The following is a 121238-nucleotide window of genomic DNA, read 5'->3' as shown; positions in this document are numbered from 1 at the left end:
GTACAAGTGATTTGAAGATATTCAATGTTAATTAATTTTTATTGGCTTTAATTTTACCAGCAAATGTTTAATAGGAAAGACTTGGCTATGAAAGTACATTATCTTCACATTGAGTCACTATTAAATACATTTCTATCTTAATGTCTGTACTTTTTACTTGTCTCTGGGTAATTTGTTTACCGGTGCCCATTAGTGCACTTCCTGCACACTTGGCTTCTGCAAACAGATCAGTGGCAGTCTCAATTACAACGACCAATGACAGTTTACACTACTGCTCGGAAATGATGGGGATGTTAGATCATTATCAAAGCCACTAAATTAGAAGAAAATGCAGCTTTACTGTTAAGCTACCCTTTGTTTTGTTTTTGTTCTATAAGAGGATGTGGAATGTAAGGTATAGCGGTCAGACGCAGTGGGACGCATTAATCGTCAGTCACCATTTGTGGTCACAACTTAAGTGCAACCTATATCCAAGAATTAAAAGTGCTTAATCATTGATGGCTCATAATGGATCATAATAAATCGATGGATCCTAATGGAAATAGTTGTTCATGTCTTATAACAAACATCAGTGAACTGTATCATATTGCATTTCTAGTACGTTTTATGGTGAAATATTTATTCAACATATAATGTACACGGACCATAATATGGTGCATGCAGGGTAAATCCTTATGCAGTCAGCTGAAGATCACATAGAAAGAGCTTACACTTTAAGTTTATGCTTGTTTCTTTCTTCATAACAATGCATTACACATTTCCAGAGCTGCCCAATTAAGGGCAAATGAAATCAATTACCATGGTGACCACAGTTCACAAAGGTTTAAGTCAATTATTGATCTCTCAACTGAAGAGACTCGTTTTCCTCACCTTAAAGCAGCAAGTAAAGCGTTGCTTAGAACGTCCACCCAGGTGAACTGACCTGTGAGGTTACTTAAATGTTAAATTGTCCTTTTTAATGAGTATTTGCTTACACCGACTCTCATTTCTTCACTGTGTGTGACGCAGTTTTTGGCATTTTCGTATGAGTGAGGGATCCTTTAAGCAGAGCAATTACAAGGTCTTTCTCAATTTGCTCACACAGGGCCACGCAAGGACACCTGGGACAAATTCAAACAAGCTGCCCCCAGCTGTGAAGAGCATAATTGCAATCTTCAACCTGCAAAATATTCAGCAGGTCTGAATGCCCTTATGGGTAAAGTCAAAGTCATTTGTACCCATGAAATACCTTCATGGTTTAAGGCGTCATTTGGCCCCTCTGTCACATTAAGCTCCATGTTTTTCTTGCATGTAAAACAGCTCTTATATATGACTTGATTAGAACAAAGGTGACTCTTTTCCCCTGTTTTATTTTTTATTTTGTTGTTGCCTTTGTGCAGGACGTGGTTGCATCTGGGACACGTGTCACTGTTGTCACTCTTCATGAGGTCTCATCTCCACGGAGTGTCTTAAGCAATGAACTTCAATCGGGAGGTGACTCGACAAAACAGCAGTTATACATATGTGATAGAAGATGACGATCCAGCCCTGGCCTGCCGAAATATATTTGAGGTGAAGCTAACATAACACTATTCTTAGTCTAGCGCAACACAGTGAAACGTCTTGCATTGTGTATATAAAATGACCTGACCTGAATGTACAGTAGAAGATTATAATGGCTTTATGGATCTTTGGATTCCTCGTTATTATCATCTAGTTGGCAGAGAAGGGCGACTTGGCTGTCTTGGAGAACCTGGTGCGGAAGAGCCCCAACGTCCTGTGCGAGAAAGATGAATGCGGAGCAAGTCCCCTTCATCACGCTGCCGCAGGGGGCCACGTCAGCCTCATCCGATTCATCACCACCGTCGTAGACTCGGAGGGTAAGCATGTCTCAGTCATCGATCATAAGATGCAGTCCAAGCACAGGTTAAAATGTGTGTATTATGAATCACCATAATTTTGCTTTAACTTACTGTAGGGACCAGTATATTTGATTTGTATCCAGCTCGTATAAGAGGCAGCAGTACACACATTTTTATGTTTCTGTGTCCTCTCGTGTATAGAGCTGAACAGCTGCGATGAGCAGGGCAGTGTCCCTCTACACTGGGCAGTTGAGAGGAACCAGGCGGAGAGCTGCAGGGTTCTTATAGACCTGGGGGCCAATCCAAACATCCTGAACTTGGCCCTCATGTCCCCCCTGCACCGGGCTGTCAGCCGTGGGCACCACGACTTGGTGGAGGTGAATACGCTGAAATGACTCAGCTGAAATACAGCAGCGATGTTGTTCTTTTTCTTGTATTGTTGTGTATATACAGTATATAAATGTGTGTGTATATATGTATATATATATATGTATATATGTATACATATGTGTATATGTATATATATATATATATATATAAATGTGTGTTTGTATACAAATGTGTATATGTATATATATATGTGTGTGTGTATACATATGTGTATATGTATATATATGTGTGTGTGTGTGTATACATGTGTATATGTATATATATATGTCTATACATATGTGTATACGTATATACATATGTGTATACATATGTGCATACGTTTATACATATGTGTATACATAAGTGCATACGTATATACATATGTGTATACATTTGTGCATACGTATATACATATATATACATATGTGTATACATATGTGCATACGTATATACATATGTGTATACATATGTGCATACGTATATACATATGTGTATACATATGTGCATACGTATATACATATGTGTAGACATATGTGCATACATATATACATATGTGTATACATATGTGCATACATATATACATATGTGTATACATATGTGCATACGTATGTGTATACGTATATACTTATGTGTATACATATGTGTATACGTATATACTTGTGTATACATATGTGTATACGTATATACTTATGTGTATACATATGTGTATACGTATATACATATGTGTATACGTATATACATATGTGTATATGTATACTATATATATGTATACATATGTGTATGTGTATATGTATACTATATATATGTATACATATGTGTATGTGTATATGTATACATATGTGTATATGTATATATGTATATATATGTATACATATGTGTATATTTATATATGTATATATATGTATACATATGTGTATATGTATATATGTATACATATGTATGTATATATATATATATGACATAAACATATATTATATGTATTGTATATATATATATATGTACAGTATATATATGTGTGTGTGTGTGTGTGTGACATAAGACCATTCCCATTCTTTACATGTCTTTAAACTTAAATGTCAAACGTCATTTTGTGATGACTGTTCTATTCAAATGAACTACGAAAACAATTCAAGAAAACAAATATGAAAGTAAATGAAAAGAGTGAAACAACCTAAACGTCCTAATCCATGTTAGATCGCTAAATCCCCCATCTCACATTCCTCCTCCTCCTCGGAGAAAGATGTTAAGTCGTTCTTGTTATCACATCACATCTTTTACACCGCATGAACTTGTCACTGTGTGCAGTCACTGCATTTTGCAAAATCTGACTCAACAGTCTACTTAAAAAGACCTCGTTGTGTCGCTCTGGTAGCATCTGGCTGTTGTCCACAAACTGAAACAGTATGCAGTCTATGAGTATGACACACACGAGTATGATGAAAAGATGAGTATGCTGCATGTATACACACGCGTATACATACGAGCTCAGTGGAGTGTCTGTCTACTGCAGTTGCTGCTGTGTTGCAATGCTACAGACAGTAATCTGGAGGGAGACCTTGGGAACACCCCGGTGATGCTGGCCTGCTCCGTCAATAACTGTGAGGCTCTGAAGATACTGGTATGTCCAAAGTTCTTACACATTTATTCGGCCATGTTCAGTTGTTTGTACCCACGTCAGCCTCTTAAGCAAAACTGGGCTTTCACACTGTAGTTTAGTCTCTAACAAAGTCTTTGTCTTTGTCCCCCATCCATTCTGCGGTCTGCCAAAGTTAGGTCACGGAGCTCGGCTCTGCCATCAGAACAAGCTTGGTCACTTTCCCATCCACGCAGCCGCCTTTGCAGGTGCAAAGAGAGCCATGGATGTGATCCTGAAGACCGGTATGACAAAAGGAATGATCATTCATCAAAAACTGAAAGTGCTGACATGACTGGAAAAAAAAAAAAGTTTTTACAAGGCCAAACTGCACATTAGGTTGATTGATAACAGGAGAATTCATCAAAGCCTGCAGAGACAATTTTTTGCAGAAAAATCCTAATGCTTCTTCAGGCCAGATGCCACAGATTGACAGTGTTTATCCACTGTGGGAGGTAGTATTGTTTAGGCAGAGCAGAAAATATTTATGTTTTTCCCTGAGACTGCTCGGCGAAACGAAATGTATGGTTTATTGTGTTTGGGAATTTACAGCCCACCATGAAGGGGCAGAGTTACTTAGATTTAACAATTAAAAAAAATATAAGAAAATACATAATCTAATGTTAAGGATGCCCTGCAATTGAAATTCAATAGCTTAAAGGTCCCATATTATGCAAGATCAAAATTTAAATCAGTTAAATCCTTATAATTGGGACTTAGTCAGCAAAGTGTGAAAAAAGATAACTCACTCATGTTTTTGTGGTTCTCCTCAGTCTAAGTACAGGAGATGAAACGTGCAATGTTGACTTCCGCACTCATTGGGACGTCACAATGCGCTCGTGGAGCTCTGCTTTGCCCGTAAAACATGGGAGAATGATGGCGAGGGCAATGGCATCCGAAAACAGGAAGTCCGCGAAGTCCGTGAAAAGTTCTATTCTTAGCTCCACAGTGCAGCACAGAGTCCTACACAAACTTCCAGCATCAGAGGACTTATCTGTCCAGTGGATACATGTTATATATGATGGCAGTATGCCTGCTAGAGCCTGCAAATGATCACTTTACCAAATGCTAACTGTTGTTCAATCAGAAGTTCAATCACCCTGCCAAAACAGCCCTGTTCAGACACCAGGGAACTAGTTTAACTCGGAGAACCAGGGCATAATAAGAGTCCTTTAATAAACCAAATATTGCATCATTATGCCAAAAAACATTAATTCTAAAACTGTTAATTCTTTCTCTGCAGGAGAAGAGACTGGCCACTCAGTTATAGCCCACATCAACTATTTAGACAAGTCCAAGTGCAGTCCCCTCCATCTGGCTGTCCGTGGTGGGAATATTGATGTTATCGGCCTCTGCATTGCTAGCGGGGCCAAAATTGACCAGCAACAGGTACTGACGGTACACCAGTATGTTGGTTTACCCCTTAGTACATTTTAACATAGTTTTCACATTGTTGGCTATATTTTGTTGTTGTTGTTGCTCCATCCAATGTGGATTGTTATCTCATTTGCCTACACCTGTACATTTATATATATATAACATATTTAAAATGATTAAATATCGATTCATGGTTCAGCCCTAGTTAGAGGGTATACATGTTATCATGTATGGGAGGGATGGTTGTCTCGTCCTGGGTTAGTGAGTGTTATAATCGCTTCAGTTGGCTAAATTGATACGGATTACTTCCATTTACCTCATGAGGTTGAGTGGAGCGATCACTGGCTAATCCTGGTTATCTTATTAAAGGCTTGTGTTACAGTCTTCAGTGTTCAGCTGGCAAACCTGGGAGATGGTTTACTAATGCTGATACACAGGGGAAGAGTATACAGTATGTGTTCATGCCAATTTCCCTCTGTGATATTATGCTCCAAGTTGCTATATCGAGTAAATAACATGTTTGAAGAGCTTTTTCTTCGTTTCCCATAATATGTCAATGTTTGTCGCTGTTCAGAATGACAGGTCCACACCTCTACATTTGGCCTGCACTCAGGGCGCCACTGAGGTGGTCAAACTGATGCTGTCCTCAGTTGACCACGTGGAAGACATCATCAATCTGACTGACGGGGCAAGTCACACGCCTCTACACAGGTGGGCTTCACCTTTGCATACTAATTCACGGACTGTGCTTATCTCTAGTGGCATTTTTTTTTTTTTTCTCCATTGTGCACTTTTGAGGCTCAAATAGGCCATTATTGTGAAACTGACAGCCAACTGGGCTGGGTATCTCTACTGATTGCCTGAATTTGATTCTAAATCACAAGGTTCTTGTTCGTTTCGATTAGATTAAACTTACTTAGAAATATGTCAGTCTCCATACCAATTTTGTCATGAAAGGGATTTCCACAAAAGCAATGCTGCAAGTTGTGCAAACCTTAATCCAGGGGTGGCAAAACTACCGTCCGCAGGCCAATCGCAGCCCTCGTGAGATGTTGTGCGGCTCACAGCTTCGGTTTTATAATGTATTATTACGGCCTTTACAACGGACTTGGACAAAAAATCGCCCCGTCATCCGTCACCACCATTATCTCAGCTGGTCCCGGTTCAAAACACACCTGTGACAGACGGACAATTTTTCACTCCTGCACGGCTTAGATGCGGTTCCATTTCCATTTGGAAAATTGGCCCCTGGAAATCTTCACATTATGCCACAAATATGGCCCTCGTTAAAAGTTTGGACACCCCTGCCTTAACCTGTGCATGATTAAAAATATTAATGTTTACATAAAGTTTTTTGTACTAAGACTAGTAGTCATAATTGATATTCGAACATGAACATGAACCAATTCAAGTCCAATATATACAGCCTAGAAGTGCATCAAACAAGTATTTACCACATTTTTCAATAAAAGGCGTTGTGAGTGCAGCCTGCCCTGCATCCAGATCTTCTTCAGGAAATGGTTAATATATTTTAAATGCACCATACAACTCCAAATGCCCTCATTGACATATTTTCCACCCCACTTCCAATGTTTATACTAAGTTTTATGCAACGCCAACCTAACCAACTGATGCTTGTTGCACTCGGCAGTGATCCTAGCCTCTTTAAATCAACACTGCATTCTCTTGTTGCAGAGTATCTGCAGCAGTGATTGCCGTTCCGTCGGCTTGCCCCACTTTGCATTCACATCAACAAATCTGCATAATTCCAGCTTCATAACACTGTGACATAAAAGGGGGAAAATTGCTATCAAATCTTTCGGCAGGGCTAATAGAATGGGGGAAACCGTAATAATGCAAGCAAATAATTAAGATATGATTCCCACACTGACTACATCTAAAAGCTATTTACCGCAACAGTGGCACTAGAAGAGTGAAGAGTGAAAACAGGGCAAAACATTGTGAGCATGTATTAAGTGGATTACTTCCTTCCTTTGTTCTGGGAACAAAAAGTTTATTTTATTATGTCTTTTATTGTAATATCATGACTGCAATGTGCTGTAAACTACTCAATGACTGAAGGTGTTCATATCAGGTAGCTGCACTGTTGTGTTCTAAAACACAACAGGTATCCTCATTAGCAGATTTCACCAGGCAAGGGTTATTACAGTGCATCACTGAAGTGAATCATGGCTTTCCTTAGCTAAGAGATGTAACCACAAAGACAGATCTAGTCGTTATTGCATGCTTTGAAAAAGAAGAAGAATTAGAATTGTGCTTATTTATCATCGGAACAATGTTAAACTCACGAGTCATGATGCTTCACATGTCCTCTGTTTACCTTTCCAGGGCTACAGTATTTGACCACACAGAGCTGGCAGAATACCTCATTTCATTGGTAAACAAGACACACACACACACGCTCTCTCTCTCGCTGAACACACCCTACAGCTGTTATGCACAGGCTATTTCCAACTTCATGCCTAACTGTTATCAGTCTTTTGTCTCAAGTGAAATGACATCAAAGGGTAGAAACGGAGTATCGTAAACTCAGCAAATCAAAGTGCACACCGACAACTTTTGCGTCAGCGTTGATGCACGGCTCATTAGATTGCCACAACTAAACTTTGTCAAATATTTAACACCCCTCTTAGTTCAGGGGAGGTTAATAGAGCTTCCTGTTCCAGTTTGTCACCATTTATTGCACTCTATACAACCAATATAAACAGATCCGTGTTGCTAGGGAAAACACGATGGGGTCCGAGTTTATCTCCTGTCAACTCATTCATTTGGCAAACACGGCAACGGTGTGTTTGTGTCTGTGAAATAGCCCACGGGGAGTGACATCTCCTAATCTACTGAAAGCAGATTCATTCAGTGCCGTTTACTACCAGTGTTTTTTTGGTGTTTCCATTTCACTGCACATTATAGGTTATGTTGTTGCTTTGTTTTTAGTACACTGAGATAAAGAAAGTATAGGCTATTCAGTGACAAGTAGTCAACCATTGAACACCATAAATGCACTTCATAGATGATACAACACACGGTTGATCACTTAATTGTAAGGAATATTGACACAGCCTTGTTATCGTATGCACATTAGTGATAATATAAATGTTTTACAGATACGATTAAACAGCTTTGTTCAAGCCTTGTACGACAATAGTCTGCTATTTGCTTGCCGGAGATAAAACATCACCAGCTTTAACAGCATCTTAGAGACGCAGTATACTTCATATTGCGGCTTATATTTAGGAGCAGATAAACACACACGTTCAGTCAATTCATCACGATGTTGCTCTTGTGTTTTGGTTTGAGAAATGCACAAAGAGCTCAAGAGCTTAGGATAGAGAAAAAAAAGTGACAACCAACAGTTTACACAGTGAGCAAACATTTGGCGTCAGTGGACAAGAAGAACCAGACTCAGAAACGTGGAGCCATCTGCCTCGCACGATTGGGGTAAAAACGGGGGAAATGGTGGAGGTACATCAATCTCGACCAAGAAAAGGTTGGGGGTAGATGATCCTAAACTGTTTATAGGACTGAATGTGTGTTTGACTGTAATGGTTTGTCTCTGTATGTTTGAGCTGTAATAGGATAGCTGAACTACCCAGGTTCCATCATTCAATCATTCATTCATTCATCTTCTACTGCTTTATCCTCCACATGAGGGTCGCAGGAGGTGCTGGTCCTCTCACCCTCACCTACGGTCAATTTCGAGGGTCCACTTTTCCTTATCCCTTAATCTGCTTGGTCCTTTGGACTGTGGGAAGAAACCAGGGGGAAAAAAACACACACGCAAGCGGGGAGAACATGCAATCTCCATGCAGCCCAGGTTGTGACGCCATAATGGCCAAATGCTGTTTAGGGGTTTTAGGGAAAGATCAGATGGAATCTTTGATTAACACTTCACAGAAAAAATCTTAGATGTGTTTGAGGTCTATTTCATATCATTAGCTGTACATATCTCACCTTAAATCATTTAACAAAACAAATTATTTTGCAATAATTACAGCAGTGAATGTGATTAGTGTATAAATGTTCAGTCAATACAACACTGTGTACCCAGGGTGCAGACCTGAACAGCACTGATTGTAAAGGAAATACTCCTTTGCTGCTGGCCACGAGCTGCGGAGCATGGAAAACGGTTTCTCTGTTGCTGTCAAAAGGTGAGCTACGGTTTTTCTATTTCACTATAAGCAATGCCCGCCCCAATTTGTACGATTATAAACTGTACACCATTGTGTTTATATCCCTTCAGGGGCAAATGTGAATGTCACAGACAGAGGAGGTTGTAACTTCCTTCACTTGGCTATTCTGCAGCCCAAGGGTCTGAAGAATCTCCCAGAAGAAATCCTGCAGGTACCAACCATCAATGTTGTGATTGTTGTATCTCCATCAATGCACTGTAGCTGTTTAATTTAATTTCTGTAGTGTCCTTTGTCATTTTTCTTTGAGCCTTAGCTGCACATTAGTTAAATGGTTATACTAGGATTCTTGATTATTAGCATATTTATAAAATGTCCCTATATATATATGTTTGTCATAAAATAAGACATTTACTATAACTGCTGCAGCGCACCCAGGTCTTTTGTCCATTTTATTTCAATATATGATTGCATTGTCTCACTAAAATGTCCTCCTAATGTGTTTTTCTTTAGCATAGCAGCGTGAAAGCATTGCTGAGCTGTGAGGATAATGATGGCTGCACCCCGCTCCACTACGCCTGCAGACTGGGTATCCATGACTCAGTGAAGAACATGCTGGGCCTCTCAGGGCAGCTTGGCCTCACATACAAGTCCAAGGACAAGAAGTCGGCCTTGCACTTTGCAGCTCAGTAAGTCCAATTGGTCCCAAAGGGTTTGTGATTTTCCAAAGCACTGAAGTAAACAGTATTGATGTAAGTTCATTTTTCACTGAAAGTTGCTTAGAAGGAACAAATTGGATCAAAGGAGTGCCATAAATTCATGATAAACTATAGTTTTCACACCAACACCAACCGATCCCACTGTATCAGTGTTAAAACTCATTAGCCAGTACTTTCCACATAACAAAATGTTGACAGTAGTTTCCTACTAAGGCGGTGACACTTTTTCAAACTAGAAAAGCACTCAGAGAGCGCAGACCTCCGCCAAGGTCGCTCAATGCCTACAAAATACACCCTGCCATCACTCCTGGGTCAGACAGTGGTTTGTAACCAGTGATAATGTTATGGTTCAGACGGCGAGTGTTGTGACCAGTGATAGCTTTTCTGGATCATGCCCAAAATGTAATCACTTCCTGGTCCCATTGCAAACATTTCATTGAAAATTTCATCCAAGTCAATTAACAAACAAGCAAACAAAACATAATATGTTTCATATGTATACCTCCTTGGCGGAGGTCAACTAAGACGTTTCTCTGTAATTAAACAGTGGTTGGGTTAAAAATGCAATACATTTCTCTACTCTCCTCCTTTTTAGATCAGAAGATTAATCATACCTATCATGCAGTGACCTAAAGAACATGTCACAGCAATAGAATCCAATTAGTGAGGCACGTGTGACGAGACGTCGCTAATAGTGTGAAATGAGGGGACGTTCAGCGTTATTGTTATTGATTTCTCCATCATGTACGCCCATTTTATTAGAGCAAGAGGACAAATAAAGGCCATGCCGTGATATCATCATACTTAAGCTCCTTCTCTGTCTCCGCCCTGTCCAGTGGCACAGACATAAAGTGCTGCTGACCTTTGTTAAAAGGTTGGAAAATGAGGAAAAATCATAGTACAAGCAAGTGTTCGGGGTATGTCTTCTTGCGGCACCATTTTTCTTTTAGGAACTTTTTTTATTTACATTAAACCTACAGTAAGATTCAAGATGGAGAAGAGGAACGACACTTTAATATACTACTGCTTCCAATCTGTGCCTTTGCTGTGGACCCTGGCACAAGAAGCGTTTCCATGACGGGGTTCAGCAGATCATATTATTGATAGAGATTCTTCTCATTGTCCATCTTCCTGTTAAGGTATGGGCGGATCAATACCTGTCAGCGATTACTGGAGTCCATCACAGACTCTCGTCTGCTGAATGAAGGCGATGAGCGAGGCCTGACACCACTTCATTTGGCTTCCAGAGGGGGACACGCCAAGGTGGTGGAGCTGCTGTTGCGCAAAGGAGCTCTCTTTCACTGGTGAATCCAAAGACTCATTATACACATCTATCTATAAAGCAAGTTGCATCTGTGTGTCTGCGTGTGTGTCTGTCTGTCTGTGTGTCTGTGACAGGCATATCTCACTGACCGTTAGTCAGATCGCCCTAAGATTTGGATATGGGTTGAGCATGGCCCGGTGGTGTCCATCCTTGATTTCCAAATTTTTGGGAGGAATTTTAATTTTTGCTGATTTATCACGCTACACCAGGCAGGCAGCAGCTCAGCTATTTTGCATTAGCATGCTACTACTTTGCGGCTAACTTGGCAAACCTGTTTTCAAAGGTAATCTAGCAAGACTACGATTAGCATTAGCATAGGGCTAAGATAATACAAGCATGCTACTACTTTGCCGCTAACTAGGCGAACCTGTTTCCAAAGGTAAGCTAGCGAGGCTACGATTAGCATTAGTGCAGGGCTAACATAATACAAACACTGTGCAACCTTATTAGGCACAATGCACATGTTCTAATTTTTGATTAGAATAAGCGTAGCTAGTTTTGTGACTGTCAGCCACGGCAGCTCCCACTATAGGAGTACATACTTCCTAGAGGCACTGCACTAGTTATACAAATGACACAGAATTTACTCAAAATATTAAAACATATATTTTCTCATGGTGTTAACCTTAAGTGCTCAAGGTGCACACATGGTAAATTAATGTGGGAATTATACACAACTCCTTATTTGGACATCCTGGGGTGTATGTTTATAGGTCACATATACAGGCTTTAAAAATGCCTATTTTTTCGTCATCTTATGTGTTGTTGAGTCAAAGTTATGATTCATTGTGTATCTCATTTTTAGTAGTGATATAAAGTAGCAATAATTGTGCACAAAATAGAGCGTTTTCCCTGTATTTTTGTTCATAAAAACGAGCCAAGTGAACTTTGATCTGTGAAGTATTTACAAATTTCAAAAATTCTATCCGATTTTAAACATTTGGAGTTTTATTTTGTTCAGTTTTGTTTATATAGTTTGAACATTAAACATTTTTTTCCATCAGATTGCTCAGGTTGTGCTGAAAAAGTGATATATGACACTCTATATTGCACATTCTTATAGCCTCTGTACTTTAAGTTTAAACATAGTAATGGGGGAAAAAAGCAGCCAAGATGCTCTGTGTTCTAAGGATTAAAGTGCAAACATGCCTTTGTAATGGGCAGTGTATTTTTTCCAACTACAAATCTAAAACAAACAGAAGAGAGGAACGTTTTTTTATTTTCTTTTTTTTTTAGTTAAGGAACTCTATCCTTCTTGCTGCCGTCTTGTTAGTCTCTCTGAGGAAATGCTCTAGTTCACCACAATGGACTATGGAAGTCCAAGGGGAGCAGCAGTGGAAGTTGAAGAGAAATCAATTTTCATTAAAGAACAAATCGTCCTGAGCCATTAATTCAAATTAATTTCTTGATTTGATTGTTCACTTAACCCTTGCTACACCTGAACACCTGCAGTTCTCACGTCTGTACGCGGTTCTCTAATGTGCGACTGATTTCTGTTACTTATGTCTTTTTCCCCCAGTGATTATAAGGGCTGGACTTGTCTGCATCATGCTGCGTCTGAAGGATACACACAGACTATGGACGTTATCCTGTCAGCCAATCCCAAGATACTGGATAAAGTAGATGAGGATGGGGTATGAGTTATGATTTATTTTTGCAAAACCACCGATTGACTATCGACTTTTTTGTGCAATTAATGGGTTAAAATTGCTTTTTGAACAACGTGGCATCTTAATAAATATTGTACAGGTAGCATTAAATAATACATTCATTAGTGTGCTATAATAAATCAAGTCTGTTCCCTGTTGCTTATTGATTTACTAGAACACTGCACTCCACATCGCAGCAAAAATAGGACACGTGGCGGCAGTCAAGATGATGTTGTCTCGGGGAGCGATGATCATCTTAAACAAGACTGACACCTCGTTTCTCCACGAAGCGATCCACAATGTAAAGAAAGATGTGGTCAATGCTGTCATTGACAGTGACAGGTAGGTTATTAATAGCACACCAAAAATACAGAGAAAAACAAATGTAAACAGCATACGTTGTGTCTAAATGACAACTTGTCATTAACTTTTCATTAAAGAGAACAAAAGAAATATATAGTGTTCACTGAAAAACAACGGTTTTACTGTATTTTGAGGAAATCAGAGATTAATTTCTTTTCTTTTTTTTACCTTCCAGATGTTCCGAGGCTGTGACATTTTTCCAACCTGGCACAAGTCAAAAATGCCCTGTTATAGATTTGATAGAGTTTCTGCCTGAGAGCTACAAGGTAAGACAACAAAGGTCATATAATGTGTTGACAGGCGTCATCATAGACATGTTGCGATTTAAGTTGTTGGTGTTTAAGCCGTTGACACCGTCTCATTTGGGTTTTCCCATTTTCCTTCAATAGTACCTGTTGGACCACTGCGTTTTGGAATCTGATGACGACCAAAACAGTCCTGAGTATCACGTAATTCAGCCGCGAATCGTCTATAACACTTCGACAATATTACTATCTCGTGTAATATAATGCACTGGATATGCAGAGTAAAAGATTGTAACAGTTTGAACTTCATGTGTTGTAGATTGCATATGATTTCAAGTGGCTCCAATCTCCCATTGCGTTGAAGAAGGCAGATCTCAAATTTGAGTACCAGCCACTGGCTGCACTCAATGTAAGTGCATTTCTTTTCCTACTATATCATTTCCAGAATGCACACAATTTACTCCACCATTATTGATCGTTTGTTAGATTTTATTGTCGTGAGGCTTTAGCTTCACATGAGGTTCTGTAGACTTAACCTCACAGTTTGTACAGTATAAGCATCCAAACAGTATCAACATGCTCATTTATTGATGCCACTTTTCCCCCCCCGCTATTTTCTGCTTCGATGGGCACAGCTGCATAGCCGAGTGTTGTGGTAATTTTATACGATTTTGCTTTGCTCGCGCTGGTAAGTGGGGCGCAGCGATGTGGCGCCTGCAAAGGCTTCTAATTGTCACGTGTTCCCAAGAGAAAACACACATTTGTTTTATCAGCGAGACTGTACTTTCTGATATCTTTTCCCGAATTTAAGAAAAAAACCAAAAAAAAAACCACTTGTGTAATCCAACGTTAATCATTTAGAGATCAATAACGGAGTGGAGTTTCTGTGGCTGTTTCTGCAGGCGATGGCGAAGTACAACCGGCTCGATCTACTGAACCACCCCGTTTCCAAAAAGTACCTGGCAATGAAGTGGTGAGTATTAGTCCTCACATGCTGTTTACTTTGAATGTCAGTGGTCAAAACTGCAACATAAATGTCCCCTTCTTTATTTTGATTCGCAGGGATGCTTACGGAAGCAAGGCTCACATGCTCAACATGTTTATCTACCTGTTAGGGCTGCTGCCCCTGACTCACCTGATAGTGAATCTACGGCCCACTTTTAACATCACTGACACAGGCGAGCACAGTATCGCCATGAAGCCCGTATCTTTCAAAGAGGTAAACACGACAGTGGTGATCAGTATTAAAGGAATGAAGCTCTGTGTTGGCTGATGTGGAAAACTGTGTTTATGATAAATGATCTCCGTGCCTAAAAAGCAGTGGTGTAGCGAGTCAGAGTGCAGTCGAGTAAATTTAGAGAAAATTTTAAATATTAAATCACACAATTAATTTACAATTGACACAAGAGAAGAATATTCAAATGCTGCTTTTGTCATTTCACAGCAAAGCGTGGCCCTGTCGTTCTGCATGATGATGGTCTTCGTCATGAACATCTGTTGCATTGGGAAGGAATTGTTGCAGCTCTCGCAGCAGGTAGGGTAACACAAGAGTCAGTACTTTGCATTCATAACTCCAAACGAGCAATCAGTTGTGATTGATGAGAGCTACAGGTTACAGATATACAGGTACATGTTAGTTATAGGTGTAAAACACAGCATGTTCTGTAAATTAATGTTGTAGTGCAGGGGTCTCACACTCAAATGGCCTGGAGGCCACTGAGGGTTGGTGATACTACTGCTCAGTAGGGCTGGGTGCTACTAGCCTAGAATGACTATATTTATGATATGTATGATTCGATTTCAAAATAAAAGTGTTTGTTTTGAAATGGAACGATTCATATTTCACCATATAAATGTGTGTTTTTTTTGTTTTTTTTAAATCATACAGAAATAACTGGTACTGGTTATTCAGATTATAGAACAATTCAGTGAGAATGTTGTTAAATATCTGTAAGATTTGTTCACTCTAAATATGTTGGTTTTTTTTGTTCAGGGTTGGAATTACTTGCATGATTCTACTAACGGCTCTGACTGGATGTCAGCCATCTTCTCTCTTCTGTTCATCATCCCGACCATGCTCAATGTCGATGGTTCTTTACACTGGCAAGCGGGGGCTCTGGCAGTGTTATCCTCGTGGATTGGCTTTCTCCTTTATCTCCAGAGGTAAAATTCAAATTAACACCTATTTCGCTTTCATGTGTTACATATTTTTTCTTCTTGGTGAATTATTAATGTCATAAACTCGTCTTTCTTTAGGTTTGAGGGAATTGGCATCTATGTGGTGATGTTTGGGGAGATCCTACGGACGCTGTTCCGTGTTGTGTCGCTGTTCCTTTTCCTGCTGTTAGCATTCGCGCTAGCTTTCTATGCTTTAATGATCAACCAGGTAAGGAAAGAAACAAATAATAAAAAGATCAATGACAGTAAAACTCTTAAAATGAATGATAGAATACACCATTTTAATAACAATAGTGGAGAATAATGTAATACATTTTATCCTGCAGTGGTGTCAAAATATTTTTTGGAAAATTTCACATTATGATTAGATTCTAATGTGAAATTTTACTATATTTTTCAGTTCAGTACCTGTGACTAAATGTCCCTTTGTAGATCCACTGTGATCTGCAAGTTGTAATGCATATGTGTAAATGGTATATTAAAGGGATACTTCCCCGATTTGAATGTGGCTCTGTATTGCTAGAATAGTATAATATTTTTTAACAAAATGTGCTTCCCTCCCTCAGTTTTTCCCTGACTTGTAAAAAAATCTGTTTTCCCTTATCCAAATGTACCCTACTGTGAGTCAAATGACGCGTTTTGCATCACAGTAGGGCAAATTTTGAAAATGGAAAACAGATTTTTTTTTCAACTCAGTGAAAAACTGAGGGAGGGAAGCACATTTTCTAAAAAATGACTACTGCTATTCTAGCAATACAAAGCCACATTCAAATCGGTGAAGTATCCCTTTAAGCCTAATATTATTATTTTTCATAAGGGAATAAATCTGAGTTCTTGTTTATGGCTTATTATTGCTATTATTTGAGATCCAATGTGGCCCCTGAACTAACATGAGTTTGACTCCGCTGTTCTAGGTGAATTCAAAACCCTTTGGTTATTAATTAGAAAGCCTCTTTGGACATAGTGGACAAAGCCCTCATTCTCAGAGCATGAATATTCATAGTACATATAATTGTTCTATGGCCAGCTGTTGTCATTAACTGAAATCCACAGTAAGAAACTAAGTTTAAGCTGATACTCATACACTTTTGCGTCCCTCTTCTAGAAAGAGTTTGACAACTTGCCACTCGCACTGGTGCAGACCTTTGTGATGATGGTGGGAGAAATGAACTACCAGAGCAACTTCCTGGAGCCTTATCTGCGCAACCAGCTTCCCTTTGGTGCCGTGACTTATTACATTTTCATCCAGTTTGTGATACTCATGCCAATCCTGCTCGTGAACCTGATGGTAAATCAACTTACATTTTTCCGCATGTCGCTGTAACACGTATGTGCGACACCTGCTCGTACAGTATATACATATTATTATTTGTCATGTCTGTATAGTTAACGGTTCTTGTCTCTACTGGTTAGATTGGTTTGGCGGTTGGAGACATTGCTGAAGTACAAAGAAATGCTGCGCTGAAAAGAATAGCCATGCAGGTACAGTATGTGTGGAAGCAGACATTAGACCTTTCATCCTGCTCAGTCGGACGTTAACAGACAAATATTGTAATGTAACAAAGTACAAATGCTTTTACTGCACTTCAGTACAAGGCCAGGAATTGAACCCACAACTCACCTTACCACTGAGCCACCACGGCTCAATTCTTACTCCTCACTTTTTTTTAAAAATACTTTTACTTCTAAAACTTAAGTATGTATGTAAGTACAGTAAATGTCATATACTTTGAGACTTTTACTTAAGTAATATTGTAAAAATGTGACTTCAACTTCTACCAAAGTCATTTTCTGGGAAAATACTAATACTTAATATTAAAACTGTTTGGGTTTTTTTGTTTTTTTTATCTTCACATACCAATTTCAATTAATCAGTCAAAACTCCTGAAACTGTCCTTCTTTATGTATATTTAATTAGAATTGTTGTTTTTTTTTAAAAATCTAAGTCACCACAACCTCAACACAGTTTGATGTTTGAGTGAACAGTACAATAAATGCAGACATTTGTTTCATGAAGAGCAATAGATTTAGATAATTTAGTTAGAAAATATGTAATAATGTGTGGCTTCCACGTTCCACCAGATGTAATTACCTATAATTACTCACAAGAATGTTGGTATACAGTCTGAATGATTCTGAGGAGTGACCAATATGATCTACTTACTTTATTATTGATCATAGATTGACCTTCACACTGCTCTGGAAGATCGGCTCCCTTACTGGTTCATGAAACGCGTCGACAAAGCCTCCGTAACGGTCTACCCCAATCGCAAGTGCTCAAAGGTATCCTCCACACTACAACACCCTGTGTGATTTGCTGATTTGTCTTTATTACATATTGCTCTTACTCATCCTCACCATCTTTTTTCATGTTACAGCACTTTATCATGCAGTTGTTATCGGGCAAGGAGGAAGAAGATCAAATTTGGGGTCATGTGAAGGCTAAATCACAAGGCTGCAAGATGTTAGAGAATGAGCTCAAGAAGCAGAAGAACAGGTAACGTTTGAGGTTCTAAAATATGTTTATGATATCATGCATACATGTAAAGTAACTGTGTTGAAGAGCAGTTTATGGTTGTTTTTGATGCATGAGCAGCCCCTAGTGGATCTTAACACGTAAAGAGTGTGACCAGGTCAAAGAGGCTGTAACAACTCAGCACCATCAAAAAAGCCTTGTTATAAATCCACCCAAATGAAGAGTCACTAATGTGCAGAGGTGGAAAAAGTACTAAAATATTGTACTCAAGTAAAAGTACCAATACATTGATGAAATATTACTCAAGTAGAAGTAAAAAGTAGTTCATTTGAAATGTACTTTAAGTAAAAGTTCCTTAGTTACTTTGCGTGGGGTGTGAGGGTAGTAGAAATATGACAAGGGGTCAGAAATCCAAAACTATTTTGGAGCTCACGCGCCCACAGGATATATTACGTCACTTTTGGCGCACGCCCTCTACGTTCACGCGCAAGTGCTGGTGCTAATCACATCATCATTCGTCTGGTTCTGATGTATATTTTCCCTCTGTAGGGCTTCATTGTGCTGAATTTTTTATTTTTACTCAGTAACGGATAGGATTTATAAAGTAACTAAGTACAATACTTGAGTCAATACGTACTCAAGTAAAATACAAAATCCTGATTTTAAATTGTACAAAATACACAATAAAAAGTATTCAATACAGTAACTTGAGTAAATGTATTTCGTTACTTTACACCTCTGCTAATGTGACTCCTTCTCCAGGATGAAAGAGATGTCAGGCGTCCTGGAGAAGCAGCACAGCCTCCTGAAGCTCATCATCCAGAAGATGGAGATCACCTCAGAGGCCGACGAGTATGACGGCCCCGTGAACGTCGGCAGCATGTGGCAGAGGCCAAGTCAGGCTATGACGAGAGGACCCCGCGTGTCTCGGTGGGTGCCGCTGATGAAAGCCATAGAGAACAAAAGGAAATAGGAAAGAGGGTGGTAGAACCTTACAACGTGAAATATCACAGCATTATATCGATATTATGTAATCACGGCATTCCTTGCATGGCTGAAGTAGTTCATGTGTGGTTTTAGGGAAGTAAAGTTTGAGCAGGTGTCATCGCTGCATGGAGTTTAAGCCTTAAGTGTGTGGTTGTGGTGTAAGATTTAAATATAAACAAGTTACATTCTTATCAGCATCGTCAAATCGCCTCCTCGCGACTCTCTGCGTTTTGTCCGTGTCGTGGTGTTTATATCTCGTGTGGCCTTACAACAATCCCGCGCTGCGCACAGGAAGTGGTTCATGTCATTGTCAAGACTGCGAACAATGAGTGAACAGTTTCAGAAGTGAATTCTACTGCTTGGGAATCCTGCACTGCATCTGTATACACACAAACGCTCCCTCAGTCACGTCTGATGATATTGAAGACTAAAGAGAGGCAGAATAACGACATCAACAACAACAACAAAATCACCAAAAGAGATGCACTATATAGCGCTTTAAGTGTCAGCTGATTCAGTTACCCTCTCTTGTCTCGTATATTGACCCACGTCACTATGTATAGGTGCACATTGTGCCACAACTCTGCATTCAGTTGCTGTGCCTTGGGTATTTCTGTGAAATGTTATGATCTATTATGTGCTGCTTTATCTTTTAAATATGGCATAGAAGAGCTTAGCAGTGCTTTAGGGCACAGCTAATTGGGGGATAAATAAATAAACAAATTCCACCTTATCATTAATTATTCTTAAAAAAAAAAAAGTTCTATATGTAAACTCGCTGACGTCATCCATAAAGTAGCTGCCAAGAGAGTTTAAAGGAAGTATTTAATGTGTGAATTAGGTTTCTATTAAAATTATAGCAATGCTTGTTGTGATGGATGTTTTTATTTCGCCTTTATTTAGTTTAGACTGGATAAATGAGAATAATTTCAAGCACCAATAACATTAACATTTCGAAAAAATATGTCATTTTCACAAAACATATGTCCAGATAATGATGATCTGACCTATTTGGAGTCTTTTCACAAACAGAAAAACCCATTTTCTCAACTAAAGACAAAGATATTTGCGCTGGATAATTTGCAAATCTTTCACCACACTGCTGTTTTGTCGCATATTTTAATGTAATCAAATATTGCAGTTAAATTAAGATTTGGTCGTATTGCAGTTTTGAGTATTTTGGGATTTGTGCAGCCCTTCTGAGTGAAATATGAAATGTCACGTAAACCGCTGGAGTATATTCACAGCATTCAGAATCTGATTGATATCACTTTATCTTGCAAGGTGTGTAAGTGAGTGACACAATAATAATACAATAAGGACTTAATAGTTGCTGCTTTGCTTGGGCGTTACCTTCCTCTGTAGACATTATACGCTGGGAGCGAAACACCGGCCTCTGACATCATGAGCCTGCACCTGTCCCTCTGCTTCTCTAACACAGAGCCCCAGTAAAGGCCGTGACCCCTGAAAGTCTTTGCTGATAGACAAACGCTAGCTCTCCCTTCAAGTCAGCTTTTGAAGGCTATTTATTACTGTTGGCCCTAAATGTAATTATTCCCAGAGCAAATACAATAACCATGTAACCATCAATTACACCGATGTTTTGGACAATCATTTTTTGCTTTTTACTAGAGACGCTGCAGTAACATCTGTGGTATGACTAATGAACCGAGTGTTTTATGTCAACCTGCCTCCTCTTGACATTGAATGAGGCGGCAGGTTGAAATATGTCTTGCTTAGCTAATACTTGTTTTATGTTGTATTAAAAAAAATATGACACGTTGGAGTAAATCCAACAGCAGAATCCCTTAGTGTGCACCTTCAAGTGTCTCCGTGAGGCCGTTCACCTTGCTGACGGATGCGGTGACAGTGAATGAGATGGCAGCCCGCCTAAATCTCAGGCTGTCTTAACCAGCAGGAGTGGAGCTCAGTGTGACACATTCAAGGCTAAGCTGAGAGCAGGGATCTCCCCAAGGTCCAGCTGATGTTGGGGGGGGGGGGGGGGGGTTGTGTTAATTGCATGGAAGAAGGGGGTTATGTGAAGCGTGGGAATATCTTTTTTGGATTAAAGAGGATTTTTGGCAGAGGAGAGAAATCTGGGTGTTTTTTTTTTTGTCATTGAAAAACAGAATTGAAACATATTTGGGGACCAGTGATAAACAAGTGATTAAAGGTTGAACATCTTAATAAAAGCTTAATAAAGTGAGATTCAAGCTAGTGTGCTTGTTTATATTACCTCCCTGGAGACTGTTGGATTACAGCGTTGAGCTCAGTGCACAGCAGAGCCGTAATTCCTCCCTACAGTGACCCTGGCATGGCCAGCAACCAAAAATCAAGCATGTGTCTCAGCTGCAGTTGGGTAATCCTTGGCAGGCACTTGCTGTTGTCATAAAAAAATATATATATATATAATCTAAATTTCACACACATTATATGGACCAATAGCTATCAGGGACCCTGGATTGGAATATCCTGAGAAAGTAGAGGAGGGATTCTTCTAAGTGCTATATAGACACAGAACTCTTCATTCATTCTGAGAAACTGTGCTTCCAAACCTAGAAAATGTATACGAGTTTCCCTACAGCTTTGACTTGCATTGCTGATGATGTGCTCTGTGCTCGCCATATTTTACTCTGCGATGAAATCTGACGGGGCTGCAACAGATATTCCGCCCGAAGCTTAATGTTTGTGTGCCGCAAATACAGCCTTCTCTTTCTCTGCAACCTTCCAGGCAGTCTGTATCTCTGCAAACACACTGTGTTTTACTGCAGTTTTTCCCTGTGGCCTCGTGCAGTCTCAGCCTCTTCCTCTACTCCCGACTGTGTTGGCTCTGAAGCTCAAACCGCAGTAAAAATCTACTGTTTGTATCAATTCTCTTAGAAAAGTTTGGAGGACACAAAACAAATAGGAAAGTTTCCCCATTAAAAACACACACACACAAAAAAAAACCCTATGGGAATGAGGATGGTTTCTCCTCGCCCGTGCCACACCCTTGTCATGCCAACGCTCCAGATGTCATGGGAACCGATAACAGCTGTGGCTGGTGCGCTCAGCTCTGCGTGTGAAAAGCTGCTCCATCTGCAGAAACCCAATCCCTCTGTGAAACCAGCATAGGATTAGGCACTTTTGATAAGGTCCTCAAGACATCTTTATTAACAAAGCACATCTGTGGGACCGACAAACCTGGGAAATGTTTACTCTTATGTGTGCATTTCCAAAAGGATGCCGTATGTGTGTGTTTGTATGTGTCCGAAAAAAAAGTTATGCCCCTTTATGGCAAAACATTAGTGGGATTATTATCCTTGTGTTATGACATCCTTAGTGTCATTTTTGCCATTTTACCTGAACACAATATTGGTTTACCAACAATAAGCCATTCATTAGTGCAATTATCAGGTTGTTGATGAGGAAAAGTAAGTCTTTAAACAGTTTAAACACGTGAAACAGAGATGTGATCTAACTGAGATCATGGTGGCTTGGATAATAAAAAAGGGGGAGGAGAAATGCCCCCACCCCCCCAAAAAAAGTACAGATGCCAACCAGAGGACACTTAAATTAGAGGGTTAGGAAAGCAATGAGGGCAGGTTTGAGCTGTGGAGAAAGCTTTTCAGATTTGACCTCATGCAGTTGCTATTGTAATGCTGACAGTTCCGGGCTTCAGGCTGAAGTAAATTTGCCAAATGGGACAGACTGCTGACTTCAAAGCTTTTGTAATTCACTAAAGCCCCATTCATTTTAGCTTTACATACACCTGTGCCCAAAAAAAGTGCCACTATCGTCCGCCTCCAAGGCACAGGTGTAGCAGCCATGTCCACTGGCTCTGCAACAAGCGACGCTGAGGACTATGAGACCTGTTGCAGAGGGAGTGCATATCCTTTGGGGAAAACTACCTCGGATGAGGAGCTGGAGGAGGAAAGTGTGGACGCACGGACGACCAAGCAGCAGCAGCAGCAGCAGGAGCGCAGACTTTCGAGGACGCACCACAAGGACGCGCGCCAGTCGCAGAGAAACGCGGCCAACGCCAGGGAGAGGTCGAGGATGCGAGTGCTGAGCAAAGCGTTCTCCAGACTCAAAACCAGCCTGCCCTGGGTACCGGCGGACACCAAGCTGTCCAAACTGGACACGCTACGACTCGCCTCCAGCTACATATCTCACCTGAGACAACTCCTGCAGGAGGACAGGTTCGAGAACAGCTTTGCGCATCCGGTCAGTCTGGTAAGAGGACACTACTTTGTTTACCTTTTTTGTTTGTTTACGACATTATTTTCAAGCATGCAGTTACCATTGAAGTGAACACTTTTTAAACGACTTGTGTACTTAACTGTGGTTACTACTGATTAACCTTGTTGTGTTTTTGCTTTGACAGACTTGGCCGTTTATGATGACAGTCCGAGCTGAGGACCAAGACATCTCAACTACTGTTAGACTTTGCGGAGCCACAGCATAGAAGCCACTTGAAGAGATTATCAACAACAGAAAAGCACTTCTTCCTCATCTTTGATCATTGTGTTGGGTATTTTTTTTTTAATGTGGCTTGTGCAGGATTTTGTTCTGCATGTTTGCTGAAGTCACTGTGATGGCATGTTTACACTCTTGTATTCATTTATATTTGATTTCTATGGACACTGTATTAATGAGAATCATGATCACAGAACTGTATCGATAATGCAAATATATGGTTTTTGTGACCCCGTCTGTGATATACAATATCAGTAACATTCTTTTCTGCATGTGTTTGGGTACTTTTTGTTTGCAGGTAACATAGTGCAGCTATCCGTTTTGCTACTTTGATTTGAATATACCAAGTATTAAAAGGCCCACAGGTGCAGCAGGAGGATGATAATCTATTTATTGTGTTTATGATACTGTTTGCTTTAAAATGTTTGCATTTCATATAAAAAAAAGTTTGCTGATAACAATAGGAATCCATTTTTCTTCTTGCTGCATATAGTTTAGTGTTAATGCAATGCATAAATTAAGCTGCTTGTGGTCATGTGACAATTGCATTAATCAGCTCTATTGCAGGTTTAGGCTTAAATGTGGTTAGTAGATCATCATTCAAAATCCACATGCAAAAACAAACCAAAAAAATCTGCTCTGTGTTATTTGTGCATACAGTCCAACTCCATGTGTGCATTTCTGAAAAGGATCAGCTCAGTTTTCAACTTGCACAAGCTTATCCTTGCCTAAAGTTAAGTGATTCAGTGCGGATCCAGAAAACTACTGGCAATTCATCATGATATTCAAATGTGCAAATATAATTTGTGGTCAGAAAATGAATTAACGCTTAATAGGTTGAGGGGAAAAAATAGCACACATCAAACTAAATTACAATCTTAGAGTGACGTTGAATTCTCTTGTACACATACCACCTCTCTGCTACATAAACACATCTGATTGACAAAGAGGAAATGGCTGACGGATATCTCCTGAGCTCGGAGTCCTTTTTATTCTGTTAAACCCCACAATGATGTGAGTACAGATTGATGGAAATCCAGTGTGTGGGACGGACTAACAAAGAGCTTTAGTAGAAGAAACAGACAAAGAGGGGGAAAAGGAAGAGTTTTCATCAGGTTCACATAGAGCTGCAGCTGTTGGCGTGTTGGTGCGTTTCCCAGAACTGTGAGGCCGCTCTCGTGGGACAGACCCAGTCACTCTGCTGGACCAGGACGGCTAATGAGCCGCCTTCTCACACTAAAACCTCAAAAACACTTCCGTCCCCTTGTGTCTCCCAGGGAAAGCTACTTGCAAAACGTTCAACGTGCATCTCGACTGCACTGAAAATGAGGTGCCATAAATCAAAACATGGTATGTAAACAAAATGGTGGTTTCTGGGAGTCTTTTTTTTTTCTCTGCAGTTACTTGAGCTCAAGTGTCTGGGAGTTAAAAAAAAAAAAAAATTGTATTTCACATATGAAAACAGAAGTAGTAGTTTTTGTGCCAGTGCCAGTGTTGATGTACCAAGTTTGCTTCAGCTCATACAGTTGGTAATGATACATGAGTGACATCTAGTGGTGAGGAGAGATAACACAGAACAGCATTGAATGACAAAAACAATACCTCCTCATTCCTCTTAATGGTTAAAAAAAAGACACTTCACAAGGTGGATTTAGGTGGTGTTTTAAAGATTACGCACACACACTCCTGCAAAAAAAAATTGTAAGAAAACGCCCTATAATTGTGATAAAAATGTTTTTGATTTATTAGATGTTTGCCTTAAAGTAAATGAGCATGCAAATACCGTACATTAGAATAATAGTGTTTGATAGAGTTAATCATATGTTTTATTTGCTTGATCCTCGTGGCTTTTATTTAAAAGAAAGTAGTAATTTAGCTTGAATGGAAGACAACTTGACTCATAGAACTGTAGTATAATATACTAGATACATATATGGATACATTAGATGTTAAAGGGGTTTCTGACTTGTGTGTTCATTATTATTGTTGTTGTTAGTATTAGTAATAGTAGTAGCTGCAGCAGTAGCGCCAACTGTATTATTTTTTTACTATGGCAATTTAGAATGGCTGTTATACGTCAATTTTGTTTTGAGTGGCACAGTGATAACGCTGCCTCTGCAAAAGGACAAATTGAATATTTATTTGGAAAAAAAAGTGACACAAGTTTACTTACAGTATTTGGCAGAATTTTGACTATAAAGTCATAAAGTTACCCTTCTTCAAACTCTAATAGAATAATTGTAGGCTTAACTCTGGGTTTATGTTTATTTCTTTTTTCTTTTCTTTATCATTTTGCTCAAGTGACCTGCTTGAAAACTAGATAAGCCTTTAACAGTATTCCAAAAGCCAGAATTACAGTGAGTTAAAGAACCATGAATGGTTATGTCCACCAGAGGTCACCATATCTTCACAGTGGACAACAGTCCGACATGGTTTAAAAACAAAATGCAATCACTGTTTTCCTGGCATTATGGAGTATATTTGAATTCCGGAACCCTCAGTATTAAATTCCCAATCCTTTGGTTTTCCTCCTCTAACACTGACACCACACTGCTCTGGGTGTCGGTGTATAATGACCTGATGACTGAGTTGTCAACAACAGTGCATTTACAGTTTTTGTTTGCAGTGAAAAAAAAAACATTTTCCTTTGAATTTTAAACACTCTTTTTGGAACAGATATTTTCAAACATGAGTTCATGCTGAACAGATTGGCTCGTAATTGCGTCAAATTTCAGCACCATTCAACTTCTTTTTTTTTTTTTTGTTATTTGGACAACTGTAACATTTAACTTCCAAGAACAGGAAGACGCTACAGAGCCAAAGCCAACATCAGAGGTTCAGCGAGAGTAGTTGACCCAACTGCTCTAAATTCAGGCCTTACTGTCTACAAGAATCCAGCTCAGGGCTTCCCAAACCCACATCCAGCCTCTTCGTTATTTAATACTCAGTCCGTCATTGACGCTAATAAGAAAAAGGATGTGTAAATCTCAAACTATTTATTTCACTTTTGCCTCATGCATATATTCTTTCCTAATGCAGAATTTAGTTCCTCTCTGCAGATATGAACATCCCCAAAACTATTCAAAGACACGGGAGATAACAGATAAACTATTTAAAGATAAAACCCAGTCCCATGTAGCTGGAGTTGGAGGACACTTATATCCATCTATTGCATAGCCATTATTATGTGTGTGTCCTTTACTTTACTTTACTTGTTTATTTGTTCAATAACAAACATCACAGATATTTTTGACTGGTGAAAATTAGCATTTCATGCACTAAATGTTTTTAAAATAACTTGTGCTGTTCCCATGTTCTCTTACTAACCATCTCTGATTGTGAAAGTTAAAGAGTCGTTCGGTCAACTTTTAGCTTCTTAGCTGCCCCTGGAATATGTATGTGAATTAGGGATTTATTGTAAAAAAAAAAATTAAAAAAGGACACAGTTTAGACATGTCAGGCTTTTTAATATGAATTTTATTGTGTTTTTCAGGCTAATCCTCAAAGTCAACATCTGACACAGGTACAACAATGACCCCCTGAAATCCAAAGATATTGGTGAGTCGTCCTCTTGTGTGTTCAATGCAAGTAGGTGAGAGAAACACAGGGGCAGGGAGAGAGAGATGGAGATGTGTCTTCTGTGCAAGACTTCCTGTTACTGTGAGCAGATGACACACACCCTTCTGTTAGATAGGTGATTGGGTTACAGTGCAGGACTGGCAGCCTCCTCTCAGGAGAGAATGGAGGCTCTTTGTGGCAGGATGAGCTGGACGCTCTGAAAGGGAAGATCGAGCCAAACGGAGACGGACGGGGAGTGAGAAGACGACTGCAGGGAAGTTGCGTAAATTGTTGTGCAAGGTTAAGGAGGCTGCGAGGTGGGGAGGGAAACACGACTACACGCACACAAATCTCACCCTCCATTGTCTGCCTGACAGGAGAAGGAATATCAGCCCTGCGTTGATGTTGTTTGTGTGGGGCAGTGGCTGAGCTGCTCAGGTGGTGTCCTGGTTCCAGCGATGCTGCTGGTGGAAGCCAGAGAGAAACAGATATTAGTGTTTGCTCTCGGGGCATGTGGAAGGATCCCGGCCTTGTTTACAAGGACTGGGCGGTGCCCCCCTGGCTTATTATCTTGTTCTCGCCTCTCTGTCTCTCTCACAGAGACATTTACACCACCAGGTACTTTCTCTGGTTTTGTTTTACAGACACATACACACACACACACACACACACACACACACACACACACTCTCACTGCATATTTTACAAATAATTTTACACTCAAAGTCTAATTTTTGTGTCTAAATTGAGTGTAAAAGGTTTTTAGAAATATATAGAACGTGTGCATAAGCAAGAAGGACTAAAGAAAACATTTTAATTACATAAATAATTGAAAATTCAATATACTTGAATCAAAGATAAGATATAGGATATAAAATAAGATAAAATTATCCCACCATATTTTACCATAACAGCAGCACAACAATACAGTAAAGAAGAAATAATATAGTAAGCATACAGATAGATAGAAATTGATAGAGAAGGGAATGCCATTTCTTTTTTTTTTATTTATTAAGTTCTTTGTTTAGTTAGTTAGTCAAATTAGTGGGAATAGTAACAACAACACATGTATGGAAATGTCAACACAGTGTGCGTGTGTGACCCTAATGAGGTCAGGGGAGCTTGTTTTGAGACAAGATTCACACAGTTGGAGCTGGTTCCACTGCCATGCATCTGCCCCCTCCGGTGGCACATTCTCCCCAAGTTCATCCTCTGACATTACAAAGACAGCCACAACCTGACAATGGAGATAATATTTTCCCCTTCACAATGGCTCTCAGTCTCCTGCTCTGGGCGAAGGCTCAGTCGATGTAAGTAGCCCGGGTTTTCCCATCCCTGTCAGACGCTGGCCCAGCCCAGTGGAGAAATGAGTCCCAGGTTGCTTGAAGGCCCAACCTGTCAGCAGTCCAGAGGGATTAGCCATTCACAGCCTCCATATTGTTCTCCAGGCCACAATAGGCTGCATGGGGCTTGGCCCTTTGTCATCAACTCTGTTGTGAACTTCTGGTGGGGCAACAAAAGTGTAACACACCTGCATCTATGGATTAGAAGGTTTTTTTTTTTTTCTGCCCTCCCTTGTCTTGTCTCTTGTCTTTTTTGTCTTTCTTTTCTGACACATTGCCCATGGCAGAGTTGGCCACATCAAAAGTGGGCTTTCAGACCAGAAAATTACAAAAGAAAAAGAAAAAAAAACACACACACACAGACTTTCCTTGGTAACGCCCAGAGCGATGGTGGACAATACGGGGAACATTTTGTTGTTTCACGTCATGGTGATTTGGTAGATGCAGGGACGTTTGTCTGATCACTCTTAAGAGCTTAAGTCATTAGTTAAGAAGAGCTTCATCACACTGATTCCTCAAATTGAGTGAGTGTTACAAGTCCAAATAAATGTCCATGAGGATAGCTTTTCAGGGCATCCGTCTTACTTTGACGTCCTCCTGCAATCACCTCTGACCTCTTTCAAAAAAAAAAAAAAAAAAAAACACTCCGCCAAAGTTTGTGTGACGGCCACATCCGAGGAACCAAATCCCAAATCCAACCGTTTTTCTAAGAGGCTTGAACTTTCCACGACCACATCGGAAATCAAAGAGATTTCACGGTCATCATGTAGAACGTGATGCTCTCAAGGTTTTCCGTGGAAGAAAAGAAATTTATGGAGATGTGGTCGCTTTTCTTGTTTATCGCCTGTAAAGACGGTATAGTCTGCACAGGTGCAGCGGGGGTCAGCGTGGGTCTTTAAAATTATGAGAACGGATGGATTGTTGTTTGATCTCTGTATGTCATTAGTCGCTTTGCAAAGATTTCCTCATCAACACAGCATTTTTTTTTTTTTACTTTTACACATAAATTGAGCTGGGGTCAGAGAGTTAGGAAAACACACATGACATACACAGATTACAAAAGAACTCACAAGGTTCTTTATTTTTAGTTACTTTAGTTTTGGGCTTGTTTTTTTATAAGCTTTTATTGAAGCTTCATGTGTGTAAAATGTGTAATCTGTCTTTACTGTTAATGGAAGAGCTAACAAAGAAGTAATATTTAGTACATTATCGTCTTCTTAGCCAACCCTTATGTTTTCACACAAACTACAAAGTACATCTAAATTGATGTAATTATACATTTTCACATGTGAAAACATCCCCTCATACTACACTAAATAGAATAAAACAAGGGATTTATGAGATCACTTAGCTATGTGTTAAAAAAAAAAAAAATACTACCCCCTTTAGGGTAATTGTTAGAGACCTTCAATCAGGCACTATATCTGCAGGATTAGTTTTATAGTGCATCCAATTGCAAATTGCTGAAGTGGGGATTGTCATTATGGCACATGATGGTCTCTTTGGGCTAACCTCAGGGTCGCCGTCATATACCGAGACACAGCTGACAGCGACAATCAGCCAGTTAACGCTGTTTGATGGATCACCTGTGCGTGTAAGCATGCGAGTGTGCATGCGGGTCTGTGTGTCATGCATGTGTATGTGTGTGTGAGCGTGAGAGAGAGAGAGAGAAAGAGAGAGATATGTGTGTGCGCGTGTGTGTCACCCTGGAGAGCCTCTATGGCCGGATGGTGTATCGAATGGCACGTTAATTACTCAGCCTTCAAAAGAGGGCTGTCCTGGGTAGAAGTGAGCGGTGGGCTGATGGCTGTGCGGTGGTCAGAGAGGCTGCCCCGTGGGGAAAAAGGCATTGAGATGAGGGGGTAACATGTGGAGCTCTCTGCATTCATACACCCACTGATCACACAGGCATGCAACCACTCACACAGGTGAGCGAGCAGATAACTGTACAACATACAGTGGGCAGCATGAGCAAAAAGTAAAAACTGTTTTAAAACCTGTAAAGCAAATTGAATAAGCTGATGTGAGCATTAGTTGTTGAGTGGAACAACTGTAAAAGATAAGCTTTTGTTACTTTGCATTTTATTTACATTCTTCTCTGTCAGTGTTTCTGTGTTATTTATTCCTGCTTGTAAGGACTTCCTGACAAAAAATATACTATTAGTTTGGGTAAATAAAAGACAATTTAAAGGTGCCATATGTAAGATTGTGGCCAAAAACGGTTACTACATTCAAATTCAAAATACCGAGGTCTTTTAGGTTTCGTTTTCTGCCGTAACTGGCAACCCGTGATTGCTCGGTAGCTGAGACTCTACTGACTGCAATGATTGGTAGATGGCGGTAGGTGGCGCCACATGCCAAAACATGATTTTAAAACATAAACATGATTTGCAGTCTGCAAAAGATTTTTTCAATGCAAATATTTTGGCTCCACTGATGTTGGTGGTGAGTTCAGTTTGTTATATGAACATTATTCCTGAGTCTCTGTGACATATTAGGAGGATTTTATGGCCAGTTGCTTTAGATTTATTACATAATGCACCTTTAACTTATCTGTCATGTTATCTGTCAGATATTCACTCTACTTTAACCAGTTTTTTTGGTCACCACTCCAGCTTCTCTTGGGAACACGGTATGTGGCTGAAAGAAAGGCAAACTTTATTCAGGTGATGATTCTGTCACCATCTTTTTTCATTGCAGACATTTATATATAACTACAGCTTTAAACTCTGTCTTTCTTTGTGTGCAATTGTGAATCTGAGTGTGTGTGTGTGTGTGTGTGTGTGGTAGCAGTTCCTCTGTAGCCACCAAACAGAAGGACAGTCAAGATGCACACCGGCCTTTGACCCCACCTGACCCGCACCATCCCCCCTCCTCCTCCTCCTCCTCCTCCTCCTCCTGCCTATCTGTCTGCTACCCCATCACACATACACGGGGCTTAGAGTTCCCAAAGCCCCTCTCAGAGCCCCCTTCTTCTGTCCGTCAGATCAAAGCTCACCAGGGGTTGAGAGGGACCTGACCCATGGGAGAGGCGGAGGACCCTGCTTGTTTGGCTAGAGTCGCTAGTGTGGAAAGAGGCAAACAGGCAGCTCCGAAGCTGTCCAGCAAGCACCCCCCCCCCCCCCCCCCCCCAACGGGCTGATGGAGCCCTAAGACCATAGAGGTTCCTCAAGGCCATGCATGACAGAAGAGGTCGTTTGTTCTGTCATCATGGGAAGACGTGCTCAAACAGACGCACTTGAAAAGACACACTCACTGTTTCTCTCACTGTCTCTTCCTTCTCCTCTGTATCGGTAAGACAGACAGATTCTCTCTCTCTTTTTTCTATTATCACTACATCACAGGTGCTATCTCTCTCTATGACACACACACAAACACATATATACACGGTTACCATGCAGGCATTTTTCACCCGTCATCCCTCTGCACGCTGCACGGGCTTGTGATTCATTTGTGCTGTAGCTTTTATAGAAATATCAGTGAATGTCAGGGATTAGTCGCACACCTACGATTTTTCTATAATAATTTCAGCAAAAGCCATCAGGTCTCCTTGTAATCTATATTTTTAATTTGAAATAAATGGAAGATTGTGACTTTTAATTTCCCTTCATTCATAATAAAATATAGTTTTTAATCTCTCTTTTGTTATTATTCCATGTCGATGTTCAAGATGTTTTACCCTCACCGTTCTTTTCTTTGTGAACATTCCAGCTGTCTCCTGCCTGCAGCCTGTGGCATTGATTAATCCGTGTGATAATGAAGACACGCCACAAAACCTGGTGGGTGTGTAATCACCATAATCATTTAATAATTATGTTGTATTCATAAGGAGCGGCTGTTTAATGATCTGTTTACTCTCTTTATCCCCCACACTTGATTGGATGTAATCACTCCTCTGTAATACCAAGTTGTTGTTTTTTTTTGTTTATGTATATATATATATATATATATATATATATATAATTGCTTGTCGCTCTGGTCAATTTATAATTAGCCATTTCCTCTGTGCTGAAGTGCCGGGCCTTGTGATGGCTCATTTGCATCTATATTGCACACCAAAAAAAAAAAAGAATAATATCTCATTTCAACAATCATGTGCTTGTATTTCACTCTCATTCTTATCTGAGGACCATAAAATACACTTCTGCAATGTGAAATATCCTTCATCTCATCATACTATAGCCTCCTCCGTGGCACAGTTGTTTCCCTCTCTGCCCCCTTTGCCCCCCCAAAAAAGACACACTGTGTTACCACTCACTGACTTCCTCACTCCTCTCTTGTCTCCTGTCTTCCGTTTACAAGGTGACAAAGCTCGCCGCAGTGTCTCAGTGCAGCTGGCAACCCCAGTTAAATGAGGAGCTCCCATGTGATCTATCTGCATGGTGCTCATGTTATCTCCAGTGAGGGCATTTAAAGCTCTATATCTTTTCCACATGGCCCCGGACTAGTTTAATTACCCTGGCCTGCCTCAGCTGTGACTATGAACGCCCACCACTCTGGGTTATATGTGGGAACCAGGATGGAGGAGTTTATCCAGCAGAGCTACATAACACTTTTGCTGATATGTTTTCCTTAATATGGCCTTTCATTTACTGATTTTGCGATTTGAAACTCAGACATAAATTATGAAAGGTTGTCATTTAATATACAATGTACTACATATGCAATGGGACCTATATTTAATGTTCTACTCGCCTAATTCCATATTACTTTACTGTAATCTACATAAAACCCTTCTTGTCCTTAACCCTTAAACACACCTTTTTGTGTTTTTGGATTTGACTTTCGAAAATATTTAATCTTTTTTTTGATGCATATAGTTAAAAATTCATTTATTTTTTAACCAGTAACTATACAATAATCTAACACACATAATACGCACAACAATCTGCTCATTGAAACCAATTCAGATCACAATTTTTGATGCAATAAAAGTCGATACAAAAACTTGGTCATTTAAGCGTCAAAAACCTAAAAAAAAATCATCAATGGTTGATCCGTATTCAGTTTTTATGAGCATTTTGGTTCTCTAGGTGTGTTAACATGAGCATTTAATGAAATATAATGCAAATAATCAAATGTTTCCAGCTGCAATAATCAAACCTAAAATCCAGTTTGCATGAAGTATATTGAAAATTCAGTCATTGTGGGGTTTTTTTTACCATAAACTGAAGATGCATCATAGCAATTCAACGATTAAAATTTAGAAGAACTTTTTTTTAAACATCCATTGAACCATAAGCCAATCTGCAACTCTGTTTCGATTTAGGTTTTTTAATCAACCTAAGTATATTTAAAATAATATATATTATTATATTTTTTAAGAACTATAGGAAGGACACATTTCACTTTAAAGAAAAAAAAAAAAGGCGCTTTTTCTTTAACAAGAACCACCCAGTGCTGTGTTCATATGATACCACAGAGCCGGCCCTGCCTGTGTCAGGTCTTCTCTGGCTCTGAGCAGTGTGGGAAGGTGAGACACGCTGATAGGATCAGCCAGAATGACCTTTTCACTCCTCACCTCCCTCTCCGCGGCTGCCCTCCCCTCACCCGTCGTCCCCTGACCATTCCTTCCTGGCACTGTTGGCGCTGGGTGGCACCCAAGAGCCACTCTGCGGCTGGGGTGTAGGGTTACTTCGGCCACGGCCTCGGCTCACATGTTTTAACAATTTCCTCAGTCCTCTGTGAAATTATGCAAATATTTTAGTCCAGTTTCCTTGAGTCTGGAACACCAATTAAGAGTGTCTGTTTGGTTTTCATGACAGCTGTTGAGGTGGCTTGCAGACAGGCGGGCCTTGTGATGGAGGTGATGGAGGTGAAGGGCTCGCAGCAAGCAGCCATGGGTATTGATGGAAAACATGCAGATACACAGGAGACTGCAACACAAAAGGGAATTGATGAAATGACAATGACAACGTGAAAAAGAAAGCTTTGGAAGTGAAAATGGAAGTGATGTTAGATATTTTTGTTCCAAAGCTAACATAAGAATAACAGACCCGTGCATTTTTTGTGCGTGTGTTTTTAAGGAAACCTCCTGTGGGTGTTTTTCAGTGCAATAACAGAATGGAGGCTTATCAATCTGCCATGATGATCTTCCAGCACTGCTCCTCCGGCAGCAGGTAACGTCATATCTGCTGCTCCAGCCATGTTAAAGCACTGACAATAGCAGGAGGTAAACAAAATCGAACCTGACCACCGCTGGGAGTGTGGACCTGTCCTGCATTTCAAATCAGCCCCACTTCAGTCTGCTGTCTGACTTATTCTTCCTCTCTCCTTCTTCCACCTCTGTTCACTCTCACTTTTTCTCAGCACAAAAAAAAAAGAAAAGAAACTTGATCTAAGGTCTGAAAGTCCATTTCTCGACCTTACTGCGTGTTCACCTTTGCTTTAAAGACCCGTTGGCACCAGAAAACTGCCATCATGGTGGAGAATTTGATCCAGGGGGATTGTGCTGTCTGGATAAATGTTCACACTGCTCTGTGAGGGGGAATGGATGGAGGTCACGGCACTAAAGCATCTCCCTCAGTTCAAAGGTGGACATGGACGCGAGTCTCGAGGAGAGATTCATCTTGGTCACAAGGAAACCTCTTGAAAGTAGGGCATGTAATTGCACAATGAAGCGTGGCCGACCATATCGTTATTAAATGGTAGACTGTTGTTAAAGGGAAATAGGAGAGAGAGGTCAAATTTGATGTAAGCTGCCTTATTGTGACATTCGAGACGAATCCTTCACTGACGCTGGTGATAGATAGAGGGTTCGCTTTGATGAGCTTATCCATCACTATAAATAAAACCGTGGAGAACATGTCGTTTGGGTGTAAGGAAGTGTTTTATCACATATATGCTGAAGTTACTTGTTAATATATACATTTGTCTGTGTGTGAACAAAATAAGAGTCCAATTTAAGTAGAAGAAAACAAGGAGTTGGAGTTCACGATTAGCATTAGGGCTGGAATAGCTTGCAATCGAACCACTGCAAATCTGGTTAGAGGATGATCCACTCCCCTGAGCTACAGCCACAAATTCTAACATAAATGCAACAGTCAAATAGACAAATAAAATAAATGCATCTACAAAACTGTCTTTCCACTTCCACAATCCCTTCACAATGTTCTCCGTCTCTTTCTCCCCCACATTTCCAAACTCTCCTCTCTCTCCCAGAAGTCTCAGAGTGGCCCGAGCTTCTCTGCTCCAGGTGGTCCGCAGCCAGCCACCTGTGTTGTCTTTGTGGCGCTGTCATCTGTCTCCGGGCAGGCTTTGTGGGGTTGCCAGTGTGAGGAAAGGCCTGGTGAGCACTGATGATGGAGATAGTGCTTTCTGCTTGCTCCTTCTCCCAGACTCTCACAGGACTCTGGTCGGACACAAGGAGCAATGTTTACAGCCCCGGTAAATGAAATTCTGGGAAGTTGTTTTTGTCGTTTTTGTTCTTAAAGAGGGTTTTTCAAATATGTAAAGATTTAATAATTACCTAGTGCTTGTGACATGCCACCCCTCTAAACTAAGACAATATACGAACAACAATTCTTGCATGACCTTGATATGTACTATATGTTTGAACACATAGTATAGTACTTTTATATTTTTTCGAGTAAAATAAAAGTCAATGCATCACGTTTTTGTTCTTGCATGTCCAACATTGTGATATAGAGCCAAACAGTTTGTTGTCGTGCAGTTCACACTTTGCACTTACACCAAACTAACAGATTGTGTTTCTTTTTAAAAGGATGCCATCTTTTCACATAACTGGGTAAGTATTACATATAATATTTACCTTTAAAACTTATAATTGAAGAGCAAAAAATGCAGAATCACTTGGTCATGAAATGTTTTAGTTAGTGACACTTCATTCTCGCTTGGGAAATACAATGTTTTACAGTTTAGTAAAGCTTATTTGTTTGTTGTGCATTTGTTCCTGATAATCATGATCATTGTTAGCCTATTACTAGTATACATTAACTTTATTTATGTGCCATCAATTACCATTTAAGTGGTACAAATGTGGCCAAAAACAAGACCAAACTGCTGAAGTATTTCAAAGTTAATTGTGTGATTTAAAGTAAACATCCAGCAAATAAACAAAGAGAAAAAAAAATTGATGGCTGCTTCGAGGTCAGAGTTTAGGCACTTCTTTATTTACAATTACACCACTGGATATGTTCAACATCCCAGGACACCCCGCTCTGCTCCCCACCGTTCCATATTCAGAGTTTTATTTACCCCCCCTCATCCGGTGTGGAGAGTGTTGATGAATGACGGCGCTGCGCCCTGGGACTCTCCTGTTTAAGGAGCGCGGAGGCGATTTATGAGCGCGCTCTCGCAGGCTTCACTGTGATTAATCGACGCCGTTCTCTGCGGCCACAGGCGGGGCAGGGCCAGCCGGGCCCTCCGCTGTTTGGATAGGGAGATAACATCAAAGCAGCCTGCTGCTTGTGTTAAGAAAATACTGCATTCTGGGTCAGCGCAAATGAATCCAGGAGGAGCTTGAAACTGTTTTTAATGGCATCCCCATCGATATATTATCACTCTGCAGAAGTTGTGAGTAGAGAGGTCACATAATGACATTTTGCAAACGTCTTTGTTCCTCCAACCCCACAGCCTCCTTCAGGCTTTTTTCCCCCCTGACTTTGATGATTTAGCTGTTTATGTTGGGCCACATTTATGAATGGAGGGGATGTGTATTGTCAGTGAGAGTTAACACTAATAGTCTAACTGCTCCAGCACCAGAAAAACATTAATTACTTTCCTTTACTTAGACATTAATTAGTGGTTTCCTGACTCGAACCCTCTCATGGCTGAAACCATAGATTTCCAAATTCTGTTGCCCCTTTTTTTTTTTTTTTTTTACGACCACATCTGTCAATGTTCGTGCAAACGTGTGCCTAATGGCATGAGTTAAAGGTGTGAGCCTCTAAGATATTTACCTGCCCTGTGTTCTCTTCCACACCTGCACCATTGATCACAGATCACGGCTGATGAGCTGGATGCTTCAGGGCGCGCACCGCTGCTCTTTTGATCTGAAAATGACCTGCTCGCCACAAGGCCTTAAAGCCTTCTCGTCTCATGTCAGATTTACTCCAGGAAAGGTTTGTCCTCAGGAGATGATCCTCACTGCTTTATATTCTAAAAATACTTTTTTTTTTTTTTTTTTTTTACTGGAATGAAGTGCAGAAAAGCAACCCAACTGAATCCTCCTGAAGCCGCGGTGTAACTTTATAGGTGACTTTTTTTGCTGATATCTTTATTATCCTCATATTCTCATATAACTGCTGAACAATGTTTTTTTTAATTCATGACTGAATGTGTTTGGTGTGTTTTCAGTCATATTCCAACCTGTTTACAGACACTTTGCTTTCCTCCATTTGTCTAGACATAGAGCAGTTCACTTCCTGTGTGCAGCGTGGGCAACACAAGATCTCAACGTTATTCTGTGGAGCTGGTAAGCCAATCAACATTTGTATATATACACTATTGTAAAGTACCTTAAAGGGATACTTGAGTAAAAGTATCTTATCTATGTTAAAGTCACTTTTTTTTTTACAATATTAGTTCAGAAAAGTCCTAAAGAATATGACATTTACTCTACTTAATCAAAGAGTAAGGATGGAGCCATGGTAGCTCAGTGGTAGGGCGAGTTGTCTTTCAACTCGACAGTTGGGGGTTCAATTCCTGGCCCTGCTAGTCTATTATGTGTCCCTGAGCAAGACACTTAACCCCATGTTGAAGCGTGTGAATGGGTTAATGGCAAAACCATAGTGTAAAGCAGCTGATCAAGACAGCGCTATATACAGTAAATACAGACCATAATACCAACTCTTCTTCTGATTTTATTTGGTAGTAATGAGTAACAGAGATAGTTAGAGGTAATGTAGTGGAGTAAAAGTACATGTACTTAAGTACACTGACAAAGTATTTGTACTTTGTTACACTACAACACTGTATATACTTATAAAGTTACACATGACTGTTTCAATTCATTCAAATGTAGAACCTTAATTAACTTGAGTCTGGTCTGTTTTATTAAGGCATGCAGCAATGTAGTCCAGGCTAAAACCCCCTGTTCTTATCTCATTTACACATCAAAATAGTTTCTCTCCTTTCCCATTGTGAGAACACCGTACTCCTGCAGCCAACAGGGAATCATTGGGCAAATTTCCGCTCTTTATTTTTGACTTCCAACTGCTTCCCGTGGTTCCTAAAAGGATGCCAATTTAGCTGAATTCAGGCTGAGCTGAAAGGCGCACTGTTACCTGTCCGCTGGGGTAGAACCTCTGCGGTGGCTGCCCTTTCCCATGCTTCCACTACGGGACCTGGACCACAGGCAGACAGAGGGGACACCTGTTCCTGCAGAGAGGCTGGCCAGCATCTGAAATCTTAGCGTCGGCCCTGCCTATTGAGAGCGGGCAGCACGATAAGGCCCCGGCACTGTGATGGGCTGCAGGAAACCTGAGGAGAGAGCAGGAAAGCAGATGCCTATGGCCACATGAATCTGGTGCAATTTGCCAAAACACAGTGCTTCCCTCCACAAGATGATTACCCACACTTGCAATAGAAAAGCCATTGTCTGGAGCCAGCCTCCACTTATCTGTGTATTCTTTATCGCAATGCAGTGCTATAAAAGTCCATCTGTTCTGTAATAAATGACAAAGTTTAATCCTGACGGAAAGAAGGGGGGAACAAAAAAGGTGTATCTTCATGTAACACCAGAATTATAGTCTAGCAGGGAGAACATTCGCCTCAAGTGGAGATAAATTTGACTCAAAATCATAAACTGTTGGCAGAAAAAACTGCATCACACCCTTTGAACTGTTGGCTCCACTGCCGTGATTCATATCCTAAAGAAACAAAAGAGTAAAACAGCTGATTTGCCACCCAATAAGTACACAGCGCCTCATTGAAAATGATAATTTTCCAAAAATATCTGGTTAAAAACAGTGGAAGCCTGACAAATACAGTCCTTGTATTTGCTTTTATATTCCTCGTGCATGCAGTTTAAAGCCCACTGTGGATCCCTGACTGGGATTATAGCTCTGCAGAATTGTCTTTACAGAATAAGCAACAATATTTCTTCAGTCCTGACCTATTGCTGTCAGGAACATGGGTCACTGGGGCAAACGCGGTGCAGTCAGAGTTTATCCACGAGGTTTCCCCATGAGCCCCTCGATGAACCTCATACCATCTCCCTCCTCATACCATATATCAGCCCTCCCTGCTGTGGGTGAGTCACCTCACCCATACCACCTTTGATGTCCTGAAGATCCCGAAGCACAATTTGTAATTACCGCTGGACCCAGCTGTAGCGCAGCCACATGCAGGCCCCTTGCGGACTGTGATCTATAAGATTGTTTTAATCCCTCCAACTTTTTATGGTTCTCTCTCTCTGCTCACTTCCGCTGCAGTAACATCTTGCAAGTGCACCCTTGCCGATATGGTCGTGTTGCATATGTTGCGGCATAAAAATGTCATGCACCTCAGCACTCAGCTATGCTGACGATGGACAGGATGGTCACCGAGGGGCCATTACCGAGGCCGAGGTCAACGTTTTTGTGCTGCCTTCAGAAGCTATGGGGAAATAACCAGCAGCTCTTGTGTGTGGAAGGAGTGTAAAGTCTGTGAGGGACCTCGGAAATTTTCAAAGATTTCCCACTCGCTGACATTCACTATCAAACATGCTTTATGTGCTATAAGAAAGGTTTATATGACGGCCGTGTCTGTGAAGGGGGGAAGACAGTGTGATTCATAAAAGGAAAAAAAAAAAAAGTAGAGTTATGTTTAAAACAGCAGGATTCTTTATTTGGAATATGTGTCTTGAAATAAGCCCGTGGTGATTTTAAAAGAGGGTGGTTTTGTTGGTCCCTGCGGTGCAGTCTCTCCAGTGGCTGCGGTTGATTTGAGCAGAGATATTTGAACAATATGCAACTGGGCAATGACAATAAATCACATTAAAGTAAAACGTTTTCTCTGGCAGTCGCTGTAATCTCATTTAACTCCATTCTAAGAAGAAGAAGAAGAAGAAAAAAATCAGCATTTGTAAACAGTCTTAAAAGTTCTTGTCCCGTTTATTTTTTGACATAACCCGTTTTATTTATGAACGCGGCTTTAAGCTGAACCAGTTGCTCAGTGCAGTGATCACATGTGAAAAGTCCGACTGTGTTGTTCAAAGTCTTGGGTGACAGCTTAATGTGGCTCCCTAATTTATTTCCCCACCCAATCTTTTGACTCGAGCCTAAAGAAGGAAAAAAAAAAAGAAGCCCCTTTGTAGAAGCAATATTAGAGGGGCTGCTGTTGGGGACAGTCCGTTAAGCTGTCCTCACCTTTCCGCCTGACCTGCACTTGGTTGAGATGTTTTCTAGCTGAGGCATCCTTCCTGCCTGAGAAGCTCAGGGGTGATTTATGACCCCAACATGTTGAGAGGGAAGTGCGAGGGCACCGGCCCGAGAATTATCGATCCTGGAAGTCAGCAGCGAGGATGACGCTGTGGAGAAGAAGAGTGGGAAGAGGGAGACAGCCAGTCCGAGAGAAGCAGCAGAGGCCATTAGCCTCTTCCCCTTTGCAGGAGAGTCCGGGCAATGATGGGTGCTCTCCTGTAGAAAGAGGAGGAGGAGGGGCTCTAATAGGATAACTCCCCCATTAACCCAGGGGAGCTGCCTCTTAGAGATGCTATCAATCTGAGCACACGTCTCCATCATGCCTGCCACGCTATCGCCATTGCAACACAAAACTCTTGGAAAGGCGGCACCCGTCGATCATCCAGTTACGCAGCGTGTGATTCGAATCTGTTGGAAAGGACGCATTATGAGGGGAATAAAAATTTGCTTTATCGTGAATCTGGAACTCTCAGAATAAGGAGGCAAAGTAGCAGAGGTGGTAATAGAGTGCAGACCTGTGGGCGTTTACATCATTCTAATATTCACTGTGTGTTTACAGTGCAAACATCTGCACGGGGCTGCCGAGGCACTTAGGGAACCGTGCCTCTAACAGGCAAAACGTACACTTGTTTTCTTTAACGTAAACATCATCTCCATAGCGAGTGTATCATTTAAAAGGTAACTGACAGTGCTCATAAAACTTCCCGCAGTGCCATTCCCGCTCCCCAATTCAAAATATGATGTAATCAGCGTCTAATTTAGTGTGTTTACTCTGAGCCCGGCGTACAGTATGTGGCTGCTGTCTGCCAGACGTTTTACTGGGGGGAAAAAAAACTTTGATTGCAGAAGGAGAAGAGGAAAAAGTGAGAGAGAGAAGGAGTGGGTGAAATCAAATTTACTATATTACTCTAGCAGTTAAATTCAGGTTATAAATACCATATTATCAACATAAAATATTAAAAGGATACATATATGTATATATTTTTTTTTTTCTTTGACCAATTTACTGTAGCAGACAAGTCCTCATGCCTCTTCAAAGAAGTACCCACTTTGATTGAATAAGCCTTTACTCTATTGTTTATTGGAAATATACAAAGAACGAGTGTCTCTGGACACCTTGAGTGGATAACCATATGCTGTCACAGTAGACCAGACGCGCCTCATATTGAGAGCTCTGTTGACCTGGGAATTGTGTGGGAGGTGGAGAGCGGGGGTGGGAGGGGCGCTGGGGGGAGGGGGGGTAGGGGTATGTGAGAGTTTTTCGAGAGGTACAAATCAAGGATTTAACTACGCCAGCCGTCTCTCCTACTCAAAATGTAAAGGCCCGCCGTTTGATTGTGTTTTGCGATTATGTGTGCGCCGTTGGCGGCTCTCGAATTACTGATATTTACGGGCCGTAGAAAAGGAGTAATCACAGAGCACTGGACTGCGGGGTGCAGATGATCCTCCTGCGGAATCGAGCGCGAGGGGAATGAGTGAGAGGTACTAGTGAGAGACAGACAGATTTAACAATAGATCGAGACAGAGCGACAGACAGCGCTATTGCACCAGTGCCACGGGCCTTTATTGGGCCACACATTCAATCAAAGGCAGATGTTCATCTCCTTTGACAAAACCACATCAGCTGTCGCGTTCCCTTGTTTCCCTCCAGCCTCCCCAATTATTTCTCAAAAAGCAAAAACCCAAACCAACTATCAGTAAACATGCAGACTCCTCAAATTCCATAAACATCAAGCTGTACGGACAACAAGCCAGCCAGCCTCCGTCTGTTTGTATATCTGGGAAACCCCTCTCTGGTTCTCAGCAGGACTACAGTTAGCACGCTAGTTGCAGGGATGTGTTATTATGGTTTAACATGCCAGCAGTTCTCCGTCATCATGAAACAAACCCACCAGCCTGTCAAACAACTGCTGTCTTCTGGGGGCGGGGGGGGGGGGGGGGGGGTCGTATTGTCGTTTGCTCAGTTGACGTTTTTTTACTTGTGGTTGAGTGTTGGTAACGCAGAAAGTTTGTGAAATAGCGATGGGACTGAGCAAAGCACAAATGTTCCTTTGTGATTCAGAGTGAACGGAGACTGTGCAACAGCGAGAGTTGCATAACGTTCCCCTGCAGTGATCAAACATCCAAAACTCCGATAACTAAGGGAGAGAGCGTGTCGACAGGCCTCACGTATATCTGGCAGCGAACTGAACTTGTTAGATTAAAGGTCAATCTACAAATCATACAGCAGGAACCTCCACAAATCCATAACTACTTTAATTTTCATGGGAGATGGGACTTTGCTCCCTTCCATTTCTTTTGACTGTGTATGAACATTTTTTACATTCAAGTGTGCTGCATTTTTTTTAGCTCATGTTTTGCCCTAATGGTGCCCAATCAGTTCCACCAGGTCCGTTCCAATGGGGTAGGCGGCCTCTACCCTGATTACACTGAATTGTGGGTATTTCCTGCCTCTAAGCTGCGCATATGGATTGAGTAAGGCAGTGGCTGAGGGACTACCGTTTCTCTCCACTAGATCTTCATTTCTTTCTTTCTTTCTTTCTCTCTCAGTCTTTTTTTTTTTTTTTTTATGGAAAAGCAAAACACTTTTGTTTTTTCTGGCTCTGCTGTCAAAATACTGAGCTGTGCTTGGCTCGGCGTCCGCTCGCATGTAGCCAAGAAAAATCCCACGAGACAAGTGTGGCTAAATGCAATTTATTCCACGTGATCGCCATCCGTCTGTGGACTCAGCCACACCTATCGCTGACCTATTGCTGTCAAGCAAAAACAAATTCGTTCAACTCGCTTCCTGCTTCGTATTGATCTCTTCGATGCATTCAGGTCCGGGTGAAATTAGTCATGTGCGTATGTGTAATGATTAAGTCACTTAACCCATATGGGCTTTGGCTGGTGTTTATGGCATTATAGAATAGCAGGGTGGACACTTTTTATGAATTGAATAAGTCTTTAGAAATGACAACTCTTATCCCTTATCATGAAATATAACCCACTTGAATAAAATGTCATCATATTAGACAAATATGTGAACATATTGAATGAATGAATACAGATGAATATACAAGCAAATATCAAGCTTACTTTATCAGCAAAACCTAAGCATCTAGCAGTTAGTGTATTATTATGTGAACCCAATAGAGACAAACCTGTCAGATAAACGAATAAAGAGGAGGAGTGAGTATAAGCAGATGGCTGATGATGGCACATCAGCAGAATCATATTAGATCCAAGAGGAGCCGTTTAGATGATCCCTCTCTCTGGTGCACCTTATGACATGTTTAACCTTCTCTCTCACACACACACACACACATCACTTCCTCAAAAAAGTAATTTCTGATTAGGAGCCGGAAAGATTCTGGTTATAATTTAGAAAGGGAAACGTATCCGCTTGAAATTGTAAAACAAAAAAGGTCTCTGCAAGCAGCCAACTTTGGTAAAGCATCGTGACTGAGTGCAAGCGGAAGCAGAGGTCTCCGTCGGTGCCAGCCTTCTTCATGTCATATTACAAATAATCCACACATATCAAGTAATTGTACAGAGCAGCATTGGAGGACCTCTCTCCCCGCTATAAATTTCCCATACTTTATTCTCTCCCACTGGACCGAGGCTTCATAAGCTCTTCTGTGGGAGATTTTGGCATTTGATGCCGGTGCTTGTATGTTTGTATAAAACATTTTTTGGAATGGTGGGCTCATTATTTTGCGCTCCACTCCCAAACACTGGCCATACTTCCTTTCCAATATAACCGCTGATAGAGGAAAGGATCGGGTTGCATTTTCATGGTTTTTACATATACTGTGCAATACCTGCAGGGTGTTTGATTTGGCACGAAAAACGGCTTTCAGCTCAAGGTCATAAAACCATCGAGGCAATGAATCGTAGTGTTTTTGATCTTACATTAGCGTGTTTGGATGTCGTGTGAATTAAATGCACGATAAATGCTCCTCAGTGGCATTTAAGGACATACTGTGTGGCAGTTGATTTAGCTCTCACCGTACACTGCAAATATACCTGAAGATTTTTATTTATTTTACCTTTATTTAACCAGGTAAGTCAGTTGAGAACCAAATCTAATTTACAACAATGACCTGGGCATGAGGCAGCACAACAAGGGGGTGCATTAACAGCACAAACAACAAAGACAAGAAGAGAAACGTCAACAAAATACAGTATTAAACAATTCACAACAGTCAAGTGTTGAATAAAAAAAATGGTTAAAAGCAGGTGCAACGGTCGCAAATTGTTGTCCTCACTTAAAGGTGCATTATGTAATAAATCTAAAGCAACTGGCCATGAAATCCTCCTAATATGTCACAGAGACTCAGGAATAATGTTCATATAACAAACTGAACTCACCAACAACAACAGTACAGCCAAAATATTTGCATTAAAAATTTTTTTTTTGCAGACTACAAAATGTTTATGTTTTGAAATCATGTTTTGGCCACCTGCCGCCGTCTACCAATCATTGCAGTCAGTAGAGTCTCAGCTGCCGAGCAACCACGGGTTGCAGAAAACGAAACTTTAAAGACCTCTGTATTTTTAATTTGAATGTAGTAACCGTTTTTGTCCACATTCTTACATATGGCACCTTTAACTTTTAAAAGACGATGTGGCTTAATACGAGATTTATGTATTGCATAGGGACGAAGATTACAAGGTCATCATTTACCATAGTAAATTACAAGTATAATAGATATTATATATGTATAATATATAAATAGCACTTAGTTGTTGGTTATTAAAAAGTATACTCAATAGTTAAAATATTTATATATAAATATTTTGATTTAACCTTTGACCTTTTTGTCATGCTGACTATATACAGTAAATTCTGCTTTTTTGTTTTTCGGTCTTAGTGTCTGTTCTGCAGAAAGTCCTATACTGTAATCATATATGACTTTAGGTGCAATGCATACAACATATGTTACTGTTTTAATTGAATTTGGTGTGTTTGAATTTAAAAAAAATGTTGCATAATCTTTAGGGTGCATGGCTGAGTTTGAGGTTTCTCTGTGTCCTCAGCTGCGTTGTTGTGTTTCCCCGTCTGACTTCAACAGTGCAGTCCTGTGGCTAACAAAAGAGATAGTATGACACCTACTAAATTACCGGTGCACAGAATGTGATTGATTGACTTGTTGTTGGCCTGTCACGACCACTGGAATGTGCCTTGTGTGAAAGGTGCCTCCAACAAACATACTGGTGTGCATACCTCCTCAGGTTTCCTGCATGGGGAGGTGGAGGGGGGGAATCTGTCGGGTATTACAAATGTCATTGTGTGATTAAAGAAGGAAAAAAACAGCAACTTTTGAATAGCAAAAAAACTGTTATGTACAGTATCAAAGAACAGTTTGACAGGTGTTGGTTATTTCGCCAGTGATAGGAGACTAACACAAAACACCTCACCTCAAAATGAAACGTATTTTTACACTTTCTAACTTTAAGCTCAGCTGCCTCAGATATAGTAAAATTACCCAAAAACAGCTGTGGTTGCACAAAGATCTATGAAAAAATGTGTCTGGTCCTTCAGTGCATACAAATATTTTTATGAAGAACAAAGCGTTTGTGCATACTTCATATTTTTCCTGCATAAATCAAAATCAAAGCATAGAAAGCATGTGGCATTTCCCCGCGTAAGTGGCAGCGCGAGCTCTGTGGCGCTAGGCCGAGATCTCCTTCTGTAAAGCACACATCCTGTACGCCTTGTGTCCCCTGGCAGTGACCTGATCCAGCAGGAGGAAGCAACCAATCAGAGACATATTAGATCAGCTCCGGGAGAAAATTAATAAAATTCTCTCAGGTCTGCCTCACCTACTGTACTGAACCATGAGATTCATACACAGGAATAGAGACTTGCACTTTCATCAAAGCGACTCCATTAAACTCACCCCTCCTCTCCCCCGTTCAGGTTCAAATGATCCATGGGCATCATGATACACTTGTGGAAGGTGTTGTGTTCCTTACAGCCAACGTCCAGATGAGGGTGGTCTGTGCAACCAGATCCTTTGACATCGCGGGCGAACATGAAAACATGAAACATAGTTATTGATCACCGAAGCCCGCGCTAATCAAATAGCGCTCCTGGTTTGTTTGAAGTTAAAAATGGTTGCAGTGGGTGTTTACCGTTGCACTTCAGGACCCGCCAGCCGCGCCCCTCTCAAACAGACACAGACAGAAGTGTTATTTGTATTGTTAAATTTACATTAAGTCTATTTTAATTGCATCAACCCGCTAAACAGATCTTACAATAATGGGCCTGACAGGGAAAATTGCAATCATCCGTGAAGAGCCTGCGGCAGTATAATGGACAAACCTGATTAATTTAATCTTGTTGCACTCCATTATGGCTGCACTTTATCATTTCAACAGATGGAGCACCAAGAAATTAAAAAATGCTCTCAAGGATTTTGTGGCAATCTCCATCCACTCGCATCCCTTTATCTGAAGGTGTGTGGGCTGCTGTGCTGAAATGAAGGCCTGGACTGGAACCTTTGGATGAGTGCTTTTTCAAAACCAAATGCGATTATCCGAGCAGTCAATTGATGCAACAAATTATCTGAATTGTCTTGTGATGTATTGCTGAGGGCTATTAAGGTTTGTCTGTCCAAACCATCGAGCTCAATCAGAGGATATTGTCAAAGGAATAGAATGACAATTGCCCTATTAAGGCTATGAGCAATAAAGCTGCTGCTTTCACACGGAGACCATTACAGCGCGGGAAGTAAACACATCCTGTCGTCTTGTGCCCAATATAGATCATCATGACGGACAAAAACACAACGTCCTACAACACTTGTGGAATATTAGAAAGGAGAGGGACCGAAAAGTACCTTAAATGTTATTATTTTGTTGATAGTCTCACAACATTTTATGTTTTGTGTGAATAAAAAACAAAAAAAATATGTGATTATACTGACATTGTTTATAGTTGTGAGCAGCTTCATCTTAAACTGATTTTAAATGACTTCCAGGAAAGTTAATAGTACTTCAAAATAGATTAGTTTAAACATTTTTTGAAAAAATATGCTGCAGAAATTTGGTCTAAAAAGAAGCACCACATATATTTTTTAAATTGTTTCACAATATTTCAATATATTGCCAACAAAATATTGAAATCCTGGAATATATGAAAAGATCTGACAGAGACCTATAGGTGGCGCTTTAGTTCATGCCCAGACATATGGGCACATGCAGCACTGCTGTCACATGAGATGTGTTCGAACATGTGGACTTTAAGGATATTTAAGTGCACTTTAAGGACATAATATGTCCTGTTAAATGTTGTTTGACACACCGGGCCCAGCGTTGGAGAGGAAAAAACAAACAAAAAAAACAAGCCTGCTCGTGCCAGTAATGAGCTGTGTGTGCGTAAAGGCTTCCTCGTGCCCACGTTTCCACGTGCTGCATTTGATACCAAATGGCAGCACGCGCTGATAAGCACGCGCGGGTTCATCGTGTGTCCACTTGTAGTGTAACCTTCTGCTTCCGTGGAAACTGTCACTTCTCAGCCGAGAACTTTAGGTGAGCTCACCTTCACGCAAACAAACAAAACAAATACGCAGGGACGCGCGCGCGTGCTCTCCAGGCTGTACTAAACGTACATGTCATGTTTATGGCCAGAGGGAGGAGGAGGAGGAGGGTGGTGGACTTGTTGCATGTGTGGTGACACATACTGTACAGTAAGGTAAGCAGCAGCTGTGACACACACGGTCCGGTTGCGTCTAATCCTCTTCTCCTGTCACTTTTCCTGTTCACAGTGTCTCATGTCATGGACTCGTGTCGTGTATTGACAGCGTGGTATTGAGCCATTTTTACAACATGGACATGGGCACTGGGCAGCAGCAGTTACTCTGAGCTGCAGCACCATGAGTCTAGAATTTATTAAGTAGATCTTTATTTTTTTTAATTGTGTAATTATGTTTGAAAAGCTACATTTTTACACCTTTTTTTGTGTGAATTGATAGAATATGTTCTCATTTTGAATTTAATCTGTTTACGTGTTATTTGAGTTACATTTGTGGGAAACGATAAATACACGATTGAATGTGCAGCCATGCAAACCAAAAATAATGTCAATATTATTCTTAATAAGTCAAATTGATTTTAAAAAATGTAACCAAACAAGCCATATTATGGCATAAAAAGTCTACATTTGTATTGCGTTGCATGTACAATCTCACATTTTCGCCGTGTGTGTGTTCAGGGATGATTTTGTCGCACATTCTCCCTTTTTTTAATGTTTAAAGGTCCCATATTATGCAAAATCAACTTTAATCAATTTAATACTTATATAATTGGGACTCTGGAGGTCCTACCAGGCAAAGTGTGAAAAAAGATGACTCGCTCATGTTTTGTGGTCCTCCTCAGTCTAAGTACAGGAGATGAAACATGCGTCATTGACTTCCGTGCCCATTTGGACGTCACAAGACGCTCAATTCCTGGAATCGTTTTCTTGCGGAGCTGCGCTTTGTCCGTAAAACACGTGAGAAACCGGAAGTCCGCGAAAAAAGTCTGCAGTGCAGCACAGAGTCCTACACAAACTTCCAGCCTCAGAGGATTTTTCTGTCCAGTGGATAAATGTTATATATGACGTCAATGTGCCTGCTTGAGCCTGCAAATGATCACTTTTCCAAATGCTAACTGCTGTTAGCTCACAGTTACCTCTGTGGCTGATGTAATTTCCTGTCCCTTAAGTTTAGTTTCACTTTTTTTTTAAGAGATACTACTAAAACGAGCGTTCTGAACAGGCCTGTTTTGGCAGGGTGATTGAGCTGCTGTGGTGCTTCATCCTTATGGTATTTTGACCAAAGCATATTCATTAGGACACCAGGGAATTTGGTTAACTTGGAGAAATAGGATATATTATGAGACCTTTAACCTTAAGAGATGGTTGTGAGTGAAAATCCCAGCTGATCAACAGTTTCTGAAATGCAACCATGCCACATTCAAAGTCACCTAAACCCTATGTCTCTCTCCTCTGATGCTCAGTTTGAACTGTCTACTATTAGTGTGTTTACAAGCACTTGAACAGATGTACTTAATAAAGTGGCCCGGTGACTTTATAATGTGAGAACATCATGCTTTCCCTCCTCGACACGGGGCCATGTAGGTAGTCGAATGGAGAACATTTATCAAAATATAATTTGCCTTAAGTTAACAGCATTTCTACCAAGGTTTTCACTCTCATTCATTCTGCCTTTGGCTGCAGTCATTTCTCCGTCTAATTATTTCCTTTTTACCGTGCACCGCATTCGACAGTGATGGATAACAGGTTAAAAATGGACATTTTCTCCTCAGCGAGCGTATGTAGGATTGACTCATGCACGCATTGGTGTTCTACCCTCAGACCAGAAGGGCCTTGGAAAGATTGTGTTCCCCTCTGCTTTTCCCATTCCGATCCGATACAGTTTGTCTTCATTTTCGTCTGACTTGAGCTCATTTTCATGATGTATGGCCGAAGCACATCGTCGCGACAGAAGTGTATGTTATGTCAAAGTCGTGCCATCACGATAACAGGCGAGGTTGCAGAGGCAGGTCTTCCAGTAGACGGGATTAACCGTTTAAAGGCGGTGGTTTCCCTCAGTGAAATGTTTTTATTTGTGTTGCAGAACAAAAAAAACATGTCAAATATCAGTATTTCTTCAGAATGGAGACGGGAATCGAAGAAGCAGCCGCTTTTATGCCCTTAAGTCGACTGTTAAGATGAGGTTACCGCTGAGTGTCGGTTGATTTTTTTGGTCGTGCGTGGATTCCGTGGTTGCACAGAACCGGTCATGCTACAATAACACTTGTGGAAAAGCAGAATTCACAGATGATGTTTGCTTTTGTCTGTCTCATCCTGTTTTCTTGTTTTTTTTTAATCTTATCTCAAATATTAGTCAGAGCTTACTCACACCTGGAAGTCCTTGTTCGTGATCAGACTGCTTTTCTCGATGGAAACCGTGTTCTAGCAGTCATTTGGACAAACGATGGATTTACAACCAAGTGAGTCTCTTCTGCTTGTGATATTATTGTTTAAAGTTGTATTGATATAACTATAGGTAATTACTTTTTCAATAGGTGTTTGCTTTACAACATTCAATCGCATGCGACAAAGAAAAGGAGGCATATTGAAGGCCTTTAAGTGTGGAATCCTTGGCTTTTTTTTGTTTTATTATTGAAACCACAACTTTACTAATACTGTAATAAAGCTCGTATATTGTGATTGAATCATCGTCTGACAAGGCCACAGTCTCATGATCCCGTCGCTGAAACATCATCTTCTTTATGAAAGACGGGGAACAACGGTTAAACTCCGCGACACAGTAAAAGCCACATTTATTGTGACTCGCGGTCATTATATTTTAAAACCTTTTCTTTTTGCTCGGGGGTGAGCTCACGTCTTGTGAGTGACATACTTTACGGTTCTCTTCATTGACATCGTGGAATATCTTGTTGTGTTTTGACCCACTCTCTCTCTCTCTCTCTCTCTTTTGCTGCATTCTGTATTTTCAGTCGTCGCCCTGAGATGGAACAGCTGTGACCTTTACGTTTGTAAGGGGGGGGGGAGAAAAAAAAGCATACGCTTATAAAAGTGTGGTAGCTCAGCAGGAACACTGCAGTGTATCATGTCTGCGGCAATGAATAGAACAATTTCATTCACACATGTACCACATTGCCTACTGTAGCATACATGTGCTTCACGTTTTCCTTAAGTCTTGACTTCAGAGGAAAGTTCTTCAGTCTGTTCTCTTTACTTTTGAAGTTACATGCTCCTCCAATTACTGGGGCCACGCAGTCTCCCCTATGGTGTCCTTGGACAGCTCTCCGAGTGCCTGAAAATGTTGCGGACCATTAATTCTGGATTGTCTTCATCTGTTTGCATAATTTTCCCTCCATAACCATTTTCCTCCACCAGTTTCACAGTCCATCCACTGTGGTTTATTGTGTTTTTTTTTTCTCTCTCTCTCTCTCTCTCTTTTAAAAATGTTTCAGTCTTCAAGAGATTTCAGTTTTATATCATTTTTCAATACCGCTGACAGCTGTTAAATTTTTTCTTTTTACATCAGCCTGTTTTATGGTATGCAGCCTGTCAGCTGTGTATTGTACACAGTCTGTGTGCTTTACAGCCTGTGCGCTGATGTTGCCTATTGAACCACGTCACCTGCCAGCAGATAGGATTACAGATGTGTTCTGCAATCATTTTCTATTCTTTTATTGAGCTTGACCCAAAAAAAATACATAAAATTCTGAACGCAGCTTAGTCAACACTAAACAGAAAATCAGTTCTGTATTTTCTAAAAAAAAAAAAAAAAGGAGGGAAAGTGTTTTCTTAAAATCTAAAAAGCGTTTTCTCGGTTTTTCAGTTAGACTAATTTGCTGTCAGGCGGGAGGTTGTTTTTGCAACTCAGGCAGACTCCAGAAATTAATTTATCCAAATAACCAAGTCCTCCTGAGCCCATGGAGGTTGGGACACTGAAATGGTCCTGGTAGGCAAGGCTGCCGTTTGAAGTCTGGAATGTTTTGGCTGACTTAGAGCAGGCGACTGGAGTGGAAGGATCATTTTCACTGACCCATGGGATTTTTAACCATTTTCATATAGCGAGAACAAAACAAAGTGAGGAAAACGCCTGAGCTGATTTGCATCGACTTTGCTATCAAAACCAAGGGGGAAAAATGAAGTAAAGCTGATTTTCGAGGGAGTTGTAGTTTTCCCTCTTTTTGCTGGTTTGTGGAATCTGCCGGTCGTGATATACAATCCTTATCAAGTCAGTGATCTCTGAAAGACATACACGCGAACCCTCACACGGAATTCAACAAATTATTGCTGTCCTTGACTTATATCATAGAAAATCCCGTTGATTAGAGAAGTTTAATTACTAATTAGTCGGTCATTTGGACTCCAGGCAAAGCAAATATGAGGTCCATTCTAATAATATACACTTTGATTATTCTATCAGGGTCCTCATTAGGTTCACACTGTATCATTTGTTCTACCCATTATAAAAATACATAAACATAGTACATTATTAAAATTAATCCCTGTTTATATAATGTCCCCTCTATAAATATAAATATATATGTATATATATATATATATATATATATATATATATATATATATATATATATATATATATATATATATATATATATATATATATATATATATATTTAAAAAAAAGCCTCAAGGAAAAGGGGAGTGCAGGAAACCAGGCGGACTTGAGTAAAGGGCCACTTGAGTTTCCAGCGTAATAAATAATTCAGGGGTCCTGTGTGATGAGCTGCTGAGGACAGAAATCCCTAATGACAGCTTTTTATAACCTATGACTCAGCTGTGGCCATTATGCTCCTGACATCCCTGCACAGACCACATCCCCTCTGCATGCTCACTCTTTTCCTCACTCGCCACTGCTTCACCTACCGCATCGACAAAAAAGGACTTGTGTTACGCAATATTGTAGCGTTGCGTTATGCTGAGAAATGACTTGTTTTGTGGTAACGTGATGTGATAAATTCGCTGTACAAGCTCTCTCTGCATATTGTTCCACACTTTTTGGACTTTTCATGCTAATTTTACAGATTATTCATGTGTCTGTCTTTCTGTCTATTCTCCTTCAAAATTTAAGTTATTAATTTCACTTTCTGTCGTTTGTCCTGCGTCAGATCTGTGGTAGGGAGAGACTGGGCCATGCAGCCTTTATTGCCCGTTGCTTCTGCTGTGCATGTGTGAGGTAAGAGACCTGAATAATGAAGTTTCTTCAGTCCGCTCACGGCCTGTGACTGATCATGCGCTTCAGAGTTTGATTGGCATAATGGCACCGTACCCCCCAGGTAAGGTCACTCCAAGCAACATCTGGGTCGAACCATACATTATGCAACTCCCACTATGAAAGGCAGAGCCTCATATGGTATTGGTTGATATCATTATTGTTATCATTTCCAAACCCTAGCTCCCACTAAGAATAGGTGGTTAATTTTAGATGCAGAAAAGATCCAATTACTCAGGCCTCTGCTTGTGCTTGTCCCCTGAGTTAGTGCTAGGAAATAAATCTGGTGGCCTTGATTAAGTACCTGACAATAGAGTTAGCACAGGACTAGTGGTTTATAGTAATGCGGCGGACATGGGCAATTAGGCCCACCAAGTAATTTACACTACTTCTCGCAGGTGGTGACCTGCTAAAAGCCGGGGACCACCTCAGAAACAAATGAGAGCGTATGGGCTGCTCTGTAAGGACCTCCAAACAAAGCAAAGCAATCAAAGATTATAAAAAAAAAAAAAAGAAAGTGCGATGCATATTTCAATTCTGTTATGATTTTGTTTTTGTGGTGGGGAAAAAACAACAACCCACACGGCACTGTTGTCATTTTCTGCAGAATGAATGATCACGTTTATGCCTTGTTGATCTTTTGACGTCAGCGTGCACCGCTCTTTCCTCGCCCGCTACCTATTAATTATGAAATACTGTAGGTCTTGTCCATTTCGTTCTTTTACTGCTTCTTCCTGCTGAATTTGGTGTGAAAGGCTGCTGTTCTTAAATAGGTGTGTAAAAGTGAAAGTGTGAGGGGGGGCGCGCTCCCAAAGCATTATGTCATCAGAGTCAAAAAGTCATGGCCGAAGGAAAAATAGCTTTTTTCACACATGATAGACACCTTAACACATGGAGCAACTGTGGAGTGGAGTATGTGGCTACTTCTCTTTACTATAGCAGGACAGACAGTGGTCGCCTTAATAAGAAGTCTTACTGTAGTTTTGTGCAACTGAATACATTTGTGTCCATTAAACATGTAATGGTAAGTGTTATAGAATCATCATCGCAATAACAGTGCATAGGATCGGGCAATATGGTAAAGCAGTGTGTGAATAAAAGAGTCATAAGGAGCTGCGTGAATCAAAATATTAATGTAAAAAAATAAATAAGACAAAATTGGTCACTATAAATTGTATAACTAATGCGTCGGTTTGCGTCCTAGTCTGGGGCCTTTCTGTGTGGAGTTTGCATGTCTTTCCCTGTGTGTGCGTGGGTTTTCTCCAGGTTCTCTGGTTTCCTCCAGAGGTCGATTGAACTCTCTTAAGTTGCCCATAGGTGTGAGTGTGAGTGTGAATGGTTGTATGTCTCTATGTGTTTGCCCTGCGATGGACTGGTGACCTGTCCAGGGTGCACCAGCAGCCTTCATGTGGAGGATAAAGCGGTGGAATGAATTAAATCCACATAAAAAGATGCTGCAATTATTTTCTAAAAAAACAAAAAAAGTGTGACAAAACGGCATTATGATGATAATCTGCAGTGCTGCAGGAATTCAGCAGCAGCAAATCTGAAGATTCTGGGGAAAAAAATGACAAAAATTGCAACGTTTTGCTCCAGTATCCTCATTTTTTTATCCACCATACGGTCGCTTTCGATGCTTTCTATTGGTGTTTCTCATAAGCTTTGTGACACATGTCATTAATAATTATACTGTGCTGTGTGTTACATGAAGAAAAACACTCTCCTCCCCCCTCCCTGCATGTCTCACCCAAAGATTGAAACATTACCTCAGCTTTTGCTGTAGTTTACAGCGTGGAGACTGGCACTCTGTGCCTGTGGCTTATCAGCCTGTTGTTCAGGTCAGCCGTTGGGTTTCTCAGAGTGGCAGGACCCCTGGAATAACTTTGACCGCCTTGATCCCCACTGTCAGCACATTGGCCTTAGTGTGAGCTGATTTCATCAAGGCTACTACGGGACGGTGATTGCCCTGCTCCCCATGACGGACCACTGCTGGGCCGGTTTCCTCAGCAAGCCTGTTTCACTTAAAAGGAACATGTCATGTTCCAGTATGTGGAGAGAATGCCTTGTCTCGCTGTGGACTTCCTGGATTTCACCCATTCGCCGCAAAATTAGTTATAACTCTTCATAATGCCAGTCTATTATTAGTCATATGTTTTAAACATATTCCACTTTCATTCATGTTTTTTACAATCCGGCACAGTTCTGCGTGGCTGTGGAGTTTTTCCCCCGTCTATTTTCATCCATGACAAACGGCCTGCAAATAGGAAGAAAAGCTAATTGGCATCAACTCCAATGATGTAAGCAGCACCGCAACACCAGCAGCTATGTGTGGCCCACAGAGCTATTTTTGATCTCCAGTCTAATATATACGTCCATTTGTGCTACACCTGCAGCGCGACTTGGGTGTTAAAGACAGACGGGGTTAGTGACATATCATTCAGTTTTGTCCCTTATAATATATAATAATTAGTTCAGTCAAGCACCGATTAGATTTCTGTGAGCTTCCTTTAGCAAGGTATCCGCGCGGTCTTAAAAAGTATTAAATTCAATAATTTGAATTTAAGGCCTTAAAATGTCTTAAATTCTCCTAAAATCTCATAAAAGGTCTTAAATACAATTTCAAAAGGTCTCAAAAACCAGTTAATGTTACATTCATTTAAAACGTGCACAGCTAAGCCGAATAGCAAGTTCAATGATTTGAGGCACCTATTTTCCTTCATGTCTTTTGTACTTTTTTGCCAGTATGGATTTGAAATGGGTCTTAAATTGTGTTCATTATGGTCTTAAAAAAGTCTTGAAAAGTCTTAAATGTGACTTGTTGAAACCTGCAGAGACCCTGTGCATTTTGATGACCATCTAAATGAGCAAAACATGGCACGAAATGAAGATTTTCCTGATTTAAATAATTGTGAATATTGTAAAATGGCAGTGAAATTACATTTTGGTGGAAAATAAATACATTTTTGCATTGCTAAAAACTCAATATCATTATATATTGCTATAAAATGACAGATAATTAAAGATGAACTCTTTTAATTGTGGTTTTCAAATTAATCCACACAAACTTTTAATACCAGCTGTTTACCCAACATTTTACTACAATTTACCCAACAAGGCAAAGCTCATTTGCACAGATGCAGGTGTGAACTCCTTGCTAGACAACTGGAAAAATATTTAGCATTTGTGCTACTCGTGTTTAATCTCTCATTAGCCTTTGGTTGACGTGAAACAGCATCAGCCTTGCGTTTGCCAATCAGGGACTGGATTGAGTGACAGGCACAGGACAGCACATCCCTTACGTAAACCCTTCCTCTACCACCACGAAATTAGAGTGGCTGTTGCTACACGCTGCCGCCTCCTGCTTCTACATAAATGAAAATGCAAGCACTCTGGTTCAGAAGTTCACATTTTGGATGCATGCCGGAACTACTTAAGGCCGATGACGTTTTTCAGGAACAGGTGGCCATGGTGACATAATTCTGGCTCACTACGAAGAACCCTAGAAATTAAGCCCCGCTTCTCTGCCAGAAGGTTTATTACTATGTCAATATTTGACTTGTTACAAATGTAAACTGAATAGAGCGGAAAAAAGACAATGTCAAGACCCCCCGACGAGGACGTCTTTACGCGGACAAAATGTCCACAAACAAACAAAATATCACACACACGGCGTGTCAAGGCTCGGTTCGAGAAAAGCTATTTATTCCCGTACGCTGTTAACTACTGGCACGTACGCGTTCGAGTGGAATGCCATTCAGAATGCAGAAAATATATTTAGTTGCCAACAGACAGCAAAAGGCACCAGAGGGTCTAGCCCATGTGTGAGAACAGTTATTTCTGTCACAGTATGGGCTCTCAATTACTGTAATCCGCTGTTTAAGTCTTGCAAGAACATCAGGCCCCATTAACTATTCAGATACGTCTGACGTTGACACCTACAGCGCAACATCATCAACGGACATAGCTTTATTTTATTTTTTTCATAAAGTTTCTTTTATTATAATTTGTTAATACCTAGGAACTAGGGTTGCCCTGCAGACGGGGATCAGAAGTCAAGAGCAGCATCACATACAATTTACTCATTATATCCGGTATTACGTTCCACCTACTGGCAGTAAAGTGCAACAGCAGGGATAATGACTACACCATAAGTTAATAATCATCATCATCTTCTTTCGGGGTCGCCACAGTGGATCATCTCCCTCCATCTTGTCCGTTCCCTCGGGTCCTCTTCTGTCCTCCTTCACAACATCCGTGAACCTTCTCTCGGCTCCATCTTTTCGACATCCTTTGTCCGATATAATCCTCGTCTCTCTCTGACTTTATTGCCAAACTGTTCGAGCTCAACTGTCCCTCAAATATGCTAATTTCTTAGCCTGTTCATCTTGTTAACCACATTTAACGTGGTACGTAAAAAAACAAGGGAAGAGGACAGTATCAGTTTTCCTTTGGTGTGATAGTTAAAAAAAAAAAAAAAAAAAAAAAAACCCTGTTTGACAGATTTGACTTATTATTATTATTTTAGTTTTTAAGCCCATTAATAGGTAGGTGCTTATGGACACTGGAAATACCCCACAGCTGCAGTCTGGCTGTTGCTCCATATGTGATCCTGCTGTCAGACCCTCAGAAAACTCTCAAACTTCCCCACCATTCAGCTGTGGTCTATTTCAGCTTCACAGACAAAGAGTCCAGCAAAGACACTTTTTCCACACAGATTTCATTTATTCGGTGTAAAGCGCTATTAACAGTCTATTGTTAGTGGAGAATGAAAGTTGTGGTTACGGTCAATTCATGTAAAAATATACTATTTATTGACAGTATTATTTGGGGAAACCTGTGAGGTCCGTGCTCGTTTTTTGGGGAAGGTTTTATCTAAAGCTGTGCAAATCTAATGGCAAAGCCATGTGATTCAAGGGGGATGAGCTGAGAACAATGCCCAGATAACTGCATTACCTACCAGGTAGGAACACACAAGGGCTGCTGTCCTGAAGCTAGGCAACCGACAGGCCCCGTGTTTGTATAAGGACACAGTCGAACAGCTCCTGCAAACACACTTTGTCTCACTTAATTGGTGCCTAATTCCTGCAAAGTTGTAATGTGTCTCTTCTCTGCCATACGTAAACAATAGGGGGTGTGTAATGGCCGTTTAGTAGGTCAAATAATTGGTTGTGGGGATTGTGTAAACACTCCTGGACCCAATTTGGTGAAGTCATCTGAATATAAGACCTTATTTTGGATTCTGGAAATGCTAACGGCAACAATATCAGCGAATGCTTACGTGTTTTTAATACATGAATATTGTATTTTGTTTGACGGCGAACCGACACACATGCTAGCGTTCACATAATTAGGACAAAATTATTTCACACATGTAGGTAAAAGCACTTGTTTTTTAATGTATTATATTAAAGCGTTGTTTGATATTTCAGAAAATAAATCTAGAATATACTTCGGTTTAGACAGATGTTATTTCAAACACGTGCAACATTTACAATGACCGCACATTGACATTTACGTCTCGTCACGTTTGAAAAGGAGTAGGCAGAAGTATGCACTTATATGTACGTACCCCATTCATATTATACACAACTCAATTTATAGACTACTTTATCCCATCACTGAATATTTGCATATTTACAGTATTTTATACAATATACGAGAACACGTCTGGGTTTAAACACATTTAAACAAATCATTTCCATTACCGTCCTAAATTAAATTGTATGTATATGTATGTATGTATGTGTATATATATATATGTGTGTATGTATATATACATATATATACATTTACATAAATACATACATATGTACATATACATACACATATGTGTATATGTATGTATATATATATGTATATGTATATATATATATACTTTTGTATATTCTTTCTAACTGATTTATGTTTTTACTCTGCTTAAATTCATCTGTTAGAGTTCGACTGTCCCCTGAGATTGAAACACACACTTTTTTGTATGTAAAACATTGGTGTAACTTGGTCATTGTAGAATTCTGAGACATAAATTGACCCTAAGCACCTTCAGCTGATAATTCTTGGTACTATTGGACACCACTAATGAAACCCTCAGGCTGAAAATAAAAATCATATGCTGAATAATGCTGAAGGTGACAACTTATATATATATGTATCAGACTTTAATTACTTTTCTGCTAATTACAGTTCTTATTTTTCCGCACATGGATTCAGCTGAAGCGCAATATGATATAAAGCATAAACATTTCATGTATTCCACATGGCGGGTGTTATATGTCCTCAAAATTATTACAAATAAATACATAAATTCTGATCTGCTGCCACGAGTGAGCAATATCTTTGCCTTTCCCTGAGAACTCAAACTTTCTAAATGTCCTGGTGGAGTTCTTTGCTCGAGTCCCAAACCTTCTGAGATCTTCTAATGAAGGCTTTACCTTCCAGGCAAGCATATTTCTCCAAATGACAGTAATTTACATATGATGTATTTAGAGAAGAAGAGGGCAGGCTAATTCTATTTCGAGATTTTCCTTTGTTTTAGGAGTCATTAGCAGCTCGCTCAAATCTAATTTTTTCAATTTCATCAGGCCATCTTGGAAAGCCTCTGTGAGCTCATCAGAGAGGAGCATTTATTGCTAAGTGTTCTCTATTGCATTAGCACACAATAAAGCGGCCAGGGACTGCTACAGACGTTTATGTGGAATCCAGTTAACACTCCGCCAATTCGTTTTTTATTGGGACACAATCAATTTTTATTCATTTTAAAGCAGAATGCTTTCTTTCATTGTGTGCCTACCCCAGCTTATTATGCCCTAAACTAATTACTCATTTGTTTTCACAGGACGCTAATGTTTATGTTAAAGATTTCCTCTTTTAAATGCACGGCCCCCGCGTGCATATGCATAATGTGAGACTTTGTGCATTTTAAATGCACAAGTCTGTCACATGTGTTTTTCATTGTCCGCCATAATAATTGCATTAATTCAATTTGTAGAAACCTGGCAATAACAATAAAATCTGAGTAAGAACACATGGTATGGCACAATGATTTTGAAGAATTACAATGCGTCATCAGACCAGGCCCTTGGGTCAAATCTGGCCTTGACCAAATTTCTTTGGCTCATCTTTTATAATGTATTGTAGGGAGAGGTCCTAAAGTAATCACAGAGAAACCAAAATGTGCCTCAGCTGTTGGCGAGTTATTTAGTGGATCATTATGACGCTGAAACAAGTTCAAATGAGCTGACCAGTATCTCTTTAATGCAAATACATATGAAATCCATCAGTCGTATTTGTTGGAAAGAGATTTCCAGTTTCTTTGCCTGGCTGTGAAAAATAAGGATTATGTAAGTGCAACTTCTTTGAAGCTGTCATTCAATAAAGATCATCAAAGATGTAGAGATAGTGGACACAAAAACAAGTCTTGGAGAATCTGTTTTTTTTAATTGTACACCGAAATGGCCTTTTATAGGCCCTGAAATGCTTTTATTTAAAAAAAAAAAAAAAAAAAAAAACAGGTTCCAAAACAGGGAAAATCTCAAAACACCACTTGCGTTTACATGTAGACTAATACATTACTTCAGGAAAACAATAATGTCATAATCCCACTCACTCTTACTATCTTTGTCGTCATTGTCACCGTCTTTCTTTTGTGTTTGGAGATTGTTTGGTCTTTTTCGCTCTGTAGTAATATCTTTTTTCCTTAGTCTTAGGCTTTATTTAAAAAAAGGTTTCGTACACATGATCAACATCTTCTTCTCCGATTTCCGTGTAGATTTGCTGCAGCGCCACACACACGGAAAAGATCTTTTACGTTTTTGTTCCGTTTTTTTGTGATTTTTCAATAGAATTAGTATATCATTTAAACAAAACTTTAACCTTGCTATTTATTTTGGTGCCCATGTGAACTTGATCCATGTGTGGCAAGAAAAAAAAAAAAAAAGCAGGACGAGTGATTTCAATGTGTGTGTGTCTTCACTGTGGTCTGATAATTAGAGTGCTTAAGTGCTCCTGGAGAGAAGACAACTCAGATACCCTCTTCCTCTTCTTCCCCTCCTTGCGTTCGCCAAGACGGTCTTTAATGGCTCCCATTTGACTGTGATATCCTTTATTGTCGGGTGTCCGATGTACCTTGTACCAATCACCATTTACACAGAAGCTTATATTTGCCCTGAAATGTGATGTGGGCAACAGGCTGCCTGTCTTTTACCCTCATCTTTCAACCTTTGCTGCTTCGAGATGAGCAAAAAAAGGCACAGGAATTCCCCATTTCAGTTTGCACAGAGAATATTCACAGGTCATACAGTGAATGTGTGTGTGTGGAGATATTTTTTCTTCCAGTTTTGGGATTTATCCCACCGTGGGATCTGGAATGCTTTCAACACATTGACGAGATGACAAGTTATCATTGATCTGTCCTTACTTAGCGGCATCCATTAAATAATGTATGGGCTCCTCCAGTGCATTACCAGTGCACTCTCCTGTCCTGACCCATTAGAAGGAGTAGAGCACTGGGTCCTATAGTGGCTCCAGGCCTTCAGAGGCCTGTGGGCTTCCATTTAATTAAATTATCCCATAATGAAAACTCCCCATAATGAGATTAATTTTAATTATTAATTAGAGGCCGATTTGAGGGAGAGGCCGCGTTAAAAATGCATGAACTGGCTAAACATTTTTCAATTCATCGCCTTTTCCTATTGTTAAAGGTGTAATTTATTAAGTGCACTTCAGCTGCTGGAGGTGATGGTGGTGGAGATATTGACGACCAGGCCCAGAGGTCAGTCCAAAGGGGTGCTGAAGTACTTGAACGTAATTCGATAATGTGCATTTTATCCATAAATGAATGCCCCACAATACACATTATCCCTGAGTGTTTATATAAAATCATGTCTGGGGTTTTTTTTTTCCTCCTTTCACTACAAAGCTTGATGAATTTTATATTAACACCTAAAGGCAGAGAAGTAATCATAATTATGTCGGTAATTCTCTGCCGATGTTTGTGTACCTCCATCAGGTTGGCATGTTGATTCCCCTTGTGTGAGCACATTAGAAGACTTTGGTGGCTGGCCAACGGAGTACAGGAAGATTGTCGACTGTCACACAGTGTGAAATTGTAATTAGCTGGCATGGAAGTGTGTTTATTTGAGTTTCTGGGCAGGAGAGACGGTGGCACAGTCGAGATCCGACGGTAAGGTGATACGTTGCTGAAAATAATCCGCCTTTTTGTGATTTAAATGAGTACATTTTCACATCTATACAAGTTTTCTGTCAATTGGCAGGAACTTTAAGGCAGGCAGAGTGGCAGATGTGGCTTCGGGGGGACAAGAATGTCATTGGGACGGTGAGTCGAGTGCATTTATCAGGCCCTCATCAATACCTGATTAATAATTCAGGCAGAGTCTGGTGGTTCTTCAGGGCAGGGTTTCAGCTAGCTTGTAATTTTGTAAATTGCATCGTCATCATGCAATGGATGGGACCGGCTTCTCGGAGAGTCGCAGTTGTGCATGTGGGCTGACCTACGGGGGGGGTTTTTCATAAACAGGTAAAGCAAGAGCGTCCTCCAGCTGCGGTCGCATTGTTTCCAGGTATCCACAACAACAACAACAACAACAACTCAGCACAGAAACAGAACAATATGAAGTCAGTTGGAATCGACGTTCTTGCCAGAAAACAAATTGTTCTTAAGCGCGCGCATAATCTGAAGCAGACACGGCAAGAGTCGTAAGTTATATGTAAAAACCTACAGGAAAACGGCACATTTCATGAAGTCGAAGTGTCCTTTTTGTTTGTTCCACCAAACAATCAGGGATTTCTTTCCTTTGTGATTTGTTCAGAGTGCCCAGGTGCAGCATTAGCAGAACATTCTGTGACCAGTGAATGAGTCAACCCATCAATTACCTCAAGGCAGATCTGTGATAATTCCCCTTCAGCCAAATGGGCTCCTCTAATTGCCCTGACCAGTATTACCTGTTCCAAAAGTGCGCTATTCTTCCACATTGTTACCTAGGCAACAGCAGTTCTGCTGACCTATAAAAAGTTGCCACTTCTGTAACTGATCCGCGACTAGGCGGTTGTTTGTTTCCATGGCGGCTTGGGAGATATTTATAGGTCTATCTATCTGGTATGAGTTGACACATTAAATATTAGCTATCAGTTTTAAATTAAGAATGAAGACATTTTTTTTGGTGCCTTTGATAGAATGAAAGTCGAGCAGAGAGTTGACTGGATGTTTTGAGAACAAAAAACACCTGGGGCTTCAGCAAGTCACAAAGTCAAGAGGAAGAAAACTTCACACCCCCCTCCCCCCCCACTCACTGTTTTCCCACCATTGGATTTTTTTTCCCCCTCAACGCAGAAGCGGATTGTTGTAACAAAACGTAATGTTTATTTTGGAGTCGGATGCATTCCCCCGGATGACCGGCATTCTTTGTTGCGGTTTGGTTTGTGTTTCTTGCAAAGATGTTCATAGCTGCTGGTATCGATGAGTCATGCGTTCATTGTCGTAGGTCCCCGGCAGTTCATCACACCTCCCCTCGCCGCGTGCATCTCGATCAAAGGGTTAATCAGGAAGCCCTCCGTATTAGAGTGATAATTTATCTCTGATTCACAGGGTCTGTCATGTGGATCACAGATAAAGGTGTATTAATTATCAAAGGTGTCGTTAAGAGTTCATGAAGAGATTTCCCTCGAGGCAGTTGGCAGACTGTAAAAGCTTTTAGTTCTAGCCACTGTCTTTACTACATGTAGTTGTTGAACTGTATTTAATACAGAAGGTGTTGGTGAGATCAGTTTAAAGGTGCATTATGTAATAAATCTAAAGCAACTGGCCATAAAATCCTCCTAATATGTCACAGAGACTCAGGAATAATGTTCATATAACAAACTGAACTCACCAACAACAACAGTACAAACAAAATATTTGCATTAAAAAAAAATCTTTTGCAGACCGTAAATCATGTTTATGTTTTGAAATCATGTTTTGGCATGTGGCGCCACCTACCGCCGTCTACCAATCATTGCAGTGAGTAGAGTCTCAGCTGCTGAGCAACCACGGGTTGCCAGTTACGTCAGAAAACGAAACCTAAAAGATCTCGGTATTTTAAATTTGAATGTAGTAACCGTCTTTGGCCACATTCTTACATATGGCACCTTTAAGACTGAATAAAAAAACAAAAACGTATAAACATGAAGAAGTACTGCTTCTTGAAAACCAAATGTAGACACAGTAAAAAAAAAAAAGTTTGAGTCGACAAATGAGATTTAAAGAGGCTACACAACAGATGGAATGAGATGGACTTTCAGAAGTGGAGAGATATCAATAGGAATCCATTTAGTTTATGGACTAGATACATTAACTTAACTAACAATCAATCATTTCTGTCTTCAAAGCTTTTTAATGCGCGTAGATCTAACCTGTCGATACATTTTCAGCTCCATGCCCACTCTTTAACACCGTTGTTGTGGTTACTCGTCTGCCGCGATCCCGTTTGTTACTTCCTCCTTGAGATGCAACTTTTACCGTACAGTCTTTCCTTTCCTCTGGATCGCCGTTGAATTCCCTGTAAACGTTGCTTTTGCGACAAGGAACATTCTCCGCGTATGAGACGGCGAAAAGCGCGGTTAACCGCTTTAGGAAAACAACACAGGCAAAGACCAAACAATTTTTGCCTCTTTGGCTCAATATTTTGTGGAAGAAAGCGGACTTTAAAGTCCATTGTCAAGACAGAGGTGATGCAATGTGTTTACCTTTTGTTGAGCAACTGTTGTTTTTTTTTTTTTGCTCAACAGAAAAGAAAAATGTTCCACTCTTTTATGTTGTTTAACACTGTGAGATGGGTTTTGTCATTCTAAAAGTATAGTGTTAGTCATGATATAGCCTCAGGTCATATGCACTGAAACTGAGAAATACTGTAAACCCATCTGTGGAATAAAGAAAGAAAAAGAGAGAGAGAGGAAGTAGCAATGTATGAGACTGTAAGCAGTTCTTGTTAGATGAGATAGAACATATTTTCACACACTACAAAGACAGAGTGTGCTGTAAGGAGTGCGTTGCAAATTCCATTTCCTCATGGAGGAAGTCACCTTTTAACAGGGCCACTGCTGTTCTGAACACATCAAGAGGAAACAAACATGGAAAGTTGGCATATCTTCTAGTCCAGTCGGCCCCATTGATGTCTTTCACAATGATATGTTTGTCCAAATGAGCTGCGTTAGAGAGCCCCGAGGTCTCGGGGAACGACGACTAACATTCTAGTCGTTGAAAGAATCGAGAATCCAACAGATCCCTCTATGTGTTTGTTAATTCTCCTCACTGGGACGATACCGTCTTTGTTTTGTCATATGCAAAGTAACTCGGACAGCTCTTCCTGTCCGCTGGATATTGATAGTGCAGCAGTCGTACTCTAGTAAAAACAATAAGTGAAAGGTTGTCTCCCTTAGTCACGACGGCTGCAGCAACACGTACCAGACACATGCACAGAAGTCGCCATGAGGTTACTTTGCGGTAAGGTATTAGCATATACATCAGCACCTCTCCTGCACAGTCTTACGCCGTGATTATCCCGTTGGTTATTTTGGACGCTCCTTGTCGTGCTCCGTGTCTCTTTGACACCAAGCGCGATCGGAGGTACCTACTAGTTTGGCAAGCCGTTAATAGTTCACGCTGTCCACGCGGCTGTGAAAAATTGCGCAGCTCAGTCAGCATGTTTCCTGCTGTTCTATAAAACGAGTGACATTTGGTGTCTGGATAATCCGAGCCTCCGCTTCTTTAAGTGCACATGCATAAGGAGGCTCGGGCAGACAGATACGCCCAGCTGTTAAGTCTGTCCAGGAGTAAAAAGTTACTGAAAACTGGTGTCCAATGGCAGTGCCCATTTATCACTGCAAATAGCCCCCGCTGTGTGCGCCTGCACTTGCTTCTTAGAGAACAAAATGTGAATGTAGGTTAAATATAAGTTATTTTCCGGTCTGAGGTATTTGTGTTTTATTTATGTAGGATAGAAAGCTGATTGGTAATACCCCCAGGCTTAAATAGTCTTGTCCGTGCTTTTGTATCATCCCTTGGCAAACGCAGCACCGTAGCTTGAATGTGGAAGCATGTTCTGCCAGTGAGACAAACTGGCTCGCACAGGACTGCCTCTTTTGTAACTGTATTTAGTCACTGAGCAGAATGGCACGGACCCAATCTAAAGTGGCTTTCATCTGTCCAATTCAAACAGACGTTTGACCCCGGACATTTGCCTAATGTGTTTTTGTTATGTGTACTCCTGGCTTCACAAATGTCACAGTGGCTGGACTAGTGGGGGTTTGGTTTGTTACTCGGGGGAGTGGGGGAGTGGAGGGGAGGGGAGGGGGACTGGAGCAGGGAGCCTGCCTGAGGGGGTGGGGTTGCAAGGCAGCAGTTATGTCTATAACCTCTGCATTTTGTACTCTAACCTCCTGGGAGTTGGTGGTGGTGGTGGTGGTGGTGGTGGTGGTGGTGGTGTGGTGAACATAAGTTCCCAGTGAAGGCCGCACGTCCCGTCCCCCCACCATCCCCAACCCATCCCCATGGGCCACCAGACCCGCTGCCTGCTGATCAGCGGCTCGTCCCCCGGCGCTCCGCTGACCAGGCCCCCAACTGGACAGGCAGCTGTGGAGGAGACGGGGAGTGCCACATTTCTGGCCGCCTGGGTTGTGCAAGTTAGAAGCCAACCCCCCCCCCCTCCCCAAGACAGTTGGGGCAGTCCCAACAAATGCTGCCATTAGAGAGGTGCTGAAAATTTATTACCAATCATACTGGTATTTCAGGGCGCAGTGCTAGTGCTAGGAGTTTCTGGCTTTAAGTGTAATTATTACATTTAAAGCCAGAAACTCAACTAGCACTTATCAGATTTTGTGCATTTGTGTGTATTTGATGTATGAGTATTTCCAACTAACGATTATTTTCATAACCAGTTAATCCGTCGATTATTTTTTGGCTTTTTGGTCCAGAAAATCTTAATCGGTGTTTATACAAACCTGGGAATGATTGTGTTCTCCAATGTCGTGTTTTGTCTACAAACCAAAATGATTCAGTTGTAATGATTTGTTTGTTACATGGAAAAACAGAAATCGGATTAGAAATCGATTATCAAAAGAGTTGACGATTAGTTTAGTAATCGATTAATAATTGATTAATTGAATACTAGTTGCAGCCCTAATGTATTGCTATCTTATTTGCTAAAAGAAAATGTGGACGGTTTTCATAATGAAGCAACTCAAACTATATCTATAATACAATAACACTTTAAAAGAGCATTGCCTCCATGTTTATGTCACACATTTATCCAGTGAAGTCTGTTTGTTGTGAAATAAGTTCTGTTATACTACAATGATGGTATAACTAAATAGTTGTGGCTCAAATACAGCTTTGTCTTTTCAAAAACTTGAGAATCGCATTACAGCCAGTACTGTCACTGAGTCACTGTAGTGTTTACATTACAGTCGTCTCTAAACACTTCCAAAACCTTTTTTTTAAGCTTGCAAAACTGGAATTAAATATGAGTAACAGCGTAGCAAATGATGAGTAAAAAGTATACACACATATGCATATTGATCCTTAGTTTAACATAGAAATGTAAGTGTTATTCTAAGGCAGGCGTGAAACTAAATATCTATCAAACAAGCCATTTTAAGTGACTTATTCATCCAAATGTCCTCTTTATTCTCTTCGTCCTTTAACAGGCTATATATTCTAAGCGTGACGCCCGCGGTGATACTTCCAGCCATAGTGATGTCTCATTATGAGTAATAGGTCTCTAAAGTGTGCTTGTTTGGCTTTTTTTTAGCCCATTGGAGAGCAATAAAGTGTCTGTCTGTGGATTTTCGGGGTCCTCATAGACTTTTCCCAGGTGTGCCTCGCCGGTCATAAAGTTCAACTTTTCTCACAAGGCATATTCACAGATAAATGTGCCTACTGAGCGTTTCTCTGACTAAATACTAGTTGGTTTTTTTTTTTATTATTCCTAAGCAAGTTAATGTGTGCTTGCTATATTTTATATGATCCATGAGAAAAATTTCACAACATGTCCCCGTTTGTTTTGTTTGGAAGCAACAGTCGGGTCGCTCTGTTCATTTGCATTTCGTGATGTCCGCTGAGGTTAGCCGTTTCCTTTGTTCCTCTTTTTTTTCTGTCAAGGGAAAGCTCTCGTGTATTTTCTGCTCGAGGTATTCGGTGTTTACTTTTGTCACTGTTTCTTGGCGAAGGCGGGCCAACCTGATGTTTATTTATAAGGAATTCAGGCTTCGCTTGGAACTTTTATTCACCACATGAAAGCACTCGACTTGCTACTAATTTACCTTGAGTGATTTCAAAATTATCTGTCTGTGCTGTCAAAGGTTTTTTTTTTGTGTGTGTGTGTGTGTGGTGGCAACTTGTCATCATCAAAGATTCTCTGTGGAGTTTAATGAAAGCCCCGGTAAATAGATGGGTTAATGTTATATTGTATAAACTGGAATACATCACCTTAACATGTTTTTGGTTTTTTTGGCCTTGAAATTAAGTCGTTTGCTTTTTGTTTGTGCTGTCAATGCTGCAGCAGCCACTGTTGCTATGCGAGTGGCCTTTAAGTCCATATTACAGAGCGCACATGAAAACACAAAGCGGTGGGAACGGAAGAGGGATGGAATAATTTTGAAAATGATCTTGAATTTCCCTTCAGTCATCACTGCTGTTCTGCTTTAACTAGCACATGTCACTCTGTGGAGCTTGGTTATTTTCAACAGGAAACTATGCACATTGAACAACTCAGGAATATCCAGTGCCTCGCACTTACAGAGCTCTTTGACAAATTGCCATGCAGCAAACTTAATGTCCCACTTGTGTCAGCAGCAGGGCTGAAGGCTCAGAGGAGTTTTTTTATTTTTTTATTTTTTTAATATATAATTTATTTTCCCTTTAGTTAATAGGTGAACACTTCACCTGGTAATGCCTGTATAAATATATAAAAATCTGTTATTTTATCCAAAGTTGTCCCAAGTTCAGATTTCCCCTCTTTGGAGGAAGGTTTCAAGTATAATGCTCTGCTGAGACTTGTGTCAAAAAAGGAACTTGATCCCCCCCCCTCTCCCTCCCCGTGTGTGACATTGTATAAACACTGTAGTAGCTCTACCCAAACAAATTTGCAGCATATGCATATGAAAATATTGCAACTGTGTCACCGGGGGGGTGTTAGCATTTTGTTTCATCCGTAGCACTTGATTCCCCCGTCACGCCGTTCCTGCTCCTTTCACACTGTTTATGTTTCCTTTGTCAAGATAAGTAAACCCCACTTTACTTCCATGTCCTCCTTTAAGGACATTCAACATGTGAGACTTTGCAACTTCTCAGAAGGCTTTCCAGCGAGACGTACGTTAACCCGCCATTCTTTATCTCCAAAGACGTGATCAGCCGTTTTAGATGAAGTGAGTCTATTTTCATGTGTGTGTGAGAAGCTGAGTGGATAACCTGTTGGCAGTGAGAGATAGTACCGATCTCTCTTCACTCTAAATTGCAGGCAGGCATCCTTGCAGCCCCACATGAAGACCACTGAGTCCCATCAAGATAATCCTTAATAAAGAACGGCTTCACATTTAATCTTAGCCCACTTCTCAAATTTCTTACTTGATATAGTTTTTGGCAAGTGGCGTTTTAGCGCTGATGTGCGCTGGACACTATCAGGGCATCTTTGTTAAGCTTCCACTTGGCTCGTGACGCGACCTCGAGGGTTTCATCGTTGCAGCTGATTTCTCGTAAATTACGTAGACGTCGAGTTGTCTTTGTGCCTCTTTATAAGTGTTATATTTTAGTTTTAACAGGAAAAAAATGACACTCCAAATCAAAACCTAGCTGTACAATACAGTATGGCTGAAGCCTTGATTCAAAACAAACTACTTTGTTGGGCGTATAAGTAAAAATCTGACTGGAGTCATCGCGACAAACAACCGTGGATAAAGACGTGGAATTTGAAAATAACCTCATTGCAAAAATGACATCTCCATCTAATTGTCTGCATCTGCTTATTGAGCAAAGGACTAATCCACTAACCTCATTGCTGTGTGAACACCGCCGCTATTAGAAATAGTCACTCGAGAGTCCCCGAGCATCTATTAGTCAATTGAGTTATCTGTTACCTGGTGAATGTGCAATATATTTCATGCTCTAATACTGAAACTCAAGCCTGTGGATGCATCTGTGGGTTGTCGGTGTGAAAAAAGGAGGCAGCGCTTGGATTTCCAGCTCGTCCACCATGCATCGTTTCTGCAGTGTATTTAAATCAGGAGCACTGATCTATTTCTGTCAGCTCCTTGTTGACTACTGCCGCACAGAGGTGGCTCACCGTTTGACCCGCGTTGAGTTTGGGCTGTGAACTCGGCAGCTGATCGAGGAGAAAATGACTAATTTATCGCCGCGTTTTCTGATGGAAAAAACATGTGCCACGCAGCGCAAAACGCGTTCGATTGTGCTCTCTCAGTCGAACGCATGATAAATGTGTATATCTTGTCATCACCCTGTGAGTATAGCAGGTAACAGAGATATACAAGCAGTGCATTATGGACCCTCTGCTCACACACTATACTATTCTTTTGGCTATGGGTGTTCTTTTTCTTTCAGCACCTCTTTACCACACTAAATGTATGGCTTCCTCTTCCTTGACAATCATTTTTCAGCATTGGCGGTTTCACCGTCCGTTTTATGACGTGAAAATTCAATTTTAAATGGTCCGTTGCCCTCACAACCATTCATTACGCAGAACGGATATAAAAAAAAAAAAGGCAAAAAAGCCTCATCACCGGCTTACATAAATCACCGGTTTTGAGCTCATCAGTAGCCGCGTGGCTTTATTTAGCAGCTTCGCGCAGTTGAAATAATAACCTGGAGCAGACAGAAGGCACTCATTACCTTGCACACAGACGCGGTGTGTATGTGTTGACGGAGGACTTCCACTAGGCTGCCGTGCAGACGGACAGAGCCGGGGCGATTGGGCCGCTGTTAAAACTTCAGTCCCCCCCCCCCCCCCCCGTCACCTAAGCTAATGACCTGAACCCTTGTTTTGTCTCTCCACTTCCTCTGTGACGGAGAGAAATCCAGCAGTGACCTAAGACTTGCAAGAGAAGATAAAAAAACAAAAAAAAGTGCTTTGTGGTTGGTGGAGGGGGAAAAAAAATTACAAAAACAAGAGAGAAAGGGGTAGAAGAGAAGAAAAGAGTTGACCCTCGGGGTGTGTGTGTGTGTGTGTGTGTGAGCAGCAGTGGACAGGCCGGGCCAGTGGACATTATCTGCCATTTCATTGTCTTACGTCTCCCCTGATACAATCCCGGAGAGGACTCTATTGCTTAAAGCTGTGAGTGAATGACATATGGGGAGCTGGTGTGAGGCACAACTCCCGCGTGCCTCCTCCAGACCCCAAAGTCTTCCTGTGAGCGAGCACTGAGCAACTTTTTCTGCTTTTTTCAAACAGCAGCAGCAGCAGCAAGCAGCAGCAGCCTCCCTCCCTCTCCCTCCCTCACTCACTGCCTTTCTCCCTCCCACCCTCTCTCTCTCTCTCTCGCTCTCGCTCTCCCTCTCTCTTTTTTTTCCCCTCTCTTCCTCAGACACTCACTAGTCACTGCCTGAAGCAGTAATCGGACAACTCTCTTTCTCACTAGGACTGGGTCTCCTGAGATACCGCGCAGAGCAGGGCTCCATGGGTTCCACCACCTAAAATGAAAAAGAAAAAGTCGTCGTAGTTTTGTCGTTTACTTTCATTGCGCTACAAACTCGACCAAAACACCTGAAGAAGAAGTGTTTTACTTAAAAAAAAAAAAAAACCTCGCTGTCCATTCTGGTGGACTGAACATTCTCTGTCCTGAAGAAGATTTCTTTTTTCTTCTTCTTTTTTTTTTTTTTTTTTTTTTTAAAGAAGAGATAAGACGGGATAAACACACTGGCATTCAACCATAATTGTAGTGAGTATAATTTTTATCTTTATCTCAATCTTTCTCATTTTTGCGTTTGTGTGTTTGTGTGTGTGTGTTTGTAATTCTGTTCGTGTGTGTCATCTTTTAATTTGTGATATAATGCAGATCATTTATGTCGACAAAGTGGTCGGAGTGCAGATTAATTTCTGGATTTATTCTGTCAATATGTCAGATTTTTTGTTTGATTTTGCTTTTTTTTTTCAAAGAAACATCAAGAACGTCTTTATTATTGTAAAATGTTAAAACTACATATATATATGTAGACAAAATAATAAAAGAAGGGTTTAATGGCAGATTTAAGGCAAAAATTATTAAAATATATATTATGTAAGCCAGTGTTTATTTTTAATTTTGGTGAATGTAAATAAAACCCACTTTACATTAATGTAAATGTAATTATTTAGTATACAATATTTGGCAGGTTAGAATTAAAATAAGCATAATATCAGAATTCTACTATATTATAGTGATAATAATAATAATAATCCAAATATATATAATTTAAAATAATGTCATTATTTTTCCTTTCTTGTAATTAAAATTTAACCTTTTTAACTTCAAATTTCTATCAAGATTCACCCTCCTAGAATAAACGTAGCCACCCTTTTTCTGTTTGAAACATGCACATGCACACAAAACACGCTGTAGTCGTCTCTTTTTTGTCGACTGGCAGAACAAACAACAAAAAAAAAACACAGTTAAAGCAGTTGACATCTAATGCCATCTGCTGAGGCCAGGAATGCTGCGAGAGGAAAAACTCAGAGGCTCCCAGTGTCTGACCCAAGGCAACAGGCCTCGGCTCCCCGGCCGTGCTGCCGTCTCCGCTCTCGCCAGTGTTTCACGTGCAGTGGAGATGACTCACCCGCTGTAATCGCTCGCCTCTCCTAATTGAAGGATGTTCTGGTTTTAATGTTGTGTGCGCGACGATCACAGGCCTTTCCCCCCCCCGTCGCAGGTCGCAGAAATTATTGCACGTGTATGTGTATGTTGTTTGAGGTGCGCTTCGTCCCTGAAATTTCGATGTTTGATTTTTTTTTTCCTCTTTTTCATCTTGTCATTTTCAAACACATGCACTTCTCCTCTGTGTTTAGAGAGGTGTGTGTTTTGGAGATGAAAGAGAGGAAATGGAGAGGTTTCGCAGAACGAGACAGACTGCTTTGCAGAGTGCCCCCCCCCCCCCCCCGTGTATAGACAAACATGACAGTGTGTGTGACCGGGCCTGCTGCAGCCATTCACTCACACAATAACCTTATTTATCCAATTAACAGATAATGAGGAGGCTGATTTGAGGCTGTTTACACTGTGTATTTGCTTTGCACAGGGAGGGAGCGGGGGCGAGAAAGAGATCAGCGTCTCTTTCTGCCTCGCTGCGGAGCTTCATGCATGTGTAGCAGCAGTGTGTAAAGGAAAGAGTGGTCGGCAGTGACGGTGGCATTGTTTGCCCAAGGCCTGATGCCTTCCGTATGGATGTGTTTAGCCCCGGCCGAGCCCTCGGTCTATTCTCTCAGGGAGGAGATTGAAAACGGTGAAAGACACAGAGGGCTAATTGACCCTGAGAGGGGAAGCGAGAGAAAGAAGAAGAAGAAGTAGGAGGAAAATGGTGTGACCTCTTATTAAGTAGCCCCCGAGTTTAGTGAACAGGGCTTGTTTACTAAATACGGTGGGGGTGTTATTTTGTGAACACGCCACTGTTTGGATGTGGAGGTTGTGGCTGAAAGAGCAGGAAATGAGCTTTAAAGATTTTCTGACGATTGTCATCACAGGTTGTCAGTCAGCGAATACCCACTCGTGTGTTTGTTTGTGAATGGCAAGCGTGTTTACGCCGGCGCAGGGATAATTGGGAAGCTGAGCTGAGCTGTACGTTCTGTAAACACATATTGAGATTGTGTAGAGAATGAGTTGCGTTGCAGATGTGCCAGAACAAATCTTTTTTTTTTTTAAATTAGTACGAGAGAATTTGTCGCAAGTATTAAAGTGATTTAGTCCCCAAGATTTGCTTCTTTCATCTTTGTGTTGCCTCCATCAGTCTGCGGTGGTCTCAGTGGTAGGCAAGGGTTGTGATAAAAAGGTGCACCTTAAATCTTGTTTGATGGCCCCAGAAAAAGGGGGCGAGCTGGCCTTCTGGAAATCATTTTGAAGGTTGAAGAGCACAGTATTAACAGATTTAATGTAGCCATTGAGTGGATTTGCTGGAGCACCGTGTGTCAGGCTGCACTGGATGAGAGAGGGCGACAAATTGCACCCAAACAAGCAAACGCGTCTGTTCATAATTACGTGTTTAATTACAGACACTTTTATCATATATATATAGAAAAAAATTAATTTTTATTTCACATAATTTTTTTTTTTGTGCTAAAAGGATGCTGACCAAGTCCTATGAAACCACATTCATTTTATTTTAAAGTGACGTAACGTCAGTGGGTGAAAAAAGACACCGGCCTATTTAATGTTCAGTTGGCAGCCATCATTTTTCTCCACGCAGCCACGTAACGGAGGCATAAGTGAAGTGTAGCATTTATTTTATTCTTTATTTTTTATTTTTTGCAAACTGTGCCTAATTCCAATCACATCTGTGTCCAATTGTTGTCTGCATCTACATTCTTTGCGAGTGGATTTATTTTTCCTGGGCCACCATGTGTATTCAGCTGACCAGCTTAAGTGGGGATTAGTTGTTTTAAAGTTACAATTTTTTTGATCAGAGCATTGTTTTTGCAAAAAAAAAAAAAAAAAGTGTAATGCAACTCACAACACATGGAGTGCCGAGTCTGTAGAATACTATCAAAGATGATGCAGTGGTGGCGAAGAATAGAAATAACACTTATTTATTCACTTGTCAAACTCAACTTAGAATGTTTAGAATGCTTTATTGGAAAAATTGAGAGAAAAAAATATTCAAACACACCAGTTCAATTATAAAATACTACTCTCTGTAGTAATGCAGCAGCAAAAGGAAAAAATGATTTGTGCCAAGTCAGTCATGCAGCCTGCATGCTATGCTGAGGTGATGCATTCTAAAAGCTTGGCTGACTGTGTTTACCTTTGGAGACGCGGATCTTGAAATAAGGAGAGGGGGAAACAAAAAGGGCTTGCAAACAACCGTAAGTGAAGCGTGTTGTGGCACTTCTTTCTTTTCTCTCCCGATGACACCTCCAAGCGCTTCATCTACAGCCTCGGCCTTTGTTCTTTGTCGGCTTCAAAGACCCCGGCGGTTCAGGTTGAACTAAGGAGCACATCAAAGATGCTGACTGCAGTCACCTTTTTTTTTTTTTTTTTTTTTGAACAATAAATATTTAGCAAAGACAGAAGAAAGGACTTTTGCTTTAAAAAAAAAAAATCCCCCCACTTCCTTCTCATCTTCCTCATCTCCCATGCTACTCTCCATCTCTTTTCACCTGGCTGGTTTCACCTGCTGGCACTGGCTCAGACACCGGCATGGTAATGGCTTCACTGGCTTGCACTGCTGAACAGAGGAACCAGCCACTACACACACACACACACACACACACACACACACACACACAGAGACACTCTATCCCACATCAACCCACCACAGAACTCTCTCCACAACTCCCCCGCCCTCCAACTCTATGATCGCTGTTAATGTGCTGTGGCAAAATGTGTTTCTCTTTCGTCTTTTACGGCTCCTACTACTGTCCACTTTCTTTTCCCTGTTTATATTTTTTGTAGTTGTGTTTTCCTTTTACATCCTCTCTGCACATTTCAATATTGTGAAATGCCAGGAGGAGGCACTGCTGCTCACGGGCCGTGGATTCTTAAGTGAAAATGAAATGTAATGATTTTTTTTGTTGGGTTTTTTTTTTTTGTGCTAAGATGGCTTTGCCATGAGCAATGGAAGAGAGAGTGAATTGTAAAGCCTGAAGCTTTGCCTTGGTGTGAAGAGCAAAAAAAAAAAAAAAGACTTGAGACCATGCATGCAGCTCAGGTTACCGCGGCTCATGTAAACAGCCGGCTATTTAAAAAAATCATACCCAGATTTTTAATTTCTTTTCCTCTCTTTTCCATGACCAGTTGAATACCTTTGACCCTTTTTTGGACCCTGTATTCACATGGTGGACTGGAGTCGGGTCAAATATAGTGTTCTAGTCTAGGCAAGTATATGGCTCTGCTTGATGTTTGGAGAGAGAGAGAGACGAGCAGAGCGGGAGTGGACAGCGAAAATGTAACTGTCAGCTAAAGGAGAGTAATAGAGGCATTCGTAGCGTCATAGGAAACATATGTGGCTCCATATGCTCTCTGTGTTCTTGTTTCCAGTCTCCTTCATTGTCTGAGATGCACCACTGATCCGGGGGCCTCTAAAGTGCCCTGCATGTGTGAGTGTGTGAGTGAGTGTGTGTGTGTGTGTGTGTGTGTGTGTGTATGTGTGCGCGCTGATGTGGGGGCCCTCTGATGTGCAGTGTGCATGAGTGTGTGTCCACATGCAGACATAGAGGCGTAAGTTATGTGTCTCTCTGTGCGTAAGAAAAAGACAGAAGCATGAATTTTCATGTTGCCACAGGAAAAGAAAAGATTTATCCATTTGCCGTGTGAGAGTGTGTGTGTGTGTGTGTGTGTGTGTATTATTCTCTCTTTGCTTTCCTGTACATTCTGAATAGACTGTGAAGTAGAAAGTTGTGAGTTTCTGCGCTGTGTTGTGCTATATGGCTCCAGGCTGGGGCAGGCCCACGGTCATTAGGAGCTGTCAGTTTGCGGGGATGGGGAGTGCTGATAAATTTCAGATAGTGTCAATTGCAGATGAAAGATCTGCTGAAGATGCTAGGGGTGTCACGCTTGACTTGTCTCTCCTCAACAAGTCCCATCTTCCTCCCAGCGGCAAGCGAGCTACCTCCAGCAGGAAAGCAGGCGCCCTCTGCTGCCCCCCTCGGCCTGATATCCCCAACCCCTCACCCCTCTCTGCCTACCTTCACTCCTTCACCCCCATAACTCCCCCAAACCACCACCACCACCCCTTCCTGCTTACCTTGGCTAAGCAGCTTTGCATGTTGATTGGGGGAGGGCTAATCCAGTTTGCAGCTGTCGTAGACCAATGATGAATCACCTTTCCGTCATTTGGCTGTGCTCCCCTTGCTCGGGGAGGAGGGAGGACCTGGCGGAGGAAACAACAGTGGAACAGGGCTGCGGCTCGGAGAGACAATGCGCGCCTCTGTTCCCCTCTTAGCCCCCTCTTCCCATTCTGCTCCAGAATAACAATAATGTTTTCTCAGACGAGCCTTTTTGTGTCAGGGATGGCTCTGGACTGTGACATAGAGCTGCGATAACAAGGAGTGACATTGTTTTCTGCTGCAGCAGGTGGAGGCGGAATAAAGAAAAGAGAGTGTGGAGGGTTTTTTTTTTTTTTTTTGCGAGGACTCAAAGCCACCTAGTTTCCAGGTAAGAGCGCAGTTTGAGGCAGCAGCTGCAGCGTCAGAGACGTGGATCTCTCTCGGAGATCAAGTTAGATTCTCTGCTGAACTTCTCTTCATCAGCTTTTTCTGATTTGAGATTGGAGGAGAAGACGGCTTTGAGTGTGTGTGTGTTGTAGGAATAAGGTTATTTTATCCTGCTCTTCCGTTCTTACGCCTGTGCCTGTGTGCTGCTGCTGCTGCTGCTGTGAGTGTGATATTTTTAGGAGAGGCGTAAATAAATATACCTTTGGGGAAGGATAATGCGGCTTCCATTACTGGAGTATGTGTGAAGAAGATTGAGTTTTATTATCAATGTCATTATTTGCATTTATTCTGCTTGATATATTATATTTTATATTAATTGTTAAATTCAACCACACGGAAATACTGCGTTTGACAAACTATGACAAAGTATCTCACTATCGCAGCAGTGTAATCTTAAAGACAGTCGGCAGTGTATCATAATTTAATCTCTTTATCTCATAATTCTGGTTTCTTTTCTGCATCTGATAGCACTCAAACTACTTAGAGTCACTTGAGCAGTTATCTTTGTGGCCTTGGGTTAAAAGGCCAGTGTTTATCGATAGCAGAGATACCCAGATCCCGGGGAATATAATTGGAAATGGCAGTATAATGTACAAAACATTTTGTCCTAATTTCATTAAACCGCCGTTGCAATGGGAACAGTGGCAGAGACAAATGAAGTCTGGAGTTGGGTGTCTGTACTATTCAAATCACTTGTGCCTTCCCTCCACTCCACTGCCGTCTTTGCCCCCCCAATTTTTTTTTTCGAGCGCACAAATGAGAAGATAGAATAATGTTTTCTGTGGCGTGGTCTTTTGTATAAACACAGACACAATTAAGGAGCTTGCCAGAGCAAACACATGCCTCATGAGCTTCTCATCTGCCCATCACTGAGGCATAGGCTCTTTATAATCAAGCAGAGTGCTGCACTTTTAACAGGCACATTAACCGTCGCTGCCTCAGAGCGGCAAACATCTGTTAACATTCTTCGATACCGTACAAAAAAATAAAATCATATACACTTAAGGCCATTTTTGACTTCAGGACACACCAGAGTAAACTGACAGTAAACTTCTCACACTCGCTCTTTTACTCTTTGTCACATATGTTTGCTGTTAATTACATACTTTGTAATCCCACTTTTAATTTTAATTACATAATTTAATTTAATTTAAATGAAAATATCACATGTAATAAAACCACATACACATATTTGTTTTTATTATTTCTTAATGCAAATGTGTTCCATTATATATAATATGATTTACACTGTAGCTATGATATTGTTCTCCGATCACTTTGTATTTATCCAAATCTGGACGAGTGTATTGTGCATATTTTGTCAACAGCGTTGCGTGTCTGAGCTGAGTGTCTCACCTGAAACCATAGCGATATGTGTAATTTGATTTGGTGTGTGTGTGTGTGTGTGTGTGTGTGTGCTGTCAGGTCTATGGAAATGCAGGATCTAGCCAGTCCTCACAGCCGAGTAAGTGGAAGCAGTGAATCTCCTAATGGTCCCAACCTCGACAACTCACACATCAATAACAATTCCATGACACCCAATGGCACTGAAGGTAAGCGTGCAGTGCAGCTTCTCTTTTCTCACATTTCGTTGTCCTCTGTCTTTCTCTGCTATTACGATATAAAGAAAGCTGAAAGTGAAAAAAAAAAAAATGTTTCTCAGACTTTTTGCTGCAATATTTTATCAAACTGATAATATAGCAGGATAAACAGTTGAGAAAATTGAATATAGTATTTTTCTCTTTTTGTCAAAAACATAAAATACACCTAAGAGTGCAGGGGAATTTTCTTTTATCAAATTACAAATACTTTTTTTGCAGTTTTGAATACAGACAATTTCCCTAACCCAAACCTTCTCGTGCCTCTCGTAGTTGTTTCCCAGCGACTCGTAGCTGTTTGTTTAAGCAACCATGTAATTATTCAAAACCTACAGCATGGAAATGACACAGATTTGCATGAGGCTTGCTGTCGTGCATACAGTAGTTATTTAGTCAGGTGCTTTCAATCTGAGCCTTTGTTTAGTAAAGCAGCCAAAGACCAACAAGTCATTAAATTTACATTAGGTCCTGCACTGTCACGTAATCTCAGAGTTAGTCCGTTTTTTTTTTTTTCTTTTGTTTATTTGTTTTTTTTTTCTTTTGTATATTGATGACACAGGGTTCAGTAGGCATGGAGCCGACTGTCATGTGTCCTTTTTCCCATTCTTTCTTTCCCATAGGTGATAACATCACAATGCTTACCACTGCAGACTGGTTGTTAGGTTCTAACTCACAGTCCGCTGCAGGTTTGTCTACTTTTTCGGTGACACAATGAAAGGACAATACTTGGTGTTTTCCCCCCTAACTCACATGAGAGCAAGAACCAACAGAGCCTTTTGTATTTTTGCATTTTTTAAAAAGCTCCCATGACACTGAAAAAAAAAAAAACCATGATTAAGTCACCTCAACTATTGTGCCTTTCATTAAGAAACTCTTTGGTATTTGATGTAAATGTCGTGGGTTTTTCTGTTTCAAGCATGGTTTGACACGACTGGAGTTTGTGTCCATTGTTAACGAAACGTTCCCCGACGACGAAGTCGCATACGTTTTGCTTTGATTTCATCCATTGTGTGAGCTTGAGTGTGTGCCAGTGAATGCATGCACCTTTACAACTATTTTTCATCAGTGTGCCGTCCACACGTGTGTTTCTGCAATGAACGAGCAGAGCAGAAAACGTGTAAAACATGACAGCCGGATGGCTTCTTCAACCGTCAGGGAATCCACCAAAGTATGACTCCCTTGCCCACATTATGCCAAAAAAAGAAAAGAAAAAACTCCACTCCAGCCTGCCTGTAGTGAAATGGATCGATTTCAAAGATTCCTGGGCTGTCAGATAGCTGTGAAATTGTCTTCACAGATCTATCACCGGGGCTGCACAATGGAGTGGAGGTCAAACAGCGTTTGCTACACTCTTAAAAAGATTTTATACGTCGTATATTTCCCCGACGTTTCAATTGTACTAACTCTTAACACACGTCCGCGGAAGGGGTGTTTTATTTCACTCTGTGAAATGCTTCAGTTGAACGTCATTAAATAAAAGCGATGAATATGAGATGGTTTTTTTTAGTTTATAATTCAGATTCAGATCTGATTGATTTTGTTATTATAATAATAATAATAATATATAATTAAAGCTCACTCAGGATAACACTGTTGAAAAGTTGTTTGACTAAATCAACCCACATCTGCATTTTGTTATTATTTTGCACTGAATACATTGTTTTTTATTATTCACTTCCAAAGCATAATTTTGATGTTTATTGACATTAATCTTATCCTTTTTTTTTTTTTTTTTTGCATTTGCTGTTTTTCACACATCCGTTCATTCGCGATATCATTTGGTGACAGTGTGGCTCCCTTTTTTGTTTGCAGTTAAAACCGAGCCAATGAGCAGCAGTGAAATCGTCACCTCAGTAGCAGACACTTCTCTGGACAGCTTCTCAGGATCAGGTGAGAACGGAGGACTGTTTTGTCCACACACACACACACACACACACTCACACACACACACAGCTGCAGAACTGATTAGTGAGAGATGAGCCGAGAGATAGGCAACTGATAAGCCGAGCCTCAGGAAGTGTCCCTGCAGCTAAATCGCCAATATAGCACATGGGTCTGTGTGTGTGTGTGTGTGTGTGTGTGTGTTAAAGAACAAGACACTCTACCTTTCCTTTGTCAGCACATATATATGCTGTGCTTGCTCGCATGTGTGTGTGTGAGAGAGAGAGTGTGTGTGTTAACACTGCTGGTTCCCATGCCACTGTGGACTGAATTATGACCTGTAATGTACCAAGCCTGTCTGTCCAGTGGAGTGACATGGCGTCCCAGTGGCCCTCGTTCTCCACGGGCTGTTACCCTATCGTCCTGTCAGAGCCGGGGTTCTGACACCCTCCTCTCAGCACGGGAACATCAGTCACACACACTGCCTTTAAATAAATTCTTTTACAATAATGATACATTTAAAAAAAAAAAATGTTTTACTTGTTTTTCCCTTTTTTTTTTGTCAGCTATTAATAATAGCACCGCATTCAGTCGCGCGTGGGATTATCTCGCTGCTAATTTTCCTGTTTTTTTTGCCCGAGCTGTTTAACCAAGCACTTGATACTTTAACACTGGTAGCGCATAAATCACGGGGGTATGACTTTTGACTGTGACAGTATTAATGAAATTTGGTAATCCTACACCCCCCCTATATCCTCCGCGGAGGGGGGGAAACCCAAGGCTCCGTTCAGAAGCGGACACACGTTTTGTCCAGTGGCAGGTGTTGCTGATGTGGGAAAAAGTGTTCAATATTAATAACGTGTGTGAGGGGTTACAGCGTACAGTTACATACAGTTAGCGATCCCTCCCTCTCCCCATGCTCCCGCCTCCCTCCTCAACCAAAATCCCCATATTTTACATGTCATGGTCAATTAGACAGATGTTTCAAAACGGTGCCACTCAGCTGCACTTGCATTCAAATTGTTCTGCCTTTTTATTTAACTGTGAATTATTATTATTAGTTATTATTTAATTTACTTGGATGTATGCATTTATAATTTATTTTGTTTGTTACATAAAATTCGTTCGACATCCATCAACATTTTATGTCATGATGAGGATTAAATTAAATTCAAAGCTAAAATTGTGCTTTTTAATTACAAACATACACTTGGTAGGTGAGGTCTAGCACACTTTAATAGGTTTTCTTTATTTCACTTTTTTCCAAAAATCCACGTTTGTGTTTTATGACTCGTTCTACTAATTCCCAAAAAAAAACTCCTCTGTGAGTTACTGCGTGGTGTAACTTTTCACAAGTGAACAGCCCCGTGGAACCACTCGGTCGTACGCCTAATGAGGGAATGATTATGCAGTAGCACTCATTACCTGCAATCAGTGATGTCACTTCCAATGTGGTTGTGGCTTTAAAAAAGCCCAAGGCAACAGAAGCCACTGGCTGAGACTGTGTTTACACCAGCAGTCGCCATAGCAGCCGCAGAAGTATCTCAGAGATAGGCAGGTCAGCAGAAAATAAACCTGATGTTCTTACCTGATTGTTTTTACTTCATTATTGCTCTACGGGGTTTTCGCCCTTTTAAATGAGGTTACTGAAATAAATAGAGAAACGCAATGTAATTACCGTTTCCTTGGAATTCTGTTGGCAAAAGACAATATTTGCCTTAATTCTTCACGTTTAAATATGCCTCTTTTTTCTCTTTGACTCTCCTCAGCTATTGGAAGCAGTGGCTTCAGCCCAAGACAAACTCACCAGTTCTCTCCACAGATTTACCCTTCCAAGTAAGACTTCTTTAAAATTTTTGTTTGAAAAATAAGCAGCATCCGACTTCTTTTTGGGCCTTTAATTAGATCCTCCTGCTCGATTGTGAGAGTGCTTTTGTTTGCTGGGACGTCTGCAAAAAAAAATTTCCTTTTGTCAATTATTGTTCTTTCACTGTGTACATGAGAGCTGTGCGCTGCTCTCGGTCTCACAGCGTGCCTTGTTGTTAAAGAGCGAGGCAGCAACAATGGGAAGGAATTTGTCGGGCCAGTCGGGAGTTTATCTTTCCCTTCTCACTTTTGCCTTTTGTTTCTTTTCTCAAATAGCAGAACATATCCGCATATTCTTCCTACCCCTTCATCCCAAAATATGGCTGCATATGGGCAGACGCAGTACACCACAGGAATGCAGCAGGCCGCAGCTTATGCGAGCTACCCCCAGCCTGGCCAGCCGTATGGCATCCCAGCTTATGGTAAGATTCCCAAACACAACTCGGAGCCACCTCCTCCTCTCTTGCCAAAGAAGCCCTGCTCACAATGTTATTGTTCTGTGAACCCGGTGCATGCGTAGACGGAGAATGTTTGCAACTCAATATTTTTCCCTTCCTGAGGTCCAGAGTGAGACCTTGCTCTTGACAAACCCCCCCCCCCAGTGTTCCCACAGTTTGTAAAGCAAGACCGGCGTAGATGCTGAGGTCTTGTTTAGTGCCTGCATGTTCTCCTCCGCTGCAGTAAAAACGGAATTTGCTTGTCAAAGCTGTTCGGATAGATGTGGGAGATTACAAATCTGAAAAACAAAAAAACTAGTTTGGATTGCCAGGAGAACGGAGGCTTTATTTGTCCAAAGTCTTTGGAGTGTTTCGACCCTGAAAGACTCCGTAATATGCGGAGGAATTTACACTGTTTGTTTGAATGGAGCCCTGAAAACCTGCCGCTCCACAGAGACTGCGTCGTGACTCGATTCGCTGTTTAACTCCAAAAAAAAAAAACAAGCCGAACGTTTTATTACTCGTGCATCTTCTTCTCACTGACGCCTTACGCGATTATAATGATTGTACCATTAAATACAAACACAATCCAAACAATACTGTATAGTTTCTACAGTTTTCGTACGCGACTCCTGTGTGGCATGACATTGAGATTAGTATTTCTAAACAAGTAATGCTAATAAAAGTCTTTTAATCAGATCACCAGTGCTCAGCCGCTGTGATTAGTTGCGTTATACTCGCAGACAGAGGCCTTTGCTGTGCCTTCGCAGTGTCCAGTGTAATTTAAAACGTTGTGTTGATTGTTGTGTGTGCATCAAACCGATCTGGTGTCACTAACTGATTTAGGTCCATTGTGGGCAGGCATAAAGACAGAGGGGGGTCTGAGCCAGTCCCAGTCCCCGGGACAGACGGGCTTCCTCAGCTATGGCTCTGGATTCACCACGCCGCAGACAGGGCAGGCCCCCTACAGCTACCAGATGCAGGGTGAGGACATCTTTATGATACTGTCATCATTTTTTTTTCTCTGTGCATGCTCATAAGTCAGTCTGGGTGTTTGTGTATGGTGTCAAAATGTAGCAAAAGATTCCAAAAATGAACATTAAAAAGCAGATTTTGATTCACCGCCGATCTAAAAATTATTTGCTTTGCTCGGAATCTGTTTTTTTTTTGTCCCTGTTTTTGTTTTTTTTGTGGTTTTTTTGTGCATCTATTTTTGTCCTTTCAACCTCACGGTCAAATGACTCATCTATTCTGTCCTGGCTCACTCTCCTGATTGCGTTGTCTGCCATGTGTTCCGTCACTTTAGTCCAGATGAAGTTTGTCCTCCTCCTTCAGAAGACATGAGAGCGTACAGGTCTCTGTCCCCGAGCTTGCAGAAGCCAGGCTGATTCACAACACAGCCCTCGCTCTCGCTCTCATCCCAGAAAATCGTTGCATCTCAGAAGTCGTTATGTGCGGCCGCAACTGCTGCCTGCTTCTCCTCGTCTCTTAAAAGAATCGACACAGATGGAAAAATGGCAGGCGCTTATATAGGCACCAGCCATGTCCCCACTCCCCAGCCTTTGTTTTTTCTCTCCCTGTGATCATATTTGTATTTGTTTAAGAGCTGAGACCGTCGAGATTTATGGCCCTGAAAACGATAAAAATGAGTTGCTGCGCCTGCACTCCCCCTCTTTTGCTCTTTCTGCCCAGTCTTTCAGCTAGTTTAAGTGCAGATCAGGCCTCCTGCCATGTAACGTTGCTATTTTTCTCTTTGCATCGCTTAAAAAAAAAAAAAAGAAAAGAAAAAGAAACGCTCCACTTCGCTGACGGCACCTGCACCGGGCAAGTACAGTTAGTTAACAGCGAGTAAAGTCTTTATGCTCTCTCCTGTAATATCCAATGTGTGACAGCAGAAACATCTCCACATGTTGCTGAAAATCCTCCAAAGCATCGCACAATAAATAACGCCAGCTCAGCAGCAGATGTGGCACGGGGAAGCCTCTTTTCCACGCCTCTTAACCAAATACAGCCGGCCACAACCAGAGTTTTGCAGCATGCATCAGAGCCCCTGAAAAAGGGAGAGGCAGAGAGAGAGAGAGCAAAAGGCAACAGGAGACGAAGCATGTGCAGCAGAATGTTCACTGCTTTTCCTGCCTTTAGTGGTTTAATTCACGATGACAGTATTATGTGCCCATTCATCTTTTAAGTATTATGCTCTTACTCCGTCTTTATCTCTCCCTCATTCGATCTCCGACTCTCGCTCTCTTTCTCCATGCTATCTCTGGCCATCACTTGCCCCACGTAGCTTTAAGTGCGTTAGTAATTGACAGCCATGTTAGATGACAGATTGACCACTATCCTGGCTCTGGCCTTTCTAACTGTGGCTCTGGCCCTCTGCCACACCATCATCATTACTCCTTCTCGCCTATTGATTTGCCTGGGCGAGGTGCCTCAGGCCCGGGTGTCCCAACCAAAAAGTCTTTTTTCCACATCTGATACTCCTCCTCCTCCTCCTCCTCCCTGCCTGTGTCCCTGCCACCAGCCTGTAGCCAGCTGTCAAGGCGATGGATGATTAGATTAATGTTTTTTGCTGCAAGCTTTCGTGTCCAATGCCATGGAGCTTTGTGCGGGTGCTAAAATTGTGGCACCGAATCGCGAAAGGGACACAGGCATGTTTTCGCTCCTTAGCAATCGCAATCGGAGGAATTTATGGAAGGCGTCTCCGAAAAGGTCTACGATATCCAGAGTTGTCCAGAGATCGTGCTGATAGTGAGATGGAGCAGATGCTAATTAGGTGAATAATTGGATTCCAGTGTTTTGTCCCAGTGGCAGTGCGAGCTGAAGAAGCTAAAGCCTTGGTTGGCTTTTTTTTTTTTTTTTTTTAAAGGAGAGCCCCATCTGGACTTGATCGCCTATTCCCAAGTGGGGCATACAAACTTCTGCTACAAATATTGTGCAATGATGATAGACATAGCCCACGGCAAGGGGACTGATCAAGCAAAGCAAATGGACTTCCAATTGTGGAGCCAGAAGGCAGGAGGGAATGGGGAAAGGAGGGAGGGGATGCTGTCTGGTCTTGAGTGAGTGAACTAACTGGAGCAGGACAGGGGGAGGGAGAGAAAACATGCCCCCCGGGAAAACTTCTTCTTTCTCCCCCTACTATAACCTGCACCACCACTTCTCATTCTCGCTATGCTTGCAGGGGTCCCCTCGGCTTTTATGTGGCTCCTTGTTCAACCCCTCAAACCCCTCCAGTGAGAGCTTTTATGACTGTTTGAACTGTGCATTAGGCTAATTTGTTGTCCTTCACAGCATTACTAGCTCTGTCTTTTTTGCTCTGGTGGACTTTCACTTGATGTTGAAGTTTCTGCGGAGAATGCAGACGTTTTTAAATCACCCCCACCACCACCACCACCACCCCGCAGGCCTTGAAATATCAAACAAAACAACAAAGAGAGAGAGAGAGGGAGAGGAGTTCTGAGGCCAGAGTGAAAAGCATGGTAAAAAATCTGCTGTGCGTGTTATTGCTGGAACCAGAGAGCGAGAAACTGGACAAATAATTAGTGGATCCTGGTAATCTGTGGAGCCTGGGATATGTTTGTTTCCCCGTTTCAGCCGCAGCGCTGCGTAGATAACTGACAGGGCAAAACGCTGCACCGCGTCTTATTTCTTTTCTGTGCGCTCTTCCACACACTTCCCCGATCATGAACCCCTCGCTCCCATTTCCCTCGGCCGTCCCCCCGTGTTCTGAAAGCTGCTTCACGTTTGTCACGGTGTGGGAGGGCCCTCCCGATGGGGCCAATGACTCGAGGATGAAAGGGACTCGCTCTGTTTGTCTCCGGGAACAAAGGTGTAATTACGCCCCCATTTAGGAACTGCAGATTTATCTTTATCTTTTATTTTCGCTGAAGCGATGGCACAGTTTTTGGCTGCAGGAGGAATTCACTGGTGGTGATAAGTGAAGAAGCAGATTAAATAGTGCTACAGTAGCACTGATTCATGTCCCCGGTGGGTGCATGGAGGAGTTTTATGACTTATTGTGGATAGAAATGAGTAGTAGAGCCCAGGGGTCGTATATGTAAAGCTTGTTAGTACTGCTATGACACAAATGTAGTGTTTGTAATGAAATCTGTTAAATTCAAGAGTCTAATATGACTTTTGGTAGAGAAAATCAACAGCTCCCTAAAACTTTTATGTTATTAAAGTTCAGTAGATGCCATGTTTATACTTGTTGCGTGTTGCCTGGGTACAGTATGCATCAAATCAAGCGCTTCCGGCTCAGTTGAAGTCTCTGACCAATAACAGGCTTTGTGCTCCAAGCCTGGTCTCCTTATTGTAAACAGTGTTTGTGGCCACAGGCAAAATAACTTGCTAATTTTCGCTTCTTTAATTTTGGATTTACAGTATTACACTGACCATCTAGTCTGGGGTGAGAGAAGTGAGAGAAAAAAAAAAAAAGGTCCAACTTTTTTTGGGAAAAAAGCAACTGTTCATTCATGTCATGAGTTTAAAATTCTATCATAAATGTTGGTGCCCGCAAATGTTGAGACCTCTGATGTAATTTTTGCTTCTTGGGGTCTCTCGGTCGAATTCATAACAAAAATACCTGGTTTAAATTGTGAGAAAGCAGTGTGGGGTCATGGGAACTGTTGCTCTGCTGCTGAAGGTCTCGAGCTTTTACGAGGAGAAGCAAATTTCCAGTTAGTATTTCTGAACATTTCCTTCCTCACTCTGAAGTTCCATCGGGGGGTTATTTGTCCTGGAATCTATACGGAGGACGGTGTCATTAAAAGGTGACCAGTCCAGGTGGATGACCACTGAAGAGAGAAGTCACGCCCCCCCGAGGGCTGACACTGTGACTACTGTTATGCATATTATTGTCATTATGTTAAGTCATTAGATTTTATCAGCCCCTGTGAATGACTTCATTTCCCTGGAGCATCATTATTTGAGCATGTGTGAAGAGGAACATACTGTAAACATTCACTGGGGTTGTGGGAGACTCTCTCCTCGACTCGAACCATTACCCCCTTGGGTTTTTTTTTCACGCCCTCTTCCACCGACGCCACCCTCCGACGGCTCGCACACAACAGCCGCTTGTTGTGTGTGTGTGCTTGGGCGGCTTTGGGAGCAGGTTCTGTCCGTCCCTTACCCCCTTTCCTGTCCTCCCCCCGTCTTTCATCAGGCCTGATCCAATCACTGATAACAAAGGAAGAGGAGAAAGATAAGGTCACTCTTTGGTAGCTCCCTCAGGCCTCCCTCTGTTCACCTCTGCAAATAGTGGTTTCACAAAAGACGACCCCCCTCCCCTTCCTGACGCTGCTTTGTTTTGCAGAACCACAGTGTTATTACCAAAAATTCAACTTTATCTGTGTTTAAATGTTTTCTTGAGCTATGGGAATTTGTTTAATCAGCATTAAATGAGTGGGCATTCATTGTCTGACCTTCATCATCAATCTGTCATCAATCAGATCAATCAAAAATCCTGGATATAGCTGCCACTTTTAGTGTGAAAAAGGCTTTAATCATTGACATAATGTTTAAAATATGTATAAATGACTCAAACCTCTCTTATTTTCGTCTTTTCAGGTGGAACGTTCACAACAACGTCAGGACTGTACGCGGGGAACAACTCCCTGACGAACTCGAATGGATTCAACAGCACACAACAGGTAGCCGCGCGCCGTCCTTTCTCTTTGTTCTGCTCCCCCCGATCTGGCATCATTCTGCAGCCTTCGGTTCAAATGTTTCAAAACGTTTGAATCGCAGGCCTCTTTTTTTTTTTTTTTTCTCCCAGCTTGAAAATCTATATGAAACATGCAAACTCAATATGTTACTTTTCATCCGTGACACGTTCAAGCATAAATCTCTCGAAATGTCAAACGCTTTTGTACGCGGGGATCATCCGCTCTACCTTCTGCCAACACGTATGCATTATGCCACAGAGGAAAGGGTTTAAGAATAAAAAAAAGATTATTGTCCAGATGGAGGACAGAGCAGACATGTGTTTGCATTTATGTTTTGGAATCTGCACTGTAAAGTAGCAACACTGGTGCAGGGCATATCTCCCATTACTATGCCAATTCTTTTACTTCTCCTCAACTCTGCTATATTTTTTTCTCTTTTACTAAAATGTTTTAAGAAATATTTTCTCCCATCACTGGTGTCAGCTGCAGCCAGAGGCTCGATATTTCCGGTTTGCTCATTTGTCCATTCGCGTAAAATGGAATTCACAAGCAGATTCAACCAAATTCATGGTTGAATTGATAAAGAAAAATTGAGGTAAAAGGTCAAGGTCACTAACCACATGTCTGTCCCGTTATATGAGGAATGCCTGCAGGGAATTTCATTACATATGGCACAAATGTCCACTTAGACTCAAAGGTAAACTGATTACAGTTGCAAGGTCAATGGGGCGTGAATATATAATACAGTTAATAATTTAAAAAAAAACTTTTAAAATTAATTAAGTCTCTACAAGATGTTTTAAGGCTGTTTTACTGACATCTGATGGTTAGGCTGCCGATAAGATAAATACTTTTATTGTGAGACAAATAAATACAGTACATTACAGCAAAGAGGAAGTAATTATACATGTGTACCTGACCTTGTTTTGCATGTCACGTATATCAAGTATCACAGTACATGTAAAACGTGGATAAGAAGAGAAGACCAGGAAGAAGGCAGAAATGTAACATCACATTATGTCAACTGCTCTAAAACAAATACAGAGAAGCAGAGTGTGGACAGAGATGGATGTACACTTCATTCTCACTGCTCAGAAGAACTCTAGTTCTCATATCGCTTCTCTCCCCCCCCCCCCCATATCTGTCTTTCTCCACAGGATTACCCGAGTTATCCAGCCTTCGGCCAGGGCCAGTACGCTCAGTATTACAACAGTTCACCCTACACTTCCCCTTACATGACAAGTAACAACACCAGTCCGAGCACACCGTCCACCACCACCACCTATACCCTCCAGGAGCCGCCTACTCCCGTCACGAGCCAGCCCCTCACGGACAACTCAGCAGGTATGGAAACACATCACAGGCCAAACTTGACATTATCTTTGTTAAAACTTAATTCTTTTTCGAGCAAAAAATATATACAACACACAGTGTACTGGAGCATAGCTCGGAAAAAGATTTAGACGGATAGCAGATAAGAGAGTTTCCAATAATTTCTTGTGACATTAATGCATCATCTGGCAGCCGAGTGTCTTCATAACTCACTCAAACCTTAATGATTGCAATTGAAATTGTCATCCATCAGGTCCAAGTGCGCCAGCCTTGAACTAAACATAATTTCATATACACTCATCCAATTTAAATAAAGTACATCTTTGCTTTTCCTTTTTCCGTTTTTTTTTTTCTTTCGACTTGACATATCCTCTGTTAACCCCCCCCCCCCCCCCCCCCACCCCACCTCCCTCTTTATTAAATCAGCATGGAGAGCAATAGGATTTACAGTGTGCTCTGCAACTGATTCATGATGTTTTGCTACCTGCTTAATCCCTAAATAATCTCCCCGTGCAGGAAGCTGTCTGTCCTGCATCAAGACAAATTGTGCCTCGAACATATTTGCTAAAAGCAAAACAATAGCTCGTTGTTTTTTTTTTGGTTTTTTTGTTTCCCAGCACACTCTTTTTATACTCTCCTTCTTCCTCCTTCTCTTTCTTTCAGCAGAGTACAGTACCATCCACAGTCCATCAACCCCCATTAAAGATTCAGAATCGGATCGATTGCGCCGGGCCTCGGATGGAAAGTCACGTGGCCGGGGAAGAAGGAACAACAACCCATCACCGCCTCCCGACTCTGACCTTGAGGTAGGGTGAGCCCGCTACCGTGGCGACAGACTGCCTCGCCCTGTCTGAGGCGCACGGAACGCTAATCTACTTACGATATGGGCTGCCACACCAGGTTTTAACACTTGATGGGCATTAATACTTAAAGATTTGATTCCCTCACTCTATTTGCATTATTAATGCATTGTGGAATATATGACTTCACGTAACATCTTTTATTAAGCGCTCATATATACCTTGTAAATATATAATAGGGCCTGTGAATGAGTGAGTCACAGCTGAAGTGAATAATACATATATATATATATTCTGTTCATCAAAGATTGGATAGTAGCTGTGACTAACCGCAGCCGTTAAACGCTTTGCTGGTGACCATATGTCACAGTCGACGCCTGGTAATTCAGAAGGCTCTTCATTAATATGATATGAATTTGAACAAGGTTAATAGCGCCCCCATTATATTGCTGACATCACGGTATGTTAACATATCTCGTTAATTAGTTTGTCGCTATTGATTACTCTAATGTAAAGGGCAAAGGCTGGAAAGCATGTGGCGGGGGGGTGAGAGGGGGCTTGGAGTGTTGTGGTGACCAACACAAGCAAATGGATCTTGGGTCCCTGTGGCGCACAAATACACGCTCCTGGCCTATTGACCAGGAGGATCACCTTGCAGTCCTACAGAGTGCACCATTGATTTTGCCTCTTTTCTCTCTGTTTTTCTTTGTTTCTGTCCCCCACCACCACCACCATCCACCCCCCAATCTCTCCAGCGAGTTTTCATCTGGGACCTGGACGAAACAATCATCGTTTTCCATTCCTTGCTTACGGGTTCTTATGCCAACAGATACGGACGGGTGAGTGACATCAGACTGTGGCAGTAGCCGTTATCAGCAGAACACGTACATATCAAAAAAAAAAATAGGGTCGGGGGGGGAAGCTATTGAGAGGAGGTTGGATTTCACTGTGCCCTGAGGCCTTGAGAGGAGAGAGCAGAACTCGGTGTACAGATAATTATTTCTTTTTTAATAGGTCCAACAAGGCTTGACAAATATTTGAGTGCTCTTTGCAGCTGTTGGATTTATGCATGGCTGCTCGGGGCTCGGCTGTAGGGGCTCACAACAGTTGCACTCGGGGTGTCTATTGACACATCTTAAGTGTTCCTTTCTCCTTCAGAAATGCCACATTGTTAGTTTAATTAAGTGCTTCTCAATCCATCCCTTTCAGACAGGGATCTCCCTGGAGAGCTTGGCAAGAGAGCGAGAGAGAGAGAGAGCCCACCAAATGTGTAATTCAGTACAGATATATATATATATATATAAAAGTGTGTGTATACATATGTAAAACAGAAGGTTTGCTCTGTCCCATGTCTCTGTGCATGCGAATAAAACGAAGTTTGCTTCTCCGGGCTTTGCCGTTTGTTGTTCCATGTAAATTGCTTCGCTAAATTTAAACCCTGCAAACAAACAATTTGGGAAAATACGGCAGAATATTATTTTCTCATGCTTCTGTTCAGGTCATAGGTTCTATATAGATTACTCAAAGCGTCATCATCTCTGAGTTTCCCATTTGGATTAAGCACACCCGAGTGAAAAAGAATCTTAACGTCACAAATTCAAGATTTACTGCGATAAAAGTAGGATTTCTGATCACCTTTTATTTATTTTTTTCGGTTATGGAAGTGTCGGGGGTTTTGAAGCTGGGAATGATGTATTGCTCCTCACATGTCAGACAGCCCAGTGTCTGCGGCCCATGCTCTGTGCCTTTGTTCTGGTATGAGCGGGTATTTGATGGGGGCAGTGTTTTGTTTTTGGGGTGAAAGAGGGCTGCCCCACGACCCTCCACTGTTTATTTACTTTATTCTCAGCCCTGCATGCTGGGTAGAAAGAGAGAGAGAGAGCTCAGGCTTAGACGGCTCAGGCTCAGTGATGAGGGACTCTTCAACCCCACACACACACACACACACACACACACACACACACACATGCATACACAGGGTCTCCTGTGTGCTCCTCTGAAACAGGAAACACTCCTGACTCCATAAGGGCCCATTCCATCAGAGCTCAGCTATAGGATGTGACAGCCGCTAGAGTCCCTCTCACTCTGCTTTCTCTTTTGTTCCCTGTTTTTCTCCTCCGGTGCCCATTTCAGTCCCTTTTTGACCATTTTCCCCCCCCTCCCCGCTCCGTCCTTTCATGCTCCATGCAACCGACCTGCCGACACCATCGGAACAAAGACTTATAATAAGAGGGGGAGACGTGTTTACTCACAGAAACCACAAAGCGTGCTCCCTCACAAAATGCAGATCTTTGAACTGCCACAGTGTAAAGACCAACTTTTCCCCCACCAACACCAACAAACGCCCCCATCTCTCCCACTTCTCCTCCCTCCTGCCCATTATTTATCCCGTCTTAGTGGCACAAACAAAAAAAGAGCGAGTAAATAGATTTCCCTCCCTGCTGCTTTGCAATTTCTATAAATAGACGTGTATCTTAGTGAGCACACATCAACACTTTCTCTCTCTCGCTGTGACCTCCCACCCTCTCTCTCTCTCTCTCTCTGTTTTGTTTCTCTCTCTCTCACCCCCCGTCTTCATACACACATAAACACACTGCTGTTCTTATCAGCTCTTTTAATTGGCATCAAGGCAGCTCAACCCCATAAAGCTGATGGCTGAGGCCAGCTGTACTCATATTGGGCTGGACAGAGCTTAAAGTAGGGGAGTGGGGAGGCGAGGGTGGGGAGTTAGTTGGTGTAGTGGGGGTGGGGTTGGGGGGTGGGTGGCTACTTGGCGCCCCTGTGGATGGCACTGACATCTCAGGACAGGTGGTGCTGGAGCAATGACAGCAGCAGCACTTTGGCCTTCTGGCCTGCTTGTATTCTTAACTCCCTCACTGACTGATTGTTTAGATTTTAATTGGAAAGGATTCACTTGTGCTGGAGCTGGAGCTGCCTTTTCCCACCAAACCAGCATGTAATGCCAAGTCATCCAATGGTGACGGACTCTGGGAAAAGAGAGCTGCTGCTGCTGCTCTTTTTTTTCTGCTGACGTCGGGGGCGGCTAATTATTTTTTTTTGATGAATTCTGGCTGAAAGATTGATTTGACCCTGGGAGTTTAAGAGGAAGGAGAAGGGGGGATTGAGGTCTACTTGTGTGGTTTGTCCTTGTCATTTTAGTGAAAACATAAGCATTGTCGGGCGTGACAGCTAATCAGTGGAAAGCTCAGGTGTGTCTTCAGGTGGTTTAACTCTGTAATCCCTGCTCCTGGTCCTGGTCCCTGCAGAGCCCGAGTCTTTAACCTAAGTCTCGTGCAGCTGCTGAAAATCCTCCTCTTTGGCCTGCCATTGTCTGCCTTCATCCTTTGCCGAAGACGATTGGCTGATAAGAGATTTAAGATAAAAATCCAATTTGTGGAAAAACAAAAAGAATGGGAGTGCCTCTTTTTAGTTAATTAATAAAAATAAAATAAAAAAAAAAAGAGCATGTTTTCCCCTCCTGGACTTAAATTTAAAAGCAAAATTGAAGATAATGCGAAAATGGTACACATTGTCACAGTCTCATTAACTATTTACAGTGTAGTTCCCTCCTCTCCGGGTATTGTCTTACAGACAGATATCACCATCAGAGCACACGTCGCATGACTCGACAGAGATCACGATTTAATTGAACGAATTATCTGTATTTACCTCACATTTGAGTTATTTATCACGTGTTTCTGTCGGTCATCTAAAAGGCAAAAACAACCTCGTGAGTGAATTGTGAGGAATCAAACGATGCATCGGCGCAAGTATGCGGCGAATGGCTAATTTACGACGTGACTGTGACCCCTGTGTCTCTTTTGAAGTGACCCCCCCCCCCCCCTCCTGAGAAGAGACATGCTTTTACTGCATTCATCCAAGTCTGCTGCATTTCTGACGACTATTTCAGTCCCTTTCAGAGAGTCGTAAACAGAGGCTGAAACTTTCAAGTCCAGCTAATGTCTTATTTTACGGGAGTCGCCTGTTGAGGAATATGCAGGAAAAAATAGTCAAAGAAAAGGTTGCTAGGTTTTTTTTTTAATTGCTTTTTTCCCTCTTCTTTTTTTTTTCCAGGACCCACCCACATCTGTATCACTAGGCCTGAGGATGGAAGAAATGATCTTCAACTTGGCCGACACACACTTGTTCTTTAACGACTTAGAGGTGGGTGTGTGTTTGTGTTTTCTCTGCCTCTAACGGGAGCTTCAAAACAATTCATTTCAATTCATGTGTCATTTTTTTTTTTCTATCGTGTGGAGTCTGTTACTCAGTGATCAGTCACACAGTGGTGAAGTATTACCTCGGAGCCAGAGGGACACCATGAATTTTACATGTGCTGTCAGTCTCTGTCGTTCCTGGGTCACCAGTCCTGCACCCACCTCTCACTCCCTTAGCGGCCAGTGCAATTTGTCAGGCTCTAGTGTTTCTGTGGCCGCTCTGTCTGTGTGTGTGTGTGTGTGTCATGCTGTGTGCTGGGTGTCGCTGTCCACCTACACTACACGCTCTCCCCGTCACAGCATGAAATCCCCCTGCAGTCTTATTCTCCCCTGTGCCTCTTCACTCCTCCGATTCATGTACTGCTAGTGTACAATCTGCCCCTGGGGCACAGGAATATAGAAGGTCTGTGTGTGTGATGGTGGTGTCGACCACAGGGTCAGAGAGGCTGGACTGTGTTCAGAAAAGTGTGCGCCACATTTATTCATATTCACCCACTTTTATTGTCCAGACTGTGATGTCAAACCAGGTTCATCTGCATAAAAAAAGCAATTAATATTCATAGTTCTTCCCTTAACACCTGCTCTCTGTGCACAATTTTTTTTTTACGATTACATTTTTTTTTTTTATCATGATTTCTTTCCCCGTCTCCACCACTCTGTATTCTTCTCCCAGCGATTCTAAATCCCTGAAGACATGTTTTGTTTGATACTTCAGTGCGAAGAGATCTGTGCGGCCAAGTGTCATTACTCACCACCGTGTCCGCTGTTGTCACATGAAGCAAACTCAAGGAAGAGCAGGGGGAAAAAAACCATGTAGGGCTGTCACTGTGTAAGACTTAAGAGATAAATGAAAGTGTCCTTAAAACCACAGTATGCAATATTGCAACACCCACACATTCAGAGCAGCTGCAGAGATCAACACTGTAGTGGCGTGTCATGAGTCCTCTTTTTTTTCTTTTTTTTTTTTTTACTCCCTCCGTCTTCCCTCTCTAATATCTTCTCCTTCGGTGTAACAGAGTCTGTCAGGCGTTTATGTCGTCCACTTTCACACTTGTGTTTGTATGTGTAAACGAGTGTTTTTCCAGCGGACTGATAGTCACAGTGTAGGATTTTGCTCTCAGGTTCCCCCCCCCCCACCACCACCAGACACACACACACACACAGTTAAACGATATTGTTTGTTACACCAGTCGAGGTAACTGGCATTTGTTGACGAGCCAATGATACCGCTCTGAGCTCTGAAGCAGGACTTCTAATGTGCAAGCAACCGTGTCTTCAGACCAGGTACAGTAGCCTAAGTTGGAGCATTTTATAAAATATGATTTTCTTGTTTTATTTTTACAGATATTAGAAACTAAATCTAACCCCGTGGGGTTATGACGTCTGCCGTAAAGTAGAATGTTGTAGTTCTTTTTGTGGCACTGACCCAAAACCAGAAAACTACATAGTGCCAATGTGGGCGATGAAGACTTGCTTAGGCTTTAGCAGAGGTGCCATTCACCGTGTTATGACTTTGGAGACATTATGTCGCTTTCAAAGCAAAAATCTATGAAGTAAGAGAACAGTGTATTAGACACAGCACAGTGCCAGCCTAAGAGGAAGTGGCATAATACGTGGTTTGCAGCTTGTCACACACTGGTGCTCTTAAAGCAGGGGTTCTCAAAGTTTTGATACCTGAGGGCCAATTTAGGAACCCAATATTGGACTGAGGGCCACCAAAAAAAATCCTATTGGTAATAATTTTTATGACCAGATTGCTGTTCTACAGTTTACCCTTATTGGTCTGTATCCAGTAATGTCCAATAAACATTTAACAAGCTTCATAGCTCCTGGATTAAAACTATCTAACTAACTAACTGTAATTCATTGTGGGCCGCCAGAAATGTTTCTGAGGGCCGCCATTGGCTCGCGGGCCGCACTTTGAGAACCAATGTCTTAAAGGGACGCGGCACCTGTTTAGCCACCAGTGCAGTGACTGTGATATCTTTACTTCTCCTTCTGTGATAGCCTCGTTCATACTGTAGCATTAAAGGTGCATTATGTAATAAATCTAAAGCAATTGGCCATAAAATATGTCACAGAGAATAATGTTCATATAACAAACTGAACTCACCAACAAAAACAGTACAGCCAAAATATTTGCATTAAAAAAATTTTTTTGCAGACTGCAAATCATGTTTATGTTTTGAATTCATGTTTTGGCATGTTGCGCCACCTACCGCCATCTACCAATTAGTGCAGTCAGTAGAGTCTCAGCTGCCCAACAACCAAGGGTTGCCAGTTACGTCAGAAAACGAAACCTAAAAGACCTCGGTATTTTGAATTTGAATGTAGTAACCGTTTTTTTGGCCACATTCTTACATATGGCACCTTTAAGTTATTGCGACAGCCCTAGGGAAGCAAGAGAGAGATGTAGAGAGTGAGAGAAAATCTCCATAACCTCCCATACATGCAAGTGACTGAGATTCCAAAAGCAGTCGTAGTGATCAAAGTTAATTGGCTGCAATTGGCTGGTTAAATATTTCCTTATGCCCAGGCCATGTAGAATCCATTGTAGCTGCACTTTATTTAATAGATGTGCCCCAAATCATTTAAAAAGAATGGCAGTTTGTGACAACGCTTAAATGTGGTTTTGCTCAACATCTGTCCCGTGTTTTGATTTCTTTTCATGTGTGATGAAACTGCTCACAGATGAATTGGCTGCGCAGGCTGCTTATAAATCTCTTTTTTTGAAAAATCTACGTGCTCCGCTCCCCAATAATCGGTAATCAAATTATTTAAGTCTCTTACGAGCTGAAGATGTTCTTTTTCCATGGCGACTATAAGTATAAATAGAGGTTAAATAGTGCAACGTAAAGACCTCTCCGCGGACACTTTGTCATTACCCATCACACCAAAGGAGGAGTGACATTTACTTGAAGGCACAGAGACCTTCTCTCTTAAACTGACTTGGCCCAGTCTGAGTGTTAAGTGCCAGTTCTCAGCGATGCCTAACCAGTTGTGTTTCCTGTCTGCTGATTTACAGTCCTCCATCTAAGATAGAGCTAAATAGAGTCCAGCTATAAATACCGCAGCCAGCAACAGTTATGTATTTAAGCATGTGCAGAAATGCATATGGTCCATCTAATTTAGTCTAAGCCATAAAGGGAGACCCCAGAGTCTGTGCAGAAACACAGGTGCAGAGTATAGTGGCCTAACGGTGTGTGTGTGTGTGTGTGTTAGTGGCCCATCTAATTCTTAACCCTGTTGTCCTGCCAGACTCCGCGCAGGAACATTAAATACGGACTACACTTCCTTAAATCATCACAGTATATGCAGTTCAGTGTTGTGTGCCTCTAGTCATTACAATTCATACATCAGTTATGAACTAATAAGGGGTTTTACAGCCCTTAAAACATCACAATTAAGCATAATATTGTACTCCACTTGCGCATGTGTGTGTGTGTGTGGAAGAGGAGGGGAAATCATTTGTGAACTGACGATTAAGCAGTGGATTAAAAGAGGGAGAGAGAGTGTGCTGATCCAGGAAAAGGTCAGAGGAGTAAGACGGAGAGAGAGAGAGAGAGAGAGAGAGAGAGAGAGAGAGAGAGAGAGAGAGAGAGAGAGAGAGAGAGAGAGAGAGAGAGAGAGAGAGAGAGAGAGAGAGAGAGAGAGAGAGAGACGTAAGGGTGAAACTGATCCCTGTTGACCCCTCCGGCATGCCCTCTTTCTTTTTATGACTTTCCTCTGAATCGTCACTCACCAGCTCTATCAACACGGCCCAGCCTTCCTTCACACACACACACACACAGGTTTACACAACCTTGTTAGGACACTGCATTGGCTTCCATTCATTTGGACTAACTAAAGAAAACAACACTTTTTTCCAAATTATGTATTCATAAGTCAATTACAAGGAACATTTGTTGTTTTTTGGCTTCATTGGATGCAGTTTCCCTGGCTGGAACTGTAGTGTGTGTGGGGGGGGGGGGGGTGAACGGGCATGAGTTAATTGATGGTCTAAAGTGATGTGTGTAATGAAGCCCACTGACGCAGAGCTCACTGGGAAGACTGACAGCTCTGCTGCGGACTCAGGGTGTGAGTTTACTGTAGGTGCGCTGCTGCAGCCCAAACCCCAACACCGAGCAGTATGTGGGAACCAGAGGCCTCGGTGTCGTTGGCCGATCCCCCTGTGCTCCCCTTCTCAGTGGGGTACGGGGGCTGCCGTCTCCCCCCTCCCGGGGTGAGAAAACAACACTCCCTGTCTGGAGCATAAAGGGCATGGGGGCAAACCACTCACAGCGAGAGGAGGAGGGAGAGTTCTCCAAAGGTGGGAACATTTTAAATTAGTCCACTGATGCCTCCATGCTGCGTGCAGCTCTCTCTCTCTCACACACACACACTCTAAACACGTCGTGCTGCAAAGTCGTCATGTACACAAGTACAAGGCATTAAACGAGAAGTTTGAAACTCTCACACTTGAACGTACACACCGTGTTCTGTGACTCACTGAGCTGGATCGCCTTTATGGCTCCCACTCTGGCACTCGCAAGGGTTCAAACCTCCTCTGTCACTCTCACCCAGGGTCTGCTTGTTAATGAGAAGTGCCGTGAAATGCACGGTTACCTTTCTCCTAATGTCTGAAATGGCTCTCCAGAGCCTCTTAGCGTGGAGCCATTCTGTTGGTTTTATGTCCCACTGTAGCGGGTCAGATCCTGCACTTGCCACTTCATATGATTGGTAGCTTTTATTTCATTTTCCTTGAATTTTTTTTTTTTTTATGTATGTGATTTTATTCCCAGTAATAAGGGCAACCAGAGATTAGTTCACGGTCCCTTTTTTTTTTTCTCTCTCCCCCATTTCAAAGTAAATTATGCTGCCTCAACCGAATTGCAACTGTATACGTGAACATTTTCTACATGGCGTGTTTTGTCAGATGTTCTTCATAGTGATGTGGGTATTTCCTAATTCGCTTGGCCACTGGTGCAGCACTTCTGTCACATCCTTGACACAACTCCATCAGGTCTCAAAGCGGGGGTTCACTGATGTGTTTTGGAGAGACTACAGAGACACAGCGGAGGTTTGAAAGCCACTTCATGTCAATCTTTGCTCCACCTTACTGCCCGCCCTTAACCCGTTATCCCAACACAGCCCGTTCAAGCACCAATCGGGAGTTGGGTGTGCGTGGAAAAAATAACATGTCTGGTGACAAATTATGATATTTAAGATTTCTTACCATCAATATTTAAAAGAAGACGGAGGCACCTGTCCAGCATGGTCTGTGGCAGACGAGAAGAGTGAAGTCAGTGTGACAGATTTGTCCAAACAACGTTCCCTTGGCAGGAATGGACAGTTTCTCTGCGGATACATTTGTTTCGGGGGGTTGGGTGGAGAATTCTGTAATGACTGAGATTTGATATTGAATTTAATGGCGCTCAAAAGAGCGCACCATTATTTTTGCATTGCCAAAAAATAGGAAATAATAAGGAGCCGCTCGTCCATCACACGTGGCTAATTTATGTTTTGCTCTGCGCTACCTGTGGAGTTTACGTTTACTTCTTATCCAACTTTTCATAACAGCACTCAGCCCGGGTTCATGCGTTACCTCTGGATCCCCCCTCGGGATTGTGTGATTTCTTTTTTTTTTTTTTTTTTTTTTGTAAAACCAGCATAGACAGCTCTATACCTGTGCTTTGTTTGGCGCTGCTGTTTGAATTCCATGACTGTTCAAGCACAGATTGTGGATTGGAATGAAGTGGGTTTCGAAGAACTCTTCCTTTGTTGCCCACATCCTGTGTTCAACCCCCAGGTAATCACAGCTCCCTCCTCCTCCTCCTCCTCCCTTCTTCACCCTTCTCCTCACCCTCCCCAGACAAGGGTGCCTGTGGTGGGAACAGAGAAGGAAGTTGCTGGGGGTCACAGACCACGGGGGCGGAGGGGGGGGGGGGATGACAGCCTCTGCCGGTGGAGTGGTAGTATTGAGAACCTGCGAACCATGGATGAGTCTTTTTCACATGGCATTAGGCTGTAGGGTCAGAAAGAATGCTGTGATGATGGCTGTTATCGCTTACACTGGTTTTGACCACCCACCCCCTTCCCTGGCTGCTCACCTGAGATAGAGAGAAGATGTGAAATAAAGCAAGAGATTGAGGGCAGCTAATACGTGGACATGTTGGTGACCTCAATGGGGAAAAAGGGGTCTAAAGGTTAATTCAGATAGTGCGACCCTTCCTGTGTTTTGGGTTTTTTGTCTTTTTCCTTCTGTCTGGCTCTGACTGCTGCAGTCACCACTCTGAGCTCTTTCCAGAGCTACAGGAAGACTCCGTCCGACATTGCTGATTGCTTAATGACAGATGCCAAGGGAACAAAGAGGGCTCTGATAACTTCCTCCCCGGTGAGAAGCCAGTGGTGAGACAGCAAAGAGGAAGAGAGCGAGTGAGCGACTCATCCTGGCTTCACTTGTACATGTTGTTTCTCTCTTTCCTGTACAGATAAAGACGTGTGTTTGTCACCGAAAACAATGTAGCAAACAGGAATAATTGTGATGGCTTCGTGTGGACAGTCTTCACTCCTGAGTACAGTAGGAACATCTGGTGAAAGTTAGTGGTTATTGTCGGTTTTTAGAGGGACCACCGTTTGCTCGGTGAAAGGAGAACAGAGGCCGTAAAGAGATGTTCAAAAGGTTCCAAGACATTCCTAGATTTCTGTTCTCCTTCATTCATAATGAATGCTTGTCGTTCTGTTGTTGGTGTTGTCCAAACAACACTTATTTCTTAACTTCTGTGGGCACTAAATTCTTCTTCGTATTTGTTGTGTTGTTGTTTTTTTGGGCATTTAATAGTGCATCCATTTAACAGTCAGTACATTTCCATACACAGCTTCCTTGTCGCAGTATATAAGCACCACCGTGTGTCCACCTCCACTTTATGAGATGTCCCTGTCATTATTAGGTGTTGGTCTTTTGACCTGTTATGTCACAGAACAAAACGACCTTAGCTGGTGGCATTTTTTCTTCTTTTTCGTCTTTCTTCCATCCATTAAAGGTGCCATATGTAAGAATGTGGCCAAAAACGGTTATTACATTCTGACGTAACTGGCAACCCATGGTTGCTCGGCAGTTGAGACTCTACTGAATGCAGTGATTGGTAGACGGCGGTAGGTGGCGCCACATGCCAAAACATGATTTCAAAACATAAACATGATTTGCAGTCTCCAAAATGTTTTTTTAATGCAAATATTTTGGCTGTACTGTTGTTGTTGGTGAGTTCAGTTTGTTATATGAATATCATTACTGAGTCTCTGTGACATATTAGGAGGATTTTATGGCCAGTTGCTTTAGATTTATTACATAATGCACCTTTAACTTCATTCTTTTAACTGACAGAGCATAAAATTGGTCTTCTCCTGTCCTAAGTCTGGATTTTTCTGTTTTTCTTCTTCCTTCTACCGGCTCTTCTGTTATTTTCCAGGTCAAAGCCAGGGGATGTGAAATGTGGAGCTTGCACGTGCGTTAGTCCAACTTTGAGAAATTCGATTTACAGAAAAAAATCTATGTTAATATGTTTTTTAAAATCTAAAATCTTTTAGGCGGCCACAATATTTCATTTTGTTGTAATTTCTCGTCAACGTACTGTGTGGATATAGGGTTCCATGCTTATGAATTATTGTTATTAACTGCTAAGAGTTTTTTAATTAGAAAGAGGCACTTATTTCTTAAAGAAGCACATTACTGTGGGATTTTTTCCTTTCCTCCTGCTCCAGGTGCATTTGTCAAATCTGTTCTGCTTCTTTCACATTTAATAATCCATCAGTCTAAGAAAGGTGGTTTTCATTTGACACCTCCAGCCACTGAATCTAGCACTTAGTAAAAACCCACCTCCCCGTAATGTTTCTCATTGTTCCTTTACCACTTTGACTCGGTGACTGCGCTTAACTGACGTGAACCTGCGCCGTTCAATGGGCTCTATGGTGTTTATGGGGCCTTCAGAAGTGGCTCCTAATGAGTATGTGTAAGGCTTACTGTACGACATTACCCACAGCCACCTCCTCCATTACCTTCTCCAGTCCTCCCTGGGAGCCAGTGCAGAGGTTTATGCCAGCCCCAGCTGGGAACAGTAATTGTTGGAGCCTGTGCAGTTTTTCCAGCAGCCCTCTTCTTTTATTCACACACAGGTTTGCACAGCCATTCTTCTTAGGACACTGCAGTGACTTTTATTAATTTGGACGGCCTAACCAACGTGTTATCTAGCCCTTAACCGTAACCGTTTAATGCCTAAACCTCAATGTTAGCCCTTAACACCCTCAGAAATGACGCTCTGCCTCATTAGGTCCAGGTTTTTCCACTCATTCCACTCAGTGTTTATGTCAGAAAAGGTCCTAAATAGGTAACAAATGCAAGTACACACACTTAATTAAGTGTTCTAATTTCTTCAGGATAAAAATTCAAACTGCAAACACTTGTGAATTTTTAACACGCACGTCGAGGTTTGCTGTGTTTATTAGCTTTACACACATAATCAGGCAGCTTTTATTATGGCTCCGGTTCGTCCTAATTACTCAAATATACTTGTGTATATCGAGTTTAAATTTTGTGCCGTGTCACCTTGAGCGCGCCCATAATTAACCAGCTGAGTAATGTCGTTCTCGGGTGACTGTTTTGATCCATGCTGGGTGTCAGACCCTGAGAAACTCATGACATAGGAGAAATAAAATGAGGAACTATTTTCACCGGGAGACGGCGTGTAATTAGGCAATGAAGTAGGTAAAGGAGTGGGAATAAAGTGAAGTGAAAGAGGTGGCAGCGGCTTGTGCAGTTGTCTGATTGTGTTAGACTCATCAGCGGGTAATTACTGGATAATAGAAGCATTCCACTCACTTGCACCAGAATGGGAGGTCTTTGAAATGCGCCTTTATGTGGTGCTTAACCCAGCGGGTGGTTTTTGTTTTCCTAAACAAACAGACATGCCTGCACGACTTAAGGAATTAAGCACGTCGGTACTTCTGGCTCAGTCTCTGCCCTGAGGAAACTTTTGGGATAATTTGTGAACATAAATTATCCACAAGTTGATGATCACCAAGTTGGGACAAATTGCCGCTTTCTTCATCTATTAAAGATTTGCTGGTGAGTGTCTGGAAACAGATTAGGTCGACAGAGCTACGAGCCCCCGACCTGCACCCCAGCTTCAATTGGCAGTCCATCTTCTGGAACACAGGCCTCGCTCCATGTGAGGTCACTTTGGACTCCGTGTTTGCCCGCCGCTCTCCTCCATATCCACCTCTCTGCCCTCCCACCCCCTTATCGGGGTGCCGGAGCCCCCGAGAGGAGGGGAGAGAGGGTTCACGGGGTCAAAGTCTTTTCCTCTTTGGATCTCGGGGCTTGCTGGGAGAGGCTTGGCGAGAGAATGGCTGCATTAGAGCTGGGGTTGGGGGTCAAGATTTTAATTCTGTTAAAGAACAGCTGGTTTGAGTTTCTCCTCACGTCGCTCTTCCCCTCCCTCTCCCCACAAATCCAGGGAGATGAAAAATTTGTTCAGAGGGGAACCAGTAAAATAAAAAAGGTTTACGGTCCAAAGCCCTTACCCTTACCCTGCTAGAGCATTAGAGAGGAATGCAATAACGTCAGCATTTGGCCTCAGTTAGATTGACTTAAAACAAGGAAGTCCTTTTCTGTGTTTGGGTGTCTTAACTGCCGGATGAAACTTAAATTTAAAACGCTTACAGAATTGGGAGTTTGTGAATTTGAGCATGGAGGAATTCAGTTATTATTTCTCACATAACTTAAATCAGTTGAGTCAACACCAAATTTGCAAACCTGTTGCTTTCTTGTGAAATTCCTTCAGACGCTTCATAAGGATATAAATGCTGAGTTTTTGCTCTACGTTAGAGCAAAATCTTGATGTCACAATCGGTTCAAAACATTTTGCTCTTAACAAGGCTGTTGCTTAAGCTTTTTTTTTTTGCCATCTTAACTAGATTCTCTTCCTTGTCCAGTGTGAAATGTGTTGATCTCAATGCCAAGGCAGGACTCCTTCACATTTGCAAGCTGGCTGCACGGGGCAGAGAGAGGAGGAGGAGGAGGAGGAGGAGGAAGGGGGAGGCACTGGAGTGTTCCTATAAATGGAAAACTAATAACAGATTTTCAGTCTGCTTTCTCCTGCGCTCTCTCTTGCCGGCCGGCTGGCTGACTGGCCCCGGGGCTGTGTTGGTGTGTGGCGCAGCAGCAATCAGAGGTCATAATTTCATTGGCGGTTAGCATCAGGTTCAATTTTTCTAGTAGGTTACATTTACCAGAAAGTCTGGATTGTGTTACTGTGTACTAGTGAAATCAGCGCAGAGCTGCAGAATCCCTCTACCTTTCCAAGACGAGCCCGGCCCGGGCACCCCATCCCCACAGGGGAGGAGGAGTGTGTGTGCACATTGTTTAGAGATACTCACACACACGCTGACACACATACCTATACACACACACGCACACAGACCATTAGTAGCACATTACTCACAGTATTTGGCTGCATCCTTCTACTGTGTGTTATGTTATTATGTTACTCACAGATATAGGTGTTCCAATGCAAAACTGGAGACTGTGAAAAAGTTGCTGGGTTAGTATTTTGTGTGTGTGTGTGTGTGTGTATATATATCTTTAGACCCCTCTAGTGGTTGCAACCCATTCAGAGCAGTGAGATACAGCGGGAACATAAATTAAAGAGGTGATTCAAAAAGTCAAGGTTAAGCAGGATTAAAGGAAAAAAGTGTCAGGCCGGAGCACAAATTCCTGACTAATTAAATTTTTCCACATCACTCAAAATCAATTTTGTTCTTGTTTTGCAGGAATGTGACCAGGTACATATCGACGATGTGTCCTCCGACGACAACGGCCAGGATCTGAGGTAAAACATCAGCAGTCGGCACACAAACATCTACATATATGTATGTGAATAAGGAGTTTGCACCAACTGAATTTTTTTTTATTTTCTTATTTCAGTACGTACAACTTCGGCGCCGACGGCTTCCACGCAGCGGCGACCAGTGCCAACCTGTGTCTGGCCACAGGGGTGCGAGGGGGCGTGGACTGGATGAGGAAACTGGCCTTCCGCTACAGACGAGTAAAAGAAATCTACACCACCTACAAAAATAACGTTGGAGGTAATCCCCCAGCAAGCAGCGCTGCTCTGCACAGATCTGTCCGGTAGAAAATTAGCTTGCACATGCCCTGATTGTGATGTGTGAGCGTTTGTGTGTCTCTGTGTGTATGTGTGTGTGTGTGTGTGTGTGTGTGTGTGTTCTGAAAGCACATATGCCACAGCACTTGGTCAGGGTACATTTTGAAAATTTCAGTGGTATTTAGAGGGCTGGTCCAACCCAAACAATGTTACCCTGCATTTCAGGTCTGCTGGGACCAGCCAAAAGGGAAGCCTGGTTGCAATTGCGAGCAGAAATTGAAGCCTTGACGGACTCCTGGTTAACACTGGCACTGAAAGCACTAACATTAATCCACTCAAGGTAGGACTCCGGCGAGGAAAATTGTACCCAGTCCCACACCGCACATACATAGACTCGCATGTGTTGCAAATAAGTCAACCCCATGCTCCCATGCTATTAAAGAAAACACCAATGGTCCAAATTTGTCCTTTGGACAGGCTTCGTTCTTTGATTTAGGAAAAATAAGTGTGTTAAGAGATTTTTTTCTTTCTTTTTTTTTTATAAATAAGATACAATCTTTCTTTTGAGAACATGTTTTGCACAATTGATACATTGCTTTGTGTGCATTGTCAAGATGCTGTGTTTTTCTTTTGTCCTCCCTGGGAGTGATTTAAAATGATGTCATGCTCTTTTTCCTCTCCTCCTCTGCCTCTCTAATTCAGGTCAAACTGTGTGAATATCCTGGTGACCACCACGCAGCTCATCCCTGCCCTGGCTAAGGTCTTGCTCTATGGCTTGGGAATCGTCTTTCCTATCGAGAATATTTATAGTGCAACCAAAATAGGTAAATATTCGGGGAAGTGTGCGCGTGATTGCCTTTGTTAGTCTCTCTTCTGTCAACAATCGATCACGAGGGGCTTGCTATTTTCGCAGTGTGAGTGTAAACAGTTAAGACACATAATGCTACCTCAGTGACAGGGCGGAGGTGTGGACAGGGTGGGAGATTCAGTCACCGGAGAGGGTTGATGTTCCTCTATGAAGGATTCGGCCTAATCAGCCTGGGATTATTTTTCTGGAGCTGGGCCTTTGCTGGGCCTCCCCAGGCCTCTCCTGCTCAGTCTCTGCATATGAAACCACTTCTGCACATTTATGTCATTCCACAGCAACAGGACCCCCTCTTTGCCTCTTCCTCCTCCACCCCCCCCCCTCCCTGCTCTTTCCTCTGGTCTTTCCCCTTCTTCACTGTTTCAAATGCAAAATAAACATCAAGCTTCACTCCCGTGCCATTTTCAGGCCCATCAGCTCAGAGTTCAGCTCAGGGTTCCTTGGCACTTTAAACACACTGGCGCTTTTCAAAAAGCTCCTCCAGCAAGCTGCTTGTTTAGCTGATTTAAATCCCATTCTTGAGGAGGATAAAGGAGTGAGTTAATGCTTTTCAAATTGTCTTTATCTAAAGGCCGATCTTATCACGATCTTCATGCTGAGCTCAAAGTGTTTACACTCAGCCTCAGTTTGTGTTTGTGGTGTTTTAAAAGGTGGTGCTCTTGTCATCCCGTGCCTCTGAATCAACTTGATGCTTTTGTGTTTGCAAGCGTGCACGTGTGTGTCTGTTTGCATCCGTGCAATGCTCCACTGACATCTCTCTATTTGCTCCTTCACAGGGAAGGAGAGCTGCTTTGAGAGAGTAATTCAGAGGTTCGGGAGGAAAGTTGTTTACATTGTTGTTGGAGATGGTGTGGAAGAGGAGCAAGGCTCCAAAAAGGTAAGAGATCTTGGAAAAATACATGTGGTGGAAAGCATTAATTAGAAGTACATGGAGTGAGGACTTGTGATTACTTTCCATAAGGTCGAGAGTTCATTGTGAATGCCTACAGAACAGAACAACATACCTGCCTATAACCTCGCAAAGAAAGTAATCAGCGCTCCAGCTCTCCTCCTCCACAGTCCTCCTTTACTTTTATCCGTTTATCCTCTTATAGTTCATCCAAGTACAAGAGCAAGAGACTGTGGTGTGTAATCAGGGCTCTTCCTCCGCCATCTCAGGTTTACAGAGCAGGGGACGGCAAAGATGGCATAATTATATATTCCAGCTCGCTGCCGTGAGCAGCATGAATGCTGTATGTGTAACGCTAGACAGGCCCTTTCAGGTTTCACGTTGAAGGCACATCGTAAATAGAGCACGCATAAAGGAGACTTAAATCATTGTTGATGAAAATAGAATATTTACTGCAATGACAGGCTTGTTAGCACGAGACCGATCACGACGGGCTCAAGGCCAACGTCTCCTGTGCCTTTCTCAGGGGAAACATGACAGTATCGGTTCAGGTGAATCGGACGATTTGCCCGTTTTTTTTTCCACGTTAACGTGTTGGCTCTTGCCGGATTATTTGTGTATTCAGAGCCTCTGCCAGGTTTGGATGCAAACCAAATGCACGCAGCAAACATATTCATTAGCAAATTAATCAGCGGCTCAGGAGCATATTTGGCTGACAGGTCTGGTGAGCCGCGGTGTCAGAGGGAAGACGTGGAGTTTCCCTTTGAAAAGCCTCCAGCTCCTTTTTCACCTGTTTCTCAGTAAACAATGGGCAGAAGCGTGCAGACAGATGAAGAGTGATTAGGCAGTGATTCACAAGAAGTAGCAACCTTTACCCTGGATAAGTGTGTAAAGCAATAGCTCTGTGTTATTATGGAAAGCAAATGTGTCCTGGGAATACGGTCTTGAGGGATGATTGCAGAAAAAGATGCAAATATTTTTACTTAGTCTTGAGTTGTCGGAGTGTGACATTGATGGAAGGTTGAGGCATTTCTTCCCCCCTCCCATCTTGGTGCAAGAGTCCCAAGGCACGCCATGCGGTAAAAGGTTTCTGTGTCAACATCAGAGAGGACGTGTAATAACACAACAATTTCACCCGTCAGGAGGCACATATATACGACGTGACACTGCGTGGAACTACAAAAGCAAAAACGTCTAAAAGTTCTTTCGGGCCCTCATTCCTTCACCTAAGGAAAAAAAAAAAAAAATCCCTGAAACAATTCTGCCTTCAGTTATTACCATTGGCAGGGAGAGAAGGCGGAGATAACATCGCCAGCTTTTAAACTTAAAAGCAAAGACAATTTACCAAACAAAAAGCAAAGAGCTTTTTAAGGGTCAGTGCAGGCTCTCCTAAGCGGAACATATGCCTGGGAGAGGCCATACCTTTGATAAGGGAGGGTAATGGGCTCCACACACTGAGGAGCTGAGGACTCTACCTGACAAGCTCCTTTCATTCTCGGCGACTCGGGTTTCTCTCCGTCCTCTTGCTTGCGAGCAACTGCTCACTTGCACTGTGCTAAAGGCACTGGTGGTGGTGGTGGTGGTGGTTTGGTGGTAAAATATCACACATTAGTGCAAATTAGTGAGAGGCACAGATGTGGCTGTTTGGCTGCAGAGCTGTAAGCAGAAAGATGGTCGAGACAGTTTTTCATCGATTATGCACCGTCAAAGCTGCAGTGTAAATCTTCTTATCACTTCTTATAAGTTTTTTTACTGTTAGACATTTCAGGAAAAAGGGAAAATGTCCTTAAGATCCTTAAATTCAAATAATATATATATTTTTTTTTTTTAATGTATATTTATTTATTTATTTTAATATGTTTTTAATTTGCTGGCCAACAATTCCATTACATATATATATATATATATATATATATACATATATAGTGAGATGTAATTGATATAACAAAGGTTTATGAGACGTTGCACACAATTGCTGTGTGTTTTGTCTCACATTTGCAAACCGTTTCTGTGTCTATTTCAAGTTTAAAGCGACAATCGACTGGTTATTGAAACCGATTATTGATCCCAACTGCTTCGATACCTTTTATTGTGATGATGTAAGCAGAGAAAAGTAATAAATTAATGTTTCTTTAATCCGCAGTCTGAAAAAAATATATTTTCTTTTCACAAATGAGTGAAAGAAATTGGTTATTATTATAATAATTCCAGGCTTAAAAAAATATTTAACATTTTTTTTAATAATAATAATAAAACTTAATATACTGTGATGCTTTTTTTTCCCGTCCACAGCACAACATGCCCTTTTGGAGGATCTCCAGCCATTCAGACCTCATGGCCCTCCACCACGCTCTAGACCTGGAGTACTTGTAGCACTGCACCAACAATCGTACGCCCTGCTCCACCTCAGCACACCCTGCAACCTTTCACCTTCGCCCTCCAGCCCCTTCCCATTGCTTTGCCGCAGACTCCACAGCTCAGAAAAAAAAAGCCCCCCACCCCCACCCCCCCCTGCGCTGCCTGGCGTCTGTCTTCCACTTCACAGGAAGGAAAGAAGAGGTGAATGGAAAAAAAAAGAAAGAAAGAAAGAAAAGAAGGCTGAGCACACGGTTAATGTGCTGACATACGGTCACACTTCGTCTTAACCCTAAACTTTTTTTTTTTTCTGGAGGCGAAGGAGAGGGAGAGAAAGAGAGAGCGAGCGAGAGAGAGAGAGGTGAATTTACGGCGCTGCAGCTGCTTGCCCTGGTTACTGTGAATTGGCTGCTTTCTGAAGCTGTCAAAGTGTTTTACGGCCTCCTGTTTGTGCCGGGACTCTGTCAGGGGTTCACACCTGTGAGGAGAGCAGAGCTACTGATGGCCTCGCTGCCTCGCCTCGCCTCACCTCGCCACAGAACTCAGCTACAGTAAACCACAGGCCCTTGACTACTGGTGGTGACATTTCTCCGCACCACCCCCCCCCCCCCTTTTTAAAAACCCTCTGCTCGTCGCCTCCCGTCTCTTTCCTGTTCCTTATCCGTCACCTACTTTTTATCCTCCCGCTCTGTCATGGGACAGACAGACAGACAGACAAAGCGACTGCTCCTCTGTTAACTGTCGGAGTTCCGTGCTTCTTATTTATGAACGGAGACTTTGTGAGCGGCGCCGCGCCGCCGAGAAAGGTACCTCGACGACAAAAAGACTCGTGCCTTTTTACAAAGTACTATTCATTTCCACCGCAGCGAGAAAAAGGAAGACATTTATGGAAGAAACACAAGAGAGGGGGTTTTCTAATAATTTAAGAAAATTACAAAAAACTTTATTTACAATGCTGAGACAATCGTGTACAGAGGATATCTTTTTTTTGTGTGTGTGTAAGTTTGTAATCACTGGACTATTCCTTCCTATATTCATTTAGGTACATGCTCTTGAAATGCTTCTTCAGTGAAGTAACATAAAAGATTTAAAAAAAAAAAAAAAAAAAAAAGGCATCCCATCGCACATGAGCTTGTGCGACGCCTGGAAGTGTTGATGTGTTAAAGTTTTGTTCAGTAAACAAATATGTAGATAATGGGATTTTGTGATAAACTTTTTTCTTTTTTTTTTGTCAAGACCAAAAGCATGGATGTCAAGTGTCAATGACTCTTCATCTGACTCTGTGATGTTTCTCATCCTTACTGGAAAACTTCAGTCACAGCTTGAAATAGCAGAACAGGTCTCCTCTAAAATCCAAGTCCTTTTTATCGACACATTTCACAGGGAAAGAAATATTTATGTTTTCTTGCAGTTATTCAGAAAGGTAGCTCACAACTTGTGTCCTCGCGGCATTTCACCAGCTTGCAGCCCCTGACCCCATGTATTTGAAACGCAAACTTAAATCTGATAGGTTTTTTTTTTTTTTTTTTTAAACGGCACGTGACGCCGTTCTAACGAGAACATTTGAATAAATCTCATATTTAAATAAGCAGGCTTGAATAGGTTTTATTATCTTTTTATACAAGCGTTATGAAAACTCTTGTACAGCGAGCGTAATTTTTGTATGATGTAGTGTTTTTATTTCGACGTTGGAAATACATTCTCTGTGTCCCCTTTTTTTTTTTTTTTTGAAGTCGCTGAACTACATGAAGTGCTTTCCATAGCGCTTTTACATCTGTGGATGTGGAAACCATAATTAACGTTTAGAGAAAAGCCACTAACTTCGAGGGGTTTGTGAACATACAGGACATGTGCTATCGACTGTGAATTTCTTAAGCAGAAACCGACTCGTGTTTCTAATTTTTTCCTCCTTTGCACATGGTCACTGCTGGCCTTTACATTTCAATTTGGTTCCCTCTCTTTCTCTCTCTTCTCCCTTACGCCTCCCCCCATCTACTCAAAACAACTTCTCCCCCGTGCTGCGGGGTATCTACGTATTGCTGCTAGATCAAGGTAATGGTAGGTAAATAGAGGAAATGTTTTATAGATTCATACAGTACGCTTTATGTTCTCTTTTTTTTTTATTATGTTGCAATCATAAATGCAAACTGGAAATACTTTACACTACATGGGCCTCATTGTGAAACGCAAAAGATTGTTGTGTCTGCAAAATATGTGTACAGATGTTTTTTTTTGACATTATTATTTGATTGTGTTTAAATTAATAAAACTGATTTGTGAACTGTTCAATGTTATCTGAGCTTTTTTTTTTTTTCTACAAAACATATTTCTTTGTTTATTTTGATACCTTTCCATTGTGTATTCTTATATTCTTATTTCTGGAATGACATGACTATGTGCCACTAATGTCCAGAGACTGACACTGATGTCACAGGCCTCAGCCACTAATCCTAGTAGGAAGCAAATAGAAACTGGAGCTGCTACAAGTCTAGACCAAACACTCGACACCCACATGCTAATCACGTCCTTTAAATCCACACAATAGCTGCTGTAAAATGCTTTTTTACATCAAGGCAACTTCTAAATTACAAGCATGCTTGCATAATGCTCTGACTTATGTTAGGAATAGCGCATGTGACTTTTAGAAGCAAGCACGGGCTCTTTATATTTTTTGTGGTTTCTGATATTTTAGATATTTTTTAACCAGTGAGAGAAAAACGGTAAATTCCTTTTTTTTTTTCTTGATAGCCTCAACAATGTCTAACGTGCGTCATACATTCTTGAGGCTCCTGAAGTCAAGCCAGTGTCCAGCGAAAACACGGGCAACAGCTCCAGGCGTGTAGCGTATATGTCTGCAGGAGCCTCCATGCGCAATTTACATATATCTAACCGCTCCAAGTCATAGAGAGTTGGGTTCGTTTAAATAACGCATGAAAAATATTTATGAGGCCAATTTTATGAGGTGGTCACAGCTAAGAGAGTCCAGTGTGTAACAAAAGCCTGGACAGGGAAGAAAGTGTCGGGCCTCCAAAACCACGTCGGAGAATTAAGCATGCGTGGAATTTTATTTAGAGCCGTTTAATATCAATTGTGTTTTGTGGAGTGGGAGCGATGTCCAAAAGTATGCGTCTGCCAGCCTGGACGAGGAAAGTCGGACTGCTACCGCTGGAATGCACCAGCAACAGTGACCCCAAATGTGCTTTTCCCACTTCCGAACAGCTGAAAGACTAAGTAGCGTCTGAGGTCCCTGCTGGCTCTCAGTCCAGGAGAGGAGTGCATCGCGCTCTGTAGCACAGAATAAAGCTCTGTTCTCTTTGATAAGTTTTCCCGATGCTCAGAGAACCTGGCAGTGTAAATCAGACACAGCCAGACCAGACATTTTGCGAAAGAAAAAGTGGGTGTTGTGGCATGTTGGCCAGCCACACTGGCTGCTCCAACAGAACAGATGGGAATAAAAAATAAGAGCTAGATTGTGTCTGTTTGGCTTGTGTCATGTACCTGACTCACAATCCAGAAGTTTTGATTTCTTGCGAGTGTCGTCCTTCTCGTATGTTGCCGTTCCAGTGGCCGCTTAGCGAACATGTCATGGGCTTATATTAATAGATACACAGTAGGTGCTTCAGTGCTTTAATCAGCCTCAGCAGTTACCCGTGTTATTCTCTGAAGGCCCCGATCGTCACTGAACTCACATCAACCTCCTTCCTCCGTGGAAATAAAGAGGCCATTACCTTGCAGGTCCTCTGTTGGGCATTCCTCTCCGGGACGTCCCGGCAAAGCGCCCGCCGTCCATAAAACTGTACTGCAATAATAAACAACGCCATTGGTGATTTACGACTTTGCCCAGACAGTGATTTCATGCAGATTTCCATAGAAGGGGCCTCTGACGGTGCATCACAATTGAACTAATATTGTATTACATGCATATCAAACTCCCCCCAAAAAACCTGATCTGCCACATCTCTTTTACGAGCAGGAAGCCTATTAATAGGCCTGTGTTCTCCACTTGGTGGCTAATGTGTCTCAAGTTAGGGGAATTTGTCTCCGTAGCGAGCAGATGTCCACAGATTGAAACAATAAGAAAGAGAGGGAGGGGAGAATTAAAGTCAAAGCCGCCGTCTTTAACTGAGCAGCAAGGGAAGAGTTTCTGCTCAATCTAAGAACCAGAGCGACACGCAGTTGGATTGTTTCAGTCTGTATTTCTTTTCTCTTGGTTTGGCTCACGCATGTTTGTCTTGAGGCACGACAGACAAACCAACTGTCGCTGATTGCAGTTCTTCCTGCAGCGGTTTGAAAATGAAGTAAAGGCCTCTCTCTCTCTCTCTCTCTCTCTCTGCTCTCCACTGCTCAGTTACCCTGGCAGGCAGAGAGAGTGACAGACCTGTTGTCATGCTGCGGCCGGCAATGGTGCTAAACTAGGCCCTTTGTTTACTGTTTGTTTATTTCTCAGTTACTGGGATTTCACAGGGAGAGTGGGACAAGGACAGCTGGTAATCAGGGAGCTGTAGATGCCAGGGATCCCAGCCAGGAGTGTCAAATCAAAGGGGCTGGGTGTCCACAACTATGCCTGTCCCACACAGATGAGGCATTCCCTCGTGAGTCCACACTGTGACAGTGCTATTAATGCATTTCGGTGGAGAATCTTCTTGTGCCACGCAGAGGTCAGAGAGGGTCAGTTACATTCGTTTTCCAGGTACCAACACAAGATAAGAAAAGGGTTGATTGTGTTCGGTCTTTAGGAACCAGAACAGTAAATTATGTGTAATTTTACCAGATGTAGTTGTTTTGACAAAATCCATGCTGTTTCAATAAAGCCTAAGATTCATTGTAGGAGTCCCTCATCATGTATCTATCCCACACTGGCTCAGCAGTAGTTTGCTGCATTTGTGATTAAATCATAAAGCAGAAACATGTTGAAATCGAACTCTGTACTGCTGGGCTGGTGTTTTTTTTTTTCTGTTTGCAGAGGTTTTTTTTTTTTTTTTTATCTCTGAAATTGAAGCATTTATTTTATTGACTGCAGCGGAATCGGCAACAAAGGCACACTTTCAGTGTAACCTCTTTTCAGGGCCGAGCTGGAACGACACTCGCTGTTTGCCCAACCACATCGTAGCTCCACCTGCATCTGTGGTCAAACACACACACACACACACACACACACACACACACACACACACACTCGTCGTATTCTTCTATTTACTGGGCCCACTGCACCACTTCATTTTAAGGTGAGTGGCAGAGTGAGCTAAGGCCACCCTACAACAGTGAGCAAGAGTGCACATGCATAACTTCTGAGCTAACTCCAGGCCATAAGCTACTGAGTCCCTGAGGTTACTTTTTGGCTGCTGCCGCCCTTTCAGACCTCCCTGTATGTTCTGCATGTGTGTTTACATGGATGTGTGCGTGGGTGTGTGTAAGGACCTGGCTCTCGGGTGTTAATTGGACCAGTTAGGTGTCGAACTTGGGCCAAGCTCCCTGTCGTTTGGCAGAAGGAGCCTCTTGGCCAGTTTAATAAACTCAAAGTCATCCGGTTAATAAAACAGCCCCGCGTCCCACCTTGGCTTGTTTTTGCTCGATAAGTCATGGGTAATGTTTTCTTTTGCCTCTCATTTTTTTTCTATGAGTAGAAATGAAATAAAGGTGAACCCTGTTTCGAAAAAAGTAGTAGTATTTCAGGACATAAAACGACAACATGACTGGGGCTTGGGTACTTTGGTAGAGAAAATTCATTTAATTATTTTTATTTTATGGCTGCAGCTATGACCACATATATTCGAGTATTACATTTTTTTCCACCGATATCTAAGGTGACTCAAGGAACATGATATAATTTGAGAATTAGATTATAATTTTATAATTTAGTGGATTGAAGGTTGTGTGTGATATTTACAACCCCTCTTCATTTACAAAGTAGTGAACGCAGGGCCAAAATGGCATACACCTAAAATGAATAAAATATATCTCTATAACTACAAGGTCTCTGTAAAGGTAACACTTGTGAGATGATGTAAGATTTAAGCATCACTATTGATGTGGCTTAATTGGAATAAATAATGATGGACCATAAAAATGCCTGCCAATAACTTAAGGTCCAATTTTTAATGCTAATGTCCCATTTATCATCATTCATATGAAACCAAACATCTCAAGCACCTGTAGCACTGCATCTGAACATGAGAGAGTCCTTTTTTATTTCAATATCATTATCATTATCTGGGGCAAACTGTTAAAGCAGAAGCTCCTCATTGCAGAATCGGTGCTGAGCTATTTTGTTAATCCGTTAGTCAATTTAAATGATTGACACTTCTTCTAAACTATTAGGGCCAATAGAAATCACCGAAAACAACATTAATCCCTCCCCTCAATTGTTCCGGTCAATTCCCCAGGTGTGGAACTATGGGAGTCGTTCATGCCAGAGGGGGACGTAATTCACAGCTGCACCTGTTGACAAAACATGCGGAAACGGCCCGGAATTGTCCCAAAGTAACACAGACGTTGCATTAGCTGTTATCACTGGAATTTTGCACCAAAAAGTGAGTTCTGGTGATAAACCAGAAAAGGTAAAACGTGATTTATTTACATTGCTGCTTGAAGTGCATGCTGTTGTTGTTGTTGCTGCTTGTCTTTGGCGTTAAATCTGTGAGTGTTGATCCTTGAAAGAAAGACATTTAGTTTATGTTGTTAGCATGGACCAACATGGTTGTGCTTCCCTGATTTGTGTGTCTCCATGGTCTGCATGTGTGTTTTTACAACCTGTTGCTTGATGTTGGAGCAGTGTTAAGTTAAGGAGAAAATGGTTTTCATGGGTGCATGTCCAAATCAAATCTGATGCTGATTAACAATTTCCATGATATAATAGCTTCAAATGTAATGATATTATCATAATGTGCTGTACTATGATGTCATAGTACTATGACTGATGACATCATAACTTATTTTCCATGTTCTGGACAAGTAATTAAGGTAGAATCTAGGTCAGTTTTATTGAGATGACATCAAGCTCACGATTACACCTTTCAATAATTGGTGTTGTTTTCATTTCAGTGATTTACTCTTTGTGGCATGTGTCACAAGAGTACTCCATGCATATTTGTGAGTTTGCAAGAACAATAACAATATTTGCTGGAGTCCATGGCTGAATCAGAAAAGGCTTTCAGGCTTGAAAGTAGATCAATAAACATGTTTGGTGTCATTATCCTAACCTCATTACACTATGCAATCAGTTTTAACATCATAATGATACGTGTAAGCCAAAAAAGTTGTCTATTCAGATATAAATATCATGTACTTTGATGACTTTAAAGCTTCCATAGTGTAGTAATTCATTACTCCTTCAGGGAGTAATAAATGAGAACACACTGATGTCATTTTTACACCATCACACATGGAGATATCTGCTGCCGTCTATGAGAGTGAATGAAATGTTGATGCTGATATACATAGTGAGGCCTGGGGATAATGTCACTGCTGAATTTTTTTTAAAGCTATAAACGGCGCCATAGAAATTCTATTTACCTCCATTGTGTAACAGTGACACGCTTCTCACTGACTGATATCTGACAAAAAATGTCTTTTCATGAAGTGTAACAATCAAGAGAGGGGCCCTCATCTTGTAAAAAGAGTCACATGAGAGTTGTTAAATGCTGCAGTTCTTTCGCGCTAACTCTCGCTCCATCCCATACTTTCCCAGTAGGAATTGTTGGCTGAAACGGTTTCTTTGCTTTGACATGTTGTGGGCAGGGTCACGGAGGCGATGGTGGGGCAGCGTGGGGGCAAGGAGCCACTGCTACAGGAGAAGATCTTCTATATCCTGGGTGACTCTGCTGTTCTGGGGGGATTACAAAGGCTTTAACTGACGGATGAGGGAGAGCAAAGTGGTAAGTGACATTTCTGGTCTGGGAATATGGTAGTCAGCAGCGTGGAGCCACGCCAAGTCTCCTGGCCTGGCCAGAAAATGCTAAAAAGGCTTGGGAGAGTGTAAACAAACGCAGCACTGGCAAGCAGTGAGGGAACGGAACGGGCGGGGGGGGGTCGTCCACGGGGGACAGATCTGTTAACCATCAGTAGCTGCGTTTCATCCCACCGCCCCTCTCCAAAACATTCAAGGGAAGCTTTGTGTACCTGTTCTGCAGACAGGAGCTGGGAATTTGGGGGGACAGGAAACCAAGCCCCCCCCCCCCCAACCCACACCTCACCCACTTCCCTTCCCCTGTGCCCCCAGCTGCCCCCAACACACACACACACACACACCCTACACTCACCCCCTGCCATGCCCTCCATTCTATGCCAGCCCTGTTCACCGGCTAACCTTTAATAGGTCATAAAGCGGGCATGGCGTACATAGCTGTGTTTTACAAAAAAAATATTTGTAACACCATGGAGCTCCTGCAGTTGATCACGGACACTTGCTCTGTCCCACTTCTGAGTTTCCGCTCCTTCAACAGCAGCCAACGCGCAGCTGTGTTATGAAGTCTCGCTGCGCATATTTTTAAGTCCTCCACCCCACAGGCCGAATAAAACAGACGGGGCTATTTAAAACTCGATCCATAATTCATGATTCTTCCGATCCTCAGCCCACAAAATCACGGCATTGACAGGGTTCACTATGTTAATTGTTTCAGTTAGTTCATGAGCTGCTCAGGACTGTTTGGCCATATATAGCAAATTCACTTCAGCACTGATCGCAGTCGAGGGATATTATTCCTGACAAAAAGCTGCTAGGCCTATTACTCTTACACTGCGAGGGTCACAATGAGAAAGAGACCAGGACAGTGATGTATGAATGACAGTTTGTCGTGTAAAAAGTGAGCTGTATTCTGTATAAGCAGTATGTTAAAAAAAGGAATGTTTGTATGCAACCTTTTTAGACACCTGCAAAACACGAATAAACTAAACTGGTTCAATGAGCCAGAAATGTTGTTTTATTTCCCTCTGTGTGAAATCAAAGACCTATTGTTTAAAAAATAACATCTATGAATTCAGACCTGTAAATCTGCCTCTATTGTCATGGAGAACTGAATATGTGGCACAACAACAGGAGTCACTTGGCCTAGATCAGAGACGGAGACAAACCAAATATTCCTAATCTTCTGCTCGACGCTGATTGTCAGAAACCTTGCAAATTAGCGCTGAGCTCAGTCGACACTCCTCTGACACGCTCTCGCCGCAACTGCATTGTTTTAAGCCTCAAATCCTTTTATGAGATCTTTTGTGATGTTCCCATTACTCAAAGCCATGAAGAGTTTGGACGGGTATATCCTTTCATTACAATGAAGAGGAATACTTATCCCTGGCACTGAGATGACACGGATCATAAAGGCTTCATTGTGAATGCTGACTTGTCTCCCACTATGCTAAATTAAAAAATAAATGTAACCTAATATGGGATGGTAGCGGCGATAAGATCTGGAGTCGGCCCTTGTCCCTGCAGGCCCTTCTCCTCCTCACTGCGGCACAAGGGAAGACAGCGCAGTCACTGACAAGAGGAAGCAGTGAACACCCCGCAGATCGACAGATAATGTTTTTTTTTTTCTCTCTCTCTTGGCAAATAAATCCATTCCAGAACCTTAAATTACATTTTCACCTCTTGAAAAATGTCTGCTCTTGAAGCCTGAGGCAGTGTTTGTCTGAGACAGGAGGAGGGATGAGGAGGGACGGGTGGGGGGGTTAGAAGAGGAAGTGCAAGGTGTTAACTGATGGCGGTCCCAGCCAGTGAACTGTTTATGCAAGTGTGTGTGTGAATGTGAATGTGTGTGTACCAGTGTTTTCAGCTCTGCAAACATGGATATTAGTATTTTGTATATGATCAAAGAGCTCGCAAGGGAATGTCTGTACATGTTTCATGTAACGTATCAGTGTTGTGTGTATAATTGTGTCTCTCTCTGTGTGTGTGTGTGTTTATAGAGAACGAGAGAGAGAGAGAGAGAGAGAGAGTCACTCTGCAGCACCATGACAACAGCAGGGCTGTCTGATCCTCTCTCTCTAATTGTCTGTGACCTCGTAACTGGAGACGCACTCTCA

General features: G+C 41.8%; 2 protein-coding genes across 4 annotated transcripts; both read left to right on the top strand.

Annotated features, from left to right (window-relative positions):
• Positions 1–1147: 1147 nt before the first annotated feature.
• On the top strand, positions 1148–19295 carry trpa1b (transient receptor potential cation channel, subfamily A, member 1b; the record flags this gene model as incomplete). Its single annotated transcript, XM_083901849.1, has 28 exons — positions 1148–1177; positions 1380–1551; positions 1697–1859; positions 2043–2218; positions 3721–3828; positions 3980–4088; positions 5087–5232; positions 5795–5931; positions 7570–7618; positions 9290–9389; positions 9482–9582; positions 9882–10057; positions 11227–11391; positions 12931–13045; positions 13236–13402; positions 13599–13689; positions 13813–13872; positions 13988–14077; positions 14571–14641; positions 14731–14887; positions 15113–15202; positions 15662–15831; positions 15925–16054; positions 16952–17134; positions 17260–17328; positions 18028–18129; positions 18225–18343; positions 19085–19295. Exons 2-28 carry the CDS (start codon positions 1456–1458, stop codon positions 19293–19295), a joined length of 3351 nt encoding a protein of 1116 aa, XP_083757975.1. The 5' UTR covers positions 1148–1177; positions 1380–1455.
• A 34402-nt stretch (positions 19296–53697) lies between these two features.
• eya1 (EYA transcriptional coactivator and phosphatase 1) lies at positions 53698–113415 on the top strand. Of its 3 annotated transcripts, none has more exons than XM_083901311.1 (18): positions 53698–53743; positions 79600–79727; positions 80393–80458; positions 81585–81662; positions 83423–83489; positions 83796–83941; positions 84818–84940; positions 89528–89610; positions 90783–90969; positions 91621–91763; positions 92513–92596; positions 95832–95921; positions 106781–106839; positions 106935–107095; positions 107338–107452; positions 107815–107936; positions 108754–108854; positions 111159–113415. In XM_083901311.1, exons 2-18 carry the CDS (start codon positions 79604–79606, stop codon positions 111237–111239), a joined length of 1830 nt encoding a protein of 609 aa, XP_083757437.1. In that variant the 5' UTR covers positions 53698–53743; positions 79600–79603; the 3' UTR covers positions 111240–113415. The 3 variants fall into 3 exon arrangements, with proteins under 3 accessions (XP_083757437.1, XP_083757438.1, XP_083757436.1); XM_083901312.1 differs by lacking the exon at positions 53698–53743 and adding an exon at positions 72541–72715 and having other exon boundaries at positions 83799–83941; XM_083901310.1 differs by lacking the exon at positions 53698–53743 and adding an exon at positions 72541–72715.
• The last annotated feature ends 7823 nt before the right edge of the window (positions 113416–121238 follow it).

Source organism: Microchirus variegatus, assembly GCF_963457635.1.
Source record: "Microchirus variegatus genome assembly, chromosome: 15".
Lineage (NCBI taxonomy): Eukaryota > Metazoa > Chordata > Actinopteri > Pleuronectiformes > Soleidae > Microchirus > Microchirus variegatus.
The sequence above is the reverse complement of the archived record's forward strand: the minus strand, read 5'-3'. Positions and strand labels throughout refer to the sequence as shown.

Excerpts from the sequence above, each read along its gene's own strand:
- eya1 (XM_083901311.1), top strand. The coding sequence starts at position 79,604 with ATGGAAATGCAGGATCTAGCCAGTCCTCACAGCCGAGTAAGTGGAAGC. Across the intron at positions 84,941-89,527 it reads CTACAGCTACCAGATGCAGG|GTGGAACGTTCACAACAACG; the intron begins GTGAGGACATCT and ends TCGTCTTTTCAG. Across the intron at positions 91,764-92,512 it reads CTCCCGACTCTGACCTTGAG|CGAGTTTTCATCTGGGACCT; the intron begins GTAGGGTGAGCC and ends CAATCTCTCCAG.